Genomic DNA, 144,179 nt, shown 5'->3' on the forward strand with positions numbered 1-144,179 from the left:
TCAAAATTTATGTGGCCTAATCTTATGTGCCACAACCAACTCTCATCCACTTGTCCCAACATACATTGGGATTCAAAATATTATTTCAGATTGTAAACATTACCATTTGTCCTCTTACCTTGAGCTACAACCTGACCAATACTCTCCTTTATCTGCCAGCCAGTAGAATCAAAGGTGAATTTATAACCTTTGTCACACATCTGACTCACACTCAACAAATTATGCTTCAGACCTTCCACATAATACACGTCATGTTCTTTCAATTTGCCATCAATGTTTAGAGTACCTTTTCCATTTATCTTTATCGATGAGTTGTCTCCAAACCTTACTAAGCCACCATTCCAGTCTTCAAGTTTGATAAAAAAAAATTTATCACCGATCATGTGGTTGGAAAAACCATTGTCTACAACCCATAGATTTCTTCTTTCAACATGTAGGGCAGTCTGCACTATCAGACTTGATTCTACCTTGTCCTTTTCTTTCTCAACCCAAACTAGTTGAGTTTCCTTCTTCTTATCAGCTGCAATTTTATGCTTCGATTTGACTACCGGTTCCTGATAAGGATATGTCCTCTCCTGCTTGATTTTCCTATTCCTACAAAGCTTTGCTATATGTCCAAACTCTTGACAGTTATAGCATTTCACATTTACATTGAAAGATGAATCTTTAAAACTATTGTAGGACACCAGTTTACTCTTCCTACATTCAAAGCTCCTATGACCAAATCCATTGCACTGATAAAAAAAACATTCATATCCTACAGTGCATTAAATAGATTTCTACTTTCATAACTCATAGTGGGCTTATTGGTCAATCTACAGTTAGCTAACCTATGTCCAAATTTGTTACATTGGTAACAATAACCATGAAAGTTTGGAACATATTGTGTAGGTTGCCTTGGTCCTGCAAACGTCTGCCTCACCAGGGGTCTTCCTTTCATGTTGTTGACTCTAGTAAATACTTCATGATCAACTCTTGCATTTCTCCCAAGGTCTGCATTTTGGTATATTGAGTGTGGCCTTTGATTCATTGATTTTGTATACCGGCTTGTGTGACGATTTCTAACACCTTCTGCATAAGTCTTCTTGTCGGTATCCTTGCTTACTGTGAATGTCTTCTTCTGTTCACCTTTACTTCAAGAAGTGAACTGTATCTCCTTATCGGATGTGTCTTTGTTGTTTGAACTTTGTCCTTCTTCAAATCCTAAGCCACCGGTATCTTTATACTGCTTTTGTTTGCTCAACATCTTGTCTAAGGCTTCGATGCTACCCTCATATTTGTTCCTCATTTTCATTTCATCCTTGCTCTCTTCAAGCGCTTTTCTGAGCTTCACTATTTATGCTTCTAGATCTTGATGCTCCTTTTCCTTCTTCATCAGATCAAAGGATATAACTTCACATATCCTCTTGCATTCTTCCAACTAGAGTTTCAAGTTAGAGATAACTTGATTGGACTCATCTAGGGATTGCTTCAAGAGACATTGTTCTTTTGCAGCAAGCTTGACCTTCTTGAGTTCTCTTCTTGTCTTACTTAACTCCTCAAGAGCACTTATGAGCTCATCTTATAAATCCACTTCAGCTTCAATGTCTTCTTATTCCTCATCTTCACCAACCGGTTTATCTAGTGCCATAAAGAGATTAACATCTCTTTCATTCTCATGGTAGTCATCTTCTGATGCACTTTCTTCGTCTATGGCATCATCCTCAATAGTATATAGGTTGTTCTGCTTCTTGTAGCCTCTTCTTCCTTGTCGGTAGATATTCCTTTCCATGTCTTTACCAGTTGATCTGCCAAAACTTCTTTGTTCATCTTCATCAGTTCTTATAAGGACATTTTGGAGCAAAGTATCCAACTTTACCACAGTTGAAGCATTTGAGTGGTAACTTCCCTTTATACTAGTTGGATCTTCTCTTGAGATTTCTGACAAAGTTTGCTACCTCAACATTCGAGTCTTCACTAGATCCTTTATGAGCAACCTCTTCCTTGCCCTTTTTGGTGGAGTTGAATACTGCCTCTTTCCTTGAGGATGCTTCACCGGTTGTTCTCATTTCATAGGCTATTAGAGAGCCAAATATCTCATCCATTATGAAGGTCTTCAGATCCTTGGATTCCTCTATGGAAGAAACCTTAGTATCATACTTAGATGTGACAGATCTAAGTACCTTTTTGACAATGATTTCATCAGCAATTTCTTCTCCAAGTCCTCTCATGGTGTTTATAGTTTCATCTATTCTATGAAGGTAGTCTGCAATCTTTTCTTCATCTTTCATCTTGATGCCTTCAAGATGACCTCTTAGTGATTGCAGCTTGGCCTCTTTGACTTTGGCATCTCCTTCAAATAATCTCTACAATTTATCCCAAGTCTCCTTGGTGGATGCACAATGCATGACCTTGACAAACTCATTATTAGATAGCCCGCTTAAGATAGCATGTTTGGCCTTCACATTATTTTCATACTCCTTCTTAGCATCCAAATCAATGGGAGGAACACTAGGGATGGTATACCCATTCTTGACAGATATCCACACATCAAAACCTAGAGAGGAAATATAGGTCTCCATTCTTTTGCTCAAGAAGGCATAGTTAGATCCATCAAACATGGGGGCTTTTGAGGAGGTGGACTCATTTCTTGTCATTGTGTTCTTTGACCAAAATCTACCCAAGCTAGAGAAATCTTTAATTAACTGGGAAACTATGCTCTGATACTAATTGTTGAACATAATGTACCACTGAAAGGGGGGTGAGTTAGTGGTTCTGAAAATCTTCTCCTTTTAAACCAAGCTTGGAATACCGGTTATCAACCTAAACACTAAATAATCAAATTGGTAAGATCAGAGTGGATATCAAAAAAGGCAAACACACAAATGCATAACCCACAACACCAGATATACAAGGAAAACCCAATATGGGAAAACCTCGGTGAGAAATGCTACTGGAATCTACTGCTCCAATCGAGCCTCACAATGAAACAACAAATTACAATGATTTAAGCCACCAACCCAAGGAGCACCAACCCCTACACCAAGCACCAACTCGATGTAATATAATGAAATATAATTTAGATACAGTGATAGCATCTAGTTTTAAATGTGTTCTGCAACACCTAATCAATGGATTTATGTCGGTTAACAACCCCCTCTTCTTCACTGGTTCTCACACTCTCGGTTATCTAATTACTCTCTTTGAACACTCACTGGTTACTCCCAACCTCTCTCTCTCTCTCTCTCTCTCTCTCTCTCTCTCTCTCTCTCTCTCTCTCTCTCTCTCTCTCTCTCTCTCTCTCTCTCTCTCTCAGCCTCACACCTCACAGTGTCACTCTTGGATGCCTTCCTAATCAATCACTCCTTACCAGTTTGCTTGATTGTTAGAATTGCAACAGTTTGTCGGTTATTCTGTCTCTACCGATTAGAGCGTCTCACTGGTTCAACCTACTAACAAACACTATAACTCTCTAAGAAATAACTCTAAGGTAGAATGTCTTTCTTCTCTCTCAGACTCTCTTTTTCCTCACACCTCACATCAAGCATCAACTCATTTTAGTCTTGAGCTGACATATTTATCTTTTAGGGTTCCCGCCAAAGGTTGCATTCAAAATCTCTCGTGTTAGGTTTTTCTTTCACCAACTCAATCCGTATTAGATTTAATCCAATCTATTTTTGAACAACATGGAAAACAACGTCAATGGGTTGCTAAGTAGTAGTGCGATTCATGTGGTGAACTGTATCACACCAAACAACACCGCCATCTCCTTGCTTTTCAATGTGCATTTTCTATTTTAGGATGTCTATGACATGCTTTTCTGTGTTTCTCTATCAAACACCATTAATGGCTTGGTTGTTTCCTTCAACAAGTGGGTACAAAGATCAAATCTTCTTGTAGGGTCAGTTCAATCATCTTGCCACCTTGTCTTCCTTGAGCCGCAACATTCTACCATCCTCCCATGCTTTGTGGGTTCTTCATTAATGTCGACCTGCTTGCTGACTGTTACGTCAATGAATACTTCACTGACATCTATGTGATCACCACTTGGTTTCCACTTGTCATCCTTGTCAACATCCACCTATGCTTAGTTTTCTATGTCGGTTTGACATCCTTCACCGACCAAGATTGACTACCGGTTCAACTCACCTTACCGGTATAACCTAACTTCACTAGTGGTCCTTCATACCTACTGACCTCTTCTTTGGCAGTGGATCAACTTGGCCTTCCATCAAACATGCTAGTCCAACTACTCAGTCCATTTACCAGAAGCATTCAAAATCTATGTGTATACCAGTTCACATCCTTTAGTTCTTCTTTGATTGCTTGCTTTGCCTTGTTGGTGGTCTTGCTTTACCGATCAAAGATACATTTCATATGTACCGGTAACATACCTTTCTATCTGCTTACACACATATTGACATCATCATGTCTCACTTCACCCATGTCGGTCACCACTACTCACTCACCGGTGACCATGCCAAACCAATTGACATCAATGACAACCTAATGCCAACAATGCCAACAGTATGTAGTCAGACAATAAGGCATATAAATCAAAAGATTTGGGGGGAAATAATGAAGATGACTGATCAATTGTTTTAGTTTTCTTCATTGTTAGACAAGCTAGTGGAACATTATAAGAAGCTCAAAAAATATGTAGACAAGAACATAGACTTGAAATTAGAAGAGAAAACGGTTGCTCAAATCTTACAAAAACTGTACATAGGCAGTGATAGTGAATTGGCATCGAAAGATATTTAGAACAGCATTGATGCCTCAATAAAGGTATCAAATATGATTCAGAAATGTTATAATCTATGTGAAATTGAATTTTTTTGGATGGGGTGGAAATAAAGTTTTAGAGCCTACATGAAAAAGTTGAATTATTCACAACGCTTGGTTTGTCGAAGCCTTTTGACACATTTGAGAAATACATTGGAAATACTCATTTTCAAAAAATATGGAGGAGAAGATGAGGAATGATCTGGAGTAGATTCCTCAGAATGTAGATGAGGCAAATTTTTTGGATTCAATCAAACTGTTGATATCATTGATTGTCACATTCCAGTCAATTTTATCTATCGGTTAAGAATTATCAACAAGAATTGCAAGTTAGATATGATAAGTTTGAACAACTTCCAACTTCATCAAATCAACAGTAGAGCATGCTAAAAAACCTAATTGGATGACCCACTTCTATCAAACTAGCAATTACTAGGGGCCAGAAATGTAATTTGTAAATTTGTTAATTTGAAATAGATATTGTACTTTGTAAATTAGTAATATATGTCTATATAAATTAATTGGAAAATCAATACAAAATTGAAACCCATTTTTGTTATCTGGGCTTTGAAATAGATATAGATATTGTACTATGTAAATTAATAATAATTCTATATATTCATTGATTGGAAAATCAATACCCCAATGCACTGAAAGCTCTCTCATCCTCAACAGATCCCATTATCATGGTTTGATGTAAATCAACAAGTTTGATAAATTCTGACAGTGCATCAATCTATACTGCACTGAGTTATTTTTCACCAAACCATTTTTATTGATCTCGGTCAGTTGGGAATTTCCAATGCCTTAGCCTACTCCATCATTGTTGTTGAATATTTGAATGATTGCTCTAAGAGCTTATGTTTATCTTTAAATTCCTTCTATTTCTATTTCCTTTCCATCGACATTGCATATGGATTTCTTAAAAAAATGATCAATCAAGCATTGTAACTTGTTAAAATAATCCTTTCGACTACAACTGAGCCAATACTTATGATACACAATAGACATGGCAACCTTCTCTATTGTTCTACTTGCAATTTCGACTGCATTTCGGTTGTGCTCTCATAATATTCTTTAAAGTATCTTTTACAGAACCGATGGTTTTGTTAAAAGCTTCCTTGGTAACAGGTACATCTCTTATTCTACTTGAGGGCCCACAACCACTAGCAAACATGGCATATTGGTGCATTGGTATCTCATATACACGTACGTGTATACATAAGTCTTTGCTAGTGTTAAACTTTAAAAAATTATCAGAATTTTCTAGAACCATCATCAGATGCCAACTAGTGAATTCTTCCTTTATAAAGGCTCTCATGATAGATACATATTATCAAGGGTCATTATTAACCTTCTACATAGACTAGTATATTCTTGAATATACAGAGTTATTTCTTGAGCTACTTTCACAAGCTTTCTCATTTCGTTCAAAAGGGGGAGAATACCAACCAATGTTAAGAGTGTCTCTACATCACTTAACGTATGTAAATTCTCAAAAGCTTTGTCTACTGACCCTTGTTGTTCGTACATTAGTCCAATCAAGGATTTATATTGAGAGAAAACCCTTTCTGCTAGTTTCCACAATGAGATCCATCTGGTATCAACATCCTTAAGAAGCTTGTTTCCATTAGTTATTCCCTCAACAAATTTTTAATATTCTAAAAATCATTTGGGACTTCAATAGAAGAATGAGTATATTTTTAATGAACTTTAAAAATCCTTACTCTGAGGTGGGGTCCACCTTGACACGTGTCTCAATTCCGATTACACTTTGTACGAATTTTGTTTTGTTAGACCTTAAGCTCGATATTGGACCTAAAGGCTGGTCCCACATGAGAAAGGACATCCAATGCTCACAACTCAACCAATTATAATTCATCGCTAAGGATCTCATGATACAATAGAAAGATGACATTTGTCTCAATTCCTGTAGATGTGGCATATGGGCCCCACCAAGGATGACAATGCACACTTGGACTAAAAAATGAGATTTCATAGTTATAAAGTTGCGATATAAAAACCTTGTGATAGATGCTAAAAATGTTAAAAAATAAAAGCATATTAATTGACAAATTGTGTAATATTAAGCCAATCTATGGGCCCGACCTATCCACCTCATTAGCCTTAATATTTACCCTCAAAGTATAGACCATGTGCAAAAAATATTCACTTAAGTGATGGCCTTTTTGTTTCCCCTGGAAGGTCTTGTTAGGCTTGTAGGATAGCAAGGGCTTATGTTTTATGCCTTCCCCCGTCACCCCACAAAGTTCATTTGGCACTTAAGGAAGTGTCACGGGGTAGTGGGATACATAGTAGCAACTAAGAAATCATACCCCGCACAGTACCTTCATCATGCAGTTATATCTCCTGGGGTAGCGGGGTGTCTATGTTGCTCAGTAAAATTGGTTTTTACAAAGGTTCTACCAAACTACCAGTCTCCATTATGTTCAATGATATTAGGGAATTAGTGTAATTTTGGAGAAACATTAATGTATACATGATGCACATTAGTATCACACAAATTGAAAATTTATGTTAAATAAATAAAATTTGAAGACAACGTTTACAATTTAAATTATGCAATGAATCATGGAAATTTTGAAAATTGCATTTGCATGTCGACATTCATTTATACAGTAAAAAAGTATAAAATATCATCAATTAGACAATTACAGTTTGCATTTTGAGATAGCCCATGGGATTCAATATGAATTGGAGTAAAAACTATAAATACCTAGAAAATGTTGTTTTGTTAATCATCAATGCCATCCAATTCGAAATGCCAATCGAAATCTGGAACCTCCTATTCTGCAGTTTCTTCTACATCCTCTGAATCATCTTGTTGCATCTGTGTACCTCTGCTTAAAATAAAACCATCTAATATCATGCATTCCACCACCATCAATTTCTCCACCAGAAACACTACCAGCCTTTGAAGTGTTTCATAAACCCTCTCCTCTCACAAATGGAATTCTAGATTGTTAGTGCCCTTTCATGAGGAAAACTCTCAACATCATACTTACTTGTATACACTCTCAAACAATTTTTTAAATTCTTATCTAGTTTGTTTCTTGTCTTTGATTTCAAGTACCCCAATGCACTGAAATCTCTCACATCCTCAACAGATCCCAATATCACGATTTTACATAAATCAACAAGTTTAACAAATTCTGATAATGCATCAATCTATACTCCATTGAGTTATTTTTCACCAAACCATTGTTATGGATATCGGTCAGTGGGGAATTTCTAATGCCTTAGCCTACTCCATCATCATTATTGAATATTTGAATGATTTCTCTGAAAGCTTATGTTTATCTAAAATTCTTTCTATTTCTATTTCCTTTCCATCGACATTGCATATGGATTTCTTAACAAAATGATCAATCAAGCATGTAACTTGTTAAAATAATCCATTCAACTACAATTGAGGCAATACTTAGGATACACAATAGACATGGCTTCTAATAGTTCATCTCGAAGGAATCAACTTACAATCTCATCTGAAACCTCTCTCGCAATATTCTTTAAAGTTTCTTCTACAGAATTGACGATTTTGTTAAAAGCTTCCCTGGTAACAGGTACATCTCTCATTCTACTTGAGTACCTGCAACCACTAACGGACATGACATATTGGTGCATTGGTATCTCATATACACATACGTGTATACATAGCTCTCTGCTAGTGTTAAACTTTAAAAAATTATCAAGATTTTCTAGATCTGTCATCAGATGCCAGCTAGCAAATTCTTCCTTTATAAAAGGTTCTCGTGATAGATATATAATATCAAGGGTAATTATTAACCTTCTACGTAGACTAGTATATTCTTGAATATAAAGAGTTCTTTCTTGAGATAATTTCACAAGCTTGCTCATTTCATTCAAAAGGGGGAGAATACCAACCAATGTTAAGAGTGTCTCTACATCACTTAACGTATGTAAATTCTCAGAAGCTTTGTCTACAGACCCTTGTTGTTCGTACATTAGTCCAATTAGGGATTTATATTTAGAGAAAACTCTTTCTGCTAGTTTTCGCAAGGATATCCATCTGGTATCAACATCCTTAAGAAGCTTGTTTCCATCGATTATTCCCTCAACAAATTTTTGATATTCTGCAAATCGTTTGGGAGTTCGGTAGAAGAATGATATATCTCACGAACTAGATTTTCAACTCTAGCTACTGAATCAAATTTGCTCACAACTAAATTCAGTTTGTGGGTCATGAAGTGAATACCAATCATGTATGGTGAAATAGAAGTTTGTAGCTTTGCGCAAAGACCATTCCTATGACCTTGAAAAACTGCAGCTTCATCAACCCCTACACGTACCAATTTTTTGGCAATTGATAAGTCATGCATACCGCCAAACTATTTTAAAGATCTCTTAACTAACTCAAATAGATTTTGTGTTGTGGAATTCTCCTTCCTTTTTAACAACACAAAGTAAATGATATTGGTGGACATGTTTCCTTATGGTATACACATGCATACATATCCAAGAAGTATTATCTACTATTGTAACTTCATCTAAAGATAACGCAATAAAGTTTGACTGTTTAATATTTTTCTTTACATCATCTTTTTCTACATCAGCAAGACAACTTGCCCATTCTCACCGACTATTTTTTGACCAATGTGACTAAGGAAATCTAGGAACATTCAAAAATATTAATAAAGTAGCAAAGTTAGGGTAGTTTGACATAGGATGACCATTTTTCAAAAGATGAAAAATAACACTCAATTGAACTATTTTTGACTTGAATGTTTATGATGTCATATGTTTGAATTGAGCCTCAATCGAACCTCAACGTTTAGCATTCTTCTCCTCTCTTTACATATGCTCTTTATACTCTTCTTCATACTTAAAATGTTTACATTCTTCCTTTGTTTTCCATCTAATCACGGATTGTTCTTTTCCATCTATGATTTGTTTTCCAAAAACTTTATTGATATGCTTCTCTATGGTGTTCAATTTTAGCTACAAATTCTTGTCCCTTTTTAGTTTCCAACTATAGATCGTACACTTGCATTTTGTTAAAGTCTCATATTTGTTTGGATTTGGCACTTCTTCAATGAATGGGTACCTTGACACCCAATCCAATTCAAAATTCCTTGTCATTTCCCACTCGCGGCTCAATTTTGATTTTATTTTTATTTTTCCCTTTTTGTACTCCCAACAACATCATCTAGGTCATTCACATCAACATTTCCTGCAGTATTGACATCAACCTCAATTGACTTATTCCAACTATTCTGGGAATCCAATTCCATTGGAACATCAGATCTGGCATTGGGATTTGTCTCAATTATCTCATTTCAATCTTTCTTGGAGGTTTCTCCTTCAACAATATTTTTTGGTGCGCTTGCAACTACAGATGTTATATCTCTGTCTGATGGATCGCCAATATTAACAATATCGAAGTATGACCTTATGCTTCTATTTATGCACTTTGATGGCCTCCCTTCAACACTTTCAAGACTCTAGCTGCTCGATATCCCTCAATAAATACAAACTAAAAGAAATAGAATCTAAGAACTAAGAAGATAGACCCCTATATCCTGGTTACTCAAGAAATGAATGAAACCCTACTAAATAATTTTTAAAAATGAACTAAAATTCGTAAAATTTGTGGATAAATAATCTTATTATACTGAAAAATAAATTTTTACTCACACTTACAAATTGGTTTTGTCAAAGCTCGTTAGACAACAATGTCTAGTAGAAAATTGTCTGTGATCTAAATTGAGTATAGAGAGCTCATAACAAAATAAATTGTGTCAATAAAGTACCAAATTTTGATTGTATTTATACCAATCCAGATTTGGAAAATTTTGTGGGGCATTTTAAAATTAATCTTAAATTTTGGCAAATTTAAGCAGGCTATTGGCATCATTGAGTCAAAATGGGTGAATCTCCCAATCTAAAAAAATGATACATTTCGATCTCAAAGGTGATCATGGACTTATAATTATCGTTAACTTACAACACTGCTAGCGAAAATGGGTCCTCCTAAATGATAACTTACAAAATGGCTAGCGAAATGGGTCCTCCTAAATGATAACTTACAAAATGGTTAGCAAAATGGGTCCTCCTAAATGATTGTTGTATCGAACTACTTAGCTGGTATTGGTGAATAAATGGGTGCATGTACATTGGAACTTTCTAAGTTGTTGGTGAAAAAAAAAAAGTATGACTAGATCCCAAAAGGCGGTGGTGAAACACCTTGCCTATGGCCCAAAACACATAAAAATTGGCGAATGGGAGATAGACCCTTAATCATCACATTTGCCAATTTCAAAATCCCCGATCTTGGCTATTCGCCACTAAAAATTATGATGTTTGCATCTATAAGATTCGAGAAATTAAAGATAGGTGAACCAAGGAAATAAATATTAAATTGTCCAAAGAGCGAAATGTGGAGAAAAAAATGGAAATTGGATAGAAGATCAACTAAAATATGAATGGACTATGAGAGTGACAAAGTGCCATAGACAACAAAGTTGCCCCTATAGATGAATAATCACAAAGAGATAAAGTTAGCTAGTCTCATATAAATCCTAAACAAATGACTTGGTATTAAATTCACCAAAGATATAAAACCATAATAAGATGAAAGATATTTGTTGAAATTAGAGAGGAAATTATACATAATATTGAGGGATGAAGCAAGGTCTATTTTAAGAATTGACTCCTACAAAATTTTATTGAAAACCTTGTGGAGTCCCTATGTAGAGAACTAATCCACATGATGATTTTTGCCTAAAATTAATACTAAGTGATAAAGTGGGTGGCTATTTTCATATTAAAATAAATCAAATCAAAATTCATTCTTACTTGTAATCAATTTAGTAAATTTAGACCTGAATTTTTTATTAAATATTGGGTTGCCAAAAAAAACCTAAATTTTTTTATCATTTTATAATTGAGGTGGCAAAATAAGGTTAAATTTCTGTTATTTTTAATTGATATCCCAAATTAAGCCTACATTTCTCGAAGAGAAAAATTAAGCTTAAATTACCTATAAATTTTCAATTGAGGTAAAAAAGCAAGCCTCAATTTCAATTAATTTACAATTAAGTTAGCAAATTAAACCTAAAGTAATTTGTAGTTATGGTGAAGAATTAAAACTAAAATTAATATGAATTTTTATGTTAAGTGCAAAATTGTTAAAACAAAAAATATTTGTGCATATCTTACATAATATTCATATGATACTTCATGTGAAAAGATAGCCTTGGCATCACTATGGCTTTAATTTAATTTAACAATATTTTAAGTGAAAATATGACCTTTTACATCACCATTATTTTTATTTAGTTTTGTTGCAAAAAGATAGTCTTCGTTATCATTAATGTTTTCATTTAATTCAATACACCAAAAGTATCACATGACATTTTTTAAAGATATGCACAAATGTTTTTGATATTAATAAGCATGAATAATTGGTTAACCTTGTAGACAAACAACCCATAGGCAACTTCAATGAGCCATTAATAACACATTTGTTAGAAGTGCGGTTTTTGTTGCACCAAAAGATCGACCTATTAATGCCCGATACAACCACTAGACTTATAGAATCCACAAGGGGCAGTTAAGCCATGTCACAAACCTAAGCATTATGTTGCACAACACAAGGAGACCAAGGGTGCACACCTTGCAACAATCCCCCCCCCCCCAAATGCAAGTGAGGGGTTTGAACCTATAACCAAGCTCTGATACCACTTGTTACAAGTGTGGTTGTCATTGCACCAAAAGATTGACCTATTAATGCTTGATACAACCAATAGACTTATAGAATCAACATAAGGTGGTTAATCCATGTCACAAACCCGAGCATTGCACTGCACTACACATCACAAGGAGAACAAGGGTGCACACCTTGCAACAATTAATAATACATTAATGGTCTAGTCTATAATATCAAAAGCAATTCAAAGTAATAAAACTAGTAGTATAAAGAGTCTTTAAAGTATATGAAACTTAAATGATTTAAACACCCAAAAACAACAAACAAGTGGCTATGCAAATAGGCCACCCCAATGCTCTTTAAGGAACTTAAACAAGTCATTATAGTTTCCTTCATCTTTAGTCTCCTTCCTAAGCATCTTCTTCTGCAACAAGAACAAGGTAGTGGCAGAGTTGTGCAACAAATCGAGCTGAATTTGCATCATATTCTTTTCAAGGTCAATGACTGTCGCCTTTAATGTAACGCCCCACCAAGGAACCCCAAAGGACAACAACTATCTAAGCAATTAAACATAGCAATAATTTTTTCTTTTTAAAAGAAAATTATATAACATTACAAACTCAACATGAAATTAGATATAACATTTGCACATGCTAAAGATAATAATTATCCTAACTACATCCTCATGTGGGTTCCCTTACATCGATACCTAAGTAACAACATAAATAACTCAAACCACAATAATCATCATGACATAGCATTTACATGAGTAAAAATATCTAACATTAGATTCATTTTAATCGCCAATATAAGTATTCTGTGATAACCTTTGTAAACATATAATGATGCATCTAATCACACAAGAATGGTCAATACCAATACCAAACCACTTAACACTAATATAGAATTACATTCTTTTGATTACTACATATTGCATTACATTACATTACATCAAATTACATCATTCTTCCTAAGAGAGTGTCCAAATTATGATGATAAAGAAACAATAACAATGATACGTCTTCAGACATGTAGTGTCACAGTTAAAACACTTCGTTGGTGAAGCGGCCACCAAGGTTCAAATACCTGCTAGGCCACTGTACTCGCAAGGCCTTGTGCCTTTGTTGGGTCATTGTGCTCGCGGATTTGAACAAGTGAAGTGTGGGGATGAGGTCCACCGTTTGTGGCCTCACTGGTTCATAGCTCCAGGTCAAAAGCGTTCACGTGGAGCCGGAGGGCGTGTCGTGCCAAGGTCACCGGTCACGTTAAAATTTTTACCGAGCATAGTTTACAAAAAACAAAAAAATAATGATACAATAACAATGATAAGAAATTACATAGCATATTTTAATACATCATTGAATCATTTGTATCAAGTATTGAGAGAAAACTAGAAAGAGGACATAGAATCCATCAAACACACAGACTTGTCCATTGGTCCCCAATGAAGGTAGGCAACAACCTGTCGACCATGTCGAACCCTTCGGTACACGCCACCATGCTCAAGAGATAAATATGAGGCCCCACACAACACAAGAAAACTAGGATGAGAAACCAACATCAAGAAGACATAAGGACACAAGGATACATATGAGCAAATAGGACTTATCACTAGGTTTCACCAGAGGCTTCACACCACCACATAGGATAGGGTACTAGGATACAACTAGGGAAGAGATTCATCACATGGAATCACCATGGGTGATCCTAGCGGTCTAACCCTCTCCAAACTCCAAACCTCAGTGCCCATTTGACTGCACATGTGGAACCAAATAAACCTTCCATGGAGGCAAGGAAGTTCGATCTACCATACAAGCCATCTCAATCTCATCCCGAGTCTAAACAAGCACTCCAAGCCATGAGTGGGGAACTGACAATTATCTTATTAATGTGTGTTCTACCCACCCCTTTTATTCATTTAATGTTATCACTTGATTAATCCAACTCTCAATGAGAGATCTTGGCAGCCACTTCAAGGCCTCGACACCCACTTGAGAGCCACTCCCCCTAAGTTTAACCTAGACACCTTTGACCTAGGGTTTCATCTCAAGTTATGATGAAGATAAATCGCATAGATATATCAAATAAATCATACATGACTTCATAATCAAGAATCGGAATCATAGATCATACACATGTCCTCTCTAGGACTTACCAATAAGATCCATTAATGAGTTCACTTCCAAATGCCATAACCACAAGATATTCTTACATCCAAGCATATGAAAACATAAGAAGACATGGATCAATATCAAATCAAGTCTTATTGACCCCCATACATTGTTACAATGGAGAACAACCTCTTGACAAGCCTTTGGAATCCACCCATTAAGGATTTATTTTAGATCCTATTATTCCCTCAACAATAAATTAATGATTCATTTTAGATCTAAAAAATAGATTCACAATTTATCTTTCCAAATCAATCGAAAAACAACAAAGTTGATTAACTAGGACTTGCACAAAGGATCATCGAATTGAATGTAATCTTATAGGACCATGGAAACGTATTTTTTGATATTCAACAGAAAAATATAAGGTCTGAAATCTTATTTAACACAACAATAAATGATATATATTTTATTTCTAAAATCTCTACTAAAACCCCAAAACTATGATAAAACTACACTACCCGTTTCACCCAAAACACCACAATTTGATTTTGTTTTAAGTAACAAATGGAAATAACATCATATAAACAAGATTACAACCATAATAAGAGTAGCATAATTCTAAATCATATCAAAAAAACCACTAGACAACAAGAATTCCATACAACTATACTTGAAGATCATTGAAAATAGCACAAAGATTTCTTAAAAAATTAGCCCCTAAAACTCAAGGAAATGAGAATGCATTCAAAGCCCTCTTCTCCCATACTTGCCTAGAAAACAATTTAAATTCAAATAACAACAAAAGCATTGAAAAAAACATTCTTAAATATTTTCAAAACAAGAATATAATCATTCTTCTACATCCAGGTCTTAAAACCCTACCTTGGGTCTTGCAAAGACAACACAAACTGAAGGAGATTCGAAGAGAGAAGAAGCCCAGATGAAAGCCACGCTCAATCAAATCAACCCAACCAACAACAATCCACGACACAACATATAAGAACCAGTGATATCTTCTTCAACAATCTCAATGAACCTCCCACAAAAACCCCTTTTAATTGCACAAGAAAAAAGGAAAGAAAACCAATCAATTTCTCTCTTCTCACACCAAAATCTAACCCTCTCAATTTCCAGCAAAACCATATTCATGAGCCATCAATATCTCTCAAAAAAATAACATAAAATTACATTAATTTTCCCTCAAAAAGATGTGTATGGGAAACTCAAACAACTCCCACAATTAAAAAATTAAAATAAAACTCATAAACCAAAGTTAACTTGAATAAGCCCCCACGGGTTAGAGTAGTTAACTTGAATAATACAACTCATCTCACCACCAATAAAAAAAAATTAAAAAAGAAGAAGTTAACTTGAATAATACAACTCGTCTCACCACCAATCAAAAAGAAATTAAAAAAATGATTAAAACCATAAAATACAATTATCCCACTCAACATGGATGTGCAATTAAAAAATATATTATTAAATATTATTCTTTATTTACTATTTATTATTCCCCACTAGATAAAAATACACAAAATAATCTCTTAAATTTCATAGTGGAAAAATAATTCAGTATTGATATAAGTGAATATATATATTTTCATAGTGGAAAAATGATTTTATATATATATATATATATCATATCTTTAATTAAATAATAATACTAACAATCATCAATAATTATATATAAAATAATATTATCATCCCAATAAAATATTACACATCAATACTTACATCATAACTAAGATAAAGACAACATTCACCACAAACTCAAGCAACTAACTGATGCAGAGCATCCAAAAAACACACAAACTAGAGGAGATTGTTCTCCCAACTCTACTCAAATAGGTGATTACTCTTCACAAACCTTCAAGAGCCCTCATAAGGTCAATAGGTGCTCATAAGGCTTCAACACCCCAAAAGTGAACTCATGCTTCTCAACCCTCACCCAACCATTGGTATACATTAGTCTAGGCTTATTTAAATTTCCCAAGGCCAACTTGAGACTCTCCAACCCCTAGATCAAACCAAACTGTTAAACCTTACTCATACAAGCCCACCTCCTATTAGGACTTCAAATTATCCACATACACAACTCCCAATGCCAAGTAGGTATACACCAACCCAAGGTATTACATGAAAACTCTATGGAGACTCCTCTTCATAGTCAAATCATTGTTCTTTACCCCCCATCCACCCCAAAGGCAAAAAAGGAAAGCTACAGTAGCAACACTGTCTCACTGTAGCAGCCACAAACACTTAGGACAGTCATACTTGCATGATCCACTCCTTCCTCACAATACTCTCAAACATTAACAATAATGATGGAGGTCTCCTCTACTTCTCCCTCTGACACCAAACTCAATATCAAACTCACTCTCTCAACCTTGCAAAGAGCAGTGACTCAATTCATTGTCAAACTGTGACTGTCATATAATTTTGTATGGACAGTCATTAATCCTCGTCATTTGTCTTGTTCATGGGGTTGCCAATACTAAGAACAAGTTTCTGGTATCCTCACACACCCCTCTAACAATTCAACAACCTTCCAAGGCTCTACTTTGCACTTACACCCTTTCCACACCACCACCTTGTTGTCTCATCAGTCTGAGACACATAACAACATAGGTTTCAACCCACTTTTGCACGTGCCATTCATATCATGGATCCCTGCAAGGAAATAAACACAAAGGAATACATATACAAAGGTCATTTTGTTGGCATATGATGAACCGACATGTTGATATGATGATAATGTATGTTGTCATTGATGTCAATAAGTGTAAGTGAACTGGTATGCAGATTGAAAGAAGTTGGTAAACCGGTATGAAGAAATGTAGTGAACCGGTGTCGGGGTTTCACTAAGTGTGACTACCAGTTGGTAGTATCAGCTCTAGGGTTTTCGGTTTGGCAATCCAACTTGTGTGATGCAACCGATGACATTCTGTAATGAGTAAGCTAAGTGATGAGGATGAGATCGAGGTGCCACGTCAACCTTGTGCACGTGAAGGATTTTCTTGAGGATCTTGCATGAGAAGATCGACTTCATTAAAAGTCTACCTTGGTAATGAACATTCTTCTTGGTGGTATGAGAAGAAAGCGTGATGAGTTACTAATTACCATGCACGGTGAAGAATGAAGGATGTAAATTGTCTTGTGATCTATTTGAAATTGTATTGCTCTATGCAAAGTGTTTGGATGGTCAGGATTGGACCGCTTGTACTGTAAACCTAAGATGCTTAGGATTTAGGGTTTAGGGTTTATGCTACCTACCTAATTGTTGTCTATAAGGTCGATGATGTTTGTTATTGTAAGTTGTTGGCAAATGTTGTGTGTGTATCCGAGTGATGAGATACTTGCCAAACCAGTAAAAAAATTTGCAGAGTGTGATTGCAGAAGTAGAGGAACTGAAAAGGATCTACCTTGGCATGTAGTGTTGTTATCAGATCAGAGTTTTTTTACCTATTGTCTTCTAACCATTTCAACAGTTGGAAAATCCCTTTACCGAGTAGCTTTAACAGGCTTACTGTAAATCCTCTAACTAGGTGACTCAAGTTTATTGAGTTCTTTAAATCCTCTAGCAAGGTAACCTTTAACATGGTTTCAACCTTTAATAGGGTATATAACCATCCCTTAACTGAGTGATCTTTAACAGGATCGGTTCCTAGTAGAACCTTATTGTAAAGTCTTTAACCGGACTAGGCTCCTAACAGAGCGAGCTTCAAAAGAGTTAAAAAAAAGCTTGTGGGTATTCATCCCCACCATGGTTTTTCACATTTGGGTTTCCACGTGAAAAATTTGTGTGTCATGTGTTGTACATTTTTCATGTGATTATTTGTTTGAGTGATTATGCATGCATAGTTATTAGGTTATGGCATTACTGTTATACCATATGCTTATTGGTGAAGTTGTTATCAAGTATTGAATGTATTTGAAGTGTTTAGACTTATCAGTTTATGTTGTCTGAAGTCTTACTATGTTTAATGGGTATTGCCATGGTTAAGTTCAGTAATGAAGACAACTGGTTGGTATTGCTTTAACTTGATAAGTTGTTCAGAAAGTTTTTATTTGTACCGATTCACACCCCCCCCCCGTGCTCTCAGTACCAGTTAGGGTATATTTTTTTCATCATTATTCATTAGAATCCACCCATTGGCATGAATTTTCAACATGGATATGACCCCAGTCCCATTTTTATACTATCTTGGGTTACCCTAGACTAGGGTATGGACAGTTTTACAAAAAATGATGTAACTTTTGCAAGACAAGATGAAATTCAATGAAACCAAAATAAAATTGTAGAGGATTCACACCTCTTCCATAAAAAATGTGTTTCCAATAATAACATGACAATTTCACAATGAAAAGTAACAGATATCAGACTGAGATATTCAGGAAAATAGTGACAGTTAAGAAAAGTTTATAATTTTTATTGATCTCCTTCCTTTCTTCTTTCCCAACAGAAAAATCAACCCATCCATCAAGGCTTTACAAGTATTTTATAGGCCTCCAAACAACCACTTCAACAACCAAACTGATTTTCAAAACCTCTTGACTGTTGGCATACAATTAACAATTCGTGTATTAGGACAACTTGCTTTGTATTATGATAACTTTGTCTAAAATTGATCATAGACCTAAACTAAATCCTTTATGACTTCAAAATATTGTAAATAGGTTCAAAGAGGTCCAAAAGACCTTTACACAATATTGAACACCATATTTGACCCTTTGATATGTTGGTATTATGGATGTGTTGCATTGGTTTTGTCATTGATGTCAACACTTATCAACACTTGTGAACACTTATCAGCAGTGAAGATCTTTTGCTATGTTCATCGGAATGTTTAGTGACTTATGCATAGTCACCGGTATATTGTTCACTGACACTGAGGATGATCTGTTATCATCTGGAGATTACTTGGCTATGTCAAAGACATTGTTTGGACACTTGGTTTTGGTGATTTGGTTGTTGGTCTAATCGAGTTTGCATATTTGTTGTTACCGGAAAATAGGTCTAGGTTATGGACCGGCAAGTGTTATCTATTCCACATCAACACAACACGTTATGGAGATGTCTTATTGATTGGTTATTATTATAAATGCATTGAGTCGACATGATGCATCACATGTTGATTCATTTGTAATTGATTTAATTGTAATATTCTTAGTGAGCCGACCTACACATTTGGTCTCTGGTTTTGGTATATATGTAAGATCTCATTTGTGAGATTAATGTAAGGTATGAAAGGAATGCAATAAGGTATTACAAGGTTGTGATATTTGGTATAAGCAGAGCTATACACGCAGACATCATTTGAAGATTCAAGGAAGGTATGAAGAAGACAATCAAAGCTTAACCAGTATTGAATCTAGCATATGAAGATGCTATTTTGAGCAGTACATTATCATTGGATTTAACCATCCAATTGTAGTCAGTGTGACTCCCTTCTTGTGATTGAGGTGTGAGCTCTAGGCAGTTGGCCTTTCTGCATGTGCAGACCCCATTTGTACACACATACTATCTGCAGTAGTATCATCTGATCGTGGGTAAGGTTTCCCATCGTGGTTTTTCCTCTTACAGGGTTTCCATGTACAAATATCTATGTTGTGTTGTGGATGTTATTTGTCTTTCTATTTCATGCATTAAACTTTACCGGTACTGTTATTAATTGTTAAACTGTCTACCGACATTAAGTTTGGTTTACCGGAATTATGCATTAAGTTTGGTCAAGTTATATTTGGGTTGAAATTAATAGACAGCTGATTCACCCCCCCCCCTCTCAGTTGCCTCTGGGTCCTAACAATTGGTATCAAAGCAAAGTACCCTTTTTGCAGAAGTTTAACAGCTTGAGGAGATTCTATGGCAACTAACTATTTCAAGAAGGACAGTCTGAAACTTGATGGAACTAACTATGGTATATGGAAGATCAAAATGGAGACACATATGAATTGCATTAGAAAAGACAATGGATGGGCTTTTGTTGCAATAACAGAAGATCAACCAACACCTACTGTTCAACCATTAGAGCAGGCCCTGGTAGCTAAAATTGAAGAAAAGGATGAATGGATCATTGATTTTGGATGTTCACGTCATATGACCGGTGATAAAAGTAAATTCTTAACCTTTCAGGAATATAATGGAGGTCCAGTAAGATTTGGGGATGATAAAGCTTGTTTGATTAGAAGAAAAGGCACTATATCTTTTGATGGTAAGCACAATACTGACAACGTTTATTATGTTGAAGGTTTGAAGCATAATCTTTTGAGTGTTGGTCAATTAGTTGAAAAGGGATTTCAGTTACAATTCAAGAATGGTAAATGCAAAATCATGATAGAATTGGTTTGGAAATTGCAACCGGTAATCAGACTGGAGGTAATATCTTTCATTTGAATAACAATGAGAAGACATGCTTGATTGCACATATTGAGAAAGTTGGTTATGGCATAAAAGACTTTGTCATGTAAATTTTGATTGCATTGTGAAAATCAATACTACTAAGGCAGTAAGGGATTTACCTAAGATTATAAAACCTCACAATCCGGTATGTAAAGAATGTCAATTTGGAAAGCAAGTTAGAGCAACTTTCAAGAGTATTCCAGAAAAATCCAATAATGTTCTTGACTCAATTCATATTGATTTATGTGGACCAGCAAGAACTAGAAGTTTACAAGGAGATAGATATTGTATACTAATCATTGATGATTATTCTAGAATGTGTTGGGTTACTTTTCTCAAGGAGAAATCAGAAGCTTTTGGGAAATTCAAACTATTTAAGGTAATGGTAGAGAATGAAAACGGTAAGAAAATCAAATGTTTGAGATCAGATCAAGGAGGAGAATTCACATCTAAGGAATTTAATACATTCTGTGAAGTGAATGGAATCAGAAGATAATTATCAGCACCTTGGACACCCCAGCAGAATGGAGTTGTGGAAAGGAAGAACATAACTATTTTGGATGTAGTTAGAAGCATGATATCAGAAGCAAACCTACCTCATGTGTATTGGAGAGAAGTAGTGAATACAATTGTTTACACATTCAATAGAGTTCACATCAAAGTTGAAACCGATAAGACCCCTCATGAATTATGGTTTGGTAATACTCCTACTCTTAAATATTTTTGAATATTTGGAAGCAAATGTTATATTAGGAGAGATGATTATATTGACAAATTTGATCCTAGAAGTGATGAAGGAATATTTCTTGGTTATTCATCTAAGAGCAAGGCATATAGATGTTTTAATAAGAGATTGCAGAAAATCATTGAGAGTGCAAATGTGAAGATTGATGAACAGTTTAGAGGTAATTCAAGGTCTATGGACTTTGAACCGGTAGTTGAGATAATCACAAATGAACCTACGATGAGTACACCGGTACAAAATGTTGATCTAGTCACACCGGCATCATCTAAGAATTCCACAGTGACTGAAGAACAACAACAAGTGAATACACCCAAGTATATAAGATTGAATCACTCTAAAAGTCAGATAATTGGGAATAAGTTTCAAGGTGTTATGACTAGAGGAAGACTAGCAAATGAAGAGGTATGTTTAATTTCTCAAATTGAACCATCAACTATTAATGAGGCATGTGCAGATAAACATTGGATTAAGGCTATGGAAGATGAATTAGAACAAATTGAAAAGAATAACACATGGACATTGGTTCCCCGACCTAAAAATAAAAATGTAATTGGAATTAAATGGGTATTTAGAAATAAACTTAATGAAGATGAAAAGGTAATCATAAACAAAGCAAGATTAGTGTGTAAGGGATATTCACAGAAAGAAGGAATTGACTATAATGAAACCTTTGCATCGATAGCTAGAATTAAGGCAGTCAGATTATTTCTAGCTTTTGTAGCACACAAGAACTATAAAGTATATCAAATGGATGTTAGATGTGCATTTTTGAATGGTGATCTTGAAGAGGAAGTTTATATTGAACAACCTGATGGATTTTCTTTGATAGATGACAAAGATATGGTTTGCAGGTTAAGGAAAGCTTTATATGGATTGAAGCAAGCTCCTAGAGCTTGGTATGCTAGATTGGACAAATATCTTTTAAAGCTTGGTTACACTAAAGGTAATGCTGACAACAACTTATACTAAAAAGTGACTAATGATGACATCTTGGTTATTGAAGTTTTTGTTGATGATATCATTTTTGGAGGAGAAGAAGGATTGTGTAAAGACTTTTCTAATAAGATGCAAGAAGAATTTGAAATGTCTATGATTGGGGAGATAAAATTATTTTTAGGATTGCAGATTTCACAAATTGATAAAGGTATATTCATAAATCAATAAAAGTACTTGAAAAAACTACTAAAGAAATTTGGTATGGATAACTCTAAACCGGTAAGTACTCCTATGACTACAATTGATAAACTATCATTGAAGGATGAGTCAACACCTGTTAATCTGACAAGATATAAATCTATGATTGGAGGTTTACTGTATTTGACACAAACAAGACCTGATATTATGAATGCAGTATGTATTGTTTCAAGATTTCAGAGTAATCCTAAGGAAAATCATGAATCAGCAGTGAAAAGGATTTTCCAGTATCTACAAGGCACAAGAAATCTTGGTTTATGGTATCCTAAAGATGAAAATTTTGATTTATGTGCATACAAAGATGCAAATTGGGTAGGAGACGTGGATGCCAGAAAGAGCACCATCGACGGAGCATTTTTTCTTGGTAGCGGATTAATTTCATGGTTGAGCAAGAAACAAAGTTGCACATCATTATCAACAACAGAATCAAAATATGTTGCAGCAGCAACTAACTATACATAGGTATTATGGATTAAGCAAATGTTGAAGGACATAAAGGTCAAATGCAAAGAACCTATAATCATTTACTGTGATAATATGGCAGCAATTGATATATCTAAGAATCTGGTATTTCACTCTAAAACTAAACATGTTTCTATCAAATTCAATTTTTTGAAAGAGAATATTGAAGCAAAAGAAATGAAATTGGTTTATGTCAATACTAAAGAGATTGCAGGTATTTTTATTAAGCCTTTGCCTAAGGAAACTTTTGAATATCTCAGAGAGCAGCTTGGAGTTATACCCTCACTAGTAGAGACTTATAAAGTTGGAGCATGGCATCATACCGATAGAATTAACAGAGAAATCTTTTTCTGGCTTTGATGAAGGAGAGCTACTTCTCAAGGGGAGTAGATTGGATAAATTTGGTTATAACAATTGGTATTTGTAATAAGTTCTATGAACTGATTATATTTGGTTTTGTATTGCTTTGGCATTTGATGTCAAAAGGGGAGAGATATCTATGGAAAAACACATTATCTTTTGGGAGAGATTATTCCTAGGGGGAGAAATACTATGTATTTTCATTTTTGGTAATTGATCTCTTTAGGAGATTGTTGGTTTTTCGTTTTTGGCATTTTTGCTTTGGCACTTAGATGGTTTTTCTATCTTGTGTTGCCATGAATGCCAAAGGGGGAGATTGTTGGTATTATGGACGTGTTGCATTGGTTTTGTCATTGATGTCAACACTTATCAATACTTGTGAACACTTATCAGCACTGAAGATCTTTTGTTATGTTCACCGACATGTTCAATGACTTATGCACAGTCACCGGTATATGGCTCACTGATAGGTTATATTATTCACCGACACTGAGGATGATTTGTTATCATCTGGATATTACTTAGCTATGTCTACGACATTGTTTGGACACTTGGTTTTGGTGATTTGGTTATTGGTCTAATCGAGTTTGTATATTTGTTGTTATCGACAAATAGGTCTAGGTTATGGACCGACAAGCATTATCTATTCCAAATCAACATAACACGTTATAGAGATGTCTTATTGATTGGTTATTATTGTAAATGCATTGAGTCAACATGATGCATCGCATATTGATTCATTTGTAATTGATTTAATTGTAATATTCTTAGTGAGGTGACCTATACATTTGGTCTTAGGTTTTGGTATATATGTAAGATCTCATTTGTGAGATTAATGTAAGGTGTGAAAGGAATGCAATAAGGTATTACAAGGTTGTAATATTCGGTATAAGCAGAGCTATACACACAGACATCATTTGAAGATTCAAGGAAGGTATGAAGAAGACAATCAGAGCTTAACCCATACTGAATCCAACATATGAAGATGTTATTTTGAGCAGTACATTATCATTGGATTTAACCATCCAATTGTAGTCAGTGTGACTCCCTTCTTGTGATTGAGCTGTGAGCTCTAAGCAGTTGGCCTTTCTGCATGTGCAGACCCCATTTGTACACAGATACTATCTACACTAGTATCATTTGATTATGGGTAAGGTTTCTCATCGTGGTTTTTCCCCTTACAAGGTTTCCACGTACAAATATCTGTGTTATGTGTTGTGGATGTTATTTGTCTTTCTGTTTCATTAAACTTTATCGGTACTGTTATTAACTGTTAAACTGTCTACCAACATTAAGTTTGGTTTACCGGTATTATGCATTGAGTTTGGTCAAGTTATATATGAATTGAAATTAATAGAAAACTGATTCACCCCCCCCCCCCCCCCTCTCAGTTTCCTTCGGGTCCTAACATGATACACATTTTCAATACAATGATAATTTTGGCAATATTTGTGAATAGAAAAAATTAAAGACTCAAAACACCACCTAATGGTCACAAGGACCTTGATTACGTAAAGGATGGTCAATCATGACCTTATTTCATATTTAAATGACATTGAAATTTAAAATAACTCATGATGGTCAAATAGGAGCATATGACCACCTAGGTGCTCATGCACCACTAACTCAAGGTGGCGAATATTGCTTTTAAGGCAAATTCAAATAGGTAAACACATGAGAAAATATGAGTGTCTTATTATGGGCCAGTGGTTAGGGTTAAGTCAACATGGACCTGCACGATATCTTTGATACCACCATCGAGGATTGTTAGACATGCTTAGACTTGTGAAGCCGAGTGGAGTTGATGCTTGGTACTTGCATCAAAACAAAACACAAAACACCTATGCTACATATATACATCTAGCTAATAGAATTAATAACTATTCCTTATCTAAAATTATTTGAGCATATGTTAGTATATCATAAACACAATAAATCATCTAACATATAGCCGTCAATAACTATAACCATGAAACCCTAATATCATCATAAAGAATCGTAGAATGTAACATCATCAACATAAAAATATCGAGTAACCCTAAGCATTAAACTAATATTGCCAATAGATCCTAGAAAATATAAATCACCACCCCATATACATATTATAAAACATACATCCATTAAACATAAGTAACTTTCATAAAATCAACTGAGTATGCCTACCTTTGACAGGCAACATGCCACATAAGCCAACATAAATCCATAAGAACATGAACAAACATATAGGTCATTACTCTAGATCATAATTCATTTCCCAAAAGAGATAATATAATAAACATGGTTATAAATATCCTCTTGTCAATAATAGTTTTAACAAAGCAACTTTAAATAACCACTTCCTAATTAGTACAATCGAGACATTTTCACATTAAAACTAGGCATACCCATATGCATAAAAACAACCATTATATTTAATTCACTAGAAGTGGATCCTAACATCACATGCAATCTCATCTGTTAAGATGATGTGATGTCATCTATTTTCATTCATCATCCATAAAATATAATCATGCTACCTTCATGAGAACTATATTAGTGGAAAAATTGTTATCATGATAACCTCTAGATCTAACAACATTTCTATCCACCCTAATTATTACTCTATTACTATAGTATCTACATTAAAGTGTAATTTTAGTATCACGATACCTACTTTATCATGCGGAGGTTAGAGGGGTATTATATCCTCCCCCCCTTGGACTCAACTTACTCCCGAAAGTCGTAAACCTAAGATGGAAACATAACATGCATTAGTATTGAAACTCTCCTTAACCACACTCAAATATGTGTCCTTTTCTTGGATATAAGCAACAAATTAATTCATTAAAATAATTGAACACATAAAGTAGTTTCCAAATCCATGTATTAAGCATACAATACTCATACAAAAGAACAAGATACATCATTCTTCGCTAACTCAAGTATAGCAAGCTCACCAATACTCTATTTTATTTAATATATTATCACTTGTTTTAAACATTCTAGCATGATATAAATCCTTATCATAGAATTTGATAACAATATAGACATCCATAAGATACAAGAAACACAATAATATTACACCTTTCAAGCAAGATAATACATTTCTAACACATATATACAATAATTACATGAATAGCTAAGCATTTTATGCAAATAATGTACACATACATACTCATCCACATTACCAAGAAGTACACATCACAAGGCTACAAAATATGGAATGCCTCTCTGGAGACGTACCCATGCACGACCACAAAGAGCATCCAATATCCATTACTTAAAGACCGAGACTTAAGATAAGGAAGTTTGCCATGGGTTTGAACACCTAGATTGGGGGTCACGTGGACATTTTAGGTTCTACAACAATGAACCAAGTATACAAGAAATCCATAAAGAAGGAACATTTCTTAAAGTATATGGTCACACAATGAGAGGAGGGTTTCAAGAAGTATGATTGGTCCCACTCCAATCAATCATTTAAGAAAAAGGGGAGCAAGATTGATTTCAAAAGAAGAGAAGATAAAAGTTTCAAAAGAAACTAAAGTGAAGGTAAAAGTGGCAAGAGAGGAAACAATAATGGAAAGAAGAATGGATACAATGGGGATAAGGCTATTAAGAAATGAGCATGATGGTGATCACTAAGCAAATTAGTGTCTAAACAAGAACTGTGGGGCTCCTTCCTAGGATAAATCACTACCGAATCAGCAAGAAGCCTTTCAACAAAGTATCCATGTGGCTCTTGACAATCGTCAAGTGGAATATCAAATCACTCCCTTTGAGACTTCAAGTACACTTTTCGAAATCCACATTTCTATTCTTTTTTATACTCATGCAACAAAGAATTTCATAGCTCCTAGAGTTCTAAATAATTTTCCTAAGAGAGATGGATATATGGTGAATCTCTGGACTATAGAGTATGCCAATCAATCTAAAGCCAGGGTAGAGAAATGTCTATTTGAACCCCTAATTAACCTTCAAATTTTCTTGATTGAGGTCAACCTATACATAGCTCCCTTAGGGTCATATGATGTGGTCCTAGCAATGAAGTGGTTATGAAGACATAGGGAAAGGGTAGATTATTTCACAAAGGAAATAGAATGTCTAGATGGTTTGGGAAATAAGGTGTACCTCAAGGGAATTCAAAGGGAAGTCTAGTTGAAACAAATTTCAGTTATGCAACTGAAAAGAGTAGAGAAAAGAGGATGCCAACTCTTTGCAATTAAATTGGAGAAGCTTGAGGAGATGCATGAAAATTGTGTCTTAGAAAAACTAGTATTTAGCAACTCTTCTAATCCAAGGGATGGATGTGGAGAAATTCAAAGAACCCAAGAAACCTTGCCTAGAAGACTGTCCATTCCTTCAAGACTATTGGGACATATTTCCAAATGAATTACTGAGAATGCCTCCAAAGAGTTTTATTTTCAATAGACCTTATGCTCAAGTCAATACTAATCTCCAAGGCACCTTATAGAATGACTACTACAAAGCTAACGGAATTGAAGGCACCGTTGTAGGAGTTATTAACTAAAGGTCTAATTAGACCCAACGTGTCACCTTGGGGAACTCTAGTTATCTTTGTCAAGAAGAAGGATGGAACTCTACGATTATGCATCAATTATCATATGCTCAATAAGGCAATGATAAAGAACAAATATCCTTTGCCTCATATTGATGATCTTTTTAATCAAATGTGAGGGTGATATTGTTTTCAAAGATTGATCTTAGACTTGATTATCACCAATTAAGAATCAAGGAAAAAGATATTCATAAAACTTTTAGAACCAGATGTGGCCATTATGAGTTGTAGTCTTGTCTTTTAGTTTTACTAAGCCCTAACTGCATTTATACAAAGTGTGTTTAGGGGCCATTTGGACAAGTTGGTCTTATTGTTCCTAGATGATATACTTATCTATTCAAGGAATGAGGAAGAGCATGCTCAACACCTTCAACTTGATCTACAATGACTCAAAGAGCATAGACTATATGCAAAGCTCTCAAAATGCACTTTCTTTCAAATGGATCTATAATATTTGGGTCATGTTATATTTGATAAGGATAGAGAAGTGGATCTAACAAATATTAAAGCAATCAAGGAATGACCTGCTTTGAGGAAAGTGCATGAGGTCAGGAGTTTTATGGGATTGGCAGGATATTATAGGAAGTTTGAGGCATACTTTTCCATAATTTCATATCCTATTACCTCTCTTCAAAGGAAAGGTAAGACCTTTTAATGGTTTGAGAAGTGCCAAAAATCATTTGAGCTATTGAAAGGATTGTTGATGACTTCCTTGATTCTAAAAGTTCTTGATCTGGAAGGACAATTTATAGTAATAATTGATGCATCGGGGGAAGGTTTAGGGGGTGTTCTCATGCAAGGTGGACAAGTTATAGCTTATAATTCTCAGAAGCTCAAGACTTATAAGCAAAATTATGCTCCTCATGACCTAGAGATAGCAGTTGTGGTACATGCATTGCAGATGTGTCAACATTACCTCTTGGGGAAATTTTTTGTGTTGAAGACTGACCATCACAGTCTCAAGTATCTATTTACCCAACCTCATCTTAATGCTCGATAGAGAATATTGTTGAAGCTAATTTCTAACTATGATTTTGAGATCAATTATATCATGGGAAAGGAGAATTGAGTAGCAGATGCCCTAAGTTGAAGATGATATATTTCTTCCATGGTCTCTATTCATTCTAAATTCAAGAATCGGATTTTGTGCAATTCCTCGAGAGATGAGTATTATGAACAAGTTAAGAAGTCTCTATCAAACAAATCCTTTAGATCCTAGGTACGAGGGATTCAATTTTGAATTAGATGGACTACTCTGGTACAAGAGGAGAATGTACGCACCAAAATTAGGAGAGCTAAGGAATACTATGAAGAGAGAGATTCACATTGCATTGTATTCAGAACATCCTAGGATGACCAAACTTCTAGAGGATGTCAAACCATTATATTTCTAGAAGGGTATGAAACATGATGTTGCAAGATTTGTGGTAGGATGCCTATAATTCCAGAGGGTGAAGGTGGAACACTAACACTTAGTAGGACTTCTATTTAACAATGAGATACCAGAAGGGAAATGGCAAGTCATCAATGTGGATTTTGTGCAAGGACTTCCCATGTCTAGGAATAAGCATAATGCAATATTGGTAGTGGTGGATAGACTCACCAAGGTAGTTCACTTTATACCTGGCAACTTGATTGATAATGCATCAGTTATAGTTCATAAATTTGTCTAAGAGGTGTTTAGATTACATGGGGTTCCCAAGAAGATTATTTCAGATAGAGATTCTCATGTAACATCAAGGTTTTGACAAGCCTTATTTACTGCACTAGGAACTCAACTTAACATAAGCTCAACTTATCACCTAGAGACAAATGGACAAACAAAGAGGGTTAATCAAGTCTTGGAAGATTTGTTAAGGGTTTATTGCATGGATCAACAATACAAGTGGGAAGATTATCTTCCACTTGTTGAATTCGCCTACAATAATTCATATCATTCGGTAATCAAAATGGCTCCATTTGAAGCATTATATGGAAGGAAGTGTTGAACTCCTATAAGCTGGGATAAGCTAGAAGATGGGATTTATATTGGTCTAGACATGCTAGTAGAAATGGAGGAACATGTGAAATTAATAAAGCAAATATTAGCAGAAGTGAACGATAGACATAAGAGTTATGCGGATGCCAAGTGTACTCCAATATAGTTCTCAGTAGGGGACAAAGTGTTGCTGAGATTTAAACCCCGCAAGAGCTCTATCAAGTTGGAAATTCTTCCAAACTAGCACCCCACTATGTAGCCCCTTTCTAAATCCTTTAAATAGGTAACCCTGTTGCCTACATGATTACCTTGCCACCAACTCTAACTTAGTTGCATAATGTTTTTCATGTTTCATATTTGAAGAAGTATATTAGTGGGTTTAAGCGCATCTTGGACTAGAACACATTGCAAGTGCAGGATCCAAGAGTGGTGTTGATCGAGCCTCTCAATTCTTGACATGCATAAGCTTCATTTGCGCAATCAAGAGGTTAAACAATTTCTAATTGAATGCATTATTATATAAATAAAAAATGCAATTATTGTTATTATGACACTTCATCTTGTGTTAGAGTAAAATATATTTAATTTTTCTAATATTTTGAACATAAGTTTGTTTACGACAAGATGAGATCTCAATTTATATTCAATTATGTTTTTGAAGATTACAATGGCAAAATGTGGAAACGCTTATTGATTTTATATCTATTTATGCATGATGACATTTTTTCTTATCTAACCCTAATGTTGAATAAGGTCTAATCACGTGTTTGTATTGACCAAGTGTTAACCAAGAGAAGGGGTCATTGAGACAACATCTCCAAACAAACAGGGAGAGTATCATCTAGGAGAGGATTATAGACAAATGGGAATTGTGTCGATGCCATTTAGAGTCTTTTTGAACATTTAACTGATTAGGGATCAAGTAAGTACTTTGGCCTTTAGTTTTGAGTCTTATCCTTTTATTTGGTTTAAATTATCATAGAACCCTAATGTCATGCTAGAATCAAGTCAAAATACTTGGTCTAGAGATCGTCTTTGTTGGTAAGATCATTTTATCAAATGATCATACCTTCTATAAGAGTAAAATGTGTATGTTCTTAAGTAGAGTAAAACACCTATAGTTGTGTCTATAATTTTATGATGTGTCATTTTGAACATACATATATAGGAATAATCTCTCTCTCTCTCTCTCTCTCTCTCTCTCTCTCTCTATATATATATATATATATATATATATATATATATATATGTGTATATATATACACATATATGTATATGTATATATATATGTATATACATATATATACATATGTGTATATATGTATACATATATACATATATGTATATATGTATATATATGTACATATATACATATATATATATGTGTATATATATGTACATATATACATATATATATATGTGTATATATGTGTATATATGTATATACATATATATATATATGTACATATATGTATATATATGTACATATATGTACATATATGTATATATATGTATATACATATATACACATATGTATATATATGTATATACATATATATACATATATACACATATGTATATATATGTATATATGTACATATATGTATATATATATATATATGTTTATGTATATATATGTATACATATATACACACACACACATATATATATGTGTATATATGTATACATATATATACATATACATATATATATACATATATACATATATGTATATATATATGTATATGTATATATATGTATACATATATACACATATATATATGTGTGTGTGTGTATATATGTATATATATATGTATATATGTATATATATATGTATATATGTATATATATATGTAAAGCAGAAAATCGCGATCGAACCCTAGTTGCCCTCCCCTCTTCCAACTCCAAGGAGAGAGAAGGGAGGTTCGCTAGGGTTTGATGGTTTTCACTTAAGGGAGAGACTTTACATTCAAAAGAGGGGTTGAAACCCACAAGATCCAATCCTACGCAATGCAAGATTGGATGCTAAATGTGTTTCAAGGGGTTAAGACAGCAAGGCTACCCTCTTTTGTAAAGAATGTGCATAGGAGAATTAAGCTAGGAATGCATAAAAAGTGACAAAGATTCGCTTATAAACTGAGATAGGGATATAGTATGAAGCTGCGGACCTGGAATTAGCAGTAAAATGTCGATACGGCGCTGTCCTGCAAATTTGAGCAAAAGTTGTCGGGACGATGGCGCCCGGCGCCACGGTCCTCCAAAAAATCCGCGAAACGAAGGGGGATCTGTTCGTCTCTGCACAAGGATTCCAGATCTTCAATTTCAGTCGCGTACCTGCAACCTACACACAGAAAAGCGAAGACGATTGGGGGGTTAGGGATTAGGGGTTTGCCTTTAGGTCAAACCCCGGTTTTGGAATTAACCAAGAAATGAGCAAGTGTTGTAAATGTAAATGTATGTAATGTAAAACAAGTACTAATACCTTGTTCTAAGGATGTTTGTATCCTTATGTGCGAAGGTTTAGATGTTGTTGTTTGTTGTATGTTGTATGTTGTATGTAGCATGTAGTAAGTGATCTCCTCTTCAATGGTTGAATCCTTGTCTTGAATGCAACACTTAGCCTTGAATGGAGACTTGGAATGATCAATTGCTTGAATGCTTGAATGCTTGAATGCTTGAGTATAGTTTCCACGCTTTTTCCGTCATGTCCTCTTATGTCCAAATGAGAGAGGAAAATGTAGTTTATATACTTGTCAATTAGGGCTCATAGACTGATTTTCCCGACCTTAGGCCGACCAGGAAAGTTAATTTCCAAATTGCAAACAAAAAGACCCGAAGTCCCCTTAGGAGACCGGACCCAAAATAGGCCCAGGGACCAGGGCGCTGGGCGCTCTGGTCCCACCTCCCGGGACAACAGGGTGCAAGGAGGTTCAGGCCAGGGTGCTTGAAAAATGCAGTTTTTAGTGTCATAATCAGGTTTCGGGGTCTCCATTCAGGTTGCGTGTTGCGTCGCCATCGTGAAGACCGAAATGCAGTCGAAATTGCAAGTGTCGCAATTTTAGGACGCTACATTTAGCCCCCACTTTAGCAGGAGTATGTATGCTCATACTTCCAGTAAAGTACAAGGAAACAACATTGAAAGACTTTCACCACGTCAAGGAGGCAAGACACACCAAGCCCCCAGTGGACTAAGGATCTTACGACTTCGATTGACAAAGTAAAAGGGAAGATCACAAGGGAGAACCATGACTGTCAGTTGTAAGGTTCCCTCACTATGAGTCATGCAAGAGAAATACCGAAAATTTTCAAGGCAAAGCTAAGTTCGCCAAGAAATTTTCAAGTATCGTGAAGGGATAGACAGGGTGTATGCCCCCCTACGTTAAAGGGATCGTACACGCCTCAACGGGGGTGATTGTTTTAACGTAGTGATACACATAAGAAATGAGAAAGGAAAGGAGCACGTTATCACAAAGATTTAGGCCCCAAGTGTGAGATAAACCCAATGATAATAGACACAAAACACAAAGCACGAGGTGACTTCGCTTTCCTCGGGGTCAGTATGCTGTATGATAAGTCATGTATATATATCATATGTATGTATGCATAATTGTTCTTCATTCCCCAATCAAGGAAGGTCACCTAGAAGAAGGGAACACATGTGTCTTTTGAGTCAACATGAGAGAGACCAAAAGAGATCTCAATGCTTTGCATCGTCCTCAAGTAGACAACACTAAGGACAACAAATAGAAGAATGGGAATAACATATAGAAGAAGTAACATAAGAGAGGAGGAGAGAATTTGCTATGCTAATGTAACTAGTCTAGCATGTCATCTACCGCCCGATCTTGCTGATCAATATTTCGGGAAGGCAGGGAACACGCTAGAGGAGGAACATCCAACACAGCAGATGGAGCTATCACAAGATCCAAACAAGGGCTATGTTCATGTTCCAAGCCATGTTGTTCTTGTCTAGGAGCTAGGATAAGTGCTTTAGAAAATTCATTAGATAAATGATTATCAACATCAACAAGTTCATATTCACTATCAGAAGCAAGAGGAGTAACATGTTCATCATGAATAACATTTTCATCTATATCATCATCAAGATTTATAAAAATAGGATCTTTAACTCGCACAGGATCAAGACCATCATGCATCTTATGTTTAGGAGATTTAGGCTCAATGTCCGGCTGAGGAGAAAATGGAATAATGCTTGTTGAAGGTGTTTTTGGAGATTGTAAAGTTTGAGAAGCAGCTGCTTGGGCCCTAAGACGATGCTTTCGTCGGCGTTCACGTGCAGAACGATTTCGTCTAGTCTTAGTAGGAAGTGGAGAAGATTGAGGAGGAGGAATGTTCTCATCCTTATCACTTGGGTGTTTAGGTTGTGGTCTCTTAGGCTGGATAATAGGGGAAGAAGAAGGTCTCTTCTCTCTATAAAAGGAAGGAGGAGGAACTGCTCCATATAAAGGAGGAATTTTTGGTTTAGGAAGGAGACCAAGTCCATCATGACGAGGAGGTATAGGTCTACTTTTAGAAGGTTTATTAGGCATAGACATAGTCACATCCATAGGGATGGGTTGGGAATCTTCTTGAGGAAAGATATTAGTTTTATCTTTCAAAGGAAGAACTTCCTTCTCAAGAATGATAGGAATGTCAAGTTTAGGTGTTCTAGGTTCACTTAGAGATAGGATCATATCCGTTTTCCACTTTTGATAAGATTTGAAAAGATGATCACTTCGTGGAGGAAGAGATTGGAATTGTTTAGGCCAAAAGTAATCAATAGGAACACTAGAAGTTCTTTCAGCTGGTTTAAAGAGACTATGATTGACAGTAACAACTTCACCATTATGGGGAAATTTCAAGCATTTATGAATAGGAGAAGCAATAGCCTTCATGGAAGAGAGCCAAGGATAGCCAAGCTTCACACGAAATTGTTCGGATGAAGGAATAATAGCAAAGTTCACATCAAGAGATTTGTTATGGACCTCAATAGGTAATGTAATAGAACCAATTGCAGGAGAAGAAAATGCATCAAATAATTTCACAATCACATCTGTTTTGTCATAGATCACTTGATTCAATTGCAAAGTAAAAAGAAATTCTTCAGTAATAACATTAACCATGCACGAAGGATCAATAAGCACTCCACGACAAGGTGTATTCTTGACTTTTGCAACTATGTATAAAGGACCATCAGGTGCTCTAATGGTTTCACTAGAATCAAATGTGATGGAAGGTTCTTTAGGGTTTTCTTGCTGCTCTACAAAGTTAATCACATTCGGAGTCATAGACACAAGACCATCAGATGAGAGAGAGGAATCATTAGCCTCAATTGCATTAGAGGTATGAGAAGGTAATGGATCAGTAAAAATCTGAAGATTTTGGTTAGGAGGAGCTACAAATGTGTTGCCTTTATCATTCACTCCAGAAACAGAGATAGTATTATTATCAATCAAATCTTGAATTTTACCCTTTAAAGAAAAACATTTTTCAGTATCATGCCCAGGCTGACGATGAAAGTGACAAAAAGCTTTGTTATCAAAATAAGGTGAAGTAATCTTTGCAGGGTCAATTTGTCGTACAGGAGGAAGAGTAAGCACATTTTGTTCCAATAACTTATTCATAATACCATGCAATGATTCATTCAAAGGAGTATACTTTCTTTCTTTCTTGAAAAATTTAGAAATAGGAGGCACACCTGATGCTGCATTCACATTGTTGTTGATGATGTTTTCATTGAATTTGATGGAATCTCTGTTCGGTTTAAACTTCCCAAATGATTGTTGACTGCTATCACCCTTATCACTCGGAGCCATAGGATGTGATTGTTCCATTTGACATAATTGTGAAGAGTGGCACACAACTGTTGGAAAGAAGTAAACTCAGAAAATAGAAGTTTGTCTCGAATATCTTTTTGTAAATTAGAAATAAAGATTCTTTGAATATCATCGTCAGGCATTGGAAAAGAAATTTGAGCATACAAATGCTTATATCTACCAATGAAATCAGTCACTTTTTCTTTAACACCTTGTTTACAATGCATTAAATCAATCAAAGTAACTTTAGGACTTATATTGTTTTGAAATTGTTGAATGAAAGCATTTGCAAGTTGTTCGAAAGAAGTAATAGAATAAGAAGGCAACGAGCAATACCATTGTAGGGCTTTGTCTCTTAATGTTCTAGTAAACAGTTTTGCAAGCAACCTTGGGTCATAAGCAAAATCAGTACAAATTGTTTGAAAAGTCTTAACATGTGTTAGAGGATCACCCTTACCATTATAAAGCTCCAAATGTGGGATTTCAACATGTTTAGGAGGGATAGCTCGAACAATGTCAAGAGAAAGTGGGCTCGCAACATCAAATGTGGGCACACTAAACTTAGATTGATTCATAGAGGCAATTTGTTGCTGTAAAGAAGAGATAGTTTGTGCAAGATTGTTAATGGTCGCTTCAGTCGAAGAATTCATATTAGATGTGTTAGATTGAGATGGAGGTGTTATGTTATTGAAAGAAGGTAAAGAGTAAGGTGGTGGGACCCTATGATAGTTAGTCATAGGAGATGATTGGACAGGAGGAACAGTACAAGGAGGAATAGAATGGTTAAATGAATTGCCCCCTTGCGTCATGTTCATTTGTGGAGATGTAATAGGGACACTCATTGAAGGAATGAATGAAGAAATCGGATTGAATGAAGGGATAGGGTTAATTGAAGAAGAGGGATTGCCCCCATGACTAGTGATCACGGGGGGAATATCTTGCATAGAAGTAGTCATTATGTTTGATGTAAAGGTAGGTATGCTAGCAATAGAAGTTGTCAAAGGAATAGAATGATTGACTTGTGTAGGAGGTTGTGTATAACCTAAAGATTCGGCACAACTCTTCATAGGCATCACATTCGAGTTCACAATGTGTGAAATACCACGCAAAATATCAATTCCATTCTTATCACTTTGAAGCATGCGTTTTAGACCCTCAATTAAAGGAAGAGCTTGACTATCAGGGTATTCATGAGACATCCATTGGTGAAAATCATCAAATTGGTTATCCAATTTCGAAAGTTGTTCTACAGAAACCTCATGGAGAGCTTCTTCATCATTAGGAGGATTAGAGGAATTACCCATGTCCTCATTAAAAAGGCTATTCAAATTAGGTTCCATCTCCTCGGTAATTAAACCTCGGAAAGACTTAATTCTACGGCTTCGTCTAACGGGAACAGTGTAAGTAGGGCTTATTGTTGTAAAACTCATGCACTAGAAAGAGAGAGAAGATTTTGAATTTAGAGGTAGCAATTTTCAGTAAAATCAACCAATCTTCTGGATTTAAGCTGTTAAATGCAATCACGACAGTCTCCCGAAATTTTGAAAAAAATGTCCGAGACCGTGGCGCTCGGAGTGCAACCCGGTCCTTGCAACTTTTTTCGAAATTTGCAGGGATGAAAGGTATGATGATTTTAGAGCTAATCTGAAAAAATTGAGCGATTTTACGATCTGTAGATAGGCCAAATTAAAGTTGCAAATTCAAAATTGAACCCTACCAAGATTGTCGAAAAATGCAAAATTTGAATTTTGAAAAAGAGAGGGAAACTGAAATTTTGAATTTTATGATTTTAGAGGGAATGTCAAAAGCAATGCAGGTTTTGAAATTCAAAAATTGACTCAATTTCACGCAAAATTCTATTTTGAAAGCGGAAATCAAAGTTGTTGTAATTAAGCACTTAATTTCAAAAGTCACAAATTGCAAGAATTTGAATAAAGCACTGAAATTTCGAATGAATGCAAATACACTTTTCAGATTTAGGGCAGTAAGAACACAATTTTGACACAAAATTTCAATTTTGATGATTTTTGAATGATTAGAAGCCTTAATCCAAGCAATCACAAGACCAACTTTGACTGTAATTTTGAAAGTGTTATAATTGATAAAATCGGCCAAAATTCTGGATTTTAGCAGGAAAATACAGTAAGATCTCGCTCCCGAAATTTCGGAAAAAATGTCGGGGACGATGGCGCTCGGAGTGCACACGGTCCTCGCAACTTTTTTCCAAATTTTCAGGGATGAAAGCTATTGTGATTTTATTGCAGAATCCAAAGTTACAGCTGATTTGGAGATGTTTTGATCAGTGAAATTGTCGGACAAAGGTTGAATCAAGAGGGTTTAAAAAATTAGGGTTTTGACACTTAACCACTTAATTTTCAAAATTAAAGCACAAATATGAATTGATGATTTGTAACAGAAGGGCAGATCTGAAGTAAGCATTAACAATAAAATATTTCACAAGTTCAATTTTCAAAAAGAAAATTTTAGGGTTTTTATGCAATCAACCTCTAAAATTTGCAAAAGATCAAACATGGAAATGTAATCAAGGAATCAATTTTTAGATCTAATCATGAATAATCAGAAAGGATGTTCATGTCGGGTTCACCAAAATGTAAAGCGGAAAATCGCGATCGAAACCTAGTTGCCCTCCCCTCTTCCAACTCCAAGGAGAGAGAAGGGAGGTTCGCTAGGGTTTGATGGTTTTCACTTAAGGGAGAGACTTTACATTCAAAAGAGGGGTTGAAACCCACAAGATCCAATCCTACGCAATGCAAGATTGGATGCTAAATGTGTTTCAAGGGGTTAAGACAGCAAGGCTACCCTCTTTTGTAAAGAATGTGCATAGGAGAATTAAGCTAGGAATGCATAAAAAGTGACAAAGATTCGCTTATAAACTGAGATAGGGATATAGTATGAAGCTGCGGACCTGGAACTAGCAGTAAAAGGTCGATACGGCGTTGTCCTGCAAATTTGAGCAAAAGTTGTCGGGACGATGGCGCCCGGCGCCACGGTCCTCCGAAAAATCCACGAAACGAAGGGGGATCTGTTCGTCTCTGCACAAGGATTCCAGATCTTCAATTTCAGCCGCGTACCTGCAACCTACACACAGAAAAGCGAAGACGATTGGGGGGTTAGGGATTAGGGGTTTGCCTTTCGGTCAAACCCCGGTTTTGGAATTAACCAAGAAATGAGCAAGTGCTGTAAATGTAAATGTATGTAATGTAAAACAAGTACTAATACCTTGTTCTAAGGATGTTTGTATCCTTATGTGCGAAGGTTTAGATGTTGTTGTTTGTTGTATGTTGTATGTTGTATGTAGCATGTAGGAAGTGATCTCCTCTTCAATGGTTGAATCCTTGTCTTGAATGCAACACTTAGCCTTGAATGGAGACTTGGAATGATCAATTGCTTGAATGCTTGAATGCTTGAATGCTTGAGTATAGTTTCCACGCTTTTTCCGTCATGTCCTCTTATGTCCAAATGAGAGAGGAAAATGTAGTTTATATACTTGTCAATTAGGGTTGATAGACTGATTTTCCTGACCTTAGGCCGACTAGGAAAGTTAATTTCCAAATTGCAAACAAAAAGACTCGAAGTCCCCTTAGGAGACCGGACCCAAAATAGGCCCAGGGACCAGGGCGCTGGGTGCCATGGTCCTGGGGGACCAGGGCGCTGGGCGCTCTGGTCCCACCTCCCAGGACAGCAGGGTGCAAGGAGGTTCAGGCCAGGGTGCTTGAAAAATGCAGTTTTTAGTGTCATAATCAGGTTTCGGGGTCTCCATTCAGGTTGCGTGTTGCGTCGCCATCGTGAAGACCGAAATGCAGTCGAAATTGCAAGTGTCGCAATTTTAGGACGCTACAATATATATGTATATATGTGTATATATATATAAGGCATAAATATAGGTATAATCCATATGTGTGTACATTCGTAGAAATACGAAAAATATATGCACGACTATTTATATAATATTATGTATGTTTGGACAAATATTGATTATTGATATATATATATATATATATATATATATATATATATATATATATATATATATATATATATATATACCTATTATTAAAAAGTTAATTAATAGCAAACTGCATCGAATTATGGGGCAAGTTGAAATTTATGTTGGACCATGTATTGTGGTGGGAGAGGGCATTTATTGACCCTTGTCCACCACGTAAGTGGGGAAGGGTAAGATTTTAATACCACATAGTGGTATAGAGTATTGCGGACACATCTATTCTAGCTCCAAAACCTTCAATTCATACAAGGTGTTGTTGACAACTTAAAAATTCTTGGCCCGTTCTTTTCAAAATCAACGATGTATAACGATCAATAAACTGCATGCTATTGACTTTGTACTGCAGTTTTGGAGCTAGAATAGCTACATATGAATATTGTGTGGACTATGGGGAAGGGAGCGCTCATCCTACTCAATGGGGACAACACGTGTGCCAAACAAAGAGAAAACCACTTTCAAAGTGGTAAAACAAATAAACCAAGATAAGTTGTAACCACTATATAATAGTGGAATTTAATTATCATTATTTTTTGCTAACCTTTGCTCACACTTCCTATTAAATAGGCAATTGTCAATCCGTATCAAATATTATATTTCTTTTTTAAGAGCAATGATTTTCTCACATTTTTTATGTCTGGTTAAGTGGGATTAACAACCCTATATGGAGGGGAAATTTATTTAGTAATAGGACTATGTTGATATTATAGGATAACCACTTTTTAGTTATTAATAATTATGTAGATTAAATTTTTATCCTCTTTTTGGAGGGAAATGGATGAATTCCATTGGAGGGATTTTCTCTCAGGATGACTATAAATAGAATAGTCATAAGATTTAAAAGGGTCTTTTGGGGAAAGTTTATTTCATCGTGTCTTTGTTATGATTTGTTTTGCTTTCAAGAAGTTTTGAATAGAGGGTGAAGTTTACACTCTCTCTTTAGAGGAATAGATAGAAGATTATTTTCTTCGCATCTTGTAGAGGAAAAAGGACGAGGATAGGCTAAAAGGAGTATATTTCGAGGAAGGATCTAGGACCTCACAACCTTCTTCTCACAACATTCTATTGTAGCAAACAGGCACGTCATAAGTTATTGTTAGAGAATTTCTTTATCATGTACTTGAATTGTTTTCTTGAGAAATTTGAATTTGGGAGTCTCTTTGTAAAGCCCATGATTTAAAAGATTTAATAATTTCTCAAATTGAAGGAAATGAGAAATGGTGGATTTACTTTTAATGTTGAGAATCTCCATTTTTCCCTTTTGAGTATTTCTGAATTTAGAATGTGAACACACACACACACACACATGTATATATGTATGTATATATTCATATGTACACACACACACACACGTATATATATATATATATATATATATATATATATATATATATATATATATATATATATATATATATATATATATATATATATATATATATATATATATATGCATGCATACATATTATAGACACCTAAAATTAATTAAATTAATACTTAATTAATTTGATCCTATCAATATAATTAACCAATTTAATTGTGTTAATTCCCTTTGTCTCAAGGTTAATTAAATCAAATTAAATCAATCTTATCTCTATAGTCCAATAATTAATTTATCAATAAATTAATTGATTTCCCCATTCTTCTAAATTCCTCTTAGTTAATTAATCCTAATTAATTAACTTAACTAAAATGATTCCTACAAATCACTTTTCCTAATCCCCACTTAGCCTAATTAATTTTTCTAGAATCATGCTTATCATTATTCTCTAATTTCATATTCATCCACTCATTCTCTTTCCTCATGTCACATCCTCCCAACTTTCCCACTTGCATTTCTAATCCATCATTAACTCATCCAATCAATCCCCTTAATCATTTACCTTGATTAGTGATGGGTCAACATTGATCCTTTCAAGGAAATTTAAAATTCTTTGAATCTCCCCATGCATCCTCTTCCCAAGGAAAATTTAATTCCCTTTTTCCATTTAATCTTCCCACACATCCTCTTATTTTGGAATTTTTAATTCCTTTTTCCTCCCCCCAAGGAATTTTATATTCCTTTTTCTCTTCCCAATGTACTTGGGAGCTCTTCCCCATGCACCTTGAGAGGTTCAGAGACAAGAAATGCCTTTATGGCATATCTCTTGGTTTCCACACCTTGTCCTCTCAATCCATGTGCTCCCTCTCAAATTGATCTCAACCCTTCATCCCAAAGTCAATCTTGGCCCTTCATTTTGGCCTCCTCCAATCTATAAATTGGAGTCTCATTTCCTCACAAATCATGAAAATCCACTTCCATCACATGCTCATGTTGTCCATTTGAGGATGAAAATCCCCTATCATACTCCTATAATGCCCAAATATTTTCTCATCTAATCCATATCCATCATCATTCAAATCCAATCCAAATCTAACCAATCTTGTTGTGTGTGGAGAGCAATCCACATCCCAACCAAGGAGCTAATCCAAACAAGTCAAGGAGGGACGCATCCTTGGCTTCACCAATAGATTAATTGGAGGAGCAAGAGAGAACTCTCTCTTGCAAGGTATAAGAAGTTTGGTTTATACTTTATTTGGTTTTCTATGTTTATTTGGGTTTAAACTAACCATCTAACCTTGCATTGGTTTTCCCTTGCTTCGTATATATATATATATATATATATATATATATATATATATATATATATATATATATATATATATATATATATATATATATATATATATATATATATATATATATATATATATATATATATAGAGAGAGAGAGAGAGAGAGAGAGAGAGAGAGAGAGAGAGAGAGAGAGAGAGAGAGAATAATTGAATTGCTAGTATTATGGTAATGCTTAGAGTAATTATTTTATGAAATGATGTACGAACTTAGTAAAGACATGAGGTCAACATAAGATGAAACTAAGCATGCAAGAAAGTCTAGGAGGTCATAGGTTTTCCAATTAGGAAACATGTATCTCATTTTTATTGGCTCAAAAAATGAAGCTTGAAAGTGCAAGTAATTTTAAGAACTTAGATGGACTAAGATTATAGCTCCATACTTCCATGTTGTGTGGTGTACCTTCTAAGAGATTCCAATTTAAAAATGTGGCCAAAAAATAAGAAAACAATAAGTTAAACATATATTGGATTGATAAAATAGTAATGCTCAACCTTATAACACAACACTAGGCACTAGAAAGGGTAATATCACATAGTATGAATCAAAAGTGATTAAGAAAGCAACTTGCCAATGTGAAGGAATGCTTGCAATATAGTCATAAGTCACCTTGTGGTTGGGGTTAAAAGCAAGGTAATATGTAGTTCTAATTTCACAAGATGTAGCACAAGCTTACAAGAAAACCATGGATTGTTCAAAAAAACTTTATTTCATGCCATGCAATCATATAGAAACAGATTGAGTGGTAACTCAACCAATCGAAGTAATAGAACTTGACATATAACTTGTATTGTGAAATTCTAAGCCAAAATGAATGATAGTGTATAGAAACAAGTGGGGCTATTACTAGAATATCCCATATTTCAATATAAAAGACTTAGTGATGTGCAATATTCCCATTCCTCTGCATTACAAAAGGGCATTATGTCATTATTAAAGTTTGACATTGATTGGTGAACAATATTTGATGTATGGAAGGGATTAAACAAGGTTAGCACAAGGATAATACATGCTGTGTGTACATCAACAAGTGGGAGGGTGATTAATTGCCATGATTTGCTAATAAAAAGATTTGATTTTGATTGTCAGTTGCTAAGAGAAAGATAGAGCAAGATATTACACTTAAAATGTCTATAGTTGGGCGTATCAAGTAGACCTTAAAATTATAACAAAAGTGCAAGGTAACTAACATAATATTGGTCTCTACAATGGTTTTGGCATGATAAATCCCTTTACATTTGAAACATAATGCTAACATGTGATAACATAAAGATATTTTAGCATTACATGGTAGGGTTCAATTAAGAGTTGGATCTCAAGGAACCTCTTCCTACTTAATTATAAAAACTTAGCCTCATATATGGTCAAATTAACGTCTTAGATCATTATGGAGTTTGTCTCTTTGGAAATGCTTCACAAGCTTAGGATTAGGTGTATTGGACCTTCATGGAAGCATTGGAAATGGTATCCCACTACACCAAGTTCAAGAATTACAAGCTTTCTAAATGCTACTCATGACACTCTCTAAACCTACCAATGGTTCACAAGATTAATCATAGATGGGGTCTTTAGTCCCCATCCACCTAACAATAATCTAGGTTTCATACAAATTGATCAATATTGCTCATTTTCTTAGTGTCTTGTTTACTAAGGTTTCCCCATTATCTCTCATTTGACCCATTTGTGTGTTTCTAATCTTTGTTGTCTTTTTTACAAACATTTGGAAGATCTCAAATATCTTTTCTAATTTTGCCCATGGGTTCAAGATACATGAATCTAGTATTAGAATTATTCACGCCTTTTATACCTAACCTTTTCTTTTAACACATGATTCTTTTGGATGATTAGCAAATAAGTGATGAAATTCACCTACATTTGACATGTTTTAGACTAAAAATTGTATTCAATATTTGGAAGATAGATTTATTAAACTTTATTTTTGGATTTTTTTAAATTTTTAAATTTTCCATTATATTTTAAAGCTATAATATGTTCAAATGTGTTGCTATAGATTCAAGTGCTACACAATAACACAAATTGTCTATAGGTTACCCGCTTTCATACTTTATTGAGCATTGGATCAATATTATTTATATTATTGCTTGTGTGCCACCTTCCACCTCTAGCAAGGGTCTTCCCCCTTGCAAGGACACAATAATGTTCACAATCACAATGATGGATCCAAACTATACTCTCATGACTCACACGTTTCTCCTTAATATGGAGAACATAGTTGGTCCCAAAAGACACATGACCTATCCACTACATCACAACTTAATAACAAAGGTGTTCTTGAGTGTCCAAATGGTGACAAATTTTCATAGACACATATTTCCATCCCTTCTTTGAAATGATCTTGAAGAAACATAAATAGAAAAAGAAAAAGAAAATGATGGTACCCTCATGCGGCGGGAGCTAATTTTTTGATGGCTAGGACATCCAAGATGTTTGGGAGATTTTTTTTTAATAGAGGTCCACCTCTTCATCTAATTAAAATAACTTTTAATGATCTAATAGTTTGAGTAGTTTGTTTTGTCACGTGATCTAAAATTCTTTCAAATACTATTTAAGATAAAAACAATAAATATAAACCTTGGTATCAAATAATTAAGTTTCCATCTCTAATAGTGTTGGCAAACAATAATATTAAAATTATAAGATAAATATACATTTATCACAAAATTCTTACAAAAAAGTTCTTCTAGGGGAGAGAGGTCAATAGTTGAGTTGTGTGAGGTTGTATTCTTGGTATAATACCAATGATTATGAAATTTTGTCTTGCAACATTCTATACTATAAATTATTCATAATTACTCTACATGTAAATCAACAAATTACCAAATATTTGTTGAGATGGACCCTTGCATAAACACACAAGAAATTTTGAATGATATATGAAAAGATCATAAATGCATTCATGAGAAGTGTAATAAATACTCTTTTTTGCTTTATATAAAACATCATAACTATCCAACATAAATGTGTCATTTATAAAATGAGATGCTCATGTGAACACTAATTATTTTTATGTGGACACATATCGGTTTTACTTGTATAACTACTAAGGTGACAATGCACATTCTTCATAATACTTCATATTATATGCTTGTCCTATGATAAATGTAAGAGGTTAGTACAATAATAAGTACCTTGTATTTTATCATTAAATCTAAAAGATTTGCAAAAAAGATTATAATCATTTAAAATTGAATATAATCTGCAATTTAAATAAGAATATGATGTTTTTAGAATAATGAATAACATTTTGTGTTCAAATATTAGATCATTTATGTTGTTTAAAGATTATTGTCATTAGAATTATTGAAATTATTTATATTACATCTAAATTATCTTTTAAATAAATTATCTTTTAAATAAGAATACAAAATTCTAACAATAAATGATATATATATGTATATTCAATTGTTAAAAATTCTATAATTAAATTTTAATCAAATCTTTAAAATACTTCACTGAACATGTTGTCCTAAGTCGATCATACTTTAACTATATTATATATGTAAGAATCTATGTCACATTTAAAATATAAAAATCATCAAAAATTCCATGAAATAGCTAGCTGCAGACTAATGTACCCTCTTCCGTAATAAGCATTGAAATGCAGAGATGTAGATGTTGACTGCCATCAAAGTACAAATCAGACATTTCCATTTTTTCCCCTATCCCTTATATTTGAAAACGCTCTTCATTTAATTTTTTGGGTCAAGAAGTTGGAGATCTGGCCTATACTGAAGTTGAAGAGCGAGCAGCGAATATGGGCGTAACGCGAGAGGCGGCACTTACATATTTCTATTTGCTACTTTACATAGTTCTTTCCAGTGGACAAATCTTCTTCAATAAGGTCTCTTTACTTTCCCCATTATATTTTTCGCCCTTTCTTTTAAATTTGGAGTAGCAATCGTGGAACAAAGTTCAGATCTTCTCCTTAAACTACCGAGATTCGTTTATTCAATAAACAAATTGTCAATAATTTTCACTTTAAACCTTAAATCAGATATCATTGTACCAAATTCTGTAAATCCTAGAAAATTCACATTTGAACGTGGCATTGTTACAATAATGTCGGATTGTTGTGGCAACGGTCGCTTAGGCACATCTTCAGAGTTAAAACTTGTCAATTTGTTGCATAGCACAACAGTAGCAGATATTGTTCAGCTACTTTAATACCTTAAACAGATGTTCCTTGCTTATTTCTTCAATTTCAGAATTGTATTGCAGAATTTCAGTTAAATTTGTGTGATTCATGGTATTGTAATGTTTCAGTACTTTACTTTGTCAATGCACGTTATGAATGTTAGAAATTGAATATCCAATACCTCAATACAACATAAATGCTGTTGAGTGGTTGAAGTACTTTTGCAGATCTTGTCTCAAAAGCCATCGAATTAAGATCAAAGTGTGATAGCAAGTGGTAAACGGACTTGAAGTTGTTTGCGACTCCGTCAAATTTGGTTCATATTAGTTATTTTTAGACTAATATCTATAGGCCACAACTCCACATCTGTCATATCCTTCCATTTTTAGTGTGCACATTTTGTCATTCTCTATGCATTGGTATGAGTGTTATTAGTGAATTTCACATCAGGAGCATGCATTCTCATCATGGATTTAGTTTCAAGCCTCTCTAGACAGCTAGGGGCTATGAATACACATCCCCAAAGACAATCTACACTCAAATCACACATGTAAGCTAAAGATCAAGGTAATACAGAGCAAAGAATAAATTTGCAAAATTATTGCACTTGTCATGGGTGATAGGCTCAAGTACCATTACCTTGAGGAGAGTGGTCTCGCCAAACTATGAGTAAATTTCAAGGATTTGTCAAGTACCAACAACTCCTCTTTGATCAATTGCTTCAAAACTAAATTTTACACTGTCAAGCTCGTTGATTTTGACTTGTAGAAGATTGTCTCTCACAAAATATCTATTTTGACATCAAGGTAGTTGGAGGCCAAGAGAAGAAGGATTCAAAATATGTAAGTATTCTTCATAATAATTTCTCATCTGATTATGCAACCTTTTTATGCAACTTTCATTTGTGCCACCTCTTCATCGACAAGCCCAAGGATCCCTCCTTCAAACAATTGTGTCAAACCCTCACCTAGTTTTAGGCATCTTTATGGAAGTTTGGAAAACTGTCCACTGCTAATCGTGCTCATGTAGTCAGACCACTTGAACAATTGAGAGTTTAAAGTCAAGGCTCTAGTAGAGAGTAGCTCTAGAGGAAGAACTATTATGGCTACCAGGGAAGCCAAATCATGATGAGAGAATATCAAACACGAGTTTTATATCTCAAGGAGCATGCTAATGTAGGCTTGTAGAGACAAGTTTCTGACAAAAACTCAAACTATAATACATTCCTTTTCTCTTTTTAGGAGATCAATTGAATGGCTAGCTCATTCAAGAGCAAGTTATCCCATAGCTAGACATAGGAGTGTGCTCTCCAACCGTGTCATGCCCTCGCCATGAAGGTAGACAAAAGAAGTATGCCCAGAAAATCGCCTTAATTAGAAGACACCACGATTTTCTAAATCCTAAGAAGTAAATGAACCCGGCAGTAGTTATCTTTGCAAGCAGAGATGAAGGCAATGTTTACATTACATCGAAGACTAGCATCCATTGATGCATAAATATATCTAAATTAACAATACAGATCAAGAAGCATGCGATGGTTTAAGCTTATGATCATACGCATCATCAAGCAAGTAAAGAGGTGTGATTACAACAACCACTAATTAGTTAAGACAAAGGACAATTCATGAGTAGCAACTTACAAGGAGTGGCCATCATGGAAAAAAGGCTCAACTTTCCATCATGGATGAGGATATATATAAACAGCATATGACCTTTAAAAAGAAAAGGCATGGAAGAAGAAAGATAAGCATTGGATAAAAACCAAGAATCACAGTCCCAGCAGTATCGAATTAAGACAAAAGTCTATATACTGATCTGAGTATTTTGTTTTGAATGATAATATGTGACATTCTGATTAGGTTGAATTATTACTGTTTTCTATGGATATGAAATAAGCATATTATTTGGGTAATACATGATTACTGTTATAAATATGTGCTTAAATATGTTGTTATTCTTGTTAATGTGTATTCACTGCATAATATAATAGATACATTGATTCATTTTAAGCTTCATCCAATCTGTCATCCTGTTATGGAGGGGAGATGTGGGCATATAAGGAAAGCAAGTAGCCTGGTGGTCCATTCGAGCTTCGTTAGGAGGTCGATTGATGGATGTACTTCTGTGTCCATTAGGAGGCTGAATGACAGATGTACTTCTGTGCCCCTGAACTTGATGAATAGGCTCAAGCCACCTTGTATGATCGCCCGTGGGCATCATAGTGTGGATGAGTCATTGGGTAAAGCCTCAAAGGAAACCCACATTTACTTATGATTATTAGGATGATGAATAGAGTTCTATTTGTAACTTATTGGATTATCTGTTTATCTTTTGATAACTAATCTATTTGCAGGTTCTAAATCCAGATGTTAAGGCAACAATTCACATTTCCAAATATAATCCATACTTCATTTAGGTATTCTAGGGCGAATTGAGTTAAACCCTAATAGGGGACATTACAATTGGTATTGGAGCAATCCTTCCTGCCATCCTGTGAAGGGTAGTTAATGCAACCTAGCCAAAGGGCTCAAACGGCTTTAGAAAGAGAAAGAAGGAAATTTGCCTCTATCAATAACCCTACATCCAACAATACCATGTGCAAAAAAAGGGGCAGTGATTTGAGAGCATTCATTCAAGCTCTCACAGAGCAAAAGCAAAGAACGACCCAACTTTTCCTCCACGAAATCCAGAACTTGAATAACAATAACTCTAGATCCTACCAAAATAATGGAAGGGATACCCACTCCAACCATTCTGAAAATAACAACCTAACAAGGGTATTAAGTCCTAGGCCAACAAGACCCCATTTCCTACCTTGGGAAGAAGACATGATGGAGTAGGAAACAAATAATCAAACCATGGATAGTGTGGAAGAACTTTTAGAAGCATACTCAAGATTAGATCCCGAAACAAATAAGGCTGTCTCCTTTAGGGATTATTGTGATGTTAAAACATGAGTTGCCCCGAACAAGAGAAGAGGGCAACCTAATAAAGACTTAAAAGAGAGGATTAGTAAGAAGACCCTCTCCAAATTTGATGGATTCGGGAAGACTACGACACGTTCTTGGGTCCAAAAATTGACACCTACCTCGCACTTAGGCCCATGACGGAAGAGAATGCCATAAAATTTTCTGTACTCCACCTAGAAGGGACAGCTCATGATTGGTGGCATCATGGCCTCATTACCCAAGACCACCAACATATAACAACCTATGATGTTCACCCAATAACTCATCCAAATATTTGACCAAAAACACCCCAAATGGTACTTTAGGGAACTTACACTTCTAAGGCAACAAGGAACCATGGAAGAGTATGTAACTAAGTTCCAAATACTTCTAGTGATGGTACCAGAAGTATCTCAAAGAAGATTGGCCTTACTATTTGTCCAAGGATTAAAAGACTCTATCAAGGGTTTGGTAAGTGTCCTCAATCCTTCCTCACTTAAGGATGCAATTCAAAAAGCATTGAATGTGGATATCACACCCACAAAAGACAAATACCCTACAAAAAATCAACCTTCTAATGTTCATACCAAACCTTTTCATAAAGACAAAAGGCAAAAATCCTCTCTTACTTACAAAGAAGGAAGGGAATACATAAAAATGGATTGTGTTTTAAGTGCAAGGAAAAATGGGAACTAAGACACATTTGTAATAGCTGACCAGAAGACTTGAATTTGTGATTCAAATGCAAGGAAGAATGGAAGCCGGGACATAGGTGTGGAAAGGAAAGTCAAGCATGCCATATGGAAGCATTATCCGATGAAGTATGGGAAGGGGAGGAAGAGAATCCTAGTAGGAGAAGGAAAGGCAAAGAAGAAGAAGAAGAGCATGGGACCCTAGCTACCATCTTGCAAGCCTCCAAACACTGACCATTCTGAATCAGAAGCACTTTAAAAGGGCAAAGGGTGATTGCCCTTGTGGATAGTGGGGCATCCCACAACTTTATTGACAAGAATCCAGTTGCAAAGATGAATTTGAAAACAAAGGACTTTAAGGGCTTAACGGTAGCCCTAGCTAATGGATCTATGGCTCAATGTACCAAAATAACTCCTCAATTAGAAATCACCTTGGGAAAGCATGCCATAAAAGAAGACTTCTATGTGGTAATCTTAGATGCCGATATGATATTGGGTACTCCTTGGATACACTCAAGACATTTCATTATGGACCTCCCAATTTTGGAAAACTGATTCCAACATGAAGGACAAGAAGTCACCTTAAAAGGGTTGCCCAACAGCTCCCCAAGAATAGTCTCAGCGAAAAGGATTTAGAGAATCTTTAGGAAAGGACAAAAAGAGTGGGCTGCCCAATGTATGATTCTTGACAAAACTTCCTCCTTGGGAAAGACAATCCACCTTGATATCCAACCCATTTTAAATAAACACAAGAAGGTATTTGGTGATAATTCCCTTGGGACTACCCCCAAAGAGAGGATTTGAGCACACCATTGATTTAGAAGGAGCAAAACTTGTGATCACCACACCTTATAGGCACCCTCAAAAATTCAAAGAGGAAATTGATAAAATCATCAAAGAATTACTTGAGATGGGGCATATCCAACCTAATTCTAGCCCTTTTGCCTCCTTAGTGATGCTAGTAAAGAAAAAAGATGGCACTATGAGAATGTGCATAGACTATAGGGCCTTAAACAAAAAGACAATAAAAAACTGCGACCCCATTCCAAGAATTGATGAACTCCATGGAGCAAAATACTTCTCCAAAATTGATCTATGGTTCAGATATCACCAAATAAGAATGAGAAAAGAAGACATTCCAAAGACAACTTTTAGGTGTCACTATAGGCACTTCGAATTTTTGGTCCTATCCTTTGGCCTAACCAATGCTCCCGCAACATTTCAATTGTGTATGAACCATATAATCCAAAAACAACTAAGGAGATTCCTGCTAATCTTCTTTGTTGACATTCTGATTTACAATTGAACATGGGAAGAACATCTCAGGAAGTTTTGAGCATTTTGGAACAAGAGTCATTATATGCCAAAGCCTCCAAATGTGAGTTTGGGATGGGAGAGATCCTTTACCTTGGCTGTAAGATCAATGCACAAGGAGCGAGTGTGAGAAAATTGGAGCCATTAAGGAGTGGCTGCAACCAAGAACCTTAACCCATCTACAGGGTTTTGTGGGACTATGTAGTTACTACCAGCGATTTGTAAAGGGATTTTCCAACTTGCTGCTCCACTCATGGACTTAACCAAAAAGGGAGCCTTTTTGTGGAATGAAACAACTCAATAGGCCTTTGAGAAACTAAAAGAGGTAATGAGCTCGTGCCCCATTCGAGCCATTTCCAATTTTTCATTACCTTTTGAATTGCAGTGTGATACATTTGGGGAGGGCATTGGAGCAGTCCTTATGCAAAATAAACATCCAATCACATATGAAAGATGCAAGATCACCAAAACTGAGAGACATTATTCCATCTATGATAAGGAGATGTTAGCCATCATGCACACCCTAACCAAGTTCAGACAGTATTTATTTTGTTGAAAGTTTAATGTTAAAATATATCACAATAGCGTGAGATTCTTTTTGAACCAAAATGACCTAAATGGAAGACAACATAAGTGGGTAAGCAGGATACAAGCCTACAACTTTGACATTGAATACATGAAAGAGACCAATAATATCAATGCAGATGCTCTCTTGTTGTGACCCCACTTGAACTCCATGACAAGCATAACAGTCAATTGGAAGAATGACATAATTGCTAAATACGTGAAGGATCCACAAGCTAATTATATCCTAGAAGGAAACATGCCCACTAAAGACTATAGAATAGTAGAAGAGCTTACGTTATACAAGAATAGAATATTCCTTGTACCCAACTCAAGAATGAAAAACAAGATCATCAAGGAATCCCACAACATTCCTTTAGCCAGCCACCAGGGGTACTGCAAGACCAGCAAACAAGCAAGGGAAAAATAATCTTGGAAAGGTCTCAAGAAGGATGTCCTTAAACATGTACAAGAGTGTGTAACCTGTCAAAGAAATAAAGCTGAGCATAACCACCTAACTGGTCTTCTACAACTGTTAGCAATTCCAAATAAAAAATGGGAAAACATCTCTATGGACTTCATAACGTGATTACCCAAGGTTCAAGGTTGTATATATATAATAGTCGACCGCCTCACATTCACACACTTCATAGCAATATCTACTGAGTATTGAGCTCCCCAAATAGCCGAGGTTTTCTTTAAAGAAATCTTTAGATTACATGGCCTTCCAAGAAACTTTGTCAGTGATAGAGATAGTTGATTCTTCAACTTATTCTGGCAAGAACTCTTCCATTTAGCAGGAATTGAACTTATTCCTAGTACGAGTTATCACCCTCAGATAGATTGACAAACAGAGATTGTTAACAAATGGGTAGAGGGATATTTGAGAAATTATGTCACAGGCCAACAGAATGCATAGATAAAATGGTTACGCCTTGGTGAATACTGCTACAATACCACCCACCACATGTCAATCGGGATGAGTCCGTTCATGGCATCATATGGTTATGAAGAGACTTGTTTTGGGAGTTTGGTTCTTCAAGAAAGTTGAGTGCCAGGGGCCAAGGATTTTGTGCAGCAAAGTATGGACATCATGAACACACTCAAGGACAATTTGCATCATGCACAAAATCAATAGAAATCTATGCTGATCAGAACTGAACTGAAAGAACCTTTGAAGTTGGAGACTTGGTTTTCTTACGGCTACAACCTTACAAGTAGTGTTCAATTAAAGCTAGTGGAGTGGAGAAGCTAAAACCCCAATTTTATGGACCATTCAAGATTCTAAGGAGAATAGGTGAAGTGGCCTACGAATTGGAACTGCCAGGGAACAACAGAACCCATAGTGTCTTCCATGTATCCCAACTCAAAAAGGTCCTAGGGCAACATGTTATCCTATGTGTGGAACTACCTCCTCTTGATGATGAAGGTAAATTAATTTTGGAGCTTGTAATGTCTCTTCTAGACACTTATAATTCTTAAAAGACAATGTCTGGCTCTCTGATTTATATGATTAAGTATAAGGCAGTGAAATGATATACTTACGTTATTAAGAAAATGCTATACACAATGAGATAGATGTTATTGCCTATGACAATATAGATTGCTGTTCCAGATTTTTCTATGAAGATATGCAAAGGTTATGGAGCTGTTCCTAATTTCAATCTTTGGATGTATGCAGCCTGATTTGCCTTATGAAAGCTATTGCTCAATATAGCGATCCAATAATGGGTGTAGATAAAAATATAAAAGATAATTGATGCCTTTTGGAATGATGCTTGATTTCCCTTTAATATGCCATGAAGGGATATGGTTATGAATATTGCAACTCTTCATTATCTTTAGCAGATCGCACCCTTTGGTTACTGATTGTTTAACTCTTGGTGATCGTACCTTTCCCTCCTAACTAATCGCTACATTAGTTAATCTTTATTTTCTTAAGAAATGACAAAAGAATAGTAAGTCGATGCTTGAGCGATCACTATAATCACTCAACATAACATACTTCTCACAGCTGCAAAGAATATATAATAGATGTCACTGCTTTTATTGTACCATTATTGCTATCTCTTAAATCACTCCCATATAATGCTTTCATCTTGGAATCGATGCCATTGTTTATAAACCATTATATTTTATAAGTGTTCTAGGCAGACCATAAGCGCTGACTAATAATATCGATGACTATCTTTTCCTAAGTCTTTATGACTTCATCACTTGAATGTCTGATGACACTGGTTAATGTGGTGGTCTGCCTATTCATACTTTTATAGGGATTCTTATCGTGATCTGGCTGAAGGTTCTTTAATACTAATAAAATTGATATGTTTGCAAGAATCAATATTTTTTGATAGCTGAAGGGTATCGAGACATTCCACAGTTCTATATTCTGACCATCAGTGATCATCTCTTAACAATGCTAATCGCCATCTCTTGATTCATAATGATTTTCATCATTAACTGATATTGCTCGAGGAATATCGATTATCAACGTGAGCAACTTAGATACGGATATGATAGATATTGTTCTACCAATATAGAGGGGTCGTTTATATCTTTGGTGATCTGAATATGATAATCTATGTTGGTTCTGTATATGAGATATGTTTTACGTATGGAATACTTATTGCTTCATAATGTCTTGGATAGGATGTTCGTGCCAATGAAATAACAATATGCTGAGCCCACATCACAATTAAAAGCAACATTACATACTTCATTATAAACTAACCTCCCAGGTGTTGTGACCTAATGTAAAAATTATGTTTATAATTTATAATATATAAATTATGTTTAATTTATTTTTTTATTTGAATATTTCAAGAATATTATTAGTAATAATCATTAATTAAATAATAATATTTAATGAACAAATAAATTTCAAATAATCATTCGTTGATAAATATTATAATTTATATTATATTAATTAATAAATAATAATTGCTTCATTTAGGATATATAATTATATATATAGCAATCAAGGAGGGGACATGATAGAGCCTGAAACCATCCTCAATATGTAAGAGAAGAGATAAAGGAATTAGACTATCCCTGAATTCTTGGTCAAATGGAAAGGCCTTCCTATAAAAGATGCTACATGGGAAGGAGAAGAGATATTCAATCATCCAAAGTTGAAATTGCTTGAGGTCAAGCAATCTTGGGAAGGGCGGACTGTCATGCCTCTGCCATGAAGGTAGACAAAAGAAGTATGCCTAAAAAAATGTCTTAATCAGAAGACTCCACGATTTTGTAAATCCTAAGAAGTAAATGAACCTGACAGTATTTATCTTCGCAAGCAAGACAAAGGTAATGTTTACATTACATTGAAGGCCAGCATCCTTAAGTTTCATTGATGCGTAAACATTTCTAAGTTAACAATACAGATCAAGAAGTATGCGATGGTTTAAGTTTATGATCATACGCATCATCAAGCAAGTAAAGAGGTGCAATTACAACAACCACTAATTAGTTAAGACAAAGGATGATTCATGGGGAGTAGCGATTTACAAGGAGGGGTCATCATGGAAAAAAGACAACTTCCATCATGGGTGAGGATTTATATAAAGTTATAAACAACAAATTACCTTAAAAAAGAAAAGGAATGGAAGAAGAAAGATAAGCATTGGATAAAAACTAAGAATCACATTCTCAACAATATTGAATGAAGACAACAGTTTATATACTGGTCTATGTATTTAGGTATGAATGATAATATGTAACATTTTGATTAGGCTGAACTATACACTTAAATATGTTGTTATTCTTGTTACTGTGTAATCACTGCATAATAGAATAAATACATTGATTCTTTTAAGCTTCATCTAATCTGCTGTCCCACTGTGGAGGGGAGATGTGGGCATATAAGGAAAGCAAGTAGCCGGGTGGTCCATTTGAGTTTAGTTTTGAGGCTGAATGACGGATGTACTTCCATGCCTCTTAGGAGGCCGAATGATGGATGCACTTCTATGCCCCTAAACTTGATGGATAGGCTCAAGGCACCTTGTATGATCTCCCGTGGGCTTCATAGCATGGATGAGTCATTGGGTAAAGCCTCAAAAGAAACCCACATGCACTTATGATTATTAGGATGATGAATAGAGTTCTATTTGTAGCTTGTAGATTATCTGTTAATCTTTTGCTAACTAATTTGATTGCAGGTTCTAAATCAAGACGTTAAGGCAGAAAATCACATTTGCAAATATAATTTATCCCTCATTTAGGTATTCTAGGGCAAATTGAGTTTAACCCTAATAGGGGACAGTACAAACTATTATACATTATATCAAGCAGGACGGTCACAATTGGAGATGATTATGTCTCATCTTATTTGGAAGTGGTGATGTCTCTGTAATGTCCCCACTTTGAAATATAATTTAATAGAAAATAATAATAATAAAATTTGATTAAAGTTAATGAATGGTCAAAAGGCATGAAATGATAAGTTGTGACTCCCCCAAATATGAGGTATAAAAGGGAGAAGAGAACTTCATTTGAAAGGGGGATAATTTGGGAATCAGAAGTGCAGATCTGATTGTGAAAGGTTGTGTCCCTTTCAAAGGGCAGAAATAGTGAAGAGTTGTGCTCTTTCAAAGGGTGCTAATGGTGAAAGGGTGTCTCTTGCCAAAGGGTATACATGATGAAGAGGTGTGACCTGTCCCTTTCATTGAGTGATATAAAGGAAAGGAATCAAAAGCATCCAGTGACATCACCATGAATCAGATCAGATCGGTACTGTTATTGAGTTACAGGCAGTAACATCTTTGTTCTTGGTGGTATGCATGGGGATGTACTTAATATGTATGCTTATTATATGAAGCCTGATAATTTTCCTATGCAGAAATTAGTAGTAGTATTAATATAGACTGCAATATGTATGACAGTCATACTTAATTTCATATATATTCATAATACATGAGAAATTAGTATACTTGTAGCCCAATCACTTAATCATTTCTATTTCTCCCCATGAGGAGAGGCGTGGTGTTGTTAGGGAGAGGCGGAGTAAATCCATCCCAAATTAGGTGAGCCCCAAGGGTGGTCTGGATGGATGTTCTTGAAACCTGGACCCAATTATGGAGGTGGTGTCAGTGTGCCCTAGACAAGTATTTCCCCACCCAGGGTTGAGGATTAGGAAGAAAGTAAGAATGGGGGCTTGAATATAGCCACTATCAATTGTACATGAATAAATATGACTGTCTAGTTTAATAAATTAATTTAAGGTATGATGGTATTAAGTAATGGATGATTGATTGGGAGATTGGCAGCGTCCTAGTAGGGGACATTACAGTCTCTATCAACAATGCAAGTTGCAAAGAAGTGCTACATGTACTTATTATGCGTCCCTATCTACAATTTGTCTATTGGATCGCTTACACCAACAATAAGGTTGGGTATTGGATAGATAAGTGGGTCATGAAATATATGGACAATGAGTACAAGATTTTGCTTCAGAATATTGTGATGAGACTGATAAGATGCATAAGCTTGGCGATTCAAAACCATTGTGCAAGACATTAAGGTTCAGAGCAATAGCCATAAAGGTGGATTATATGAGCTTCTTTTGGTGCCATAGATTGGACCACACCAACTATTGATCAATGCATCACATGAGGTCTCATTGCACCATGTAATTATAACTCATGATGTAATAACACCACTTAGTTATGCCTAAAAGTAAAAGGTAACCTGCAATATTTAAGTTATAACTATTTACGTAACTTCCTTGTACAATAATAAAGACAAGCATACAAATATTGGGGTGTGTGTCACACAATTTGTCATTGTTTTAACATTTTAATTATAAAGAATGAAGGGTTAATTGATGGCAAACCAGTTTGTGAGGTGGAAGGCCAACTGTTGAGGTTAACTGTTGCTGAAAATGATTGTAAAGAAGGCTGGTCAAAGGCTGTGTATTTGTTGGAACTTTGGTGTGCTATTCACTTACATAGAGTTTGTGATAAGGTTTTAAGTGGAAGAAGTTGATGGACTTTGTTCTAAGTTCATATTGATAGTTGTCTGGTAGATCGGTAAACAATTGTGGTGAGCTATAAAGGGTTGTGTGAATTTCAAATGTCGTCGCTTAGCTTGGAACTTGTGTAAGACTAATGTTGTTATGTTCCCAACTGCAAATCATTTGAAGAACTCAACTGTATAATTGTAAGGATGTCACTGTAAGTGTGTATGATAATGCAGGTGCACTTATGGCACTATTGGAGTATGTGCAGTGATAACCAACAGCATGGTGATATTTTGGGAGATCCTAGAGGTATCACAAGAAACTATGATTCATTAGGAGTTTATCTCTGCTACCACAAGCCATGAGCATTATTTGATTGTAGTGCAAGAAGACATGTAAGTGGTTCACCAACCTTTGATCAAGGGTGAGCGGTGTTAACTTATATGTGTAGTGATCATCCATATGGAGAAGTCATGTTACATATAATGTGTGGAATGCTATCATCATCATATGGTCATGATATGGTTGTTAAAGGCTACAAGCTTTGAAATCTAGCACCCACAAGGTTCTATTATGCTCAAGAGATGCCATATTTACAAGTTTGGGAATTTGGTAACTATTGTGAGGTATTCACACATCGCCCCATTGCAAATGGGGACCCCTGCTTTTTGCTCTCTAGGGTTTGTTTTCTGGGTCTTTTAGGTTTTAGTCTGTTAGCTTTTGCATGGTGAGTGCTGTCAGGAGGATCACTGGATAGCAGGCTTTGCTTGAGCTAGGGTGAGTCAGTTAATGCTCCAAGTTAAGGGCGTTTTTCAAGGTCTTCCTTAGGCTTGGTTTTGCTGGTGGTGTCCCATTTGAGTTCGAGGAAGTCAGTGAGTGGTTGAGCAAATTTGGCTAAGGAATGGAAGGGATGAATCAAAGATCTAGCCTAGGACAAATTCAAGCCAGCTTGAAGGTGAATTGAGCCTAGAATGGGAATTTCGCTCCTGACCCTTCCAAAGGGTCCAGGGCGAAATTCATGTAAAACCCTATTTTCCACAAAAACTGGAGCTATATGTCAACCTAAAGGAGAAATTTGCATGATCATGAGGAAAGGAGGCCTAATGAAGTTTGTCCAAGGTGTGAGGAGGAGAAAATATGTGAGAAATTGGCTCAAAAGGTGAATTTCGCTCTTGACCCTTCCAAAGGGTCCAGAGCGAAATTCATATTTCCTCTATTGTGCTTCTTAGCTTGACCAAGTTAGGAGCTTCTAAGACATGATTTGGTAGGTTTTGGTGCATGTTTGCCTTGAAGAGGAATTTTTGGACCTCAAGATGATGAAAGCTAGCCAAAAATGAGAATTTCGCTCCTGACCCTTCCAAAGGGTCCAGAGCGAAATCTCCCTGTCTTGCCTTCCTTGGCCCTGAAAACCCAGTTGGACCTTGCCTAGACCAAGTTGGGTGATGGAATATCTTGATAGTGAAAGAAGGAAGTTGAATTGATCAAGTTTGATGGAGAATGGAGTGAACCAAGGTGGGATTTTGGCCAAGATTGTGATTTTCGCTCTTGACCCTTCCAAAGGGTCTAGAGTGAAAATCCTTATACACCTCAATTTATCACTTGTCAAGACCAAATTCCTAGTTTTTGAGGCATGTGTGGAGGTGTTTGTGAATGTTCTAACCTTAGGAGGTGAGTAAAGGTGGATGAGATGAGGATTTTAGCCAAGAATGAGAATTTTGCTCCTAACCCTTCCAAAGGGTCCAGAGCGAAATTCTTGAAAACACTCATTTTTCTTTTAGCCAAAGTCAGGACCAAGGTGGAGATGCATGAGGAAGGATCTTTGTTTGCCTCCCAAAGAGGGTGAGAGTTGGAAAAGTCAAGGATCAAACCCAAAACATGATTTTCGTTCCTGACCCTTCCAAAGGGTCCAGAGCGAAAATCTTTGTAGCCCATTTTTCCTTCCCAATGTTGGCTAAGTGTTGGTTTCTCGGGCATGTTTGGGGGTGAATTGGTATGTTCTTGCCTTGAGATGGAGCTGGTTGATTTTGAAGAGCAAGATTTTGGCCTAAAGGAGAATTTCGCTCCTGACCCTTCCAAAGGGTCCAGAGCGAAATTCATCATAAACCTCATTTTTTGCCTTGAATGGTCTTGAAACCTTGTTCCTTAGGTGGAAAATGGTCTAACTTTGCTTCTTGAAGTGGTTTGAAGTTTGAAAAGTGAGTAATCTAGCCTAGAATGAGATTTTCGCTCCTGACCCTTCCAAAGGTTCCAGAGCGAAAATCTTCTTAAAGCTCATTTCCTCCTAAATTTGACTAAATTTTGATTTGCAGGGTATCTTGAAAGGAAAGATGGACATCTTGTAGCCTTTGGAATGTTTGAAAGCATTGAAAAATGAAAGATTTTGGACCAAAAAGGAAATTTCGCTCTTGACCCTTCCAAAGGGTCCAAAGCGAAATCCCTAAAAACTCTTACTTTTGCATTGAAGGAGGTCAAGTCCTTGGTCTTTTATGGTGTGGATGGAAGTGAGATAGCTTGTCTTTTCCTCTTGGGGTTGTTTTGAAAGGGAGTAATGAAGAATTTAGCCTAAATCAAGATTTTCACTCCTGACCCTTCCAAAGGGTCCAGAGCGAAAATCTTCCTAAGATGCATTTCTTTCCTTGTTTGACTAAGATTTGGTGTCCAAGACATGATGAGAAGGAGAATGATCATGATCTAGCCTTTGAGAGTGTTTGGTAAAGTTGAAAATAAAGGATTTTAACCAGGAAAGGAAATTTCGCTCCTGACCCTTCCAAAGGGTCCAGAGCGAAATTCCTTACAAGCCTACCCTTTTGACCTTTCCTGGGCTTGAAACATTGTTCCTAGGGCAATGAAAGATGAGATTCTACCTTGCAATGAAGTTTCAAGTTGAAAGAATGATAATTTTTGGGCAAGAATGAGATTTTCGCTCTTGACCCTTCCAAAGGGTCCAGAGTGAATTTTCTCAAAACCTCTCTTTGCTATCAATTTTGTGCTAGATCAAGTGTGGGCTAAGGTAAAATCAAGGAGGATTTGCCCCTGAAAGTGACTTTAAGTTGCTAAAAACCATTTAAGATGAAGGAATTGAGCCTAAAAAGGGATTTTCGCCCCTGACCCTTCCAAAGGGTCCAGAGCGAAATTCCTTACAAGCCTACCCTTTTGACCTTTCCTGGGCTTGAAACATTGTTCCTAGGGCAATGAAAGATGAGATTCTACCTTGCAATGAAGTTTCAAGTTGAAAGAATGATAATTTTTGGGCAAGAATGAGATTTTCGCTCTTGACCCTTCCAAAGGGTCCAGAGTGAATTTTCTCAAAACCTCTCTTTGCTATCAATTTTGTGCTAGATCAAGTGTGGGCTAAGGTAAAATCAAGGAGGATTTGCCCTTGAAAGTGACTTTAAGTTGCTAAAAACCATTTAAGATGAAGGAATTGAGCCTAAAAAGGGATTTTCGCTCCTGACCCTTCCAAAGGGTCCAAAGTGAAAATCCTAAAACCCATCTTTTTTTGCAAAATTTGAGCAAAGTCAAACATGGACAAGGGTGAGAGAAGTCATTTGGATTGCCTTAGAGTGGATTTTGGTCGCCAAGAATGCAAATTTTGAAGCTAAAATGAGAATTTCGCTCTTGACCCTTCCAAAGGGTCCAGAGCGAAATTCCTAGAATCACCCTTTTTTCCTTGCAAATCAAGTCAAGTTTTTGGTTTTTATACCCTGGAGAGGAGTGAGGCAAGGTGTTCTAAGTCTTGGAGGTGATTTGAAGTTGAAAGGATGGCAAAATAGCCCTAAAACAAGATTTTCGCTCCTGACCCTTCCAAATGGTCCAGAGCGAAAATCCCAAAATCTACCTATTCCTTTCAAATTTATGCTAAACTATGCCTAGGCCAAGGTGAAAGATGCCCTTGAGATTGCCCTTGAGTTGATGGTTGTCTCCAAAAATGATGATTTAGGCCAGAGGAGGAAAATTGCTCTTGACCCTTCCAAAGGGTCCAGGGCGAAAATCCTTCAATCACCTTTTTTGCCTTGCAAAATCAAGTTAATCTTGGGTTGGATGAAAGAAGAGAAGTATTTCCTTGCCTTGTGAGGTGAATTGAAGTTGAAATGATGAAGAAGTGAACTACAAGCAAGAAATTCGCTACTGACCCTTCCAAAGGGTCTAGAGCGAAAAACACTAAAACCATCCTTTTCTCCAAATTTTGTGCTAAGTCAGGCCTATACTAGGGTGAGAGAAGCTATTTAGAATGCCTTGGAAAGATGTTTCACCTTCAAAAATGTGAATTTTGAGCTAAAATTGGAATTTCACTCCTGACCCTTCCAAAGGGTCCAGAGCGAAATTCATCAAAATCCCTATTTTCTCCTTGTGTCAAGTCAAGACTTTGAGTCCTCAGGTGTAGTCGAGGTTGAAATGATGTTTCTTTGCTCTGTAGGATGAATTGAAGTGAAGGAGATGAGGAATTAAGACCTAAAGCTTGAATTTCGCTCTTGACCCTTCCAAAGGGTCCAGAGCGAAATTCTTAAAACCTCCATTTTTGCCCCAAATTTACATCAAGCTTGGTGTTGGTTGAGAATGAGGACATCCTTGGGCATGTATCTAAGCAAGTATGATCACAAGGTGAGAAGAATTTGAGCCAGGAATGCAAAATTCGCTCCTGACCCTTCCAAGGGTCCAGGGCGAAATTCTTATGGAGCCTGTCCTTGGAAAGAATTTTAAGCAAACTTCATTTTGATATCTTCTTGTTGATGATTTAAGGTAGGAAATGCTATGTTGAAATGAATTTATTATGTGTCCTTAATCATCTTTTTGTTTGTCTTGCAGTTAAAAGGGGACTAGGGCAAGATAAGGACAACCTTCTCCAGTCTGGCATCAACAAGGACGACCTTCTCCAGCCCAGCATCATCAAGGACAGCCTTCTCCAGTCTAGCATCATCAGGACGACATCTTCCAGTCCAGCATTCGAAGGAAAGGTACACCATCCATCTTGCACATCGAAGACAAAGGAAGTTAAAGCAAGGGTTCGTTGAAGAAGTAGACAATTTCAGAAGAGTTAATTGAAGCTAGCTTCTCAGCAACATCAAATTGAATATCTACCAAGTTACAAGTGTTAGACAAGGTGGCATCCCAGTCATCACTCCTCTAGTTGGATTGGTCCACCTCAGCGTGTCCAGATTCAATGTACTTGGCTCATCAAAATGACACAAACTTCGATGTACCTACCCCGACTATCCATTGGTCGAATATTTCAGAGAAGACATGTGTCCAAATAATGCAATTATTTCATTGGCTAGAATTGAGTTTGTTGTAACAAACCCTAATTAGGGTTTTCATTGTAAGATCTCGGCCATTGATCTCAAGTTGATCTGAGCCATCGAATTGTATTGAGGGCACTATATAAGCCCTGGCTCCTCATTTGTAAAGGTTAATAGTTAGTCAATAGTTGATAGTAGGTGAATAGTTAGCTAATAGTGAATAGTCAGTTGATAGAATAGCAATTAGAGTAGAATAGCAAGAGAAGGCAAAGATTGTTGCCAAGATGTTGTTGTAAAAGACTTGTAAAACTTCATTGAAGAAATGGTGAAATCTATGGGTCGATTCAACAATTTGCATGGTCTTTATACTTCTCAGATTTGATTTTATGTTATTAGATGAGTGGAAGAAATGTGTTTGATTGATGGTGAAATTTGTATATCCATACTACTAGCAGTTTGTTGATTGCAGACTTGCCTTGTGTAGTCAACTGGAATCATTTAGCTTAAGCTTAACTTCAATTGTCGCTTCTTCACTGATATGCATCAATTTGATGGTGTCTATGCTTATAGCGATGATCTGAACATCATAATGCTTTCGTCCGAAGATCGCACTAACCTTGTGAAGATGGTCTTGGGATGTCAAGACAAGACTTAGTTAGAATTTCATCAAAGATCATTCATTGCTCCTACATTCTTAGTGTCAGAATTAGATCCTTTCCTCGCCCTCATCCTTTTTCTTTTTTTTTTTAAAATCTAGGTCAGTGAAATCTTGTGATTCCAGCAAATCAGACGTTCAGGTCGTCAAGTGTAAGTCCCCTTGTGATTCCAGCAAAATCACATCATACCACAAAGAGCTTATCCACGAGTAGAGATCCTATGTAACAGTAACCTTGAAGCTTCTCCGATTGATCCTTCTGCGATATCTTCAGCATTTGGGAGCTTTATTCAAGAGAGGATAAGGTACCTTTAGGTATTTTATTTTGTGTTTGGTTGTGTACAAAATACACATCAACAGTAACCTAGAAGGTTTTCAGCTCATAGATGTACTTTGGGAACTTAGTTTTCTTGAGAGAGGAGGAAAATAAGTCAAATGAAAATGAGAGCGGCGAGATGCATTTAATAGACAAATTGTAGCAATAGGATGCATTTGGTGATGAACATTCAAGTGAACATGCCAATTTGAGTGGAAAGAAAGAAAGGACATTTGGTGCAAACTTTAGAGATGCACATGGTGTAGATGCAATAGAAAATTCTCCATTGATGATAATTGTGAGGCTTATGTGGCAATAAAAGTTTACTTGAAAGGCACAGTCCACCAAACTTCCAATCTGTTTTACTCTTACTTGAATTGATGATGAATCAAGGTTTGTAGTAGCTCTCTCCTAAGGAGAACACGTCATGGAGAATGGCTATGAAAGAGATGGCATTGTAGTACAGGAAGACTTGGGACTTGGTTAATTTGCTTGAAGGTAGGAAACCCATTGGCTGCAAGTGGGTGTTCAAGAAGAGGTTTAAGCAAATAGTACATTAAAAAGGTACGAGGCATGCTTGGTGGCAAAAAGGTATCTTAGGACTTAGATAGAGGGAATAGACTTTAGTGAGATTTTTTATTTTGTAGTAAAATTGAATTCTATTAGGATGTTATCTATAGTTGTGGCTTTTGATTTGAAAGTGGAGTAGATGGATGTCAAGGCAACATTCTTGCAAAGAGATTTGAAGGAAGAAATCTATATGGTTCATCTTGAAGAATTCATGGTAAGGGGTAAAGAGCATATGATTTGTAAATTAGAAAAGTTTTTGTATGGATTAAGTAGTCTCCATGGATGTGGTATTGAAAGTTTGATTCATATGTGTTAGAATTTGGTTCTGCAAGGAGTCAAACTAATCACTATGTACTACAAGCAGGTAGGTGATAACGTGTTAAACATTGTTTTATATGTTGATGATATGTTTATTGTTGGGAACAATAAAGCATTGATTAGAAATCTTGAGGCTTAGTTGGGTAGTAGATTTGAGATGAAAGATCTAGGTGGTGCTAGGTAAATACTTGGTATGTAGATTCCTAGAGAGAGCTAACAAGAAGCTATGGTTAACTTGGAAGAAGTATCTTAGACCTTTTTGTGGCAGCTCAACATGAATTATAGTGAACAAGGTTTGTATTATGTGCACTATTGGAGTATGATAACCAAGAGCATGGTGATGTTTTGGGAGATCCTAGAGGTATCACAAGAAACTATGATTCATTAGGAGTTTATCTCTGCTACCGCAAGCCATGAACAGTATTTGATTGTAGTGCAAGAAGACATGTGAGTGGTTCAGGAGAAGTGGTTCAACAACCTTTGACTAAGGGTGAGTGACATCAACTTATTATATGTGATGATCATCCATATGGAGAAGTCATGTTACATATAATGTGTGGCATGCTATCATCATCATATGGTCATGATATGGTTGTTAAATGCTACAAGCTTTGAAATCTAGTCACCCACAAGGTTCTATTATGCTCAAGAGATGCATATTTACAAGTTTGGGAATTTGGTAACCTAGAAGGTTCTCAGCTCATAGATGTGCTTTGGGAACTTAATTTTTTTGAGATAAAGGGAAAATAAGTCAAATGAAAATGAGAGTGGCAAGATGCATTCTACAGACAAATTGTAAAATAGCTTAGACTATTTTGTGGCAGCTCAACATGCATTATAGTGATCAAGGTTTACAGTATGTGCACTATTGGAGTATGTGCAGTGATAACCTACTAGGTACATACTTGGTATGAAGATTCCTAGAGAGAGCTAACAAGAAGCTATGGTTAAGTTGGAAGAAGTATCTTAGACTATTTTGTGGCAGCTCAACATGCATTATAGTGATCCTGTAAGTATCACTTCATTTGTAGGCTCCAAATTAAGTTTGAAACAATGTCCAAGTTTGTAGAGGCCTTGGAGGACATGAACAATGTTCTATATGCAAGTGCAGTAGTAATCCTTATGTATGCAATGGTTTGTACAAGGCTAGCCGCTAGATGCCCAAGCAATGGGAGTCCTAAGTAGGTTCATGTCAAATCCTGACAGAGAACACTGGGCACAAGTTAAGAGAGTGTTTAGGTTCTTGAAAGAATGCTGGATTATTGTTCTTGTTATTATGGTACTAATCATCTTGGCAAGGTGTTAAACATACAGGGGTTTGTGGATTATGATCAAATTGGAGACTTAGATAACCAAAGATCAGCTAGTGGATATGTCTTTACTCAACAACAATAAATTGGATGAGTAAGCATTAAGAGATGGTTGCATTCTCCAGAATTGAAGCGTATAGGGTGACAACACATGCTTGCAAAGAAGCAATGTGGCTACAAAGACCAGGAAGTACTATTGGTTTAAAGAATCATACAATATTGAATTGCAATTCACAAAGTGTAATGCATTTGGTGAAGAATTTTGTTTACCATGCTTCAACTAAACGTGTACATATTTAATATCCTTTTTTAGAGAGATGGTTGAGACAAGGAAGGTTTAGATAGAGAAAATTGACACTTATGAAAACATTGCCGATTCTTTCACAAAATCTATGAGCACCACTAACTTTTAGTTGTGCAGGGATGAGATGGGATCATACCAATCTTAGACACGAGATTAACTTCTTGGGATACAATAAGTTTTCCTATATAGAATATCAAGTGGGAAAATGTTAAAATTAGTGTTCAATTCACCTACAATGAGTTCTAGATAAGGCTTCCGGTGTAAAAAGTTGGACTTTGTTCTACATCAACGTTGCCAATTGTTTGATAAACTAGTATACAATTGTAGTGAGTTGTGAAATGTTGTAGTTTAGCATGGAGACTTGTAAAAGTTCGGTGTTGCTATGTTCCTAATTGCAAGTCATTTGGAGAACCCACAACTGCATAATTGTAGATATGTCACTATAAATGTGTAACAATGTAGATGGACTTGTCATGTTGTTGGAGTACATGTGGTGATAACCAAGAGCATGATGATGTTTTGAGGGATGCCTAGAGGTACCACAAGCAACTATGGTTCATCAAAATTTTGTCTTTACTACCAGAAGCCAAGGGCAATTTTTAGCCATAGCATAGGAAAGTATTATGCAGTTTAGGAGAAGTGGGTCAATAACCATTGACCAAGTGAGTGACTTCAACTTTTTATATGTTGTGGTCATCCATATGAAGAAGTTGTTACATGTTATGTGTGGTATGCTAGTGTCATGAGATGTTTGTGTGATTGTTGGTATTCTATGTGGTATTTAGACAATTAAACTATTGGAATTCCTTGTTAGATGATTCGACTGATATATTTATCTATTCTTACGCGTGCCAAGGTTGGACATATGTGGTTGAATTTTGAAGGTGTGAAATCTTGGTTGGGAGTTGTATGTTGTTACAAATTGAGACTATGTATAAAAGAGACCTATTGTATTGGATGTAATTTCCTAAATAATACAATTTTGAATGTCCTTTTGTTGGTTTTTTTTATCCCACAAAGTTATTTCACATAAATCCATGTCTCATTTGTATTGTGTAATGTTTACTTTTAAAAATGCCCCAGTTTTTCCTTTAAAATCACAACTCCAAGTAAAACAAGAAATGGAGTAGAGTTAGTGATATCATTTACCAACTTAAATTGTTAAACAAGATAGATCCTGGTTGAGACTCTACAATCATGTTAGATAATCATTGAAAGCATAATCCATAGATTAAATCTTTTCTACTTGGGTTAGGAACATTATCTTAATCATATTATATATCTAATTCATTAATGGAGTTCAACCATAAAGGGTTTAGGATAAGGAGGCATGGTAGGGTGCCTGAATCGATCCTCTATGCTAGGCCCAAGAGCGGATATACCATCCCTCTTGGCCTCATGTGGCCTTTTACCATCCAAATAAGGGGGTGTACCTAGTGAGGAATGCCATAGTAGTTCTCCCTCTTCTTGCCACCCTTATTCTCCTCCCTATGATTGGGACTCCTTAACCCAATATTCAACCATGGTAGAATTTTGAGGGGAAACTACAATAGGGTGCCCAAAGTATCCTTCCATTCTAAGCCCAAGGGCGGGGCACACCTTTTATCCCCTTGGCCTCATGGGACTATTAGTCATCCACCATGAGGTGGTGTGCTCGAAAGAGGACCTTCTAACAGTCCCCCCTCCTTGTAATCCCTCATTATCCCTATTATGGTTGTTTGCAACATTTAAAGATATATACGAGGAATCCACATTATTGTCTATATTCTATATATAAGAGATTATATAATAATATAATATCATTAGGTTGCATACATGTCATTCATATGTGAGTAATTATACATAGAATTACATCATGCTGCATACCACAAGAGTTACTTTCTGCTATATGGATTGAACCTTAGTTTTGATTGAAGTATGTGCTTGAGATGCTTGATCTTGATCTATCCTTCTTAGATTGATTCACTTGATCACCGATTCTCTTTTTGATTCTTTATTTAATTGTTTTTCCCTTGATCCCTTCTCCCCATTGTGGTCTTCTCCATTTAATTTCTTAATGTTTCTATGAGGAGAGATGTCTCTTGTGATAGTCTTGAAAACGACTATGCAAAAAATTTGATGTCCCTATCAAAATTTTAGTCATTTTTGAATTTATGGTGCTCTCTGTTCATACCCTCAAGGCTTAGGGTTTAAGGTCTATGTGTTTCCGAACAAATATTTTGTTAAAAACCCACAGCTTGTTATGTTTCTTCATTTACCTTTTTCACTTAAAGGTGAGGGTCTTTTTCATCGTCGAAGTTCCTAGGCGTTATATCTTTTGTCGGCCTTTTTAAATTTTCCTAAGTCTGTGTCCTTTTCCAATGGTCAGGCCCCCTTAATATTTTAACGGGTGTTATTTTCCTAAGTCCAGCCTAAATATTCCAGCTGTCTATGATTAATTATCGAGCAACTAAAAGTTCCATAATTTTGCACGTGCATCAAGTGGACAACGATGTTTTAACCCAAGCAAATAGATGCACAAAGGTTAGCGGTTAGTGTTAAGTGGTTGTTGTAGCTGGCTTGCAAAGAGTGAACAGATTGGACGACCTTCGCAGTCCCGCAAAGGAAGATGCAAGGAAGTTAAGGATCGTGGCATCACGAGATGATGCCACGTGTCCCAGGCAGGCTAAGAAAGTTCGATAGTGGGCCCGTTGACAAAATGGAGTTAGAAGGTGATGTGGCCGTGTTTTGTCAAGTTTTTCGATGGGCCCATTCGCCACGTTGGAAGGTCGATGTCAGATTGACCGATGGTGATCGTATGATGCGCTAGGCTGGATAAGATCTACGGTGTAAACTCAGAACATATTTCGACAAAGGGATTAAGGCTGCCTACTCATCATCCGTGTGGGAAAATAAAGGCAGAAATAATTGAGCTTGTCGATATGGGATAAAGGAAGACAAGTCGAGACACGTGGATGCCGACTGATTTTCAAAAGACCCATTCTAAAGGCTGTTTTACGGGTCGAAATGAATTGGCAAGCAATGTTGGCAATTTTCAGAGAGCTGTCTCAGCAGGTCTCATTGCCACGACAACAAGAAGTTGAGATTTTTCAAAGGCATAAGGGGATAGGGATTATTTTTGAGTTGGCGATGAAATGATCAGGAACCTGTCAACAAGATCATAGGTTGCGTACTATCAGGGATTCTCACAGTAAGGTAAGAACCAAGAAACTGTCTCTGAGAAAATTTCAAAAGATAAGGACTCAATATCCAAAAAGGAGATTCTGAAGCAGAAATTTTGCAGTCAAGAAAATAATGTGATCAAAATAAAATCGTTCACGTAAGGTGAGCTTTGTCAGAGGGCAGCGGATTGATAGTCTGAATCTGACAGTGTCTTGAATCTGATGGATATGATTTCTCGAGTCCATTTGCTGGCAGGATGAGTAGAAAGCATTGAAGTGATGATTTTTTTGCATGCATGAGCATCGCCAAGTGAAGTAAGTTTGATTATAAATAGAGCTAGGTGGTGTCTTCAGTTGGTAGAAAGAATATAAACCTCATTATTTTCTAAGAAGGTTTAAAAAATGATGGTTTTTGAGCAGTATCATGCTAGGAGTTACAATGAGCTCTATGACACCGGATGGAAATCTTTTTTGAGTGAGTATGCTTATAGTCAGTGGAACCTTGAAAGTGGGGAGGATAGTCAGTGGAGGCTTGAAATTCATTTTTCATCTGAAAAAGCCCTACATGACACATCCTCTGTTTTTCCTCTACCACTAGTTGGCAGGAGGTTATAGGAAGTGTCTCACAAAGGGCCATGAGTAGGATAGGATTGGGGTGAAGGCAACAGCTAGTCATCTCTACAATGGCATGCAACCTGCAACCCCTTCTTCTCCTATTATGTTCCTCTGGGAGCCCCTTTTCCCACTTTCTTTGATCCTGGGCATGAAGATTGAAGCTCCTCCTCTAGTTTAGGGGCGATTTTTCTTCTTGTCGGGATCTAAGTTCCCTTCCTGAAGGGAAATTCTCTATAGAACAAAAAGACACATCTCACGGTCCATTTGGAAGCATCAAGGGGGATAGTGGCACAACTCAAAAAGTTTTGTTTCTACCAAAATGCAATTAGGAATTTTGGTTCTACCTCATCATGAATGCTAGTGTGGATAGTCTTTTGGGAGACTATGAAGAATGTTTTTGTAATAAAATCACAAGCGGTCTTGTGGGTTTGTGACAGGTGTCTCCTCTGGCCCAAAGCTTGTTTGCTCCCTTGTTGCTATAAAAGGGAATTCAAGGCCATGAGACGGGGTCAAGAAATTTGGTCCAAATTTTGGTTCCAAATCCTTGGTCATGTATAGTGAGTCTAGGTGAAATGAGCAAGCGTGTAAAAGTCATTTACAGAGCAAATAAAAGTGTCTGGTGTCATATTTTATGTAGGTTCTTGAAGGAGTTATATGTAAAATATTGTGTAATAGAAAGTAGTAGATTAAATAAATGAAAATATGTTTCAAATCCATTTTCTCCAATGTGTAATTCTGTCATGTTTTGAGTGAGTAGAATCAAAGGTTTTCTCATTCATTGCACTGTTATGGTGTATGTATTTTCTGTTCCTGCTTTGATCTAAGGGGTCAATTAAAATGCTTGGGTAGAATTACAGAGTGATAGGGCTTATGCAGGGATTCAGGTAAGCATTTTGGGTTTAGATAATACATATGAGAAATATTGCAAGGCAATATTTTCTTAGATCTCATGCTATTTAGATAAAACTCTGTTACATTTTCATTTTATGTCTTACAAATTCAGTTGCCCAATGGATAAGGCACTGGTCACGGCTAGTAAATGTCTTTTATGTCAGTTTTGTGCTCAAAATTTACCGACATCTTGCTATGAATTTGCTAAATATCAGAATATCTTTTATTTATGTGTTTATCACTGTTTACTGAAGATATCTCATGCTCCAAAGACGGTTGAGGATCACTGAGAACTTGCCATTCTGTAGCATTCTCCCCATTTGTTGAGCCCCTTTTGAATGAGATTATCTGCTTTGTTTCAACGTCATTCGCAGGCACGGTGCAGAGATTGTGAATGTGTTAAGTGGATCTCCCTCCCGGGTTTTGCAGAGCCCAAAGCGCAGAAGGGTTTGATATACCCTTGCCAGTTGCTCCAAGCCCAGGAAACTGCCAACGATTGGAGTTGGCTTCTCCATAGGTAGTGGAATGATCAGCTCGGTTTCTGCCTTCTTGCAGTGTAAACCTCGTTCTGGGGAACCAACTTCTTGGTTGTGCTGCTCTTTAGGCAATGGACATGTTTCTTCAATTGCTGCCCTTTGTTAATCGCATGTTAGTAATTTATTGCCGTTATTTCCTTAATATTAATCTTTGCTCCTTCTAAGATAGAATTGCTGTCTAATCAGTACAGGGGTCCGTGCTTAATGCAGCTTTATAAAGAATAAGATCGCTGCTTAATGAATAATGAGGTTACTTTTTCTTATCGCCTTTTCTGCTCTTTAATCATTACAACAAATAGCTGCCTTGATGAACATTAATTCATTGTTCCTTAATTGACACATTGATAAAGTCTCTCCTTAATAAAGTCTTTGACCAAGTTTGTATAGTGGTTGCTTTGTTAATCACCTTATGCATCAATGCAGGGTTAGTTTATTTGATAGGGTGGGCTCTGTCTTAGAATCACACAAAATTGTGAAGTCTTAAATGCAGCAATTTTCTCAATTTATTTATTTATTTCTGATGTGGTAGTGAATATTATTATAATATCCATTATAACATGATCAGGGGCATGACATATTGCGTCATGTGCTTTCTTTAATGTTGCTCAATCACATTGTATAACAAACACAATTGTTTTGATCACATAATCTTAAGGTGTTCCAATATCCTATTATATCAATCATCTGTATCAGGTATTTATTCCTGTTACACCAAGTTTTGAGGACAGGGAAAGTAAAGGATGGGGGGATTGTTTTTGGGATGGATCTTTGGGAGGCCATCGTTTAGGGTCAACTATTAAACAATGGAAAAAATATAAAAATATAGGAAATTTCACAAATTCATATGGTAAGGCATTCATCTCTATGTTATAGAACCTTGTTACTTAATTTAGAGCTCAATTGAAAATTTAACAAAATTTCATTGCTTTTGTTGTGAAAATTTGTATATATTAATTTATATATCTACTATTTTTTGTAATTATATAACTTCTAGGTCTACCCGGATAGCCAAGTTATTAAAACAATATCCCTTTTTATACTAGAAAGTAGAAAGGTTAAGAAGGGAATTCGAAACATAATAGCAGCTATACGAATGCTTTTAACCTTTTACAGATGGCTTATTTCAGGTTTCCATTTGCTGATCTTGAGTCCTAACAGACAATGTATCAGCTGCAAGATAGAAATCAACCATGCCTTTGTCTTCATAGCATGTAAATAACTGTATAGAAGAATCATATAACATTATGTCAAAAACTGCTGTACAACTGGCCTCACAGAATGAACAAGAAATCCATTGAAATCGTTCACAAAGGTGTTTTGTCTATCATAATTAAAAATGTTCTACTTTCCAATAATCAGAAAAAAATAATTGTATGTTCCATATTTAAATTTTTTTATGTATGGATGTATGTATATCTTCGACCTTTATTGAGATGTAACTGCATCAAGAATTTGCATATGGAAAGGCTAAAACTTAAATAGTTAAAAACAAAACACATGAGCCGATAGCAGCTCCACTTGTGCTTTTAAAGTGACCTAATATCTGTTTTGTTGATCTCGTTTCCTTGCAGCCAACTTAGCAGCTACTAGCTCTTTATTTAATGACAAAAAATAGAAAGGTAGCTTTGCTTGAGTTTTCTTTAACTGGTCATCAATAGTATAAACTGCAGGTTAAGGTTAAGAGTCTATAAAGCAATCAGAACTGAGTATACCAAAATTATTTATTTATTTTTTGATATTATTTTCTTCGAGCGCTGGGCTGTAGGCTCTGGGTGGCTGTCCCCAGGACAGTCTGGGGATGTCTAGGCATCCCTGGGATGTCCTGGAGGTGGCTGGGAGTCCCCTTGCATTTCATAGCTTTTTTTGTCATATTGTGGACATTTCCTACTTTTTTTTTGAATGTAGGGGATTTTGTGGGGATGTTTCTTATCCACCCTGGTGTACCTGAAATGTTTCCAGCGGGGATGGGGTCAAAAAACATAGCGGACACATCCCGGGGTACATAGATTAATTCCTTATCAATAGACTGTTGTAGCAAACAGTCAAACCAGAAACTCTGTGGGAAAAATAATGGAGAAAATGTGCCAAAAGTTCAGTACCCCTAGGGTGCACAGAAAACTTCGAAAACCCTAGTTGAGAGTAGTTTTTGTTGTCATATTGTTAGTTTCAAACTGTATTTCTGATTTGTTTAAAAGTTCAAAGAATCAGTGATGATTGTAGCTTTTTCATTTGTATTTAGTCAATCATAGCTCCTTTTCTAAGTTGGAGGATCTTAGTTTCTTTTGGCTTCATTTTCAATTGTCATTTAGGTTTATTGATTGAATTGCGTTTAAATCCACCTTTTCTAATTTTCATCTAAGAAATTTAATAGGCACTGAATCTTGTACTCAAATATCTTTTTTGGGTTCAAGAGAGCAAAGCACGTAGAATCTGCCTTAAAACAAATGTTACATCATATGCCTTGTATATGACAATTATTCTGTCAGTGAAAACCTTTTCAATGGTTTTATGATGGTTGATGGACTTAATAGGTAACATAAAAAAATGTTTTAACTGTGAAGATGTTTGTAACAATTGCAGATTAAGAAGGGATTTATTGACTTTAACATTTTCATGTTGCAGTGGGTATTGTCTTCAAAGGAAATTGGTTTCCCATATCCATTGGGCTTGACACTATTGCACATGGTGTTTTCTTCCATCCTTTGCTTTATTGTTGTCAAAGTTTTGAAGGTATGTATTCTGGCTAGTTTGTAATTCGGACAGAAATTCATAACAAAGATTGGCAGTTAAAATTCTGTAAGGAGTTGTCTTAATCCTCTCGGGAACTTCTGATATTTTATATCTTGGTTACACAGTAGAAGTTTTTGTTTGCTGTAGTATGTCCATGTTCTGAAGTGAACCTGTACACACCAAGTTTCAAGATTGAATAACTGTTCTTTATGGATCCTTGCAGATTGTCAAGCTCCAAGATGGAATGACACCAGAAATGTGTGTATCATCAAACTCAAAATTTTTAGTGAATATGATCAGATGATTGTTTATTTTCTGTTTATGGTTATCACTGTCTAGAAGAGTTTTATTGCATTGTTTCAAACCTTTGCAGTGAATGTTGCCAGTGAGCAAAGAATCTGCTTTATGTACCTTATTGTTTTTAAAAATTTAATGCTTATACATTTCTTAACACATTTACATGTTTAATAATCAAGTCTTATATGATTTTTGCATAAATGCTAAGTTGCCATTTTGCTGGCATCCATGCTCTGATCTGTCTGGTTCGAAATGGATTTGTGGCGCAGTTTGGCACAAGCACAAAATCATGTAGGAAGTGTCCAAAACATTGGGGGTTGATGCTGGACAAACTTTGGTGAACCTGAAATGAACCAGGCTGAACCATGATGAACCCATTTGAACTTTGATGCATCAGATTTGTTTGTTTGCTTTTATTTAATAATTTTTCACATTTGGTGTTAACTCTGAAACATCAAAACAAATCCCTAACCATAAAAGTGCTATCTAAACAATTATAAACACAATTATAGTCATTTTACCTCATTTTCATTGCAAAAGACAAATTGTCAAACTTTCATTTTTGTTTGTCATTACACACACAGAGCTGAAGATTAAAAGTTTTATTTATTTATTTTATTTTAGTTTAGTTTTACAAGCAAACTCTCTGGTTTTTCTTTCAACTATTAAACTATTTAAATATGTGTGTGTGTGTGCGTGTCTGTATATATAGATATATATATTTGTATTTACACATATACATATCCATACATAAATACATACATAAAGAGTGCCACGTAGGGGTCATGCCCCTATGTAGTCATAACCCTTCACCAACATACATAACCAATAATATCGATGCTTTCTGTGGAACATAATCAATAACCGTGGCAATTATATGATATAGCAAGCAGTTGATAATTAATCTATTCATCAGTTATTATTTGACAGAATCAAATATACATATCAGCGATCACCGTGAAAGTCTGTCCTTACTATATAGCATTATTCTTATTGTATTCTCAGATCAAATCTGAGATTATCTTTAAGAAAGAATATCTGAAGACCGTGATAAAATCTGAAAGTAAATATCAGATATACATTGAGATTAAAGACTATTGTTTTTCTCTATCACTGATCTATATTCCTTAACAACAATGATAGCATGTAAAATGTGGTTTACCAACATTCTTTCCATCCATGCTAATCTTGGAATTTAGTTGCCTGTTACATTTAATTTTTGTGTGTGCTATAATGGCCTTTTCTTCTTCCAATCTAGTTTCCTCTCTATTTTGCACTCAATTTTCTTTCTACAATGAGTAGCCCAAAATCTTCTTGAAATCCTTGGTTGTTGCTGCAAGTAGAAATTTTTTAACCTTTCATAAGCTTTAGACAGACTGTTTCACAGATTGTTTATCATCTATTGTTTCACCTGCCTCATCAAGCTGACCTTGAATGCCCTTCAATTTTTGTACATGATGACTTGGTGATCTACTTTCTTTTAACTTCAAACTCAAAAGCATTAACTTGTTCTTTAGATATTGTTAGCATTTAAATTTACCCTTTTTAGGACTGAAATGAAATGTGCAAGGACAAACCTTTCTTCAAACTAGAAGGGGAAGCTCCCTTGGAACTAAAATATAAACTAGACCTTAGAACTTAAGAGCACAACTTCTTGCTTTCTACAATAATTACAAGTTAAATCTCCAGGTTTTGAGCACGTGTTGCAAGCAAACTAAAAGAATTGCCTATCTTTTGGTTCTTGGGTATGGGCACAAGGCTAATCAGCACTTCCATACACAAATGAGAGATTTTATATCTTTTTGATCAACATGAATGAGTTAATATATGATAGTTAACACACATTTTTTCTTTCTGTTGAAAAGAAGAGGTCAGAAAGATGTTGAGGGCCATCTGATTGATGTTGAAGTTTACTTGAAGTCCCTTGATCTGCATTTGAAACTGCCCATAGCTATGTAAGCCTTTGCATTTCTGGACAATTTCTTCCATCATGTCTATTAGTCTCATGGAATCTTCAGTAAGTACAAACTGGGGGAAGTGCTTCCAAAGCTGGTCTTGTCAATAGAGCAAGCAAACAAGACCTGTTATTATAAGGAGGACGGTTTTTCCTTCGTGGAAGTGAAGGATACTGTTGAACTGGAATATTTTGGGGTAACTGTATTTGTGACATTACATCATTTACAACCTTATGCAAGAAAGGACCAGCAAAACTTTAAATGACAGACTTGATTGAGTCCTTCATTATTATGCTTCTTGTAATTATCTGTTATCTTCCACACACTGACAAGAGATTCTATATCTTTTGATTGACATGAACCGCCTAATCTATGACAGCTAACACATTCATTCTTCCCAGCTAAAAGTAGACCAAAAAAAATTACTACAACATAAGAATTGAATTGAATAAAAAATGATAGATAGGACCCAATAAATTGAATGTTGGAAATTGCATACAAAGCTACAAAACCTATGTTAATGAAAACTAGAATACAAATCTTGGATCAATCGCTAATTCTTAATTCAATATACCAAATCGACACACGAGATGACACTTAAAAATTCAAAAGCTATTGCTTGATTTATTTTAAATAAATTAAGATGATTATTGATATATATGCACTTATGTTTGTTGTTGAATCCCTAACCCTAATAGAAATAATTGGTCTTGTGAATTATATTTCGGATGTTGTTTAACATGATTGTAGGATCTAAACCAAGATTGATCTTGATAAAGACATTTTATTGGTTGAGATATAATTCTAACTATATTACGTTTCTTATTTTAATTGAAATTGTGATTTTAGGGCAAGATTTAGGATCATCCCAAAAGGGGACATTACAATAAATACCAGCCAACTACTTCTATGTAGCTACAACATTGTATTTTTTAAGGGGATCACTTGATGATCCACCTTGTAATTTCAAAGCATTCAGTTTGTTCTTTAAATAAGGAATTCCAGTTGTACTTGAAATGGCATATAAATCAGTCAACTACTTCCAAGGAGTTACACCTTTTCCTGCATCAACAAGAGAAGGTTCAATACATAGAAACGAGACTCGGACTCAATGCGGACTCGGCAAGGCTGACCCAACTCAGGACTCAATGCGGAAATCAGTAAGACCTGGCAAAAACTCGACAGGACTCGGCAAAAAAACCAATTTCTAGTGAGTCTTGCCTAGAGCGAGTCCTGGAGAGTCCCGAGTCCCTAAGACTCGGCTCGGGACTCGCCAGGACTCGGCGAGTCCTAGAAGTATGGTTCAATATCACAACCGTTGGGGTTGATAATATATGGGAGTATTTCAAGGTTTGAGATATGAAATTTGGGTTGCATGTGGCACTCTTTATTTTGTTTAATTAACAATATTTAACACTATTTTTAGCTTTAGAAGTGCCTTCATCCCCAAATGGCATTGTAAGTTTTAACTAACTTTAGAGACTTGGTTAGGATAGAAAAAGTCATTTGCATTTTAAAGATTATATCAGTTGCTTGAGAGTTATAAGATTTCGAAGTCAATCATAGTGGTCTGCTCAGGATAAAACTTGCATCAAATGAACACAACTATTTACCTGCTCTACCATATTTAGGATCTCATGCAAACATATTTTTTGCAATTTTACCACAATAAAATAAAAATCTAAGTTACTGGTATGGGTTCAGGCATGGGTATGGGTATGAGCATCCGCCATGTATGAGTGTCCATTTTGGATTCGTCATTAATAGCAGAAGGACTATGATCTGCTCTTGAGATGAACATGCCAAACTCTCTCCTAGCATTTTCCAGCACTTTCAGATTTGAAAAGAGTCTAGCAAATGCCTGCTTGTACTCAATAGCAACTTTAGTTTCTTTATATGGTGGAGTTCTCCTTGGTAAATTAAATATTGTAGAGCTATAGTACTTGAGAGATAATGCATATACAAGGAGGTGCAATGGCAACATCATCTTGTTCCAACAATGAAGAATGATTTTTTCCACCCTTTTGAAAAATATTTCTTTGGAGTCATTCTCTTTTTGTGCTATTATGACTTTCATGGTGTCCATGCCATCATAGACTTCCCTCAAACATGGTGTATCTATATTAGAAAACCTGATCAATGGTGTCCATGCCATCATAGACTTCCCTCAAACATGGTGTATCTATATTAGAAAACCTGATCATACTCATGATAGGCTTGATGAAATTCAAGGCATTCCACACGATCCCACCAATTGTCATCCAGGATCAATAACTTGACTTTCTGGGTCCTCTTTGAATTTCATTGCTTCCAAACATCACATTGGTTACTAATAACCATGGCACTCAATGCCTCTCGCACCTTCAAAAGTCGTCTCATCACAATTGTATGTGATGCAAATTGGGTCTCAACAACCTATGATCATGTAAAAAATGTCAGTAACACATTAAAAAATATTATATACATATTAAGCATGGCATAAATAAAATTTACTTTCAACAATACCAACCTCAAGAAACTTCTGAAAATGCCTTAAGACGTATGGTGCTTTGTCACAAACATTTGGATCTCCTCACCCTTTTAGTATATTTCTTTCACCCACTCTATTTGATTGCCAATTGCTTGCATCGCCAAGTTAAGGGAGTGTATGGTGCATGGTGTCCTAAACATGTGATCATATCTTTGCTCAACCAAAGCATCTGCAGCCCTGCAAACCTTTGCATTGTTTGTAATGATCTGGACAACATTTTCATGACCACCATCTCTATGGACTCAATGAAGATTTTGGAAATAAATTCTGCATCTTTGGTTTGCCCCTCAAGATCAACTGTGTTGACGTGTTTTTTATGATGATGTCTAACACAAAATAAAGTTATCCAATGGTTACTTTACTCTCTCTTGATCAAAGTTCAATTGTATGCTAAGATTGCAGTAAGTTCAAACGATTGACTCCAAGGTTCCGGTTATGCAATGAATGTGACTTAGTAGGCTCGATGTGAAATGCTAGTAATCCAAGGGGACTTACGTTTGATCATTCTTTCACTTCTTTGTTGCGGCTGGAACTTCATCATCAGATATAGCAATTCCGTGATGCTTCTACTTCAAACGAGTTGAAGTGGAATAAACTGAAATTAAAGGGAAAAGGGTTAGAAGGATCTAAATCTATTCCTAAGGGCAGTGATATCAATAGATAATGCTTTAGTGGACAAATTCCAAATAAACCAAGCTTTGCTTCGCCAAGATTAACTACAACTCTGCAGGATCAGGTGCAATCTTCTGAGGATGTTGAAGGATTTTCACATTGAGAAAGTGCATTTGAATACCCAACATGGCACAATGCAAACGACTATTCACAATCAAACTTAGCATAAATTTGGGGGTTCAGGCTAACTTTACATTGCATCTTATAATCAACAAGATGCAAAAAGTATGAACCATGGAAATTCATCAAACACCATTACATTCTTCATTGAAATCAAAGCACTTTATCTAACAATTGAGAAAATAAAATTCTACTCTAAGTGAGGAAGGTGAAACCATGCAAGTTCTGAAAAAATAACTTAAGTGGAAACTGTTGTCATTTTATGACACCCTTGGTCCATCAGTGAGAACCGATCAGAGATATGTTCCATGGACCAGCGCTGCCCCAAGTTGATCAAAGAGAAAACAATGGAATCATGAAGTGTGAAGTGTTGTCTTGCCGGAACTCCCGAACCCCCAGGTTCCCAAGTTCCTAAGTCCTCAACCCCAGAACTCCAGAACCCCCAGGTTCCCAAGTTCCTAGTTCTTCTACCCCGGAACTCCGAAACCCCGAGATTCTCAAGTTCCTTATTCCTCAACCCCGAAACTCCGGAACCCCTAGGTTCCCAAGTTCCTAAGTCTTCAACCTCGGAACTCCGGAACCCCCAGGTTCCCAAGTTCCTTGTTCTTCAACCCCGGAACCGGAACCCCCATGTTCCCAAGTTCCTAGTTCTTCTACCCTGAAACTCCGGAACCCCCAGGTTCCCAAGTTCCTAAGTCTTCTACCTCGGAACTCCGGAACCCCCAGGTTCCCAAGTTCCTAGTTCTTTTACCCCGGAACTCCGGAACCCCCAAGTTCCCAAGTTCCTAAGTCTTCAACCCTGGAACTCCGGAACCCCCAGTTTCCCAAGTTCCTAGTTTTTCTACCCCGGAACTTCGGAACCCCTAGGTTCCTAAGTTCCTAAGTCTTCCCAACTTCAGTGATCCAGGTCTTCGATGTTTCCCCAACTTCGGTGACCTAGGTCTCCGAAGTCTTCCAAACTACTTCCAACTTGCAACACTTCCAGATGGCGTGATCGACACTCAAAGCTTTAAATGCTCCAATGACTTTTGTGACTTGTGCACCTTCTTTTGTGAAGCCACAATAGTGCATTTAATGTTTTTGGCAGGATTTCCGTCAAGGGAGGTACGGGGCCATGCTTGTTGCAGTGACTTATGTCATGTCTGCATACTCTGACTTTGGAAGGTCAGTCAATCCACCCTTCACAGGGTTGCCTTTTGTGGGTATGGCTAGGTTGCTTGCATGTACAAAAGTCAAGTGCATGCACTTTCCTGCACTCCCCGACTGACATATAGGGATCATGATCACCCTTGTAACCATTTTTCTATATAAAGGTTGTTAAGCCTCATTGTAAAGGGTTCTCTCCCTGCTGGCTTGAGCTATTCTATGCTCTCCCACTTCTCTTGTATTTATCTTGCATTTATGCAACTGTAAGTTTGGCCTTTGGCCTTTGAATGAATTGGAATTACATTCTTGCCTTCCTTCAACTTATGCATGCTATGTATGTTTCCTTACCTTCCTCATAGGTGTATGTTTTGTGGCTCTTCTCTCCGTATATGCTGTGTTAACTTGTTTTTTCTGAGTGTGGTTTGTGGGAATCCTTCTCCCCTCTTGACACTTAGCAAATTCTAACCTCCATACATGCGTTTGGGTCACTCATGCAACTGAAGTTTGTGCATCTCTTGGATATTTTAGTTGATTCCTTGTGCCATTTCGGGTGGGGAGAGGAACGATCTCTTATCTTGGTGCATCACCTCCTTTTGTTTTAAGCACTTCTCTCTCCCCCTTACCTTTGCAATTTGTTAGGATAGGCCTAGGAGTTAGTTTTGAAGTATTGATTTGGTTTAACACCTGCACTTGGATTGAGAAGGAAGCCAGCCTTCTTCGGAGATTCAACCCCCTTGCGCAAGGTCCCACACTTCGGGGTTGTTTCCATGTTTCACAAGGTTGCTGAGTTGATAGCTCAGCAAGGGTGCGAGCTTTTGTGGTAATCGTTTTTGGCACGACCGGTGGGACTTAGTTCGACATACATGCTAACGATTCAGTGCTAATTCTTAGTGTTTCAGCCTTTAGAGGCAATCACTTTTCAAGGACTTGGTGACTCTGCTCAAAGTCCAGTTCTTGTTCATACGAAGTTCCTAACTCTGGGACCCTGGAACCCCTAGGTTCCCAAGTCATCAACTCCGGAACTACCAGGTTCCGAAGTTCCCAAGTCCGGAACCCCGGAACCCCTAGGTTCCGAATTGCCTAAGTACTCAACTCCGGAACCCTGAGGTTCCGAGGTCATGCAGTCCTAAGCCTAAGCCAACTGAAGGTTCGGTGTGTTCTTCAGTTCATCAAGCCTTTGGAGGCAACATCTTTCGAGAACCTGGCGACTCTGCAATCATTTGGTGGATCTGTGGTATGTTATTAGTCTCTAGTTGAGAGGGTCGGTCTGTTCTCTTTAAGCATTTTGTTAAACAAGCTCCATCTCTTTCAAATACTTTAATATGAGTTCATATCATGGGTGTAACTTCTATTCACCCCCATACTATGAGAATGCCAACCATTTTCCCCCTCCTTACCAACATGGCCGAACTAGGACTGCTCCTAGTTTCATGCCAAATAACTTCACTTCAGCAGTAGGTGGGTACTTTCCTAATGCTTGCCACCCACCCACCCTTGCTCAGCCTTCTTGGCAGCCCAACCAGCCCCAAGATGACGAAAAAAGGCAAATTGCAGAAATCAAAAGTGTGTTGCTTGATTTCACCAAACAGCTGGAGGAGTTGAAGAGACAACAGGAGTGGGATTTACAACAGGATCAACTTGCTTATCAGGCTCAGCTTCAGCAACAACAAATGGGAGTCCAAAGACAACATGAGGAGTTCCTTGCAAGGTAACTTGCCTCTGCTAGGAAGAAAGAAATTGAGCACCTAGCAGCCATAAAGATGCGGCTCATACAAGAGGAGGTGTCTGCTCCTAGGGTTCCTAAGTTTGAAATTCCAAGCTTCAGGTAGGGGAGACCTCCCAAGCCTTCAACTAACCCCCCTAGTTTTAAAATTCCAAGTTTCAAGGGAGCTCCAATTGTTGTTATACAAGAACCTTCTCCTCAGTGCCTTTTGCAAAACACCCCACCACCTAGGCCCTTTCCTGATGCTATCTCCCTTTTTAAGGGCGGACTTGTTGTATGGAGGACGGGTGGTTCCCATCGTCATCATGACGAAGGGGTTCAATTAGCCATTTGTGAGTCTTCATATGCTCTAAAGGAAGAGGAATTGACAATGCTGTAGGAGGATATTGAGAACAATCAGTTGCAGCAACAGGTCATTGAACATGAGGAGTGTGAAGTTAAAGAGGACGCTGTCCTCTCATTTGAAAATCTTCCTTTCTTTATTGATCATGAGGAGAAGGATATGTCTACACCTCCCCCGGTGGTAGCTCTGGAGCAACATGCTAGTCTTGAGGAGGGCACAAGGGGTAATGTTTTTACTACAGATTGCATGGCGGATGGATCGTGCCATGAACCTGAGGTTGTTGCATTCTGTTGCCAGGAGGAGGAAACAAAAACAAAGAGACAGTCTAAAGATTTTAGTTCTTCTTTTGAGGTGTCTCATAAACTTGAGATTTGTGCTGATGAGTTGGATATTAACACATGTGATTATGATGTATGTTGGCTCTCCCCTGTCCTTGAAAGTGATGAGTTGAATATGAGGTCTTCATTCAAGGTGAAGATGTTTCTTTTGCCATTAGGGATGATGTGCCTGAGCTTGAATGTTTCACTTGGGACCAACATGCCAAGTTTGATGATGTTGAGCAACAACATGTTGGTCATGCCGACAGTCTTTTGGTTGCTCAACTTGACTGTATACCCGAGCTTCAAAGTTTCCAATTTGATGTGTCTGAAGAGCCCCCTTGTGCTGGCCAAGACAGAGATATGTTATACTTTTCATCACCATCTGAGTTTGAGGCCTTTTCTTTTGGTTTCAACTCACGCCAAGAGGAGGTCGGCTATTGTGGAAAAAATGATGCCCCCTTGTATAAAAGAGATGCCTTCTCTATTGCATGGAGTAGTTCTTTTGATGCCAGCCGACTCCTAAAAAACTCCCCCCTTGCTACTATGTGTATGCTTCATGCATCCTCGGATGTCTCAGGTGGCTATTTTCTATGGCTTCCCTATGGTGGCAAGGTAATTGGTGAAGTGTTCTTTCACCACATGAGTAGTATGTGTGATCTAATGCATGCATACAAGAGATTTCAACCATTGCAGCTAGATGGTGAATGTAACAATGGTATGAGGGGGATCAGCTCCTTCAAAAGGTTCCTCTTTGACAGAGGCAAAAGCAATCAGTTGCCTCTTATTGTAACAATGTAAATATTAGTTAGGTTTCTTGTTTTCCAAGAAGTGCACAAGCACAGGCTGTACCCCTTCAGAATGGCTGATCTTGATCCTTTGCAGGTTACAGAGGAGAGAGTTTTCTTTTTTCTTGTAGTTGTGACTCTGCGCCCAATGGATTACACAGGCTACTGATCTATATGCTTAGCAGGCAAGCATCCCGCAGAAGTCGCCAAAAATGTTGACATTTTATGACACCCTTGGTCCATCAGTGAGAACCAATTAGAGGTATGTTCCATGTGTTAATTTTAAGCAATCGGATGTTAATCTTAAATAATCAGGTTATAACAGAACAGTAACAGCAATAAAAACACAAAACAAGATACACCAATACCCTGGGAAAACCTCCCTCTTGGAGGTGAAAAAAACCCAACCACAAAGTACAATGTGTATTATCTCAAATGTAGGCAACAAGTGTGCTTATCTCAGATTGTTGTTCAACCAGCAAGACAGCAGATCTGAATTCCTCTTTATATGGTAATGGAGATTGCAGCCCTTATCATCAACATCAAATTCGCTCAGGGCAAGTCTTCATTAGCTTCGCAAGATCTTGATAGCATCACCTAACAACCAGCCTTCACACAATGGATGAGGAGCAAGTTTGCACAAGAGAGAGAGAGAGATCGCCAAATGTTGGAGAGCAGATGACATGTGTTGATAGCCTTAAGAATGATTCGCCTTGTATGTAAATTGATTCATTATGCTATGCAAATGACTTGCTTATATACTTGACTTGTGGTGTCAAGTCTCAAGTTGGCCTGCCTTGTTTATTTAATAATAATATTATGCATATCGTTCAAATAGGTCTTGACCTATTAAGACGTTATTGCTCGATTGCCTTTACCACACGCTACATGAGTTTGGGCCCAACCCAATTACATAATCACTCAAAATACATATTGGGCCTACCCTATCTACAAGTTACATCCAATATAGGACCACAAGTTACCTCACCCAATTAGGTTCTGACCAAATTACAAGCTACATTTATAGGGCCTGTCCTATCCACAAGTTACATTATATATAGGTCTTGCCCAAGCAAGACATAATTACAAGTTACATTTATTTGGGCCCAGCCCTAAGTTCGATTTACATAATAGATAATACATGTGTATTTTAATTGTCATTGACAACATTAAAATACAATAGATAGGTATCCAAGCTAGCTACTATTTCAACACCATGGACCAGCGCTGCCCCAAGTTGATCAAAGAGAAAACAATGGAATCATGAAGTTTGAAGTGTTGTCTTGCTGGAACTCTGGAACCCTCCCAAGTTCCTAAGTCCTCAACCCCGGAACTTCGGAACGCCCAGGTTCCCAAGTTCCTAGTTCTTCTACCCCGGAACCCCCAGGTTCCCAAGTTGCTAATTCCTCAACCCCGGAACCCCTAGGTTCCCAAGTTCCTAAGTCTTCAACCTCGGAACTCCAGAACCCCCAGGTTCCCAAGTTCCTAGTTCTTCTACCCCCCAAAACTCTGGATACCCCAGGTTCCCAAGTTCCTTATTCCTCAACCTCGGAACTCTGGAATCCCCAGGTTTCCCAAGTTCCTAAGTCTTCAACCCTGGAACTTTGGAACCCCCAGGCTCCCAAGTTCCTTGTTCTTCAACCTCGGAACCCCCAAGTTCCCAAGTTCCTAGTTCTTCTACCCCGGAACTCCGGAACCCTCAGGTTCCCAAGTTCCTAAGTCTTCAACCTCGGAACTCTGGAACCTCCAGGTTCCCAAGTTCCTAGTTCTTCTACCTCAGAACTCCTGGAACTCCGGAAACCCTAGGTTCCCAAGTTCCTAGTTCTTCTACCCCGGAACTCCGGAACCCCCAGGTTCCCAAGTTCCTAGTTCTTCTACCCCGGAACTTCGGAACCCCCCAGGTTCCCAATTTCCTAAGTCTCCCCAACTTCGGTGACCCAAGTCTCCGAAGTCTTCCAAACTACTTTTGAATGGCGTGATCGACACTCAAAGCTTCAAATGCTCCGACGACTTTTGTGACTTGTGCACCTTCTTTTGTGGAGCTACAGTAGTGCATTTAATGTTTTTGGTAGGATTTCCATCAAGGGAGATACGGGGCCATGCTTGTTGCAGTGACTTATATCATGTCTGCATACTCTGACTTTGGAAGGTCAGTCAATCCACGCTTCTCAAGGTTGCCTTTTGTGGGTATGGCTAGGTTGCTTGCATGCACTCCCAGAGTGACATACAGGGGTCATGATCACCTTGTAACCATTTTTCTATATAAAGGTTGTTAAGCCTCATTGTAAAGGGTTCTCTCCCTGCTGGCTTGAGCTATTCTATGCTCTCCCACTTCTCTTGTATTTATCTTGCATTTATGCAACTGTAAGTTTGACCTTTGGCCTTTTAATGAATTGGAATTACATTCTTGCCTTCCTTCAACTTATGCATGCTGTGTATGTTTCCTTACCTTCATCATAGGTTTATGTTTTGTGGCTCTTCTCTCCATATATGTTGTGTTAACTTGTTTTTTTTGAGTGTTGTTTGTGGGAATCCTTCTCCCCTCTTGACACTTAGCAAATTCTAACCTCCATACATGCGTTTGGGTCACTCATGCAACTGAAGTTTGTGCATCTCTTGGGTATTTCAGTTGATTCCTTATGCCATTTCGGGTGGGGAGAGGAACAATCTCTTATCTTGGTGCATCACCTCCTTTTGTTTTAAGCACTTCTCTCTCCCCTTTACCTCTGCAATTTGTTAGGATAGGCCTAGGAGTTAGTTTTGAAGTGCTGAGTTGGTTCAACACCTGCACCTGGATTGAGAAGGAACCCAGCCTTCTCCGGAGATTCAACCCCCTTGCGCAAGGTCCCACACTTCGGGGTTGTTTCCATGTTTCACAAGGTTGCTAAGTTGATAGCTCAGCAAGAGTGGGAGCTTTTGTGATAATGGAAACCATCAGAGAACAATGTTTCACTGTTATTATCTCAAAAACTTATCGCAACAATTTCATAAAAATCTCCCCGCTCTTACAAATGAGGGCTCACCCCTTTATATAGGCTTCAAGCTTTGAAGACATGCAAACCCTAATTAGGGTTTTCCCTAAAAGATTCCTCACACACGATGTAACAAGGTAGTAATCAACAATAAATTCCCATTATGCCCATATACAGTTAATTCCATTTCATTACAATTGGTATCCAAAATGCATTAAATGCGCCACTCTTCATTAAATTTGCCCAACATGCGTTGAATATTCCTCCATGCAAGAATTGCCCCATGCTGCCATAAATGCCCATTTCTCCTAAATGCGACGGCTGTATGCAAAAGAATTTGTGATAATGTCATAAATGTGGCGGCTACATGCAAAAAGATGCTCCATCAATTTGGCATGCGTTGACCTGGCTACCACTTGGCAAGAAACCCTTGGAGAGAGAAAATTTAATCCGGGAAGAATTTTCTCGTTGAATTTTCCTTGCCTTGGAGAAGATTTTTCATTAATTTTGCCCATTTCCCATTTTTTAGAATTTTTTTCAAATTTGAGTTTCGGGTTCCAGGAGAGAGAAAATTCTCACTTTGCCAGAAATTTGGACGAGTTTTGATGCCTGAAAATGGATTTTTCAAAATTTTCTCAAAGGGGAATTTTCTTCTTTTCGAGTTCATCCTTGACCTACAATTCCTTGCCTTGGGAAATTTCTTAAATTTTGGCTTGGGCATGGAAAATTCACCTTGATGGAAGAAATTTCAACTTTTCAAGTTTTTCCTTGATGCCTTGATTTTGGCACCATTCTCAACACTTGGGTGCCATTTTGCTCTTGTGAAGGAATTCCTTCATTGTTCGACTTTCCTTGACTTCTCATCCTAGCGCCCTTGATCAAACTTGGGCGCTAAATTGCCCCGAAGGAGGAATTTTATCATTTCTTGATTTTCCATGGCAAACCAATTTTGGCGCCCCTCTCCATACTTGGGCGCCAAACTCACTTGACGAAGGAATTTGTGATTTTTTGCATTTTCCATGAGCACCTTGTTTTAGCGCCCTTGATCAAACTTGGGCACTACCTTTTGTCAAGGAATTTGATTCTTTTCACCTTTCCCTAAAGACCTCAATTTGGTGCCCTAGCGTCAAAATCACTTCGTGGTGGAATTTGGCAATTTCCACATTTTCCATCACTTCCTCATTCCAACGCTCCTCTCTGTGCTTGGGAGCAAATTCCACTTGATGAAGGAATTTCACAATTTCTAAATTTTCCATGACCACCTTGTTCTGGCACCCATCTTGGCTCTTGGGTGACAATTTAGCCTTGTCAAGGAATTTTGGAATTTTTGGATTTTCCATGCTTAACTCATTTTGGCGCTTTACCTAGGATATGAGCGCCATTTTCACTTGGTCAAGGAATTTGACTTCTTCCTCTCTAGAGTTGGCCAATTTTGAACATTTCTAGATTGAAATGCCATTTTGGGGAATTGAAGTGGACTTTGCCAGAGTTAGAAGATTTTCACGCTTTCCACTTCTAGAATGGATGCTCACACTTAGCCATTTTTTATCAATTTAGCCCACTTTTTGACTTTCCAGATTTAGGGGTGTTTAGGAATGCTCAGTCTTCAATGTCTGCCTGCGAAGAACCTGCCACAAATAGACTTTCCAAAAATAGAAAGTGTTTCAAAAATGTTATGATTAGAGCAAAATAGGACGCGGAGACACTAAAAATAGAAATTAGTAAAAATAGTAAGTTTGATTTTTGGCAAAATTAGGCCAATCCAGGAGACAATGAAATCCCTAAAAAATAGGAACTTTCTAAAAATAGAAAGTTGCTCAGAATTCGCTCAAATTTCACGTGCAGGTTCCTTAAAGGGCCCCGATTCCAATGCGACATTTAGTTTTTCCAAAACCCTAAATGAAAGGCCTCAAACTCAAGTCTCAAGTCTAAAGGTCAAAACCCTAAAACAGACAAAACATGCTCCAAACTTTTAGCCAAATTCGCTTAAACAAGTTGTAGACTTGATCAAATTAACCCCAAAACACTTGCAAATTGAGGAGACCGAAGAGACTGTTGTGAAAAGACCTGGAGAAACACAACCAAAAGACCAAGAGGACCTAAAAAGTAGGGGGTCTCCATTTACAATGGGGCGATGTGTGAAAACGTCATAACAAACTGCCCTCAAAAACATTTATTAATGGACGGTTTTTGCAATCTTTTCGTCCATAAAAAACAATAGAAACTCCCAATTCAACCCAAGAATCTCTAATCGGTTTGAGTGATATCTCTACAAAATTCTTCTCTCTTCCCAATAAGGTGGTGCACATCTTTTCATAGCCAAGACTTGTGAAACCAGGAGGTGCACTATTGATTGCTGCCACCATTTCCTACCAATATGGTGATCTCACCAAGTTAAAAGGAAGACCATTGGCATAGATGGAATGTGCAATTTTTTGCTTTGCAATACCTCTTGCTTCCATTTTAAATGCCTTTCCCAATGGGCCTCTTTTGTAGGAAAGATTGAGATTTTCTACCTCAGCTTGTATAGAGGGTATCTCCAAGAAAGGATGTTGGGAGGCCATTAATGATTGACAATTTGTAGGCAAAGTCATTGTTTTTCAGTGAACCACGGGGACGCGTCCCCCCCCCTTTTTGGGCGCGTCCCCCCGTCAGAGATGTCTCGGGGACGCGGGGACGGGGACGCGACGTCCCCCGCCGTCCCGCCACCGCCACCCAAACTCCGCCGAGACGTGGAGACGTCCCCAACGTGGAGACGTCTGGGCGTCTCCTGGGGGACGCCTGGGCGTCTCCCTGTCCCTCAAGAGACGTCCAGGCATCTCTCGAGGGACGGGGAGACGCCCAGGCGTCTCCCGCGTTCCCACGCGATTAAAAGACATTTTTGCTTTTTTTAAAAAGTTTTTTATAACATGTGCTTTTTGGGGGGGGTTAAGGGGTAACCCTAATTGGAAGTGGGCCCCACCCTACCCCCCAAAACAACACAAAAGCATGTTTATTTTGGATTTCACTCTCATTATGCAAAACTGATTTTTTTTCCAGCAGCTTGAAGAGGAGGAACAACTTGAAGAAGATTGATTGAAGGGGTGAGAAAAGTGACTACAAGCGTGATAGGAGCTAGAAGAAGCAAGAAGAAGAGGAAGAAGAAGATTCTTCTACATTTTGGAGAGATTTTTCAAGCACAAGGTAGGGTTTTTCAACTTCTTCTTGTTTTTTTTTTGTTTTACTTTCTGATTTTCATTGTTCTATGTCATTTTTGGTTTTTTTAATTTTTTTTCCCTATTCATCTCAAGACTCAAAATGAGATTTGATGTTGAATTTTGCCCTCAAGATTCAACATCAAATCTCATTTTGAGATGAATAGGAAAAAAATTTAAAAATATATTGTTAAACAAGGCTGATTTTATTTTTATTTTTATTTTTATTTTGTGAAATGCAGTGTCAATTTGAAAATTTCACAATGAGCTCCCAAGGCACGAGTGAAGATAACATGGAAATCCATTCTCATAGTGAGAATGATTCAGAATTTGAACCTGAAAATGAGGGGGGTGACCATGGGGCTGATCTTGGAGCCCAATCTAGTTCTATGGCAAGTGCAGCAGCTAGTACAGGTTGCCCTTTAGAGTTGTTGGCACCATATGCTAGGGGTCATTTTGATCCTAAGTCTCCTCTAAAACAGTTTGCTTCACAAATATCAGTACAAGGCACTGCATCACATTCAAGTGGGGGAACAAGGAAGTGGAAGTGCAATATTTGTGACAGAGAATGGTTCGGTAGCATTAGCAGGGTGAATGCACACTTTCTATTTTGGAGAGGAAAAGGCGTGAAACATTGTAAGTTTTTGGAGGAACCCAAAAATATACATTACAGAATTGAGTTTAACAGGCTTTGGGGGGTTCCAGATGACACAAATATTTCAATGCCTACTACTTTGTCTGCTAGGGCATCACTTCACGACAGCCAGAATGTGCCAGTGCCACATACTTATCATGCTTCGCAGGCGGGAGGAATGATGTTGGATCTCCATCTACTTCCACTTCTACTGCTGCCAGGGCTGGGAAACGTAAGTTGCATACACCACAGAGCAACCCCATTGCTGATATGTTTAATGTGCAGCTGAGAGATGAGATAGATGAATCCATTGGCAATTTCTTCTTTGCCAATGGCATTCCATTTCATGTTTCACGGTCTCCTTATTATAGGAAGATGATAGATATGGTGGCCAAGGGAGGACCATCTTATGTGCCACCAGGGGAGACGAAAATGAGGACCTCGATCTTGGATAAAAGCTATTCCAAGATCAATATTTTGATGGAGAAGATGAAGGCATGTTGGGTGGCATCGGGGTGCAACATAGTTATGGATGGGTGGACGAACATTAGCCATCGTCCACTCATCAACGTCATGGTCACATGTGCAGAGGGCCCATACTTCCTTAGAGCAGTTGATTGTACAGGGCATCGTAAAGATGCTGATTTCTAGTTTCAGGTCCTCAGGGAGGCTATTGAGGAGGTTGGGCCACAAAATGTGGTCCAAGTAGTGACAGATGCAGCCTATGTGTGTAGAGCAGCAGGGAGACTCGTTGAGGCAGCCTATAGACACATTTGGTGGACCCCATGTTGTGTGCATGCCATGAACAATGCACTCAAGGACATGGGGAAGATTGACTGGATTAGAGGAGTGGTCACCGATGCGAAAGATGTGCAGATGTTTATCTGCAACCACCACATTTCACATGCACTCTTCAGGACCTTCGCGAAGGAGGAGTTCTTGAAACCAGTTGAGACTAGATATGCATCCTATTTCATTCTCTTGGAGAGAATGATTGAGTTGCAAGAGGCATTGCAACTCATGGTTATGATTAATGAGTGGAATAGGTGGGCTGAGGCCAAGACAGAGCAGGGGAGAAGGGTGAAGGAGATAGTGAAGAGTGATGTGTTTTGGACTGATGCGAAATACATTGTCTCCATCATTTCTCCAGTATTCCAGGTGATTAGATATGGGGATGGGGATGCACCTAACCTTGGAGAGGTGTATGAGTGCATTGACTCTATGCTTGGCCAGATGAGGGCTGCTGTGCAAGTGAAGGACCCCTCTCTAGCATTCTACAATGAGCAAATCCGGCCTATCATTCAGAGTAGATGGGACAAGTTGAACACTCCTTTGCATATGGCTGCCTTTGCCTTGAATCCTAAGTGGTACAAGGCTAGACCGGGTAGAATGACACCGATTGAGGATGATGAGGTGAAGGCGGGTTTCTTTAGGTGCATAGAGAAGATGTTTGATTCCAGAGATGCCGGCACAATGCGCACTGAGTGGGGAAGATTTGCCACTCTTAGAGGTTATTCAGATGCGGCAAAGATGGATATAGACATTATGGCATAGGAGGACCCACTTTTGTGGTGGAAATGTCATGGCCCGAAATCTTTGACCACCACTCTAGCCATCCGTCTGCTATCCCAGGTTTCCAGTTCTTCAGTTGCTGAGAGGAACTGGTCTACATATAGCTTCATCCACTCTCTTAAGAGGAACAGACTTACCTCTAAGAGAGCAGAGAAGCTTGTGGCTGTACACAGTGCTTTGCGTCTCATTGACCGCAAGACACTTATGTACAAGGAGAGTCCAGCGGCACGATGGGATGTAGAGCCAGAGGAGCCTTCACAGATTGATGAGGATGATCCTACCACTTCAGATGCAGGGCTAGTTGGTGTGAGCTTGAGGGACCTTGATCCTCAGGAGTCCAGCAGTTCCAGTGAGGAGGAGTTTGCAGATGATTAGAGGCCTCCATTAGCTACAGTTTGAGTTTTCACTTTTCAGTTTTGTCATTTTGTATTTGACTCGTCTCTTTTGTAATGCTATTGCTACACGTATTTGTATTTTGCTACTCATTGTAATGATGAATCATGTAATCATCTTTATTATTATAGACTTTGCAATGGCATCAGATATTCATATTTTTCGTTTTCCTTTTTCGATATTCATATGATAGAAATGAGAAATCTCCAATTTGACAATTTCATTTGTCAAATTTTATTTACTTTTAGTTTTAGCAATTAGCATTTAGCAATTAGTTACGTATCACTAATCTAAGTAATCTACTAATCTTGGTATTTCCTATAGTTTCATTTGAAATCTAATTCTTATACTGTTATACTGTTATACATCTTTTCAAAACTAGTTTTTCAAGTACTATATGTATATATATGAGCACCACCACCCCGCCACCCCCCCGCCGTCCCCCCACCGTCCCCAAATTTAGGCCCTTGGTCCCCCCGTCCCGGAAATGCGTCCCCCTCGTCCCCCCGTCCCCAACGCCCGTGGAACACTGTTGTTTTTTCTTTGCGCAAGGATGAGATATTTTTTTTTCTCTTTCTGCTGTACCATTATCTTCTTGTTCTCTAATGAGTGCTGCTATTTGTGTGGTAGACAACCCCTTCTTATCTATCCCTTCACACATTTTAATCCCTTTCCCCAAGAGGGCCACAAAATTGAAGTTTCACTCGATAATACGAGCTCCTATAATTGGTTTTACAATAATTACAATTCCAAAGATATCCCCCACCTCCTGGAAGTTGTTCAAGCATTGTAGTATGTCTCCATAAAGGAGATCCTTTATCAATTTTAAATCTTTGGTCTAAACCTCCACCTACTGAACTTGAACTAGTACTAGTTGCCATTCTTACAATTTGATTTTGCTATAATAAGAAATTACACAATTTTAAATTGGAAAAAAATAATTAAATGCAAGCTTACACTATGTACAAGCTAATGAAAATTCAAAATGAAGATAAAAGGACATTATAACAAATAGTGAAACTTGTTTCTCTTTTTCTAAAAAAGAATTAAAAAAACTTGAAAAAATTCATCAAAAGACTAGAGAAAAAGGTTTAATGCTTACCGTTGATGATTAAATCTCCTTTGTGGGAGCTACTTCCTTCCCTAGGCACTCCACGATCAATCCCCTTCGAAAATAATCATCTGCCCTTCAAATTGCCAAAATGAGAAAGAGAGTGAATAGACAAAATGAAGTTTGTCTTGGGCAAAATGAGCCTTTTAGGGTCGGATTAGGGTTTAGGCAAAAAAATATTTTTTTAAAAATGTTTTTGTCACTTTTTAAAGTGACTGGGTGCATTTTGTTGTGGGTTTGCCCTAGGTATGCCCCAAGTGCCTCGAGTACATTGTGGCTATGCGCTTGTGTACCCACAGTGCACTCGGGGTGCCTAGGGTGTACCCTAGGCACACCCCGAACGAACTCAGTGTGGGTGCACGGACCAGTTTCCATGAACCCTACAACACATTTCTGCTGTCATAAGAACAATAATGAGGATGCCATGCCTCCTTAGGTTATTTTTAATTCAAAATCAGCAAAGATTTCACCAAATTCTTCACTCAGAATTGCCAAATACTTCAGTTTACACATTTACAAAAGAAATAAATCTTAAAATTTAAAAAACACTTGATAAAGCCAAAATTAAAAAAATGTTATAGTCTCTAATGAAAAAAGGCCAAAATTAGCCTTACCTAACATTAACTTTCTATTATATGATAACATAAATGATAAAAACAATATAGCCCCTTGCAGGGTGACCTTTGGCTTATATGCCACAATGATGGGTATCTCTTCCATCAAATTCACCTGACTTGCATCTAGCCTTGCCGTTGATGTTGCACCAGTAATTTATTCTATTCAATATTAAACATTTGTGTATTTAAGCATGCAACATTTCTCATGGGGATTGATCATGGGTTTGCATTATGAAAGCCCCATTGGTTTGCCACGTGAGCCCATCACGTTTGACTATGGAAAAAGAGCTTATTAGTTATTACATTGCATAGTAAAATGTGTTTTTATCTACTATGCAACACCATCTGTATTTTTTCTTCTTGATTCTCTTCTGTGCAATATTCCTTTTTTAAATTTGTGGTTTTTTCATTCCTTAATTAAAAAATGTTATATAGTCTCTTATGAAAAAAGGCCAAAATTAGCCGTACCTAACATTAACCTTCTATTATATGATAACATAAACGATAAAAACAATATAGCTCCTTGCAGGGTGACCTTTGGCTTATATGCCACAATGATGGGTATCTCTTCCATCAAATTCACCTGACTTGCAACTAGCCTTGCCGTTGATGTTGCACCAGTAATTTATTCTATTCAACATTAAACATTTGTGTATTTAAGCATGCAACCTTTCTCATGGGGATTGATCATGGGTTTGTACTATGAAAGCCCCCATTGGTTTGCCACTTGAGCCCATCACGTTTGACTATGGAAAAAGAGCTTATTAGTTATTACATTGCATGGTAAAATGTGTTTTTATCTACTATGCAACACCATCTGTATTTTTTCTTCTTGATTCTCTTCTGTGCAATTTTCCTATTTCAAACTTGTGGTTTTTTCAGTTTGTGCTTGAAAATACCTAAGAAACATGCCAATTTAGTCAAAAACCAGCTTTTGACCTGAGGGTAGAAATCAATCTACAAGATAAATTCTGTGACACAGATTGCTACCCCGGACTAGAAAATATGTGGAATTCTTACTCGCAGTTTCATAAACGATGGTTATGAAAACTCTTTGTTGATCCTCCATAAATTGTACTCTTATGTAATGGTTGCCACTAGGCCTTTTTTTATACTTAATATATTTCATCTAAAGCACTTGTTACCAGGGAAAAAATGCAAGCTTAGAAGATTGTATGCCTAAAAAGTCGTTCATAATGTGCTATAAATATTAAGTTTTCTTCCTCATTGATGTTTGCCGTTGAAATTTTCCTTTTATGCATTACTGATCCTGCTCTTCCAAAAATCTGTGTTTATATTGGTTTTAATTGTGTTGAAGGTTTTCATAGGTGGTTGTTCTGAGCCTAAATTTATCATTTATAATCACCTTCTCTATATTCATGTCTATGTATGGTAGCGATTTGAAAATCATGCAAATTGTATTCTGAAGTGATACAAGTTTTAGGTTTTTAACCTTTTCTTTTGCAAAAAACTATTATTTTAGTTTCTGTAATCCTTGATTTTATTTGGGAGGTTAAACTAATTTTTTTATGCAGAAGATCCATTGGTCGGTGTATGTTTTGAAATTCTCTTAAGGAATGTGCTGTTGTTTTCATACACTGCAGATATATAAGGTCTGTCTTTCCCATTGGAGCAATGTTTGCAATGACGCTGTGGCTTGGGAATACAGCATATTTGTATATTTCTGTTGCCTTTGCACAGATGTTGAAAGCTATCAGTGAGTTCTTTCACTAGTAGATGACTTAACATTTACAATTGAAAATAAGTTCTAGTATTCTTTGGAACTTTTGCATGATATGGGGTCAGATTGCTTTCCTGAGGTTTTCTTCGGTTTTAAAACGTTCTTTCCTTTCTGCAGTGCCTGTAGCTGTCTTCTTGTTGGGAGCAGCAGCGGGGCTTGAGGTGCTGAGCTGTAAAATGTTTTTAATTATGTCGGTGATTAGCTTTGGAGTCCTTGTGGCATCATATGGAGAAATAAATGTCAACTGGATAGGTGTGGTATATCAAATGGGTGGAGTTATTGGAGAAGCCCTGAGGCTTATTTTCATGGAGATTCTTGTTAAGAGAAAAGGTCTTAAGTTGAATCCCATAACTCTAATGTACTACGTGAGTCCCTGCAGGTACGTGTGGGAAGAAGTATGCTGTACAGTTTTCAGAAACAAAATTTTATTTGCTTAACTTGTTTTTTTTTTCCTCGGTGTGTCATATCTGTATCATCTCTTATGCAGTGCACTATGCCTTTTTATTCCTTGGATATTTTTGGAGAAGCCAAAGATGGATTCAACAACAAATTGGAGATTTGATCCAATTATTATGTCGCTGAATTCCCTCTGCACTTTTGCTCTCAATGTGTCAGTATTTCTTGTTATCTCACATACTAGTGCATTGACGATCCGTGTGGCTGGCGTTGTAAAGGACTGGGTGGTTGTATTACTGTCTGCATTGTTGTTTGCTGATACAAAGCTTACCACTATAAATCTGTTTGGCTATGGTGTTGGTATGTTAGACAAGTTACTGCTCCTTATTAGAGACTGGTTACGAAGACAAGTGCTTCTTCAGTATTATCATTTACCTATTCTTAGATACTAGAATTGACAAGTCTTGTAACAGAATGCACAGGCATGACTAGTTGTTTTGGTATTTGTTTTTAGCCATTGCTGGCGTTGCAGCATATAACAACAAGAAGTTGAAAGTAGAAGCATCCACTGTGAACAGAACGGTGGTAGACATGAATGAGCTTCCAGCTAGACATGAGGAGAGCCTAGACATTCTTCGAGACAGTGCATCAAATGACAATAGATACTTAGATGGGAAGATTGAAAATGGTCCTGGGTAATGTGTTTTTAATATTAAACATCAAATATTGTTTAATACTTTCTAGAATTTGTATTTGTCTTGGTATATATCTAGTAGTATCTGTATTAATTATTAGTTATTATATGTTCAGTCGGCCAGAAAGATGATGGACAGTGAAGAATATGATAATTGCTGGTTACTCAGTTTCCTTGGGGAAGTTTGACCTGGCATTGGGTAAGGGATATTCTTTGTAAAGTTGAAATTATTCCTTACTTGTTCCTTTTTCATGAAACTGTCTTATTGACCTGGATAACATCAATCTGGGATATAAATTGAGTAACATTGTCTCTCTCGTTGGAAATAGTTTTTAACCCTCTTTCACTGAAGTTTTAAATGTATGGATCAGGAACTGTCATAGATAGAGAAGCGAGACAGTTGACTTTGGAAGTTCCAGGAATAAAAAAAGAAAAGTAAGGTTGTTGTGTCTTAATGATATGCTTTCTCAATAAGACAGTATCAGTAGCATTATTACAAATGAGCATAGTCATGGGTTCATATAACGAGAGTCTAGCTCATGCCTTGGAGTCTTGGACAATTTTGGCTGTTACAAAGCACTTGAAAAGCGAAGTTTCTAGAAAATTAGTCAAAGTGAATTGCAGCTTTGTTGTTTCATTTCAAATAATTTATTAAATATACCTATTTTTTCAAAAGACTATTTAGTAGTTTTAGTGCTGAAGCCATCCATGTAGGAAACAGAAGGATGGGGAAACCTTTTCTTGTGGCAGCTCTTGGACTACTCAATATTAAATTTATTTTTATTTTTTGTATAAATTTTGAGCTCCTTGGTGTTTTAGTTAGACTCCCAAGGTTAGTGAAGTTAATTATTTATTACTTTCATATGTAGTTTTCTCTGGCCTCATGGCAGTTTTTGTTGATATTTACCATTCAGACAATATTAATTTCTTTTTATCTGTAATGCATTAAAAACTTTAATTTATTCCCTGCAAACAATCTTGTTTCATTTTGATTCATTGTCTTGTTGCCTGTAGCAGCCGTTAAATATTAACAATAATCAGAAAGTGTTCAATATGATTAAAAAAAAAAAAAAAAAAAAACAGAAATGGCGGAGTCTTTGTAAAATTAAATTACATGATTAGTCTTAGACACAGACCTTTTCACCTTGATCTAAACTGCAAGCTTATTGCTCATTGTATATTTCGGCCATGTCTAACTAGAGCATTTTATCAGCAAAATGTTGCAACTTAAATTGAAAATAGAAAAGGCCTCCTATGCTTTTGTGTGCTGATTTTGTGAAGATGCTTGTCTGCATGGCATTTTCTATTGTTTTGCTTATTATGCGGGGATGAATTTTGTTTAATGGACAAATTATGCGTCGTAATTGCAATTTTGTATCAGATATAGTTTGCATTTCATCTTGATTTAGTAACCCTTATTTATGTAGAGAGCATAACGTGTTTATAGCTGCTGTGTTCCACCAGTGATGGTGGTCTCTTGCATCTATATCATTCCTGTATCAACAGTCAAGTTTAATAGCACCTAATAAGAAATATTGGTCTAGTTGTGTTTATTTCCTTGATACTGCTTGTGTTCTCTCTATATTCTCTCTATATTACTTCTGCATGTCCCTAGTCCCAAGACATTGGGTCGCTTGAATTTAGAATGGAAGAGAATTTATGCTGTATAAGTTTGTTTTTATTGTGTCCTTTAATGTTGAGCAATGTTCCGAACTCCCTTGGAAGTTTGCCTACATAATATCAATGATAAGTAGGCAGACAATAATTGCTCGTTTCTCTATATGCATTAGAAGACATTTTACTTGAGGATTTTCTTAAGATTTTTATAAAAATGTAAGGCACAAAATAAAAGTTTCCATGTGGGAAGCAGGTCATTCCCATGAACTAATCACGCATACTGTCGAAGAAATCTTCAGTGACATACTTTTACACATTGTATAATGTCAAAGTGTATGATATATTGATCTTTTACACATTGTATGTTTACATTTTAGGTGAACAATCTTTATATCCTAGGCGATGCACATCGGTATTCAGAGATTAATATAGAAAATACACCCCCTTAAAATATTTATTTTGCTTTGACATTGACAATCGCGTCCGCAAATTATGCTTTCCATCTTGAACTCTACTTTCATTGTCTGTTTTTGTATTGTTCATATAAATATATGGACAAATAACTAAGGAATGAAAGCTTAGGATTTATGAGTCGGGATTAGAGTTTCTAAATATAAAAATAAATGTGTAAAAAGTAAATAATGAAAATATGTTACATAAGATACATAAATTGATGTCATAGTGCTGAAATTTTAGGATTTGACTAAATGAGTGTTTTAGAATTTGTAAATTGACTCTATTTTGTTGCTGTCAAGATCTGTATTTGTTGAAGTGAACTAATGTTTCGACTTGAACTTGTATCATAGGAATGAACATCAAAAATCTATTTGTTATGAATATGTTTGTCATGATCTTCTAATGTTTGAATCTTAGTAAAATTGATAGTGTTTAGAAACACCATGAGAAAATTTGTTAAATTCTGAGGGCCATGTTCTTAGGCTTCTAAGATGTTTGACTTAATGGCTCCTAAACAATGGTTCAAGGACAAGAAGCAAGATTGAATGAGCTTGGGATGATATATGTTTTTGATTAAGGAAAGTAGCAAAACAAGGGTGTTGACCCTTTGTACAACAACCCGGAGATGGTAAAAGAAAAGAAACAAAACAAAGGTATTAACCCAAAACAAATCAAGGTCGAATTGGCCAAAGAAAACTAGAAGTTCATTGTAGAAGCTAGTCAAACTTGAAAGAACTCGAAACCCAACTCAAGAGTGGGGAGACCCACTATGAAGCATAGGGGTTTGGGGGAGGGGTGAGGACTTCCCCTTCCACTTGTGACAAACTACAGTCCCGACGATACTACTATTAGGACCAACAAAAGAAGAATCAAGTGGGGGGGTTTTCGTCCACAACAAGAGTAGACTGTTGTAGAACAAAATCCAGAGCAGAATCAACTGTTGCAAGGCGATGTTGCAGAACATGAGCAACAAGAGTAGGAGCCTCATGAACAGAGGAGGATATAATAGTATTCGTAGGGGTAACAACAACAGTAGTAGGGTTATCAACAACAACTTCAACAACGGTAAGAGGCAAAACATCACCCTCTTGAGAGGAGTCATCAAAGTTTGCAACATTGACAGTCAAGTGATCAACAATAGTGTCCTTCCACCAAATAGCAACATCTTTGTGGCGAGAGAACAATCTGAAGCTAAGTGACCTGTTGAGAAGTAGTGTCGAAAGCGAAAAGGGAGGCCCTCATAATTGAACGATTGAGTCCATGGCCTATCTCCCACCATAAGAACCACATCCCTAGGGAGAGGTGAGGAGATGTCAATATCAATTAGAATGCAGGCGAAAGCCGAATGACCCATGGAAGACATGGAATCATCAACCTTAACAAATCAGCCAATAGAGGTACCAATGGCCTCGTAACAAGAGTGCTCCCAAAAGTGAAGCGAATGATTAGGAAGGTGAACCTAAACCAGACACACATTAAGCGGCTCAATAAGGGGGTTGAAGGAGGTTGTCCAGGGTTTGATGGAGAGAGAGTGAACACCCCAAGTCCACAACTTGCCCAATGTCAAATCGTGATCATGATCCAAAGCAAAGGAAACAATGAAAAACCCCTTATCACAAGGGAAAAGCTCAATGCTACGAGAAACTAAGGGCTTCTAGGAATCGCTCACCCAACAATGGAGGTCTGGGAGAGAAGGCCAAAACCCAGTAAATATGCAAACCAACGTACAATGCTCATAGAAATCCACATTTTCCACAACCTCTTGGCCACATACCACCACAAGGGAGGTCTTGGCACAAGGGAGAGGGCGAGTCCTCTTGGGGGGATGAGCAACAAATTTTGCCACGCGAATAAAGCTACACCCACCAACAAAGAGCGGGGGTGGGGGCGGGGGGGTGGGAGCGTCTAGGAGGGACCAAGGCACCCACAACACCAAAAGCCACACCATCCACACCTGCAGTGTCAACACCAACAATAGAATGACCCACAACATCAACACTGACGACATCACCAACAATGGAACCCATGGGAGGGGGAGATCGATCCATCTGTGGTAGAAGGAACGAATGTGGATGCACCCCTATTCAAAGTGGCAAGAGTAGGAGAGCTCTTGTAGAAATATTCGTATGATGCGTTCTTGTTCGGGATGATATATGTTGATGTATTGTTCTAATAATATTTTTATGATGCTCTTTTTTTTTTGCTTTCAAATGAATGTCTTTAAATACAACATAGCATACGATCAATGTCAATGTATGTTAGGGTGGTTCACAATGACTAGTGAAGAAGTTAAAAAGGTGTGAATTTCAAAAGTTTGAGGTTTAGATCCATGATTGTAGAAATAATTTAGATCAAAATTGCCCCATGCCTTTAATATGGGATGGTGAATGAGGATCTAGGGATTGAGACCAATATTTGGAGATGGATAATGAAAGACACTAATAAAAGCAAACCCAAAATATTGAAGAGAAGGGACTTGGGTATGCAATTTTCATCATTATTTTTGCCCTCACTTTGACAAGCATACAAATTAATATGAGAATGAATGCCAAAATAACACAAGAATTCAACATATAAAATAAATATTTTTCAAACATACAAGGGATAAGAACACGCTAGACTACAATATGGATGTGGTTGATCATTTTGAATTCTTTGTGTAATAAGTGCCCTACTAGAAAATTGTAGAATTTAAAAAATCATGCAATGAGCAACATCTATCACATATTTAAAATAGGTACTAAGTACAATTTGTTTGAAATAACTATCATAAAAGAATAATAAGATTAAAGGTAAAAATAAGAGATTACCTTTATTTTGAAAGTTGTTAAGCTTTTACTCACTAGAAAAGTGGTAGGATTTTGAATATGAAAAAATTATTTTAGTAAAGCCCTTCAACATGGGAATAACAATAAGCATGCCAATGCAAAACTCAACTCACAAAAGGAATATTAGTGACATTTCTGCTATGCCCCCTTCAATTGGTTACATATCAATGCAAAACACAATTCACAAAATGAACTTTACTGATATTTATTCCTAGTCCAATTGATTGCATATAAAGAACACATCAAATTGATGTGTGTGTGTGTCTCTCTATATATGGTACATGTAGTAAAAGAAAATCAAGATGCTCCCAAATGTATCCTCAATTAAGGCAAATAATGGTAGTTATAAACACTAGTAATGCTTATATGGACATGATAAAAGCATAATAAAATAAAATTGTGATTAGGACCATAAACATGCAATCATGAAAAAGATAGTTTTCTTTATTTTAGTGCATAGGCAAAGATAAACAATTGAGCTAAAATCATGAGATTAGTCATGATAAGCATGCCATCTAAATAACACAAGAGTTAGACTTAATAATCCTATATTATAGGAAGCATAGGAGCACTCATAAATCATGTAACATAGAAATGCATAAGGTAGTGAAGAACATGTACAAATACAAGTGGTAAAACATGGAACATGTGAGGATATAGTAGTCAAATAAATTATAAAAATCAACAAAACATATTAGGAAAGCATATGAGATGAACATGGAAAAAGTAAGGTGCTTCCAACTGGGAGAAAACAACATGATGTGAAATGAGAATAAGAGAAGAAAGTACAAGGAAATACATAAAATAAAAAACAAATGCTAATGTAAGTAGACAAATGAAGTATAGAAATGTTAAAAGGCCTCAAACAACAAAAATTGTGAGATCTGCATCCAAGAGACCATCCTCATCTCAAGAAGTAATATCCTAAATTTTATGGTTGTCATTTTGATAAGTAGCATTGATATTAGTGGATAGATTAGTAGTATGAGTAACCAATTAGTAGTATGAGTAACCACATAAGTATACTTCTTTACCAAGGTTCTTGATTTTTCCGGAGGTGGATCAATAGAGAGGTTTTGCATTTTCTTAACCATATCATCATTCTTAAGGACTCGTGAAGAAGAGGCGCCTCTAGAATGAAATGTGTATTCTTGAAACATTTTGGCTTCTTATTCTTCTCTTGTTTTGTTCACTAATGATTATTTGAAGGCAAACTGACAAGAATTTCAAGAAAAATAATGCAACTTGAGGTTCTTTAGGCCCATCTTCACAAGCTCTAAGATGAGAAGATGTAAAAAGCTTGCTCATATTTTCCCTTTGTTGTTCTTTCTTGTGAATGTTATACAAGTCATGCATAAAGGAACACAAATAAATTTATCAAGTTAGCTAGTAGTTTATTGTGAGCTTTATCAAATCTAACTACTTCACCTTCATGCACAAATTTGACACACTGATGTAAAATTTTAGGAATTATTGTGCATTTATCTATCCATGGTCTACTAAGAAACATACCAAGTTTATTGAAAGATGGTATAAGATGATAGAACATTTTTAAGCTCCTTAGGTCCACCTATTGACTATGAAAATGATAGTATGGTGGTCTTGATAAAAAAATTGATTAGTCAACTTTAAATATGGGGCATTTTGTCTAGTGAGATTCTTGCGACTTTAAGAAGGGACATTACAAATTGTTTGGAGTAGTTTGACTTCTTACTATTTTGAGCTAGTCACTTTGTTGTGTATAGAGGTGGCTGCCCACTTTGGTTTGCAAGGATTCTATTGCAATGTTGAAGGTTTTCTTCTTAGGTTTTGCTTTATTGCTATTTGTCTCTTGCTATTGTCATTATTTTTCTAAATGTAAAAGGGTATTGGTCCCTTTCAAACACCCACCTATAGTCATATTAAAGAAAATTCAATTATCTCTTTGAAGAGAACATTAGTATGTGCCTAAGATTGTTGGTTAATAGATGATGGAATTAAAACACTAATGCATATGTTAATCTAATAAGCTAGAGAAATAAGAAATTGAGTATGTGAAGTATATCTGGAAATGTAGTGCATAGGTGTATGTGTCTCTTCTTGTCACCCATATTGTATTTTGGATTTTGATACTATATTATACTCATTGATGATGCTATTTTTGTATTGTCGTCAAGATTTATGGATTGTATGTTTGGATTCATGTATGTGGATATGCATATACTTGCCTCACTCTTATTTTAATGTTATATTGTACTTTCCAATGAGGTTCACATGGATTTCCATTGATGTGTATGGATTTGCATATGGGTTTATATGTGTGAATTTTATAAATTGGATTGAACAATATTTCAATCCCATTATTTCATGATGATATTTGATTTTACTTTTTCTTAGCGAGTTCAAAATTATGTTTATTGCTTTGGATCTTTTATTTGAATCAACTAGTGTTAAATGATTTGAAATAGATGTAGATTTCATATTCTTTTGTTAGTTGATATTTGTATTCTACTTCGTCTATTGTTGAATTAGATAGTATGCTTGATGTTTCTTTGAGTGTATAGGCACACGTTACCCTTGATGGTGATTAATAGAGGTAATCAACTTGGATAGAAGTGCTATGTGTTGTATTTCTCATGTGCCTTATGTGGCATTGTGAGCCTAAATTCAAATCGACTGGTTATGGATTCTTGAGTTGTGTGTACACTTGTAAATGTGTTTGCATGATACCTAATTCCTATATATATTTTTTTTCATGATTTTCCTAATTTTTGTAACGATTTATTTAATTTTTTTAATAAACTATTTTGTTACAAAATAAATATATGCTAGTGATGAAATAAAACACAATGTCAAGTGTTTTATGAACATTGTATGTTTCAATGAACCTATGCTTCAGTTAGAAAGTCATTAATTATTTTTACAAAAAAGTGAATGTTTTCCCTTGTCTCAATATTGTATTATTCGGTTTGGGTTCGCCTTCCGAATCTCCCCCTCCATTTTTGGGAGCTTTCTTGCTATGAGGCCATTGGTAACTCTATTGGCCACTTCTTGAAGGTTGATGATGTCACGCCCTCAATGGGCCACTCCACCTTTGCTCGAATCTTAGTTGACATTGACATCTCTTCACCTCTTCTAGGAGATGTAGTTCTTATTATAGGGGACAAGCCTTGGAAACAACTGTTTGATTTTGAGGGCCTCCCCTTTCGCTACCGAAAATGCTTCTCCACAGGTAATCTCACTTCAGATTTCTCTACTTCGTGTCATAAGGGTGTTGCTACTTGGTGGAAAGATGCTACAGTTGACCACTTGATAATCTATGCTTCTGATTCTGGCTCGGCTGATGATGAGCTCCCCTCTTAGGATGATGTGCCTCTTACTGTTGATGTTGTAGTTTCCACTCCCGTCCCTTAGGTTCCGTAGCCTCGTTCTACTCTTGCTCCTGATGATGTCCCTCTACAATATCTTGGCACTACTCTGCTGCAATTTGCGATAGTCCTCCAATACAATAGCCTAGCGCTGCTCTGCTGGAATTTGCGGCAGTCCTCCAACAAAACTCTATTGCTTTTGAATGTAACTTTGTGGGGTCCTCCCTACTTGATCTCTCTATTGATGGTCCTAATGATAGTATTGCCTGGACTGTGGTTTGTCGCAAGTGGAAGGGGAAGTCCTCCCCCCTCCCCCAAACCCCTTCTTGCCAAGGCTTGGGTGTCTCTTCCCCTTCTTGAGTGGGGTTTGGGTTGTTTCTAGGTTGATGGGCTTTTGTTTGCCTATCTGACCTTTTTGTTTGGGGCTTGCTCCCATGTTTGGTGTTTTTGGGTCTATGTTGTTTATGTGTCATTGATAGTCTTTGACTATGTAAGGGTCAATGCCCTGGTTAAGGATGCTTTTCTAATAAAAAACTTTGTATTATTTAATTGGATTAAACATATGATATTACAAGGTTGCAATTTTTTTTATTAAGGTAAACACTTTTGACCAAAGCTATGAATCATATTCACATGAAGATCTAAGACCCAATTATAAGTCAATCAAAATGGCGAATAAAACTTGTCTCACAAAAAGAGAGAAACAAAACTAGTAATGGGGACCAAAAGGCCCTAGTGAACCTAATAGTTGTAAAATCAACACAAGAACAACCAACACATTCAAGGAGGCTTGAAGCCAAACATAACTGAGGAGCTTTGGATAGGATTTTGACCCAAATTGTTCATTTTAAGTTTCTTGAAAAAGTCAATCTTATTTGAAGGCTCAACAAAATCCACAACAACAAGGTCCAATACCAAACCTAAACTCTAAGCATGAATTGGTGGATACACAAAATCATGCTTGTCCATTAGGCAGGTTTCCTTGGATTTTTCGTTAGGGTTCACACCCAAGAATCATTTTGGACTTAGTATAGATCTTATCTTTAAAATATTGACATGAGTGGGAAAAATGCTCAACTCTATGACAATGAGAGCAAAATAGTGAGGAAGACTTAGAGGATAATTTTCTTTGAAATGACTAAGATTAATAGAATTTAGAAAAACCTTTTTAATTTCAACACACACACAAGATCTAACCAACCATTACATTTTTTAGTGACTCTATCAATTGGTAAAAAGGAAACAAGAGTATTAGCAATACCTATAAAGATCTCTTCATCCCAATATTCTAAAGGGAGTGCTAGGAGCCTCACCCAAATAGGGATGCAATTAATTTTTTCCTTGAATGAAAGGAATCCAATAGCCCATCTTCTCAAAATGGCAATTTACCCAAAAACCAAGGCCCACCAATTAATGCAAGTTGTTCTCTTTAAATGGATTGGAATGAGAAGAGAGAGAGGCCATTTTACATTGCAGCCACCTAAATCTATCCAGCAACACCCTATTTTTTTAGGTCTAGTAACAAACAACACCAATATTTGGGTAGGGGCTAGAGAACCTCCTAATGAGATAATTCTCCAAGGAAGCAACAACTTTATCAACCAAGGCATCAAGAATCCTTAAGCAAGAGTCTACAATAGACCCAACATCACTAGGCATAACATTCACAAATGGCTTGGAAAAACTGATTTTATCAGGTTAAGGAGAAGCCTCAGACAATAGATCAAAACATATCATGTCAACAACAACATGAAACAATTGTAAATTAGGATGGGAACAAGGGTTAACCCATCCAAATTCATCTCCACATAAGAAAAATCCATGCCCTCATGTGGAGTGGCCTCACATAGCAACCCAGCTATACAATAGGCCCCTGGCACTCACAACCTCCACCCCTTCGTAGGCCCAACTCAAAACCCTACAAAGAGCTCCCACTAACCACAAATGTTTGAATAATAGTATTATCTTACAATGTGGCCTCCAACAATATCTCAAGAAGGAGCTCATCATAATATGTGCCCCAACACTCATCTAAGATGTTGACACCTCCATACTCTTGATCATCCTCATATGCGTTTCTTTTGTATCGCTTATGGAAGATTCAAACCTTGGTCTCTCACTCTCTCTCTTTGTCCCACTCCTACTTGTCATTTTTAATTTTGAAAGGTTGTACACATTATTTAATCAAGTGCCATGTATTGTGGTATGACTATGCGGCTCCTAGAATGCACCAAATATGTATTTATAATGTATAAAAGATAATAATGTCTTGGTAGATTCTAGGAGTTGGGTAGTTGTTTCCTTCTAGGAGCCGCATAGCCATACCCCACTACATGGAACTTGTTTAAAAATCTTTTACAACCTTTTAAAATTAAAAAATAGCAAGTAGGAGTGGGACAAAGAGAGGGATAGAGAGAGGGAGTGAGAGACCAAGTTTTGAATCCTCCAAAGCGGGATTGAAGACAACACATAGGAGGATGATGATGATTATGGAGGTAGTGACATCTCAGAGGAGTGTTGGGGTGCATATTATGAGGAGCTCCTTCTTGACATCCTACTAAACGCCACATTGTAGGATAATCCCGTTGTTCAAACATTTTTGGTTAGTGGGGGATCTTTGTAGGGTTTTGAGTTGGGCCTATGAAGGGGTTTTCTCTCCTAGATATCATTTTCTTAGGATAGATTTCTTAATTGTTGTTGATTGGAAGACTGACTCTATGAACTCATTAATAGCTAACACAAATTCTTTGTCCATCAAACGTATAGATTAGCAATCTTAGATATAAGAATCTTTAAGATTTTTCTTATTATTTGTACCTCAATTTACAATCCCAATGCAATCCTACATCTACAACATATAACTTTATGCTTGATCAAATATAAACATCCTTAGCTTCAACATATTGTTCCAGCTTTCCAAAATGCACTATACTAAGTTTCCTACCTTTATTTGTAATGACAATCATATCAATATAATCAATTATAGAATATTGACATCGATGACAACATCAAACAATATTTTCATCAATATGTCTTAATGATAATATTTCCAACATAATTTATCACAAAATGGGCTTTGCTCCCCTTCATTTATTGGTCTTCTTTTTGAATTTTATGCGAATGGGTCGCGGCTAAACTGGCTCGAAAACTGCACTGTCGTACCATGAAAATTCAATAACATGAAGTTAGTCATGCATTATAGACCGTTGATTGTGCAAGCTACGACTGCAATTTTTCAAAGGAGTCAATAACATGAATTTTATAGTGTGGTTGTGGAGCCAATTTAGCTGCATCCATACAAATGCACTAATATGATATCAAGATATTCTCCAAACAATCTAAAATGAACTAGCATAATCCCTCCAATTTGTTACTAATATGTATTTTTGCCTATAAAGGAATGTTTCGAATTAAACAACTTCTCCATACTGGTAATGGTTGCTCGCTTCTTGGTGTGTAGGGAATGCAACATTAAGTGATGCCATTAATAAACGTATGTTATCTTTACCCAATATGGCTTTTGAAGACTGATAGATACTACCTGTTGGGTCTCAAATCAACAGATTGGATGGGTTCTAAGGCAATGCCAACTCCTATGATCAAACCCTCCAATTGACTTGGCCAACTTATAGAGTGAACCTATTAGTTACTAACTCTCTCTCTTTAGGCTCTGCAGGACCTAGGCGGGTATACCTATTCACTGAATGTCTCCAATAAACAGTGCTTTTTATAGCAGATATGTTATCCTATTCTGATATCTCCTGATCTTGAAATGGCATGAATTCCTTGAATGGAGATATTGCAGACGAGTTCAAGGTTGTTATTTCGCTTTGTGTTTCTTAATTACTCCTGCAGCTATCAAAATAACTAATTGTGAAAATAAACGATGAGTATGACTTGAGATTTAAGCCAGTGCCTTCTTTATTGCATGGGTTACAGAGTCATTACAATTTTCTTCAGGGCTTATAGTGCGAATCTGTGAGACAGTTTTTTAACTCATCCCTTATGAACCTGTCAGTTACTATTTCTTTCAAAACCAAATGAATGCTTACATTATGTGCTAATTGAGTGAATTTAACCCTACCCTTAAGGGACCAGTCAATTAAGCTTTGCAGGGAACAATTACAATCCGCAAGCAAAACTTCTGTTACAACATTATAACATAAAGCATAGATTTGATCTTAAGAATATGAATAACCCTATCTTTATCAGATAATATCACAGACGATTGCCAAAAGAAAATGAAATAATCCACAACGCATATGCAGGGAAACAATTGATCAAGATTTGTATTCCATTGAAGTTCATACACGAAGACTTACAGGCTGTTGTTCTTTCGCTCATAATCCTAATCTAATCCTATATCCTCTACATTACAAAAACATTCTCATATATATATGAGGACGCAAGCTTTTCATGAAGAGACACGTCTTTTCAAAATATTAGTCGTCAACTCGAGTGTTTCTAGACTTAAGCAAAAAGAGATTCAAAAGTCCCAAATGATGAATGTAATCATCGTTTTTGAATGTTTTGATTCGAAGCGTTTGCTTTTTTAATTCATCCCCTAGCGTCAGGTACTTGAATATCATCTGGTTGACGGTAGGGGCCATATCCTTACTCCGATCAATTTCTGACAAGGCCCAATCCTTGACGCTGACAAGCTCCTTTCGCAAATCCTCCAAGGTTATTACCTCTCCTTCCTTGTAGACAGAAGGCATTCCAACGGGTCTTTCATCATCTAGTTCTTTTAGATCTCTTCTCAGCATATCTTCGAATTTGACATGACTATCCATATACGCGTTACCCTCAGCCTTTTCTTCTGGCGTCATGGAATCGTCATTGCTTAGCACCCCCTGCAATCGTGCTCTTAACCGCTCATGCTCTGTTAGCGCTTTCATGGTTCCATTGTAAACTATCCAATATGGTTCGACCTGTAAGAGCATGGTGTTAAACCGATGTCCTATGATGTCATTGACTAATTTGTCCATTTTTTGCTGGATATTGTCTGCGCGTTTATTGGCCTTCTCCGCCTGATATTTCCAGTACAGGGCATCAGAGACGTCATCCAAGCTGCGTCCTGCAGGGTATGAGGTGTATTCGCTGATAGGAGTACCCGTTTCTAATTGCAATACCTTTGCTTGCAGCTTCTGGTTTTCCTCCTTGGATTTTTCATATAATCCCTTGTATGTAATGTTTTCTCTGACCAGAAACTCTGTCTGGTCCAAGTTCAATCTTGCAACATCCAGATTGAGCTTCGCAGTGACCCTAGGATCGGTCTTTCCAACCTGATGAACCATGAGGTGCCCAAAGGTTTCTTCTATATCCACAATGATTGGCCTCTTCCCTTTTGGATATAGTGCCCACTGTAGGAGAGCCTTCTTGTCTGGATCATATCCAGAGCCTAGGAACAGTTTATCTACCTCCTGAGGCAATACCTGCTGATTCAAATCTTGCTTCTTCAAAAAACCATCAAATAAGAGTGCTGAATTGATATCCCAACCAGAGAAGATGATCACACCGGCCTCTTTTAATAGTTTCCTCCCCTTTTCAGGAGTCATATCTTTCATGAGGACATCAATTTCATCCTGTAATCTCTTCATCTGTTCTTCCTCTGGTTTTCCAGCCATGCTTCGTTTGACATGAGCCCCTTTGTATTGATATAGAAATGAGAGGAATTCCCTAGAGGAGGCGAATCCATCATCAGCAATAAAGTCCTCATGCTCAGTCATTCTTATGTCAACAACATCTTTGATGTTGATTTCTCCTGTGTCCATGTTCATTTCTGTTTCGAAACCTGGAGGATAATCCTCTCGAGGAGAATCAGGTGGGATACTACTGGCGGTTGATTTTGGTGACATGTGAGCTAGGGGCTGACTGTCTCTTTCAGTATTAATGAAGCGAAGGAATTGTGAAGGAACTCTGTGCATAATTTCAGCTTCATGTTGAAGCAGTCTTTTAGCTACCTCCAGAGGATCTTGGAGATCTCCAATTAGGTCTCCATCTATCATTCCCCTTGCCCTTTTCCATTTGTAGGCCTCCCAGACTAACTCACTCTTTCCTTTCAAAACTTTGGCCTCCTCTCGCTCAAGGTTCTTAATTAGGTCGTCTGGCATTTTGGCCATATGTATCCCAGCTTTGAGTTTCTGTGAGGCTCTGGCAGCTTTTATATATCCTTCGGGATCAAAACTCTCCCTAGGCTCACCCAGAGTCATGCCATAGTAATTTAATTTATTCTGTAATAAATGATAACTCTTTGAACTTTTGACAATGAAATCAGAGAAAACTAATAGACCTGGAACAATAGATTGTTTACCAAAGTCAGTTAAATGTTTAGCACTGGCAATAGACAATTGCCTTATAATCTCCAAGCTAGCCACTCTGTCTGGCACCGTAATTGGGAGCATGTGTGGTCGCCTTCATATCCAAATACCCTTATCTCCGTGTGATTATCATGGCAATACCAATCACCCCAATTGTGTTCAATCTGTGATTCTGGAGAAAAATCGTTTGGCCTGAGGAACCTCTTAATTTCAGGGGACAAAGTATAATCCCTGCGTTGTCCAAAAGCTGCACTGAGAGGTTTCACAAAGTATTCTTGAAAATGCCAATATTGGTTGTTCATAAACCTCTGGTCCCATGCTGATACCCACAACTGAACCGGCTTCTTCAGACCATTCTTATCATAAGACCTGATGCTGAACTCATCTGGCCAGAAGTTAATTTCTTGTCCACAATAAAGAAGAATATGCATTAACATGGAGTATAATGAAAAGTGAACATTCACAAGGTCTCCTTTCATTTTTTCCAGCCCATGATTCAAGGTATCCGCAACATAAGTAGCAAAATCAAATGACCTAGGGTCTTTTGATTGAATATCAGTACACAGAACCATAATCCCAATATCCATGAGTGGATGAGCCTCTATGCCTAGTACTTGGGCTGCAGTATAATACGTATACTTGAAATATGGATGGAAGTGGTTGACATCAAATGGCACCTTGTCACTTTTGCCAAACTGAACAAATGACCCACCCACTTTTGGCCTGTGAACAGGTAGCCTCCAAGTCCTGTAGATATTTTCCAGACTAAAGAATTCCTGTGAGAGTTTCTTCATATCGATGCTTTCCTCGACTTCCCAGTCTAGATCAAAAACCATATCAATAGTCTGCTTGTTGATTACTACTAATGTATTCCCTCTGTAATCACATATGGTTTTAGTTCTCGGGTTGTAGCAATTTACCAGTGCTTTCATTAATTCTACGTCTACAAATACATTTGGAACTACTAACTTGCCTAAGTTCTTCTTCCACAGATTACTAATGGGTTCGGGTGCATCCCTTCTTTTGTAACCAAACAAAAATAACTCATGCCCTCTTATCTCAGTCCAAATGTCTCCTAGATTTTCAAATTTGTCCTCCAACCCTTCTTCTTCACTTTTAATCTTCTTAGACCTTACACTAGACGATGGACACTGGTCTAATAAGTCCTGAGTCAAAGCTCTCCCTTCTTTCTTCTGCCTCTTGGGCTTCTCTTCAGGGTTTAACTCTTTTCCTTTCCTACTCTTTTTAGAAGAAGAAGACGAAGGTTCCATAGTTACAGTAAATAAGAGAGACAACACTTACTTGGTAAAATGCTCAACTCTTCTGGTTATCGTTTGCAAATCTCTGCAAGTTCTTCACAGCTTTCAACCTTTTAGCATCGATCTGATTCTTACGAAAATTCACTCGGCTTAACTGTAATTGAATGGGCAACTTGTGTATAGTTAATATCCTGCATCTGTAACGGCTACTCAAGTGTTTTAAATTTAATTGCAGATGTGACACTTTTCAACTGGGCCTTTAATTCCTTCGCGGGAAGTACAGTCCGCTCAAAGTGCGCGCGTTTCAAATTATCGATGAAACCCTTGCCTTCGGCCGAGTGTTCGAATCTTCCATCGAAAGCTCACTTTCTTCGATAATACTGTTTCGGTGAAAAACTTACGTCGAGAAGCCGCTTTTAAGACTCATCGAAATTACTTTTTCATCGATGGTCTCCCTTTTCGACAAATTGCTCGTGAGTTTCATCGATGCCATACTTTCGATGAGTTTCTTTCTTCGATGAAGGCTTATGAGTGTTCATCGATATCCCCTTTTTCATCGATATCCTTTTTTATCGATGAAACAGCCTTTCTTTTGTTCGACACCACGTTCATCGATGAGACTTGCTTTTCGATGAATGCCTCTTGAGTTTCCTCGGTAACGATATTTCTTCGAAATCACCTTTTGTCTTTTCGCCTTTTGCTTTTATCCTTTTCGATGAAACATGGGGTATCGATGAGCGGTTTCTTGCGTTCATCGAAGGTAACTTCTTACCGAAACACCTTTGCTTAGCGCTTTATATGCCCTGTGTCGATGAAAACGCTCTTTCGATGAAACCTCTCCTGCAGTGCTCGACACAGCTTACTGGCCGAAATATCCATTAGTCTTCATGCTTATGGAAACATATAGTATTATTTTTTTATTTTTATTATATTTTTTTCTTTTTAAAAAATAGTGCTCAACACTACCCAAATTTGTTGCCCTTGAAATTCATATGTTTAGGCACACTAGATGCAGAAAATCACCAGAATCTTTTAAAAGATGAATGATTATCAACATTTGAGCCTCAAGACTGAAAGGAAGCAAAGGTATAGAAAACACTTCCCAACACTAATCTAGTGGGGGAGATTCTACAATTCTTCTTTACAAATATTTTATTACAGAAAATAGAAACACATTCATAGGTAGCAAATAAACATGTATGAAGATAAACTCAAAGAACACAAGATATATCGTGTGGAAAACCCTTTTAGGTAAAAACCCCACACTCCAAAAGCACAGTGCTTTGTATTCCAGTAATCAAATTCTTACAATACAACCAACACGTAGCTTCTTCAACAGAGTCTACAACTACAAATCACAGCCTGGATTAATTCCGACAACATAACACTTCACCTACAAACATTACATATCTAACACTCCTCAAGACTACCTTTTATAGAGAAATACAACTCAAGAGGAATCTTCTAGATGAAGCATCAAGATGGGGTCATGCATAACATTTGGCCCTATTTTCCGGCCACCAAAAAGAATGCAAATGACACATGTATGTCTCCAAAAGACTCCCCATTCAAACCTCCTAAGTTTGGTACTCAAAATTTACTATTTTGAGATATGACAGATGCTCTTACACATCTTACAACTTTCATATCTTACAACACTTATAGTTGTAAGAGAATCCATCATAAATGACTAATTTTAGCTTATTCTCTTACAACTCGTTGTAACCCTCTCCATGCAAAAGGTATCTCCTGCCACTTGTCCATTCTATCATAGAATCTGTCATAGGCTGACACTTGTCGAGATCCTCACATGGGATGCCTACCTCCACATGTGCAACATATGTGTCATACAATCATTGCCAAGTAGGATGCCACCAAGCTTGTGGATCCCACTAGATGACTAGACATTTATAGGCAATAAATAAAATAATAAATTAATAAATAAATGCACTATCCAATGTTAGGATTTGCAAAGGTTGAGACACCTTAATCCCAACAAAGACCCAAATGCATAAACTAAGGCATCATTAGCAAACTCACATAAAATGATTATTGCAGAGATTTTGAGGACACCTTGAATGCTTGCTCGATCACCATGAAAGTTTGCAATAAATTTGGACAATGGTGATTTTGCAAAAACAGAAGTGCACACAGGTGCATCCATATATACCTTAAAATCTCGTAGCGTGAAATGCATGTCAAAATTTTGAGGAAACCAAAGAAACCTACAATTGAGATAGATGGTCAAAAAATACAAACAACATGCTTAACTTTTGCAATGGATCACGCTCAGACTTAATCACAACTTGATTTACCACTAAATTTAGAATCTCACAAGATTTATGCAAACCTTTTCACTAAGATAAGAAATTATCTCAGAAGCGAAGGATCAAGAAAACTGACTAGGACCAAAAATTCAAATGGAAAAATAATTGAGTATTCTTCATTTGATGATAGATCATCTAGTATCATTTGAAATGTTATGAAAAAATTATCACACAATCTAACCCAACAACATCAAATCAAAAAGATAAAAATAAAAATAAAAAGGGTATATCATTGTTCTTACATTAAAAAAATTGAATGCTTGAAGTATAACACCAAGTGTTTACAACATATGAAGATTTTTATACCAAATTTCACTTGAAAAGTGATATATTATACACATTGCCTATTTATTTGAAACTCTTACTAAGTATTTGTTTCTAGTTTTGCATCACTATATTCATGGAAGTCAACATATTTGTCATACGTACAAAGGGTTGGGATTAACTAACTAATGTTATCAATTACTTAAAAAATAATAATTTACAACATTCAAAAATGTTATTGGGCATGAATCACACTTCAAAGTATTAAAAAAAAAATCACATGGGACACAAAAATGTTCCTAGAAAAATAATTCATACTAGATGCAACTACACATACAATATTATATCATATAAAAACTATGTAACTAAAGCAATAAACTTTGTAGAAAGAGGGGTATTTTCATCAAGCTTAGATTTGTAACCATCATCTAGAATATCATGGTTTTTTGGAAGTGGCTTTCAACCAATTTTACCTTATGCCCATTGTCGTTTAGTAATTTTGAGAATCCACATTCTATAAAGGAGAAAAAAATTAAGTGTTAGAGAAGGAAAATTTATCAATCCTAAGAGAAGGCCTCCACTTGCATAGTTTAGATCACATTAAGGAGGGACAAACCCTCAAAGTAGGTCACAAATAACCAATACATCTAGTACATAATGGATATCTCCTAACATTGTCTCAAGAGTATTGTATGTGTTATTGTTTTTCCCTCTTGTACACCTCGTGAGAAAGATCACGTGGAAGCAATCAAAAAGTGAAGTGGGAAAAACCCTTGCTATAATTCAAGGCACATTATTCAATGTTTTTAATATTTTGATATTGAAAAAAGATTTTTTAAATTATATTTAATATTCCACCTATCAAGAAATTAAATTTTCACTACAATAAACCTAAGTATTCTAACAAAAAGGGGTGAAATAAGAAATTGCAAAAGTAGGTATCTAGTGATATAAAATGTAGATATAAAGTTCAATAGATCCTACTTCACGTTGGAATTAAATTAAAGTTTTCCCTTATCTATGAATACAATAAGCAAATTGGTACAATTCTGGTGTAATCATGGCAGGAGAGAGCTCAGAGAGAACAGTTTGGACCATGTAGAAAGAGTTAAACACAAAATAAGCAATACAATGTGATGGAGGTGACACATAATAGACTTAATTATATTATGAAATCAATTACAATCTATCGACAACATGCAGGCTCACAAGATTCGTCACATAGTCCTGATTACATACATGCTCAAATACAATATCCAACCTCAAGCAAGAATGCGAGCCAACTCTGGACCTCCTAACCTTCTGATTATTCTTCTATCTACTAAGAATTGATTTACATATGCATAATTACATTGATTTATATGATCAAGAATGATCCGTGTCGGCCCAAGATGAAAAAAATGTCGATGAACAAGATGTAACGTGTAAAATAACAAGGTTAACCTTCGCCAAAGAGAGCCTTCCGAAAAATCCATAGAATGAAGTGCAGACTCAAGGGAAGGCCGACCACACACCAAGAAACATCGAAAACAACGAATTGAAGCTCCACAAGCTATGGAAATTATCTGCAAGATTCGCCAATAGCAAATAGGCCCAAGCAGTTCCGGTGTTCCAAGCCAAAAAAATGTCTCAAATTCTGGAAGTGATAAATTTCCAGAAAAAGATCCAAATGTCTTGTGGACTTAGGATAAGATAGATGAACATGTCCACAAAAAAAATCTAGCTCCGCAAGATCTGGTGAGAAAATGCAAAGAAATGCTTAAATTGCAAAACATGAAACAAACTGAGAAGAAAATGTTTTTGGTTGATGCAAGATTTCCATAAACCAGGGATGCTTTTGCATCAGACATCCAGGGTTATTGAAAAAAAGTGAGTCCCTCACTTTGTTGGGATCAGAGGAAAACCAAGGTGGTCTACCTCTACCTAAGAAATCCATGATGAATCTTTAACTGGTTTGCCCTTCCACTTCACAAGATACTCTTTATATTGGTTGCTCTGGGTGCTACACCCAATCCTACTGTCCAAAATCTCTTTAATCTGATTTGGTTCCCTTCGAGGTACATTTTTCTCCAAATCTACTACACTGTCCTCACTGAATTTTGCCTCATGGTACTGATGTAGGTTTGCAATGTTGAATATAGGTGAAATACCCAAACTATTCGGTAACTCTACACATATGCATTTCCGGAACTGAATTTCCTCAAGATCTTACAAGGTCCAAACTTCCTCATCTGCAACTTACTATAGGTTCCAACTAGGAATTTCTCTTTTCTAAATAATACCATCACTTCTTCTCCAACTTCAAATTACTTATGTCTCCTCTTCTCATCTACTTTCTCCTTATACTTGTTGTTCATGTCCTCCAAATGTTGTTTGACCTGAGTATGTATTGTCTTCATATGCTCTAAAAATTCTTTTCCTTCTGCACTCCTCTTGTCTTTATTTATAACATCTCTCGACTTTGATATACCTCTAGGGTGTGCTTCGATAACAATCTCAAAATGTGTTCTTTTGGTACTCTTGTTTACTGAATTATTGTAGGCGAACTCTGCTTGTACAAGTATCAAGTCCCAACTTCCAGTTTTCTTTCAAACTAAGTATCTCAACAAATCTCCCAAACTTCTATTTACCACTTTTGTCTGTCCATCAGTCTGTGGGTGAAAAATAGAACTAAATTTCAAGTCTATCTTCATCTTCTTCCAAAGTGTTCTCCAAAAATATCCAACAAACTTAGTATCTCTGTCATAAACTATGCTCTTAGGTAATCCATGAATCTCACCACCTCCTTGAAAAATAGGTTTGCTACATGCACTGCATCCATTGTCTTCTTACATGGTATGAAATATGCCATCTTCGAGAATCTATCTACCAACACAAATATATAATTATTTCCTCTTTGTGTCTTAGGCAATCCAAGTATGAAATACATGCTTATGTCCTCCCAAGGTCTCTCTGGAACTGTCAAAGGCTTATGCAATCCAACATTTTGACTGCTACCTTTTGTAAGTTGACAAATCCTACAACTCTACACAAATTTCCTGACATCCTTATGAATCTAATGCCAAAAGTAATACTCACTAATCAATGCCACTGTCTTATCAACACCAAAGTGTCTGGCTAATCCTCCATTATGCGTCTCCTTTATTAGATTTTCTCTCATAGAACTCCTAGGTATGCACAACTAAACTCCTCTAAACAACATCTCATCTTGAACGAAATAGTCCAACCACGTACTTCTATCCACCATAACCAGTTCCTTACAAGATTTCAAAGGTTTTGCAAAATTCGGGTCATCCTTATACAAGTTCTTCTATTACTCAAAACCTAATACCTCCACTATCATCTTTGTTAGCAAATTCCTCCTTCTACTCAAAGCATCAACAAATCTATTTGACTTTCCACTTCTATGCTTCAATACAAAGGTATAAATCTACAAGAATTCCACCCATCTCATATGTCTTTGATTCAACTTACCCCGACTCTTCAAATACTGCAAATCTTGGTGATCAATATACAATACAAACTCCTTAGGAAACAAATAATGTCTCCACTTCTTCAATGCTTGAATTATGGCATAAAACTCTTGATCATACACAAAATATCTTCTTCTTGGACCATTCAAATTCTCACTAAAATATGCTACTGGTCCTGACTTAACACTACTCCAATTGCATTCCCACTTGCATCACAATCCACTTGAAATACTTTTTCCAAAATCTGGTAAAGCCAACATGAGCTACTCTATCACCTTCTACTTCAACAATTCAAAACTCCTATTTGCTTCGGTTGTCCACTTGAAATCCTTCCTATCTCCTCTCATTGCTTATGTCATGGGGATACAAACTGAACTGAAATTTCTGATAAACTTCTGGCAGAAACTAGCCAATCCATGAAATGATCTTACCTCTCCAATGCTTTTTGGTGCAGGCCATTCAACAATTTCTCTTACCTTCTCATGATCTATCGATCTTCAATCCATTCGCATATATCACAAATCCAAAATAGACTAACTCTTCCTTCATGAAACTGCACTTGTTAATGTTTATCAACAACTTTTCTTCTTTCAACCTCTGCAAAACTTGTCTCAAATGCAATATATGTTCTTCCCTGGTCTTAATGAATGTTAAAATGTCATTCAAATACACAATAACAAACTTACCCAGGAATTTATTCAATACCTCGTTCGTCAACCTCATGAAAGTACTTGGTGCATTAGTCTATCCAAAAGGCATCACCAACCATTCATATAGTCTTTCATTTGTCTTGAATACTATCTTCCACTCATCTCCTTCTCTGATTCTGATCTAATGGTATCCACTCTTCAAGTCTATCTTTGTGTAGTTTCTGGCTCCACTCAAACAATCCATTATGTCATCCATCCTAGGCAAGGGAATATGTACTTTACTGTGATCTTGTTTATTTCTCTAGAGTCAGTATACATCGTCCATTCTCCATTATATTTAAGTTCTAATACTACCGGTAGTACACAAGGACTCAAACTTTCTCTGATCAAACCTTTCCTCAATAATTCCTGCACTTGTCTATTCAAATCCTCATTTTCTGTTGGTGTCATCTAGTGTGCTTCTTTATTAGGCAAACTAGCTCTGGGAATTAGGTCCATGAAATGATTGATACTTCTCATAGGGGGTAATCCATCAAGCACATTATTTGAAATGATATCTCCATATTTTGTCAACAACTCCTTTATCTCCTTCAGTTGTTCTTCCTCATGCTCCGAATTCTCAACCTTCTTAGGAACTAAGGCAAAACACACATTCTCATGTCTCATCCCATCTAGGAATTTCCTTCCATCGACCAAACAAATTCTAGCACTTGTACAAACTTCACTCTTCAAAGGCTCCTCCAAGAGTAACAAGCTTTGCTTCATCCCATTTGAAACAATAGTGTATATGTTCTTCCGCCCATCATGTATTGTCTGTCTATGAAACTACCAAGTTCTACCCAACAAGATATGACAAATATCCATAGGCATAATATCATAAAAAACTTCATCATGATAAGATCCAATTTTCAATTTCACCAAACATTCTTCACTTACTAGTATCTTATGATCATCCTAAATCTACACTATTTGATAAGAATGGGGTGCTTCAATCTTTCCAACTTTAGCTTGTTCACCATATCTTCCGAAACAAGATTATCTGAGCTACCACTATCAATAATGACTTTACAATACTTACTGGATACCTTAAATTTGGTCTTGAACAAATTCCTCCTCTACAAGGGCTCCTCATCATCTTCGATATGACACAAAGCTCTCCTCATCACCAACAATTCTCCATCTTCCAGTTTATTAGCTGATCTGATATGATCTTATTCCACCAATGTTGTTCTTCAAGTGTTCTCAGTCTTCTTACATTCAAAAGCATGATGTCCTTCTCCTCCGCACTTAAAGCAGGTTCCTCTGAACACTTTTTTATCCTGGGTAAAAGTACAGATTTGTGTCGCACCTAGAGCTAATTTGTGCGATCCGACCGAACCAATGTTGGAGTCATGTGGTGTCGATGTGGCAAAGGGGTTCCAGTTGAAACCCCTTTGCTATATAAGCTGTAAAAAAAAGGTTTTTGGCCTCATGTTACACTAACTGACTTAGAGTTTAGCGGCCGAGGAGAAGAAGGGGACAAAGAAATTAGTGTTAATATATTAATGTTTTAGGTTTTTTTCATAATTTTGTATAGTTTATTAGTTTTTTAGTTTTCTAATGCTTAATAATATATTAATTTAAAAATTTTATAATGCTTAATAATATATTAGTTTTAAAATTATTTAATGGTTAAAATCTTTTAATGCTTAATTATTTATAAATGTTGTACACATATACAATGAGATGTTAAAATGTTATCCTACGACCCCTTAGCACATACTAGGACCTCTTAAGACACTTAGGAGAACTTAGTACATCCTAGGGCCTTTTAAGACATCATACAACCCCTTAGTACATCCTAGGAGCTATTAAGACATGAACAACCCCTTAATACATCCTAAAACATCTTTTAACCCCTTTCAACATCCTAGCATGCATAACATAAGACCCCATATGACATCATAAGAACCCTTCAGATGGAAGACCCCTTATATCTGTAAAAACCCCTTATGACCTTTAATGACTCCTTAAGACCCCTAATGACCCCTATTGACCCCATATGACCCTATAAGATCATCTAGTGTCATAAGGGGTCATATGGTGTCATTAGGATTCATATGGGGTCCTAAGGGGCTACACGTGTTAAAACATATGTGTGGCCCCTTAGGACCCCATATGACCCCTAAGGACACCATATGACCCCATAGGATACCATAGGGTCATATGGTGTTCTAAGAGGTCATATGGGATCCTAAGGGGCCACACATGTGTTCTAACATATGTGTGACCCTATATGAACCCATTTAAAGTCCTTGTAGGTACAAATAAGGTCAAATGGATACCATATGACCCCTTAGGACCCCATATGACCACTTAGGACATCATAGGGTCATATGGTGTTCTAAGGAGTCATATGGGGTCCTAAGGGACCACACGTGTTCTAACACATGTGTGACCCCTTTTAAAGTCCTAGTAGGTACAACATACCCCTTAGGACCCCATATGACTGCTTAGGACACCATAGGGTCATATAGTGTCCTAAGGGGTCATATGGGGTAATAAGGGGCCACACATACATTTTCTAACACGTGTGACCCCTTAGGACCCCATATGACCCCTTAGGAAACAATAGGGTCATATGGTGTTCTAAGGGGTCATGTATGGGGTCCTAAGGGGCCACACCCTTGAGACCCCATATGACCTCTTTGAAAGTCAAAGTTGGTACAACATACCCCCTAGTACATGGATGACCCCTTAATACATCCCAAGACATCTTTTGACCCCTTTTAGCATCTTAGCATGTATAAAATAAGACCCCATACAACACCATAAGACCCCTTAGGACTGCAAGGACCCCTTATGACCTCTAATGACCCCTTAAGGCCCCTTATGACTCCTAATGACCCCTACTAACTCCATTTGACCCAACCCAAATGACCCCTAACGACACCATATGACCCCTTAAGACACCATATGACCTCATAGGATGATATAGTGTCCTAAGGGCTCATATGGGGTCCTAAAGGGCTACACATGTTTTCTAACACATGTGTGACCCCTTAGGACCCCATATTGTCCTAGTAGGTACAACATACCCCCTAGAAAACCATATGACCCCATAGGATCATATAGCAGCCTAAGGGGTCATATGGGGTCCTAAGGGGCCACACATGTGTGACCCCTTAGGACCCCATATGACCCCTTTTAAAGTCCCAGTAGGTACAACATACCTCCTAGGGCACCATATGACCCCATAGGATCATATAGCATCCTAAAGGGTCATATGGAGTCCTAAGGGGCCACACATGTGTGACCCCTTAGGACCCCATATTACCTCTTTTAAATTCCTAGTAGGTACAACATACCCCCTAGTACATACTAGGAGTTTTAAAGACTTGAACGACCCCTTAATTTCAATTATTAAAAAAGTACAAAAACTACATATAATTACAAAAATCTTAAAAATAAGGTTTAATAAAATCTAAATAATATTTAGTTTAATATAACATACTTACAAAATTTTGAAGCCTTCTAATATTAGATACTTATTTAATTGAAAAAAAATTAATATAACATACTGGAAAAAATTTGAAGCCTTCTACCAAAATTTTTTAAAAAAATTGAAAATATTCATCGCTTTATATAAAAAATACTGCTTTTATTTGCAAAAGCAATTGATTTAATTCAAAAATGAATTGTATTATTTCACACACCTTTATTTCCATCTTTTAAAACAAAAAAAAATCATCATTTGTATGGGTTTGAAGAAGCATGGCCGCTCAAATGACCGGTTGCGCTGGCTTCTAACAATCCAGTCGGAAGGGTTCTGATTGAAACCCTTCTAACCAAAACGTCCTAAGTGGCAACCAACATCACCAAATTTGAAAAATTTCTGAAACTTCTGACTTTTGCAACAAAATTCTACAAGTAAATTCAATTTATTAAAAAACAAAAAACACTCTTTCGTAGAGATCGAAGTCAAGAATCTACTCATATAATTTTTATGATTTTTTGATTAGATTTAGTGTATATTATTTCAAAAATACGACAAGTAGGTATTCTAATGTTCGGTAAGAGGCTAGTTTGAAAAAAATAAATTTTTTGAATCACCTCAAAAAAAATAAAAAAAATATAGTTCACTAGAGGAGAGAGTCTTCTCCAAAAGGGTTTTTTTTTATTATAAAAAAATAAATAAACAAAATTTGGTGGGAGATAAAAACTATCAAATTCAGGTATGTTCGACTTTAAAATGTTATAATGAAAAAAATATACATTGATTTTTTTATTTTTTATATTTTTATGCACTGTATATGTATGCCATCTATTAGGGATATCAAAATTAGAAAAAAATAAGCTGATTTATATATTATTTTTTGGTGGGAACTAAAACCCTTGATTTTCAACGATAAAATTTTTGACTTTAATAGTAAAAAAATATATCAATCCTTGATAAAAAAAATTTAAAAAATAATAAACTCAAACTTCATCAAATTTTACACATTTCATCAGTTTACATAATCTTCAAATTCAAAATACAAATGCTACTTTTATGGCATCGAAATTGAATAGTTATTGTTGTGTTAACCTTTTCCTTTATAAAAGTGTGACACAGGTTTGTACTTTTACCCTCCTGTCTCCTGTCTCCTGTCATCTTCTCTATACCCCTCATTTCAGGAACCATCGGGTTCTCTTCTCCAATACATTTTTTTTATCATCCCTTCGGTATGAACTTCCATCTCTACTAACTTCCTTGTCTTTATTCTGATGTATACACTTCCTCTGGAATAACTTCTTCATCCTTGAAATCTTCCTCCGGAAAACCTTCCACCTCTACCTCTTTTCTTTTTCTCATGTCTTTTGTTCAACTTCTCCTCTTCCTTCAGGGCACATTGATAAGCTTCCTCAACACTTTGCAACTTTATTAAACTGAGTTCATCTTGTATTGACATCCACAACCCATTCAAATACCTATCAACTTGTTCAATCTCATCATCAGTATGTCAGGATCTGATATTCAACTTGTAGAATGCTTTGGTATACTCCTTCACACTAGGTTCCTTCTACTTTAGGTTCCACAACTTTCATAATAGATCCACTTGATAATTGGCATGCATAAACTTTAATTTCAACTTGTTGACCATCGGCTCCCATGATTTGATCTTCTCTTTACCTCTTCTCCATCTATCTACTTGCAAATGTTCCCACCAAAGGGATTCATGACCTTTTAACTTAGTGCAATCATATCTTACCTTTTTATCTTCCGCGGTGCCTTCAAAATCAAAATAATTTTCCATCTCTGTGATCCAAACCAACAATTCATCCGAATCCAACTTGCCATCATAATCCATTGGGGTAAAATGTGGTCTGGTATTCACTCTTGACAATGCTCTTATAAACCTCTCTTCATCTGGGTCATTCGTCGATGGATTTGCTCCGTGTTCTCCATCTACTTCTTCTTCCTTATCTTCACTCACATCTTCAACATGTCAACCTCTCTTCTGGGTCGTTTCAACAACTTCCAATCAGGCTACCATTCCTCTCAACATTTCCATCACAGTGGGGTTTGCATTTCCATGCGCTCCACCACCTCTAACATTTCCTCTTCGCACCATCTTCACGCCAGTCCTTTGTAGTTGTAAGTTGGATCCTTAATCCGCCACCGCACAACAAAGTTTTTCAGGACTCAACAATCTCCGGAATGAAACTCACTCTGATACCACTTGGTGTAGTGACGAAAGGAGAGTCCTCAAAGAGAGTAGTCCAGACGGTGCATCAAGAGTTAACACAAAAGAATCAACACAATGTAATGGAGGTGACACTGAATAGACTTAATTATATCATAAAATCAATTACAATATGTTGGCAACATGCAGGTTCACAAGATTCGACACACAGGCTTGATTACATATATGCTCAGATACAATATCCGGGCTGAAGCAAGAATGCGAGCCAATTCTAAATCTCCTAACCTTCTGATTATTCTCTATCTGCCAAGAATTGATTTACATTCAAAATTATATTGATTTATATGTTCAAGAATGATCCGCGTCGACCCAAGATGAAAGAAATGTCGATGAACAAGATGTAACATGTAAAACAACAAGGTCGACCTCTGCTAAAGAGATCCTTCTAGAAAATCCATAGAATGAAGTGTAGACCCAAGGGAAGTTCAAACACATACCAAATAACGTTGGAAACAACGAACTGAAGCTCCTCAAGCTACATAAATGATCCACAAGATTCACTAATAGCAAATAGGTCCAATCGGTTTTGGTGTTCCAAGACAAAAAACTGTCTTAGATTCCATAAGCGATAACTTATCGGAAAAAGATCCAAACATCCTACAGACTTAGAATAAGGTAGATAAACATGTCCACGCACAAAATCCAGCTCTGCAAGACTTGGTGAGAAAATGCAAACAAACACAAAGAAATGTTGAAACTACAAAACAAGAAACAAACTAAGAAGAAAATGTTTTTGGTTGATGCAAGATTGCCATGAACCAGGGATGATCCTACATCAAATTCTCACTACTTTATTCAAATATTCCTATTTCTATAATATTTAAAAGGTGTGAATAAATAATAAAATTAGAGAATGGCACAAAAAAATATATTGTGAGCATGTGGAAGAGAAAGTGTTGAATTCAGTACTTACAAAATTAACATGAAAATATACATTTTGTAAATGTTAAATTTTTATAATCTCTTAAAATGGTAATACAATATTTTGGAAAAAAATGTGTTAAATTTTGTTTACATCAATATTTTGGATGACACTCTATGTTCCATATTAGGATGAAAAAAAATGATGATTAATATGTCAAAATTTTGGTGCAAGCAAAAAATACATTATTATTTTTAAATCTCTTATTATCATACAAATATACATATAGTTCATATAATTCTGAAAAAATTATATAATTTTTATTTGCATCAACATTTCAACATCATCATCACAAATATCACTAATTCCAAATGCAATAACCTCACAAACAAAGTGTGTGCCTAAGCATAGTTTTGACATACTTTCCTCCCCCTAAGGTATCTAGATGAGGAAAAGTGTTGAGAGGAATATGTAGGTGATTCCTTAGGTATATAGGGATCCATAGCAACAAGGAGTATATACGTTGTGTGGTTTTTTTTTCTCTTTGTAATGGATAAAAGTTGACACTAACAAAAGGAATCTAAGTTCTACTAATTACACTAGGAGGAATCATCGACTTAGACATATCTCAAAATCGCACCGATTATCCTTTTCTATGAGTTTGACTTTAAGAAAAAAGATAATGATAACTAGTTAAAACAAGTTAGAAAAAATGGTGAAGAAAAATAATTAATAGAAAGATGATCACAACTTTTTAAGAACAAAAATAGAAATTACAACTAACTAGGAACTCAAAGTTGGAAGGGAGAAGTCATTGCCTAGAATACCATTATGTCACACATAGGTTGTCGCACAATGTTGTCATGTATAAATGAAAGGAGTGGAAAAGTTTCTAGAAAAAAAATGAAAACTTGACCTTGTTGTTAAACTAATATATAAGATGAGAAACATAAAACATGCCAACAAATAAAGCTCTAATGGTGCATGAGCAGGAGTGGTTTTGAGGAGGTCAGAATGGGCAAGAATCCAGATTTTTTGAATCTGGATCACATAACGACAGAAATGGGAAGCAAATTTTTTGATCCAGCCATTGTGGAAAGGGATCTTGTTGAGGTGAATGAAAAGGTTATTAGATATGGGTTGGATCCAGAAACCTTTCAAAGGCAAAAATAGTTAAAAGAGGATTGGGAAGAATTATGTAAGAGGGAAGAAGAGTATTGGAAGCAAAAATCCTGAGAATTGTGTCTTAGAGAAGGAGATAAGAATACAAAATTCTTCCATATGTCAGCAAAACATAAGAGAGCAACAAGTACAATATTCACTATTCATGACTCTAATACGGGTGCAGTAATCTCAAAATGCTCAAGATTTTTCAAGATGAAGCGGTTTATTTGATTAATAACAGAAAAATAAACATTAAAAAATAAAACAAAACCCATGGCCTCATACCACCAATTAAATTCCGGAACACAAAATACTCAATAGAACATTGGAAACAACTCCACAAACACCTACAATCCAAAACTCTAAAAACAACTAAAATTGTCGAATCCTTAAGAACAATTGTAAGCCCTAAATGAGATTAATCTTGGAAACCCTCAGTCTCGCAACCTTAGATTACCTAGAAACCATGCGCCTCTAGCTCAATAAGTATCCTTATCTACCAATTTATCAGTCATTGAAGAAACAAGTCAAGGCTCTATCAAAACATGCAAACAAGAATGTCCAAAATGTGTAATCACCTCCAAATATATAGAGGATAAAAAACAAATAACCCCTCTTAGAAAAATAAATAAAATATCATCATTTCCATCAGTTTTCCTTCACAATAGGCTCCCATTATGACCTTTGAGTTGCGTCAAAGTCCCTTCTATTTGTCACTGTCATTTCTTTCTTGAACTTTCCAAACATCACAAATTTGAATTCCCATTAAGAAATCCATAAATGATAAATTTAATTTCCCTCTTTATATTGCAAATATTTGGGCAATAATAAATATTAAATGAATTGCTCCTCCTATGTTTGTCCTATTAACCCATGGAAGAATAAAATGGGCTAATATTTGTCACTTCTTTATAAGAGTCAAATATCTTCAAGAAGTCACAAAATATTTTATGAGTGATCTTTCAATCCCACACACAAGTAGGAGAAATATTAATTGAATATATTTTGAAGAAATCAAATTTTATGTCTTTACCAAGAAGAGATGCCAAAATCGTTAATATTTCTCAAACTATCAAATGATTTGATGCACTATTTTTGGACAACTAGGCTTACTATATTTGGTAAATGGCTATTTTTGAAAAGGGTACATGACAAAGCACTTGATGATATGCAAAAAGAGGAAGTCTTTTTAACATTTTTATTAAATTTCTTTTCTATAGGAGGAGAAACAATGATCAATTAGGCTTTAAGAAGCCTCAACAAGGTATGCTCTTGTTTAGATAAAGGAGTAGGAAGAAGTCCTTTCTCTTGTGGAGAAATATTTAAATTATCAAAAAAATAAATCATAGATATTGTTTATGGTGAAAATGGATAACAATAATAACGATATTGAAAGGCTAAATGAATTCAACCACAAAACCCTAGCCTAACAACAACAAAGATCCACCATAACATATGAAGATTACCTAAGACAATGCAAATCAAATGAAATCACAAAGATTATACAATCACATGTCCAATAGGGTTTGGATCTCCATTCTTCCTATCTCCATTGATCTTTCTTGATATATTTGCTCTCAGATTTTATGTGCACAAGAGCTCAACAAAGAACGAAATGTGGTTGCAAGTAGGATCACCTATGTTCAAAAGCGTAGTGTAGTCAAGTAGTCAACGGAGGGTTTGATAATGAAGGAAGCATCTCCTTATATAGAAGACACTATATGAAATGGAGGGATAAGATTGAGAGGTGTAAAAGGAGGTCGGTTATGATTAGAAGGTAGGTAAAAGAAATAATAAAATAATGAAAGGGGTAGGTAGTGTATGAAATAAGAGATGAATGACATGTGTCATGGGTAGAAAAGGTTAATGAATTAATTAAATAAATAAAGATTTATTTAATTAATAGAAGAAGTGGGATCAATTAAATAAATAAGATATTTATTTAATTTAGGAAAAGGATAATTTAAATAAATAAATGTATTTATTTAAATGAGAAATAAGGCTAGAAGAGGATAAATGAATTAATTAAATAAATAAAGATTTATTTAATTAATAGAAGAATTAAGCTTAGATAATTAAATAAATAAAATTTATTTATTTAGACTGGACAATTTTGGGTGTCTATATTTTGCCCCTCTTTGAGACAATGCAGCTTGTCGCATTGTTTCAAAGAAGATAAGATGAACTGATACAAAGTTGCCCCAAGATGGGAATGATATGCCCCCTCGAGAGATTGGATGAAAAAATGTTTGAAAAGATCGTAGACAATCTCTCGATAAGAAAGACGGGATAGAATGGACTGACCAGATAAAGTGACAAAGTCATGGGATAACGAAGACTGACACGGGGGACTAGGGCTAGGGTAGTCTATAAGAAAGACCACAAGGGGAAAACATCTTCATTGTCATCCACACATCCAAGAGATCAGAGTGCAGAGCAAGATAGAGCAACAACAGTCAGCAACGATGGCAATGGCTCATAGATTTGATCGCGTTCGTCGATTTTAGAGGCTAGCAGAGGCAGGAGAGCCAGTAAGTATCGCAAAACCCCCTTGTACTTTGATCCATTTATTGTTGTCATTAAAGCATGCTAGGTAGAGTAATAAATGCACTTAGAATAGGGTCCAAAAAATGTCAAAAACGTGTAAGCGCGTCTGCATTGGTGCTAGGCGCATTTATGCGGTCTAAAAGAGCGTTTATGTCATGAAAGCACGTTTGTGTCCAAAAATGTGAATTTGTGTCTTCTAGGTCAAATCGGCAGTTCTGTGATGAACATACATTGTCGATTGGATAAGTTGCTGAGAGGATACACTCAAGTAGGTCCTCTAGGGAAGACTAGGATAACAAATAAGGCTAGGATTGACAATGCTGTGATAGAACATACTTTGCCAATTAGGAAACTTCTCAAGAGGATTCACTCAAGCAGAGGCCCTAGGATAGGATAGATCAAGGCACTTTGTGATGAACAGTGAGTACCAAGATATAGTACTTTGTGATGAACATAGAGTACTAAAATATGAGCAACACTTTGTGATGAATAGTGAGTGCAAATGTGAGTAGCACTTTGTGATGAACAGGGAGTGCCAAACACGTAGTACTTTGTGATGAATAGGGAGTACCACTAGGATTGAGATGATTGATTTGTGTGACTGCAGGTGTATTTGCCTATGCTGGAGTCACGAGAGAGATTGCCATCGACTCAGAGGTTGCGACCTGAGTTGACAGTCGAGGACCGAGCTGCAATTGAGGCTATGGGATTGAGACATATTCTGTATGTGCTTGAGTTTTGGGCAAACATGGGATTGTTGACTGCACTGGCAGAGAGGTGGCACTCTGAGACTTGCACTTTTCATTTGCCGATGGGGGAGATGACAGTCACCCTGGAGGATGTATACAGGATTCTGCGGATACCGATCGATGGGGAGCTGATTCCGTACGATCGAGACAGAGATAGGGATGCCCTTAGATGAGTGTTCTAGGATCTGGGACTGGAGATGAGGGTGGGACCTATGGCATGGGATACCATGACATGGACAGGATTAGCACTACCAACAGTGTTGGCATGAGTTATTAGTGGGTTCCTCTGTCCAGATAGGGTGACACGAGGGGTGGTTGCAGAGGACACAGGGGCCAGGAGAGATGATCTTGGGGTGGGTCCTTCTAGGGCTCAGACTCCGTTGAGGCTAGCCAGCTCTGAGGGAGGGAGTTCATCATAGTCGTAGAGGGCTCCCTATGTATTAGTATTGTACCATTTTTGTATGATGATGTAGACACCTGTGGGTGATTGTAGCCATATGATTTTGACATCATTATATCATGACACTTTATATATATATATATGAGATGATTCATCTTTGTGGCAGCTATATGCATGTGTACCTATGTGATGAGATGTTCTTATGTGATGCTTATGATATGGATGCAAATATGTATATGATGTAATGCAATTTTTTTTTTTTTGTTCTTTTATGTTTTATATGTGTATGCATGATGCAAATGTGAATGTATGTAATGCAGATGAATATGATAATGCAAATGTAAATTGTGCTAACAGGTGTTGTGTGCAGGATGTGATGCAGTTGTGATATCTATATGTATGTATGAAATGCTTATATGTGGTAATGCAGGTGCAACTACATGAAATGTAAATGTTTTTGGTGTGTCATTATACTCAGTCATGTGATAGCAGGCTACACGGACTCGAGAAGGATGATGGAAGTCAATCAAGAAAGGGGGATGAAAGATAGAAGATATGAAAGTGAAAGAGATTCTTGTGCTTTATCATCATTGAGCTTTATTATGGCAAAATAGGTTATGACAATCGAGGCATATGTTCGACCCAGAAAGTCATTGTACCCGTTTGCATGGAGATAAGACAGTTGTAAACAAGGAATGCCCCAGTTCACACTAGACTCTTAGTGTCCTCATATCCATGGACAAGTCATAGCATTACTAAAAGACAATCCACAGACAACAAATACAAATAGGTGATGATACCCCATCCTCGCCTTTCTAGTCAAAGACATCCTAGAGATAGAATCTCTAGTCAGAGACATCTCGGAAAAGCTAAAAGACATGTCACCAAAAGATAAAATCAAAAGAAAACCAAGACTCGACACCAACATCCACTGTAGTCCTCAAGTTTAGTGTCTCTTGTCACTTGTATAAGTCTATTTGATTGTGGTCACAATGCTTACTTTCACAAACGGATAGATAGCACTGAACCATAATGTTGTCTGAGTCTGTTGAAAGATTTGATTTGTTGGAGCCCCATTGTTGCTATTGTGTCTCATCTGAAACTGATTGAATCCATGAAACTGATACTTTATTGCAGAGAAGACAAAACTTTATTGTGGATTGGCGATGCAGATGTTGCTTTATTGTGAATTGTGCGCGAATAGACTGAAGAAAACTAGAAGAAATTGTACTCCTCAAAACATGTGATGTTCTTAGTTCCACACCCATTACTAGACATAGGATTTGCCTTAGCCATAGATAGGAGCTGATTTATTATGAATGGAAAGGGAGGTGAAAAGGGAGGTTTATTATGAATGGCTAACCAATCTTGGGTAGATCAATAACAAGCCATGATGGGAATGGGTAAGTTTATTATGGATGAATAGGTTGTGAGTGTGTGCAAAGTGAAGGATGAAATGGAATCCTAAAGGAGGGAGGAACAATGTCTCTACACATGGCGCTGGTGACCCAGTTTTCACCATGGTACTTGCCCAGGGCGCCACCGAAGTGGTTTTCACCGTTGGATGAAATTATTTCTCTTTACCTTTTTTTGATTTTTCAATGTTTTTTGTGTCACAAGGCGCCTGTTTGCCAGGTTTTCACGAAGTAACGATTTTTTGTTTTATGATTTTTTTTGTATTTTTGAAATTTTTGAATTTTTTTGTATTTTTTGAATTAGGATACTCTGAAGAGCTATGTGTAAAACCTACGAAGGTGCATGTTGTTGATAGGATCCTCCAAAGCTTCACCCTCTGTGGTTGAGAGCTGATATGCACCAGATCCATAGGCTGTTGTAATGATGTAAGGACCAAGCCAATTTGGTTCGAACTTGCCCTTCTTCTCTCTGTCTTGCTGATTTTTAGGTTTTTCTTTTAGAACTAAGTCACCCACCTCAAATGTGCGAGGCTTGACTTTGTGATTGTAGCTGTGATGTTCCTTGACTGAATGATGTGTATCTCGAGTGACTGTCGTCCTTGATGAAGAAACTGAGATAGAATTACTAGTGTGTGGACTACGTAGGCCCATATGCGTGTCATCTAAAGAAGTTTGGGCATCCTTGATAGCAAAGTCCTTCGAGGAAGTTCCATTAAAGGTCCATGATGTATCGCTAGGATGTATGGAACAAGTGGATGAGTGATGAAGGCTTATGATTGTGAAAAGGAGTGAAAGTAGGATAGCATGATGGAGACTTAGGATCAACAAGTATGCTTTTTGACTTGCAATTGCGAAACTTTTGCCCCCAGTTATTTTGGTATTAGGGGAGATCATCTCTCAATCTTTTTGCTTCATAGGATTTTTATCCTTGACTTTAATTTTTGTGGAGTCCAATAACTTTTGATTTTGATTTGGACTAGAGGATTTTTCTTTATTTTTGACTTTTAAATTTTTATTTTCAAAGCTTGATTTTTGATCCCCAATGAGTGAGGGCTTTTGCAATTCTTGTTGATCCAAGTCTAGGAGAGGAGTGGAAATGGAATGAGTGGATAAAATGGTAGACCTATGTGATTTCTCAAGAGGGATGACGATACACCCAATAGATTCTTCGCTGGAACCACTCTTAGGACTATTGATATCAAAAGATGCTTGCACCACTAGAGGAGATTTGCATTCAGACTTAGTAGCCACAAGACTAGGTAGTTCACACCCAATTCCTTGATATTGCAAATTGTTTGTAGGTTGTTCCTGTTGATTGAATACCTTAGGAGATAGTGGGAGTTGATCAACATGAAAAATATACTCACCACATCCCAGGTCTTTAACCTTGAACTTTTCTTTGATCTCTGTTTGTTTGGATGTAGAAGCTTTCAAGGATTCTGGATCCACATATGCTGAAGATGGAACAACTTCTTGATTGACTGGGATTGTTATTTCCGATCTATGATGCAAATTGTTGCAATATATGAATGGATTTGGATCCGCTTTGACGGTCACTTCAACTCCATTGTGTGGAAACTTGATACATCGATGATATGTAGATGGGACTGCGCTCATCTCATGAATCCATGGGTGTCCTAGCAATATGTTGTATGTGAGATCTAGGTCTAGGACTTGAAAAACCACATCTTTTGTAACTGGCCCAAGTCTAAGAGGTAAGGTGATTGTTCCCTTGGATGAACGCTCTTCATCATCATATGCCTTGATGGTGATTTTGTTTGTAGAATTCACAACTTTATCAAAATATCCCAATTGTTTAATAGTGATCAATGTACAAATGTTTAGACCTGCTCCTCCATCTATCAGGACTCATTTTATTTGATGTTTGTGTATGAAGGCTTCAATGTGTAGTCGTGCATTATGTGGCTGACTTACGGAGGCATCATCGGCTTCTGTGAATGTAAGGGAGTGTGTAATGGAAAGGTATCCCACCATGGCTTGAAACTGGTCCACGTTCAGATCAGTAGGAACAACAGTTTCTCTCAAGATTTTGTCAAGAATGGATTTATGTGCGGGGGATATGCGCAAGAGTTCAAGTATGGAGATGAGCGCGGGTGTCTTCCCTCGCTATTCTATAAGGTCATACTCAGGTTTGGTTGATGAGGAAGCGATGTTTTTAGCTGGAGCACCTTGCAAAGTGAATTTACCTCAGCGGGTTGTAACATGACATTCAGAGGTAGGTTCGCAAGAAGATCCAATGCCTTTTAAGACAATCTTGGGTCTCTAGGTAGGATTCTCAGGGTTTTTGTCCTTGATGATAATGGTACAGACGTAATTGTCCATCGAGATGTGATTGATAGTTGAATCATAGTTGTAGGATGCTCTGGTATAGTTGGTTTGATCATCTGTGACTTTAGCTTTTCCTTTGTCATGTTTTGGGAATGGTTCCTTAAACATCTCATGTTCTTGATTGGATGAGTGCCCTTCAATCTCAATGTCACCCCTATCAATGAGATCTTGTATGATGTTCTTCAGTCGATGGCAATTTCCTATCTTATGACCCTTGCTCTTATGAAATTCACAATATTCATCATCATTCCACCAATTTGGTTTAACCTTTGGTTCATATGGAGGAAAATATGGAATAGTGATTACCTTGTTTGCCACTAGCTTTTTGAAAATTGACTCAAGTGGTTCTCCCAATGGAGTGTACTTCCTTCATGATTTAGAAGTTGTTTGAGTATTCACCTGATTTGATTCGAAAAAAATGAATTTGGGTCGCATTGTATTGGCATCAACAACACCATCATTGACTGTGTTCTTGTTTTTATTCCAAAATCTTGGCTTGTCTTTTCCTTTAAAGTCATCTTTGTTTTCCTTGAATATCTTAATGACTCCCTGTTCAATTAGGACCTTTTCTATCGCTAAGCCTTTTTCAATGACGTCCTTGAAGGTGGACAAACAAGCTTTCCTTAGATCATAGCGAATGTCTTTGTTAACATTTTGGGTGAACATCTCTACCATTTGTTTTTGTGGAATTTCACAAGAGCATCTGCTAGTTAGATTCCTCCATCTTTGTAAAAATGATGAAAAAGACTCTCCATCTTTTTGCTTGGTGTTGCACAAAGTAGTGACTGATATGTCTATCTCTATGTTGTAGGAGAAATGTTGAATAAATGCCTCTGCTAAGTCACCCCATGACTTAATTCCAGGTGGGATTTGGGAGAACCATTCCATAGCTTGATCACCTAAGCTTTGTGGGAATAATCTTATCAAATATGTCTCTTCTGCTGCTACCTCAATGCAAGCTATGAAAAACTATCTTATGTGTGCCTTAGGATCCCTTTTGCCTCTATACTTATCAAACTTAGGTGTCACAAAGTGTGTAGCAAAAGGAGGCATTGGAATGCTCTTGTCAAATGGATAAGGACATATGTCTCTCATTGTGTAAGTTGGCTTCGGTGTGTTTATGTCCTCCATTTTCTTTTGTAAGTCCCTAATTTGTTGCTCCAAATTGTTCTTAGGTGGAGATCGACTTCTTGGACCATACCCCATGCTTGAAACACCAATTGGAGGAGAAGCATGTTGCATATATGGATGATATTGATCATACACATGTTCATATGGAGGAGGTCTTTAGTGATGCTGCATATATGGACCACTTGGTATAGATTCATGTTGAGGAACGAAATATCTATTTTTTCCATGTATACCATACTCTATAGGCATGTCATGTTCTAATGTGTTGCCCCCAAATTTGACACAAGGTTTCCTTGTGTCCAAAGTTTGAGCATGCCTTTGAATTTCCAATTGCTTTGGTGGTTGATCCTTAGCATTGATATGTGATTGAGCATATTTCTCTGCATAAGACTTCCATAATGGTCTATGAAGGTGAGTGTCATATGCTTGACCATGTGTGTATGGGACCTCTAGTTTTTGAAACAAAGATGATGGTGATTCAGGCACCATATATGGTCCTCTATTTCCTCCACTATTAGGCCTCCTTTGATCCATGTTGTAGTGAGTTTGTTGCAAAGGTCGATTTTCCATTATTTGAGACATGTCAAAATCATGAGGTATCTTGGCTCCACTTTGTGCCATCACTTGTAAGAAATATCGTCTATCTCTCCTCATTATTTCCTCAACCAATCGATTGAAACGGGGATCCATAATGGAGTCTTCCACTTCTACTAAATGTATTGAAATGTTGTCCATATTGTCATTGAGTGTATCATTGTTGTTTGTAGTGTCCATGTTCTCAACATTTGAAATGTTTCTATAGACATCCATGTCAGGTAATGTAATATGATTAGAATTGAAAAAGACATCATTGTCATACTCATAAGAACTCATGTTTGCGGACTCTTGAACCTCTTTAGTTTCTCTCCTAGATTTTTGAAGATGGGTTTCAACCATGAACTAGGTATTGACCGAGATGTGTGAGACTAGATGAAAATGGAAAAAGAATGGAAGACCAAGAGTTGGATGGAATGTAAATGAATCTGAGGTGTACTTGCAATATCCAAAGTGTAAGACCAAGTATGTATGTAGTAGAGTAGGTGTGACTTCCAAAGAGAGGATAGTTTCTCTTGATGAGGTAAGTTGACCTTGACTCTAAGTAAGACCAAATGAGACCCAAAGGTGATAGACCTTGATGAGGGACCACTTAGCAAAATGTTGTTGTATGTAGTGTGTTGACAAAGTATGATGAGGACAAGCAAGTGACCTTTTGACTCAAGTTTAGACAAATGTGAATGTAATGCAAGATGCAAAGCAATGATGGACTTTGTGAGACCCAAAGACAAGTTGAATGCTAGATGAAAACCTGGAGAAACAACCTAGGAAGCTCAAGAATTCTGAAACTGATTGCTCTTGTTTGTTGGAATGTAAAATTTTTCCAATTTGTGAAGTTGTTGGTTGTGACCAAATCTGAATGTTTGACTATTTTTCGTGACAAGAGGACACAACGTTGATGAGGACTCAATGTTTGCAAGTGTTTAGACTCAAAATGACTCCAAGAAAAGTGTGTTGTTTGATGTAAAAATGTTTTGCATACACTTGAAGACACAAAAGGCACAATGTTTTGTTGTTTGGTCTTGAATGTTTTGAATGTTTAAAATAAGTCAAGCACAATTCTTATGGCTGGCCAAGACAATAGTTGTTGATCCCACATGAGGTTTTACCCCTGAGGCTACGCTATTAAGAGCGGATACTTAGATGCTTGACCTAACTGGCTCCACCCTCGGCACTCACTTCTCGGGTCAGCCAAGCATTAGTCCCCATGAAAACTCCCCGTGGTGAACTTTGTATCTCTACTAAGAACCGTATGTGTGTGGGCCGCTACCAGAGGTCCAACCTCCTGCCTCAACAACTAGAAGGATTTTGGCTTCTAAAACAAAAAGGTGCTAGTAAGGGCATCCACTTGTGTGGCCATACATGTGGCACTTTCAGCTCTGTAAATACAAAAGACTCCCAACCGATAGGAGTTACACCCTACAACTGATCAAATAAATTTGATCAAATGGGTTTATGGGGAGACATAGTGTCGGTATGAACTAATCAGCACACGTTATCCATAGTTTTCACCAAGAATACAGTTGTTTATAGTGGTTCAGAAGAGGTGGGTTTTCCTCACTACCAATTGGGTCGTTCTCTTCTCACTAGTAGTCCTAATGACCACACGGGAAGACAGGCCCTCTAAAGATTAAACAAAAAGAGCCTATTACTCAAGACACAAAAGATAATGATTCCATTTTAGTGCACCAATTGAAGTGTTTGCTAGTCTATGAAAACAAGGCACACAATAAAAATCCAAAAACCCTTGCCAAGGACCTGCAACAAATATTTATTAGTAGTTTGGATTGTTTGAAATAATCACCCCTTCCTGCAAGCACACAAGTTAGGTAAATTTTAGATCCAAAAGACTTTGTGAAATAGGGGCCTTCAACAATGCATTTTGTTGACCAATTCAAAGATCTGATTCATCATAAAAAAATACCACCTATAAAATTTCAATAGATTTCGAGAAATGTAAGAAAATCCAAAAAATTTGCTAATTTGCTCCAAAAATTAATTTTTTATGAAAATTCATATAAATTGAATAAGTGATCCAAAAAATCTGAAATTTTTACTAAATCCTTCTGATATTTTTCCTGACTTGCACAAAAAATTTGATGTCAAAATTCCGAGCCGTTTGTGAGATCTAATCAAAATAAGGAAAAAACCTAATTTTTAAAGATCCAATTTTTAGGGAAGTATTTTGCATCAAAATTAAAATCACAAAGAACATATCCTTTGTATAATTTTGAGATATTTCCAAAAATGTAAGAAAATCTAAAAAATTCTCCCATTTTCTCTCAAAATTAATTTTTTATGAAAAATCATAAAAAATTCATAGAAAATGAAAATGTGCTCCAAAAATTTTGAATTTTGGATTGAGAGCTCCTGGTACTTTCTTCAACCTGCAAAAAAAATTTGGTGCAAAATTTCCAAGCTGTTTGTGAGATATGATCAAATCTCTCCAAGATCTTGATTTTGTGTCCAAAACCCTAGCTGCACAAGGTTATTCTCCAAATTGTTTTACAAATCTGCAATATAGGGTTAGAAAAATCTGCAAAAAAACACAGATCTAACAAAAATCCATGTCCCATGGGGTGTTCCAAAATATTTATGGTGAAAATGGATAACAATAATAACGATATTGAAAGGCTAAATGAATTCAACCACAAAACCCTAGCCTAACAACAACAAAGATCCACCATAACATATGAAGATTACCTAAGACAATGCAAATCAAATGAAATCACAAAGATTATACAATCACATGTCCAATAGGGTTTGGATCTCCATTCTTCCTATCTCCATTGATCTTGCTTAATATATTTGCTCTCAGATTTTATGTGCACAAGAGCTCAACAAAGAACGGAATGTGTTTGCAAGTAGGATCGCCTATGTTCAAAAGCGTAGTGTAGTCAAGTAGTCAACGGGGGGTTTGATAATGAAGGAAGCATCTCCTTATATAGAAGACACTATATGAAATGGAGGGATAAGATTGAGAGGTGTAAAAGGAGGTTGGCTATGATTAGAGGGTAGGTAAAAGAAATAATAAAATAATGAAAGGGTAGGTATTGTATGAATTAAGAGATGAATGACATGTGTCATGGGTAGAAAAGGTTAATGAATTAATTAAATAAATAAAGATTTATTTAATTAATAGAAGAAGTGGGATCAATTAAATAAATAAGATATTTATTTAATTTAGGAAAAGGATAATTTAAATAAATAAACGTATTTATTTAAATGAGAAATAAGGCTAGAAGAGGATAAATGAATAAATTAAATAAATAAAGATTTATTTAATTAATAGAAGAATTAAGCTTAGATAATTAAATAAATAAAATTTATTTATTTAGACTGGACAATTTTGGGTGTCTACAGATATATCAGACAATGGAGGAGGAGATATAGATAGAGGATAATACTGGTAACCTAAAACTATTGTAGAAAATTGTGATGTTGGCTCCATAGGGACCTTAACTCCTTATTCCATGTTCCCAACACCATTTCATGTACCCATTCTTAGAAATAATTTTAAATCCAAACTCATAACATTTCTTTAAATTAGAGATAGGAGAGTCAGTATCACTAGCCTTAGAAAAAAGAAGTGTAATTAAATGAAGAAGAAGGACTAACTGAATTCATTGAAGAAGAAGGATTAATTATAGCATGAGAATGTGAATCCTTGTTAAATGAAGGAATTTAAAAGTTACAAGGGTCAACCTTATACTCATTAGGCCAATGGGGTGTAGTCTAATGAATCCTAGTCATCACCAAGATAGGCATTTTTAAAAGAAAAAGGAACATCATCATCAATACAAGGTGATGATGGGTTTTTATAGTTGTGTGTAGAAGAAGGTACAAAATTATGAAGAGAATGAAGAGTGTGATTCAATTGATCTAATTCAACCTCTAAAAAGCATTGAGATGTGTTAGGATTTGATCGTATTGTATAATTTTTTATTATCATATACAAATTATATAGATTGATGCAAACTAGATGAGACTACCCTCACCACATGGATCCATAACCTACAAAGAAGAAGGGTGTATGGTAAAGCACCTAGAATTATATATATGAGAGTGGGTAAAATAATAGGGCCAAACTCTATAGGTAGTGTAATTGTACCAAGATCTTGGTGACCAAAATTATCAAAGTCGCAAATACATAAATTTCTAGGAGAAATAGAAGAAGAATTAACATGAATAAAATGTAATAAATCAAGACCACATACATTGAGCCTTGATACAATACCAATGAGGGTACATTTGTACCAAAATTTTTAACATCAATAATTATTAGACAGGGGGTTGTATTGATTTTGAACTTCAAAGGGAAGAAGTTCATTTTGTTGAAAAGTAATATTAGTAGAATTAGAGTAAAAGCATTCAATAATAGCAACAACATCTGAGGGATTCACAAAATATTGTATATGTATCTTCTACAAATATTACTAAAGGGAAATACGATAAGAAGACAAAGTTTGTATTAGGTCCCAAAGAGAGATCTTAGAGTGTGTAGCTTAAAGTTGTTTAGCAAGATCATATCGTGAAACTCTCAATAGAAGCATGAGGAGGTGGTGGAGGAAGGGAAACATGGATAGAAATAATCTATTTGTTTGACCTAGTATTATATATGTGTGAGCTACTGAATGGTAATCAATAGCCACATACACATTAGAAGTAATTGATTTAGTTATTTTACCATAATAAACCAAAGGTCGTGAGGTATCAAAAATACCATGAATAATTATTTTAGGATGAGAGGATGGAGGTAAATTAGGTGTTGCATGCATTAATATTTTAGTGATAGAAGAAATGCTTTGAAAAATAATAAACTTATATGAGATTTCCTTAGTATGAGCAATAAAATGATTAATAATTATAAAGCTAGCATTATTATCTTCTTGAGGAATGTGAGATGCAAGTGAAGGAATAGAAGAAGTATGCCTAACATCTATTTGTGGATGTTTCAATGTGAGGTGAGAGTATGCATCAACTAACACTTAATGGATAAAGGGGAGGTATCAGAATGAAGAGAAGGTAATGTTATATAAAAATTATCAATGATTTCTTTCTCTTGCACCAAAATTTCCTCAAAACTAGGAGGAATTTCAAGAGAGGGATCAAAGGAATAGAGTGACATAGGGAGAGCTAAGTTACCATCGCATCTATGGAATGAAACATCTTGAAATGTTTCAATAAAGCTAAAAAGTGATATAACAAAAGAAGAAAACAAATTTATTTAAAAAGTAGAATGTAAGAAAGGAATATACAAGTCAATTGAAGATTTTTGTATTTCTCTTTTAGGACTATGGAATCTGGCTCAAGGCAATGGCTCAATTTTTTTGAAAAAATAATTCTCCTTTTTCATTTTGAGAATATTTTTAAAGTGTAAGAGTGGCACAATCACCAAAATGTGATGGATGAAAATTGAATCTAATGAAAGGAAACTAAGTTCTTTTAAGAGTAATTCCAACAATTACATTAGGATGAATTAGTGGTTAAAACTTATCTTAAAGTGTATGAGTAGTGAGATCACCAAAATATAGTGGATGAAAATTGACTCTAATGAAAGGAACCTAAGTTCCTTTAAGAGTAATTCCACCAATTACACTAGGATGACAGTTGTCCTTTTCAAAGAGTTTGACCTTAAGTAGAAAGATAAAAGTAAATAGTTAAAACATGTAAAAGAAACAAATTGGTGAAAAAAAATAATTAATAGAAAGATGAACACAAATTTTTAATAAATTTTTTTTTTTAACAAATAATAAAAAACATGGAGTTGAAAGGGGGAAGTCATTTCCTAGGATTTCCGTTGTGCCATGTAGAAATCTTCATATTGTCATCTATATAACAAAGTGTGGAAAAGCATCCAAAAATCATGAAAATCTGATCTTGTTGTTTAGCTAACCTACAAGACCATAAATGAAAAAATACCAATAAATACCAGATAATAAAAATATAAATAAATAGACTAATAACAAGATTTAAAATATTTTTTTTATATTAGATACCATGAAATCACAATACAACAAGGAAAATCAGAGTTCAGAGACTTCAAGTACATTATCATCTATTTCCCATAATAGCAAAAATGCCCTTACAAAAACCAACAATACATCATAAAGTCCCCATATATACAGAGATAATCAATGTCGTTAACCCAGTTGCCATGACAAACACAAAATACATCTTCAACCATATATAGTAGAGGACTAAGTAAACTGAAAGACCCCATCACTGGGGGTTATGGTACCATCGATTTTAGCCCAGGCAATCCAACCTGCAGGTCCATCCATCCAAATGGGTGAACAAACCGTTCTGCCACTGGGATATGCTCCATCTGCTGCAAAGGTTCTCTCATTTTAATCTCGTCCAGTTCCCTCATAAAGTTATGAAGGCCAATCTCAAAAGGTGCTTTGTCTTCCTCCTGTTGGTCCATGAAG

At 36.5% G+C, this 144,179-nt stretch overlaps 1 protein-coding gene across 1 annotated transcript; it reads left to right on the forward strand.

The window, feature by feature from the left end:
- Nucleotides 1-46,344: 46,344 nt before the first annotated feature.
- LOC131069728 (probable sugar phosphate/phosphate translocator At3g14410) lies at nt 46,345-99,134 on the forward strand. Its single transcript, XM_058005262.2, has 9 exons — nt 46,345-46,644; nt 74,948-75,055; nt 75,279-75,313; nt 97,044-97,156; nt 97,298-97,559; nt 97,668-97,936; nt 98,091-98,271; nt 98,387-98,469; nt 98,642-99,134. Exons 1-8 carry the CDS (start codon nt 46,558-46,560, stop codon nt 98,400-98,402), a joined length of 1,071 nt encoding a protein of 356 aa, XP_057861245.1. The 5' UTR covers nt 46,345-46,557; the 3' UTR covers nt 98,403-98,469; nt 98,642-99,134.
- The last annotated feature ends 45,045 nt before the right edge of the window (nt 99,135-144,179 follow it).

The sequence above is a fragment of the Cryptomeria japonica genome, chromosome 11 (genome assembly GCF_030272615.1).
Source record: "Cryptomeria japonica chromosome 11, Sugi_1.0, whole genome shotgun sequence".
Classification (NCBI taxonomy): Eukaryota; Viridiplantae; Streptophyta; class Pinopsida; order Cupressales; family Cupressaceae; genus Cryptomeria; species Cryptomeria japonica.

Bases quoted from the DNA above. Each gene is read 5' to 3' on its own strand.
- LOC131069728 (XM_058005262.2), top strand. From the start codon at position 46,558: ATGGGCGTAACGCGAGAGGCGGCACTTACATATTTCTATTTGCTACTT. The intron at 97,157-97,297 runs GTGAGTTCTTTC...TCCTTTCTGCAG, and splicing joins ACAGATGTTGAAAGCTATCA to TGCCTGTAGCTGTCTTCTTG. The intron at 97,937-98,090 runs GTATGTTAGACA...ATTTGTTTTTAG, and splicing joins TCTGTTTGGCTATGGTGTTG to CCATTGCTGGCGTTGCAGCA.